Here is a 127,078-nt window from a genome sequence, read left to right on the forward strand (position 1 = left end):
CGTAGCTGGCTGTTTTGGAATCCCAGGATGTCTCTAACATAACATACACAGCATCCAAAGTCACTGTGTCTGTGAACAAATTGTGTTGTAGTAAGTGTGTGTGGACATGTACTTCAAGAAAAGCCGTGCTCCATTACACGATTTATTTTTTAGAATGTTTTCAGAAAGTGGTGGCTGGAGATGGTCCAGTGGTTAAGGACAGAGTTTAGTTCCTGCACCCACAGGAGCAGGCAGCTCACTTAGGCCTGTAATGCCAGCTCCATGGAGTATAACACCCTCTTCTGGCCCCCAAGAGCAACTGCACTCTTGCAGGCTCTCTCGTGTGCACACACAATTAAAAAGTAAAATCTAAAACAGACATTTTCATAAGAAGGATAGTGGGCTATATGTGATCATCTGTAACAGACACAGCACTGACTGTCAAAGTTTCAAGTCCTGCTCAATTTGCACCAAGAATATGCTAGTTTTACTAAGACGTTAGTATAACCTGCAAAGTTGTTTTTTTTTTCCAAAACAACTTTTAAGTCACATTTTCAAATTTTTCTTCAGTATATTTACTATTTAAAAACTTAATTTTTATGAAAATGTAAGTGAACTCCAGAGAAATAGGTTTTACCAGTTTGGGAGAACCAAATATATATTAATTGCACTGCTTATTTTAACGAAAAGCAATCCTAAAGAGAAAGCTCACAGCTGGAGGTGTCACAATACCTGACTTCAAACTATATTACAGTGCTAGAGGGACCATGGTAGCCTGGTACTGGCACTAAAAATCACGTTGGCCAATGGAATGGAAGAAGGGATGTTGGAAAGCTGTGGCCATCTGACTTGACAACAGTAACAAAAACACGTAGTGGGAAGACACACAAAATGTCACGCTGGCAAAACTGGATCTCCCCATGCAGAAAAATTAAATAAGTTCTTTATGTTTTATCTTCTACAAAAACCAACTCAGGATCCAGGTGTGGTAGCACATGCCATTAGAAACAACTTGGGAGAGAGAGAGAGGCAGGATGATCTCTGGATTCAGGGCAGCCTGGTCTACATTGCAAGGTCTAGATCAGTCAGAGATACACAGTACAGTGAGACCTGATCTCAAAAAAGAGAAAAAAAAAAAAAAAAAAAAAAGCAACAACAACAACCAAAAGAAAAAGAAAAGAAAAAACAGGACAGGACAGGGGATGAATCTGAAGTGAACCAATGACCTCAATTTAAAGTCTGAAGCCACTAGAAGAAAAAGGGATAAACTTCACCGTGCTGGGTCAGCAGGAACCTGACAGACCCCCAGAGCATGGGACCACCACCAAGAAGCAGTAGGTGCGGCTGCCTTACCTTAAAAGATTCTGCACAGCAGGAGAAACAGTCAGCAGAGCCCAGAGCCCAGAGGCAGGAGAGTCTTGAACCGCTCTGCTTCAGACGGAAGCAGAGCTTACAGAACTTAATGTGCAGAACTTACAACCATACCCAGACACCAAGGAAACAAAACTGCCAACCAACAAATGGGCTAATGCGATAAAGGAAGAAGTGCAAACAGTCAGTATTTTCAAAACCGTTTAACATGCTTAGTTGCCAGGGCAATGTAAATTAAAGCTACTTTGAGATACCAGCCAACCTAACCCCAGCCAAAATGGCTATCATCAAGAAACCTAACTGCAAATAACAAAAAGGATATGGAGAGGGAAAGAACCTTTATTCTCTGCTGGTGGGCATGTACATTAGTATAGCCACTATAGAAATCAGTTTGGAGATTGCTCAAAAAGTTAAAAATAGAACTACCATATGACCCAGCCATTCCAGTCCTGGGCATGTACCCAGAGAACTGCATACCCTTCTGTAGAGATATTTGCACATTCACGTTTATTGCTGCCTCTAGCTATGATAGCAAAGACATGGAACCAGCCAATATGTCCATCAACAGATGAATAGATAATAAAAATGTGGTGTATGTACACATTGGAATATTATTCAGCTACACATATTCAGCTACAAAGAACAATGAAATCATGGAAGTCCGAGGAAAAAAAATAAATGGACCTAGAAAGTATAAGTAAGCAAAGTGACAGGGGCTAGAGAGATGGCTCATTGGTTAAGAGCACTGACTGCTCTTCCAGAAAACCTGGATTCAATTTCTGGCACCCATTTAAAAAAACAAAAACAAACAAACAAAAGTAAGCAAGGTAACCTATACTCAGAAAGACAAGAATCCCATGTTCTCCCTTGTATACATAGCCTAGCCTATAATGTATGCCATAACTGTGAAAACAGGTATGAGTACTGATGGAGTCTAAATACTTAGAAAGGAGACTAAGAGTGGCATTAGTAGATGATGAGTAGGGTTGTGTTATAGGATATATCTCCTGGATGAAGACAAAAAAATTAATATCCATCACACTTTGTGTCTCCTCCATAGTTAACAAGGGAGGGACCACATCTTGAACTGCTAGTAAAAGCAGAGAACAAACTCTGGGAAAGTCACAATCTTTGAAACTGCCAAGCCCTCCTCCAGTGACATGTTTCCTCCAGCAAGGCCACACCTCCCTCAAACAGTGCTATCAACTGGGGATGCTGTATTCAAATGTCCTAGGCTATAGGGGATATCTCCTTCACACCACCACACTCTCTGACAGGTTGGCTGGGCTTTAATAGTTCCCTCTGTGACTGTCATCTGAATGGGCAGCCCTAGGCTTCCAAGACAGGGTACTGAGAAGAAGCCATTCAACCATTCGAGGACAGTTCTGATGAACCCCACCCTGATGCAAACAACTTTTAAATGCTATATTTATTTATTCACTGTGTGTATGTATGCTCCATACCACAGCATGTGTGTGGAGGTCAGACAACAGCTTGTAGGAGTTGGTGTTCTCCCTGGAACGTGGGTTCTAGGGGTCAAGTTCAGATTGTCAGGCTTGGTAGCAAGTGCCTTGACCTGCCAAACCATCTCACTGCCCTCACTGAGCTCCACAGACATAGCGACAGAGAAAAGACTATGTCTCTGGGCACATGTTGTTCCTTCTGCCTCTTCTGCCTGTCCTTTACCCTATGAGGACACTTTATTTTCCTTGAGGATCCCCTAGTCGCCACTGAATAAAAAAAAAAAAAAAAAAGGAATCAGGGTATTTCAAGGGAACTTGCCATACTGCAAAGCCCGCTGAAGATGGGAGCCAAGTCCACCAGCCCAGTACTATGACTCTGGCATGCAGGTGTAGACAGTAGGAAGAAGTAGGTCTTTGGAGGCATACTCTGCAGAATATGTTGGGACTGTGGATCCTTATGTGCCCCGTCCTCCACCCCTCACTCCCATTTCTCCTCTGCTCTCTGCAGCTCTTTCCTGTCTGCTGTGACTTCCTGCCATGGCAGCTTGAATGATGCCTATAGCCATAAGGCCAAATAAATATTGGTTCTAGTGTGTTAGCTACTTTGTTTCAGCAACTGAGTCGCAGGAGACTGTCTTCTGGATACAGTGTAAGTCCTACATTTGTAATGAGCTGGAGCCAGGGGCAGTGGTTTGAAATCAAGACAAACCCCCATCCTACCCCAGAAAATTCCACAGACAAATCCAATTTAGAGAATCCTTCCTCAAAACTGTCTTTCCAGGTGAGTCTGGATTGCACCAAGCTAATCAAAAGCTAACCATCACAGGCTGTGCTCCCAGCGGAGTCTATGGATTTTTCTAGAACAGAAAGTTTGCCCTGGATAGTTCTATTGGAAGCTTGCTCCAGCCTCCATGCTGGTGCTGCATCAATTGCTTCATTCACAGTTGGGGGGTTTAGAAGTTGATTTTTTTTATTAATAAAATAGTCTATCTATCAAGATACATGTTTGTGTTCATTGTAGCTCTTGGGGACAATCAAAGGAAAAGAAAGCTCACCAGAAGTGGCTACATTTGTTTATGGCCAATTACAGCCAACTTATTCATTTATTTGCTCTTGGAGGGATTTGGGAAGCTCTGTTTTTAGCACCTCCTCTGCTCTGTGGAGGATGTCTTTCTCTAGTTGACAATTCCTAGCCTCCTGCAAGTCAAGTCCTACATCCACCAAGAGGAATTAGTGAGGCAGGAGCCTCCTCTCTCCAAGTACCAGGGATTCTTCTAAGGCAGAAGAGGCAGACACGGTGGCCATGGAGTGAGTAGGGCTGCCCCAGCTCTCCACCTTTGCCACCTCTCTTCTACTCTCCATGAGGTGTCCAGAGAGGCAGCTGTGCCTCCCTGAATATTCTTCCACTTGCAAAGAGAAGCCTGTGGGTGTCGGCGCCACAGTTCCTTCCTCCCACCTCCGTTTACAGCTCTGCCAAACCATCTTGTCCAAACAGCAGTTGATAAGGCTCACTGAAAACCATGGGACAATCCAAAAGAAGCACAAACCCCATCTTAATCCTGGAGACGGATTTAGGATAGTCACGACAATATGACCAGGGCCCGGCACAAGGTTTTGCTGACTCTAAGAAAATGAACTTGGCTTGAAGTGTCTGCAAGGGAGTGTCTTCATTTCTACAGACCATCCCCACCTTGACTTGTGTTCCCAGAAGCTGCAAGAGCTATTATTACATACTCCAGAATGACTGGTTTATGGCTTAGTCACTCTGAAGCCCATCTATTTATTCCACTGGTCATTTAGGGTTTTTTGTTTTGAATATGTTGTTTGGGAATTTCTTAATATTTATGTTAAGAATTTTTTATTATTTTTTTGCAATGAAAAATTAGTGTTTAGCTGGACAAAACAGCCCTACAGACTACAGCTAGGATATCTGAATCTTCTTCGAATCCCCCAAGACAGCGCCCCTTACCAGCAGGAAGTAGTTTGGAAAGAATGACGCCCAAATTCCCAAATATTGTGTATAAATGTTTGTTTTCATTTAATTGGACTTTGTTATATAAAATTAAATAAAAATAAAAATAAAAAAAAGAAAAAGAAAGAAAAATTAGTGTTTAACAATAATTAAGACAACTGACCAAGATGTGAAGATACCAAGTTTGAGAAACTGGGGGGGGGGGGGGGCGGGTAAGGAACGGGAGGGGGGAGACATTCTATAGACTATGTAAGCTGTGGTAAGAATGCATGATTTGTTAAGTCTGTTGACACACAGTCATTAGCTGCACTTTGTAGTGGCATCTTGCCTTGCCAGTGAACTTGTGGTGATAGCCACACCCTTTGGGTGTGGTTTCAGGTACTAATGTGACCCATTATAAGGTAGAGGAAGGGCTGGCTTGCTCTCTTGGGTTTCAGAGAGAGCACTGGAAGGGCTCTTCTGGAACAGGAAGACAGTGGCAGTTCTTTACTCTTATCTGTGAAGTGCTTCCCTAATGAACACCTATTTATCATTTATCTTGGGTCTGGTGGACTCATTAATTTCTGCCTTCACCACTTGGCCTGCAACTCTTCTGTGCAGCAGAATCTTGGTTTCACCCTCCAGTTCTTCCACTCTGGCCTGAGTCACGAGGCCATCAATATTTTTTCTCCAGGTCATCAATGTGACTGCTCATATCATCAATCTGCTCTGACATGATCTGAAACTTGTCTTGCCCCTGCTGCAAGAATGTCTCCACCACCAAGGTGCTCTCCTCCATGGTCTTAGGGTCTGTCTCAGCCATCTTCCTCATGCCCAGCTTGGCATCGATGTATCCAAACCGTCACCTACACTTTGGTTTCTCAGCACAGATCACATTTTTGTTATTATTGTTATTTTTGAGACAGCGTTTCTCTGCATTGCTTTGGAGCCTGTCCTGGAACTTGCTCTGTAGACCACACTGGCCTTGAACTCTCAGAGATCCACCTGCCTCTGCCTCCTGATAGACTGCAATTTTTAAGAAATTAAAATGTAACTTCCTTTCCCCTCCCCTCATGCTTCCAATTAGCTTGGGAGATCTTGTTCCTTTCCCCTTCTCCAGGGGATCATGTATGTCTCTCTTAGGGTCCTCCTTGTTTCCAACTTTTCTGGCAGTATGGATTGTAGGCTGGTGATCCTTTGCTCTATATCTAAAATCCATATATGAGTGAGTACAAACCATGTTTGTCTTTTTGTGATGGGGTTACCTCACTCAGGATGGTTTCTTCTAGTTCTATCCATTTGCCCCCGAATTTTAAGATTTCATTGTGTTTTTCCACTGAGTAGTAGTCCATTGTGTAAATGTGCCACATCTTCTTTATCCATTCTTCAGTTGAGGGGCATTTAGGTTGCTTCCAGGTTCTTGCTGTTACAAATAACAGTTGCTATGAACATAGTTGAACAGATTCCTTCTTGTATGAATGTACATCTTTTGGGTATATGTCTAAGAGTGGAATTGTTGGATCTTGTGATAGACTGATTCCTGTTTTCCTGAGGAACTACCATACTGATTCCCCAAGTGGATGTATGAGAAAGAGAAGGGGAGAAGAGGAGGGGAAAGGAGGGCATGAGGGAGCAGGAAGATTGAGTCAGGGAAAGAATAGAGGAGAACAAGAAAAGAGATACCATAATAGAGGGAGCCATTATAGGTTTAAAGAGAAATCTGGCACTAGGGAAATGTCCAGAGATCTACAAAGATGACCCTAATTAACAATCTAAGCAATAGTGGAGAGGCTACCTTAAATGCCCTTCCCAGATAATGAGATTGATGGCTACCTTATATACCATCCTAGAGCCTTCATCTAGTAGCTGATGGAAACAGAAGCAGACACCCACAACTAAACACAGCTGAACTCCTGGAATCCAGTTGCAGAGAGAGAGGAGTGATGAGCAAAGGGGTCAAGACCAGGCTGGAGAAACCTACAGAAACAGCTGACCTGAACAAGGGGGAGCTCATGGACTCCAGTCTGATAGCTGGGAAACCAGCATAGGACCAACCCAGCCCCCCTGAACATGGGTGTTAGTTAGGAGGACTGGGCAGTCTATGGAGCCTCTGGTAGTGGATTAATATTTATCCCTAGTATACAAATGGACTTTGGGAGCCCATTCCACATAGAGGGATACTCTCTTAGCCTAGACACATAGGGGAGAGCTTAGGCCCTGCTCCAAATGATATGACAGACTTCGGAGATTCCCCCATGGAAGGCCTTACCCTCCCTGGGAAGCAGAAAGGGGATGGGATGGGAATTAGGAGGGGACAGGGGGGGGAGGAGAAGGTGAGGGAACTGGGATTGACATGCAAAACAAGCTTGTTGCAAATTTAAATAAAAATATTGTAAAAAAGAAATTAAAATATAATTACATTATTTTCCTATTCCTCTTCTTCCTACAAATTCTTCCAAACTTTCCCATACCCCCTTGCTCCCTCTCAAATTCATGACCTCTTTTTATTGTAAGTACAAATATTTTGTGTTATATGTTTGTATGCATAATACATACATACATACATATATACATACATACATACATACATACATGCTTAACATTATTTCAGGGCTAACCACTTGGTGCTGAGAGTACTCTCCCTCTTTCAGCAGTCATACTTACTAATAATCCTTTGTCTAAGGATGAGACCTATGAGATGTCCAGTTCATTGCTTCGTTTTTGAGACAGACTGTGAAGCGTAGAGTTAAGCTAGAACTTGCTATGTAGCTGAGGCACCTTAAACCACCTGCCTTTATTTTCTGATCCTGGCATTATAGACATGCACTTCACCTGGCTTATGCATTGTGGGGACTGAATCCAGAACCTCATGCATGCTAGACCAACACCCTACCAAGTAAGCTACACTGTTGATACAGTTACTCGCCACATAATGACATTTCTGTCAACACACCATCTATAAGGTGGCTGGCCCATCATTTTACAGTGAAGCTGAGAACTCCTGTCACCTACTGTTTTTATTGGGCTTTTTCTACATTTGGACGCTTGAATACTACTACACAATGACTACACTCAGTAGTCAAGACAGTACAGTATTGAGCAGCTGTGTACCTAGGGGAAGCAATTACACTGTGGGACAGGTACATCGTCCAGGTTTGTATACTTACACTCTAACATCTGCACAATGACCAGTTCGCCTGTGCTAGGGTTCACAACCATAGTTCGGGGGCATGTAGGTGTGCAGTCACAGCTGTGGCCGTTGTTATCCTAACCACCTCAGAGACTCGAAGAATGGGACACACAACATGATCTCAGGCTGAAACCACAGACTATCCGTGCTATGCTGTCCTCGGTGCTACGGACACCTCCCAGCTGGTCTCTGCACCCATGCATGCTGTGTGCTCTTCCCAGAATGGACAGGCTGCCTTATGCTCACTTTTCTCTCTCCTGAGATGAATACAAAGCTGCTTTCATTGTCTCTAATTTATATTACCTGAGGCCTGATGAATCTAAGAACGTGGGCTGGGGAGGTGGTTCAGCTGGGTACAGGGCTTGCTGACAAGCCTGACAACCTGAATTCAATTCCCAGGACCCACATGGTGGCAGAGACAACCATCTCCCAAAATCTGGCCTCTCAACTACATCCACGCATAAATAAATAAATAAATAAATAAATAAATAAATAAATTTGATAATTAAAAAATAATTTAAGGAAATCCAACCACCTAATAGGGCATGGTGCATGCTTTTAATCCCAGCCCTGAAGAGGCAGAGCATGTGGAGTTCTTGGAGTTCAAAGCTATCCTGGTCTAAATGTCCCCAGGCCAGCCAGGACTATATAGTGAGACTATGTCAAAGGGGCAGGGGACAACATGTGTGCAGAGGTGAGCACTTTTACCCTGTGTCCCTTCTCTTCTGCACATTTGCACCCAGCCAGAACCCCTGCATAGGGCCCCACTTGCAAACAGAGTCTTTGCTGGCATAGGTGAGGTGAGCATCCTAATGAGAGCTGCCAGACAAAGATGAAGGCTCTGTGAAGAGGGAGGCGGGGATTTAAGAAATGCATCTGTAAGTCAAGCATTACTAAGGCTCCTCAAAGCCCAGCAGAGCCTAGAAGAGGCCGGGAAGGAATCTTCCCTGGGGCCTCAGGAGGAAAAGGACCCAGCCAACACCCAATCTGGATTTCTAGCCTCAGTGCTGCCTCAAAGCTGAGCTGTACAGCTAGACTGAGGTACTCTGGTATCGCAGCCCTGGGAGGAGGCTAATGTTGGGCAGGAACTGAGGTCAGAGGGCTCAGAGGGAGCCCAGGGGCTGGGACTGAGCAGTCACACTAAGAGCCTTACTGTTTATCTTCCCAGTGCTGACAGCTGCTTTCCCTCCGCAGCAGTCCATCCCAGGAACTATGAGTTCCCAGGGCACAGCAATGCACAGTACAACAAATCATGAGGCATCTGTGTCCATCACCAGCCTGGACAGCCAGGCAGCCACACACAGCTGACCACGTTCTCTCTGGAAGGAGGGCCACCTGAGCAGGCAGACAGACGGCCCCAGTGAGGAGACATCACGTGCAGCTCCTGTGGGACTACAGCTCCCTCAGCAGTGGGATCCCTCTCAGGGTTGGTACGGAGAGAACCAGGGTAAACATCCTCTTCCCTGGGCACAGTGGGGACCCCCGCCCTCTGTCCGTCACTTCTAGGAGACCTGTCAGTTGAACACCATCCTACCTCCTCAGGCCCTGTGAGTGCCCAGCCAAGCCCAAACCTACCTCCTCTTCTGATGTCCCCATGACCTTGTTCCACTTTATGCTATGTGCAGTTGTGTCATTTAGTGTGGATGACAGTAGCAGAACCCACCTCCCAGTAGAAGGGGCAGAGCCCCCAGCTTGGCATCTGAGACCAGTGGTGCTCAGATGTTATCATGTTAGGAGACATCTCTAAAAGCCTAAAGAGCACCGGGACCAGATGGGAGGGAAGTGTGAACAGTGAGCTAAGGCTGATTTATACATATTTCAATAACTGAAAGGGTGAAGCACAATGCTCAGTGATGCAAATTTACGTGAACTTGTCACTTTGCTGTTGAACAGTAAAGGGTTTTTTAGATTTATTTTTATGACCTGTGTATAAGTGCTTTGCCTGCATGTGTGTAAGTGCACCACCACACGGGTACCGGATGATGCTGGAGGCCAGAAGACAACCTGGGGTCATCTGGAACTGAAGTTACAGATGGCTGTGAGTCACCACATAGGTAGTGGGAACTGAACCCTGGTCCTCTGCAAGAGTAGTTTATGCTCTTAACCACCGAGCCCCCTTCTCCAGCCTCAACGATGGACACAGATGTATCCCCATTTCCACATTGTTGACGGCTGAATGGTCACGCTAGGAGACACACGCCCTGCAAAGCCTAAACTATTTCCTAATTGGTGTTTAACAGAGAACATTAGCTGGACTCTAGCAACCAAACTGTCTGACTGGGAATATTAAATTCACTCTGACCAGCATAGTAGCATTAGATCTGTTATCCCTCTCATTCTGCCCTGAGTTCCCTATCTCCAAATGGCCATGATAGTCTCATGTCATGACATTTTTATGAAGTTTGGGAAGATTAGTATTTTCCAACTCTTACCATGATGCCTGAAACACTGGCTTGCCATAGATGGTGTGTCAGTTGGCTTCCTGTAACTATGACAAAATGCCTGAAACAACAAATGAAGTGAGAAGGTTTGCTTGGGTCCATGGTTTGGGATCTCTACTCCATGACTGAGTAGACTGCTCATTTTTAAGCTTCTGCTGAGGGCAGAAGACATTATCCAAGAGCATGAGGCAGAGCAAGACTGCTTAATTCATAGCAAGGATGTAAAAGATACCAAGGATGAGGCTTCAGCCCCAATGACCTAAGGAGCCCCCCATCCTCTTCCAGGTTTCATCATTTCCTAGCAGCACCTGTGGACAGATATTAGCATGGGTGCAGAGGACAGCTGGTGGGCTATATGACTCTCCAGGCATTATTTGGGTCCTCATTCTCCTGAAATCCTTAACACCCCATGTCGGTCTTCCAGATAAGCACCGAAAACCTCCAGCCGCCTCTCCATTTCATGCACAGAAGTCCTTCAAAACTGACTCATCGTGTTCTGAACTTTCCACCATTGCTCCATATGCAAACAGACTCAGGAAACCTGAGCTCGGCTTTCTCAAGTCTCAGATGGTTTCTAATTTGTTACGTGGGAGGAAAACTCTGTATTCCCTAGCAGATGTACAGGGACTGTTTTATTCATCTCATCACCACTTCTGACTTTTCGGCATGGAAAGTTTTTTTTTTTTTCAAGCTCTATTGGTCTTAATTCTAAAATGCTAAAACAAGATGATGGGGCATGAGTTTCCCACCAAGCTGGAGCTCTTACCTGGACCATTGCTCTGTGATACAAGGAGGAAGAGATGGAATGGGGTGGAGGATATTGGCAGCTGCCAGGCTGTCATGATAGAACAGGGCTGGCACAGGGCTGCTCTGTGGGAGATCCCATTGCCCAGCATGCTGGGCATAGCAGCATGGTCACATGAAAGAGTGCACCCCACCTCAGCTCCCACTGGAAGGCAAATGGAGGTAACAGGCAGCATTTCTGAGTCTGGGTCTCAAGACATGAGCATGTGGTCTTTCTCTCCCAGTTGTTCCTTCTTCCTGTGGACTGCAAAGGCATAGAGAAGAGATGGTCTCCAATGGCAAAGCAAGAGAATTTTGGAATATTAGTTTAAGATGTGTTACATTCATTTATGCTGTGGAATATTTGTTTAATGATGCAAGACGTGTTGCATTATTTTATGTTGCATTTGTTTAACTCTGTGAAGCTGTGTTACTTTGCCTGCCTAAAACACCTGATTCATCTAATAAAGAGCTCAATGGCCAATAGCCAGGCAGGAGAGAGAACTAGGCAGGGCTTCCAGGCAGAGAGGATACACAGGAGTAGAAATCTAGGCTTGAGAGAAGAAAAGAGAGGAGTAAGGAAAGGAGAAGGAAAGGATACCAGGGGCCAGACACACAGACACACAGTCGCCCAGTCACACAGTGTAAGAAGGAAAAAATCTTTAGAATACAGAAAGGTTAAAAAGCCCAGAGGCAAATAGTAGTTAAAGAGAAACAGGATAATTTAAGTTAGAAAAGCTGAGTAGAAACAAGCCAAGCTAAGGCTGAGCATTCATAAGTAAGAATAAGTCTCCATGTATTTATTTGGGAGCTGGGTGTTGGGCCACCAAAGAGTAAACGGAAAACCAACTACATAAGAGAATGGGGTACCTGCTTCCCTGAAGGACCTGGGAAGCATTGAAGCTGTTCCATTATCTTCTACAGACTACAGATGAGGGCAAGGATTGAGAGGTTCCCACTTCCTAAACCCCATACTTGGTTGTAAAGTCAGTATCCCACCCTGATCTGCCCACATACTTTGTGCTGGCAGGCAGCACGTCAGTCTGAACCCAGTGAGGAGGAAGAGGCTACACAGTGATTTGAACAAGGTATATTTAATACAGACTCACTAGCTATAATAGGGTTGGAGTATGAACTTTTGGCTGGCAGAAAACAAGGGAATCCTACAGCCTCTATATAAGGAATAGCCATTGCCTCAAGGACTGGAAGACACTGGAGGCTGGGAGGGAGGAGCCTACAGCCCAGGTTGTGTGGAAAGTCTTAGGATGTGGCTTCTAGAAACCTGCCCTCTAGGATGCCAGAGAAAGCTGCCCATGTGTAGACCTCTCTGTAAAGTCTTTGGCTACAAACCCCTGCGAAGCTCATGGAGCAGCCTCTGACCACACGGGCTCAAGCATGCTGTTTCTTCAGACATCTCAGACACAGTTTTGCATCACCAGTGATCAACTTTTGTTCCTCTGCCTATATTTTCTTTAGATGTTTTGAACTTTTTTTTAGACTGATGTGTGATTCTATTCCAAGCACAAACCCATACATAACAGGGATCATGAAAACAAGAGAAGGAGAAAGCATCGCTGAGGGCCCATCTCAGCAGCTGCTGTGGAAGTTGGTGGGGACTGTGGGGGCTTTCGAGACCCTTTGCTAGGGGAAGTTTCTGTGCAGCCCTGGAACCCTGGAGAGGCCCCTTAGTAAAGCAGCCCCACCTTGAACCCCAGAACCATGAGAGGGATAAATCTACATGCTTTGTAAGCCATCTGGTCTACAGGATTGTTATAGCAATATAAATGGACCAAGACCTGAACTGTCTCTCATGAAACCTTCCTCTCAAATCCTATTCGTGTGTCCCTCACAGCCAGCCTGTTCTGCACGAGCTTCCAAATGGGAACCAAGAAATTAACTCCTAGTGCACACTGTCATTGTCCCCTTCCAAGGAGCCACATTTCTCTTCACCTGTGATGTTGAAAGCAAGCTCTGCAGGCTTATCGTCATACCATCCTCCTCCCTATTTTAACTAAATGACCTTGGACAAGGAGCCGGGTCTCTATCCACAAAATGTGGGTGCCAGGAGCCTCTTTCTGAGTGTAAGAACTCAGTGGGCTACAAGGTTCTAACTTGACACAGGCTCCAGCTCAACACAGGACAGCACAGGCTGCCTGCTCCCTCTTTGTGGGCTAGGCACAACCATCCTCTACAGATCCTAGGAAGACTGGCATCAGCATGTCACATGGCTCTATGTATTTTATCTGTTGGGTCATCTGGTTTCAAGGAAAGGGAGCAGATACCAGAGATGCTGGCTTGTGAAGAGGCTAGAGAGGGACGGGTTGTGTGTGGGGGTAGGTGGGTGGGCCCAAATCTGGGGCAGGAACCTGGTTGTGCCCATTCTTCCTGGAAAAATGTTAAAGGCTTGCCTCTGGTAGAGCTGTGAGGAGTCCCTTCCGCATCAAGGAGAGCCAGCCGTGCAGAGCAGATGAGAAACTGGGGTTTTGCTTGAAGGGCTCTGGGCCCAGCTCAGTTTCCAGACACTAGGGCAGGGATTTAGACCTAAGTGTCTCAAGGGCCTGTGGAAATGATTAGACTCCAGAAAAAAAGGAAGATTGACTGCAACTTCCTGAAGAAGAAGAGTCATTCTGTTCAAATGATTAATTTATATATTCTTCTCCATTAATTGCTAAACTGAGATAAAAATTTGAGTATGTTTGAAAACCATTTGTAAGTCAGATTTTCTCACTTTACAAGAAATCACAAGTGACAGGAAATAACAGCTGATGGGGAATTAGATGAGTGATTGTACATAGCGAATGCTTGGGCCTGCCCGCTCCTCGGTGCTCCTCACACCAGGCGATCTTGTGTCTTCCGCTCCTCAGTGCTCCTTCTGTCCTAGTTCCGGTTTCTATTGCTGAGCAGAGACACCATGACCATGGCAACTCTTACAAAGGAAAGTATTTAACTGAGGTGGAGGCTTTCAATTGCAGATGTTCAGTTCATTATCATATCAGGGAGCATGGCAGCATCCAGGCAGACATGGCCCTGGCTACATCTTGATCAGAAGGCAACAGAAGTGGATGGAGACCTCAAGGCCCACCTCCACAGTGACACACTTCCTCCAACAAGGCTATACCTACTCCAACAAAGCCACACCTCTTAATAGTGCCACTGACTATGAGCTTGTGGGGGTCAATACATTCAAATTACCACACCCTCACACCAGGTGACCACATATTTCCAGTCACCCCTTCTTTGGCCTGTTTTTTTTTTAATGCCATAAACAGCTATAGGAGAGAAAAAATGATACCCAGTGTTTCATTAGAGACCAGATAGATAGGTGATAGATAATAGATGGATGGATAGATGACACACACATACACACATACATATGAAGAGATACTCACAGAAAGAGAGACATAGAAACCAACTACAGAGTCAGACTGAAATAAAAAAAAAAAAAAAAAGTCTATTTCCCACTACAGGGCAAAGGATGTAGGAAGCAGATTTTGAAAGGACAAATGACTAAAGGCATAAGGCTGGTACCCTAAGAAGATTTGCATTGGATGCGGTGCGCACACCGGCAGTCTAGCACTTAGGAGGCTGAGGCAAAAGGATTCCTGAATTCAGAGTGCTCCAGTGCTCCTTGGATTATAGTAAGACTATGTCTCAAAAACACAAAAAGAGGGCTAGGAAAATGGCTCCATGTGTAAAATGTTTGCTGTGCAAACGTGAGAACCTCAGTTTGGATCCTTAGCCCCCACCTAAGCATGCCCAAGCTCATACATATGTCTGTAGCACCAATGTTAGGAAAAGGCATATGGAGACAGAAATCCCTGGGGCCAGGTTCCCAGCCCAGCCAAAATAGTGAGCTTCTAGTGTTCAAAGGAAACTCTAAAAAATAAGGTGGAGAATAAATTCAGAAGATACCTGTAATAGACCTCTAGCATCTACATGTGCCTGCACACACACACACACACAGTGTCTGCAAGCACACACATAAATGCACATGCATATCACCACCACCACCACCACACACACACACACACACACACACACACACACACACACACACACACATCACTTCTGGCTTTTCCAATTCCCTAGCCCCAACTGCAACTTAGAGATATTAACCAGATAGCTTTCAATGCTACATTTGTCCATTTTTGTTGCTACTGTTGTTGCTACAGTAAACTACCTGAAGTGGGATAACTTTTATAAAGGAAGGGGCTTTCTTTAGCTCACAAACTTGGAAGTTCAAGGGCATGGTGTAGAGATAGGATGTAGAGGTAGGAGATTAGGAGAGAGATGGCATCACCAGTGAGCAGAGAATAGGAGACCCAGAGGTTCTTGTACTCATGCATAAGCACTAGGGGGAACCAGGAAAGTCAAACATGCATGTCTGTCTCTTCGGAGGGAGCACAGACATAGTTAATAGCCCGGTGACCTTTGTACTATCTGTGTGCTGGAGACCACATCAGATTTTCTCCCAGACCCTTATCATGAGCTTGTCAATCTATAGAACCCATCTTTATGGAAGATGTCACGTGTACTTTACAAAGAGTTTCTATGTAGTCCGTTCTAAGCTTTGTTGTACACAAGGGATTGAGTTAATTATCACCAGGAAAGTTTTTTTGTTGTTGTTGTTTTGATTTTTATTTTTGCAAATTGTACTGTGTATTGTGTTTAAATATGCCTAAAATAAACTACTAGGTATCAGACTCTCAGAGTTTGAACCAATATCAGCTATTGAGCCATGTTGAACCAGACTTCCTTCTTGCTTCTCATAGATCAACACTCTGCTAGCCATAGTGTTTGCAGAAACTCCCCCCCCCCCAAAAAAAAATCAGGTGGACTTTTCTGTCCCACTGTCCAATTCCCAAATAACCACAGAGACTTATCATTAACTATATATGCTCAGTCGATAGCTTAAGCTTGTTACTAACTAGCTCCTATGTAGACCTGTGCACGGACCCCCGAGGCAAGCCTGAGCTATCAAATGGAACATTCTACAGTTTTAGCTAGAACATCTTGCCACAGAGTTTTTACTGGTACTCTGCCTGATTTGCAAACACACATCTGCTGGGGAGGAACTAAGCCTGAGAACTTGCACGCTTGACCCTGGATTGTTTTCCACTGTGCTGTGAGCCAGTATATAAGCCTGCCCCTTCCACTCAATAAATGGCATTCCGTCATTCCTGTTGCATGGGTGACTGTAACGAGTACGGTTTTTCCGCCCACCGCCTGGTCTTGTCCCGCTGCCACGCCAGCCCCAAATAATGCACAGAGACTCTGTATTTGATATAATGCTGTTGGCCCGGTTACTTGTTTCTTCTTGGCTAGCTCTGTCTTAATTATTAACCCATTTCTGCTGATCTATGTATTTCTCTTACCGGGGAGCCAGACGGCATACTGCTTTCTCCAGACTCTCCATCTTGGCTCCTCCTTCCTACTTCCTCTTTCCTCCTCATCTCCTAGTCCCGCCTATCTTACTTTCCTATTGGCCAACAGTGCTTTATTCATTAACCAGAATGAGAAACATATACAGAATGACATCTCCCATCAGGTGACTCTCTGTCTTGTCTCTTATTTAAATCTCTAGGCCTTCGCCCGATTAGCTTTACTCCTACATTTTAAATTAACCCATTTCTCTTTTGTTTCTATTCCTTTACTTGCTGCCATGTGGATCCTGGCTTGTTACCTCATTTTGTATACATCCTGCTTCCTCTACGTCGGGCTTGAGACTCCTGAGAGTCCACCCTTCTTCCTGTTCCTGCTCTGGCTCTCCCACCCATCTCTTCCTGCCCAGCTATAGACCAGCCAGCTCTTTATTAACCAACGAGAGTAATACATATTTACAGTGTACAGAAATTGTTCTACAGTGTATGCATGCGCAATGGGCGTGAGTATGCGCGTGCACACACACACACACACACACACACATACACACAGGATTCTGGGAGTCAGGCCTGCTCTTACTACTCACTCTTGTGAATAATTACCATACTCCCTTCTGAGAGGGGAGTCCCCAGGGACACAATATCCCTCAGTTAGGCTCTTACTCTGTGTATATGTGTGGTAGAGGAATACATGCATGTGTCAGTGCCCTCAGAGTCCAGAAGAGGGTGTCTCAACCCCCTAGAACTGCAGTTACATGAAGTTGGAAGCTGCTCAACATGGGTGCTGGGACCAGAACTTGGGTTTCTGCAAAAGCAGTGTCCCTTCATCCCTGAGCCATCTCCCTGCCACCCCATAGGCACCACCTCTTAAATTTTTAACACTGGGACTCGGAGGACCCAGCTTTAAACACATGACAGGGGGAACAAACACAAGGTGTATGTAAGCCTTGGTTCCATGCCTTTCAAACGCCAGGGCTGGATTATTCTGGTGTAGAAATTCATCATTATCAGACTTTAACTGGAAAAATCTTCTTTGCCTCCCAAGGTGCTAAATCCTGAGGGGCGTCTGCCTCCTTTCCCACGTGTGAGAAGTTCCTGGCTCCTCTCCTCAGAACAGAACATCAGTGGACCCTGTCAGGGCGCTCACAGATCCCAGCCTCCTGCAGCAAAGGTGGGACCCAGGCTCCTAGAGAAGCTTTATCCAAACGTCCCCGTCGCTCAGCCCGTTCTGTCCATCTGTTGAGTGAGCTATGACAGCTGCAGTATAGCTGCTGCTTATCAAACTTTTTTTTTTTCTGCGAACACACTTCCCAGGGGTGGTTACTAATCTGACTGAAAGCCCAGATTGCTATGACTGTTTAACAAGAAGGCCTGACTGGGGATACAGATGCCTCAACTTGTCGCAGAGGAGATGAAGCCAGCATTTGAAGGGAAAGCGTTCTCTGTAATGAGGGGAAGCCGAGCATTATGGGACTGGGAGCCAGGTACACTTAGAGGAAGCCATCTGGTTTTGGCTTAAAGAGGCATGGGTGATAGAAGAAGCTCCTGGACAACACTGGGGTAGAAAGTGTCTTCCTTTATGTGTTATTAATAATACTGCCACTCACCTAGCACCCTAGGGAGAGCTTAGCCTCTCTGGCAGGGCACTTGGGAGCTCGAGCTGAGCTGAGCAGGCCAGAACCAGAGGGAATGACAGACTACTGAAGGAGAGATGCAGGCAGAGCATGGAGGTGACCCTGGTGTGTGTGATGACCCAAGCAGAGGTTACCACTGTATCCCTTTATGGGGTAGCTAATAGACCCCCAAAAGGACTGGAGTGCAGTAGACAGGCACCCTCAAATCTTTTTCAGACCCAGAGTCCATCAGAAAGAACATTCTTGAAACCTAACTTGGAACTCGCTGATGAGCATTTACTCTCAGAAATAGAGCTTGAGTGTTGGTCACTGTTCTGAGTTGATATATGTGTTCAGACAGCGTGAAATAGATAAAGTCCAGTTGTGGTGGTTTGGACATAATTGGCCCCCATAAGCTCACAGGCTTTGTTGGAGTTGGTAGAGCCTCCGGGTTATGTAAGTAATAATTGCTGGAGATAGGAGACTTCAATTGGCCACAATGCCTAGAAGTCAGACACTGAGCTTCAGGGATGTAGCTCCCGGAAGTAACCCAGCAAACTCACTGGTACTCCAAGCTGAGCTTGTGAGGAATTGAGCTTTGGTCTGTTTTCAGTTCACGGCTTATCTGAGGGGTGGGGGCAGACATTTGTTCACATCTCCCCAGGAAAAGGGACAGCACCGTGAAAACGAGTCCGCCCATCTTTAGGGACCTCCTGGCCTGTAGAAAGTTTCTGTTGTCTGTGCCACCCAGGCTGTGGTGCTTTTCCATGGCTGCCCAAGCAAATGGTCACAGAATTTGATTTCCAGCTCTAAGCACACCATTGCTAAGATCCACCTTCACAGGCAAAAGCCGTTAGGAGACAGAACCACCGGGTGCTGGCTTAACCATAGTCCTAGCATGGGTGTGTGTGTCTTATTACTCAATACCACTGTTGTAATTTAAGAAAAGCAGCATGAAAGAGAAAGATGCCATAAGACAGGGTTCAAACGGAGGTTTTGGTTTTTTAATTTTGTTTTTATTATTATTATTAGGGAAAGGGATCATAAAAAGAGGAAAGGGGAGTGGGGAGACTGGAGGAAGGAAAGGGGCAGAAGAGGGGGAGGGGCAAGAGAAAGAAGGATGGGAGGTGGGCGGGGCCCTTTTCAAAGGGAACAGCGTGAATGTGCACAGGTGGTGCTCTTAGTGGCTGCAGCTGAGGGCTATCCTGTCAGAACTCCGAGGACAGGCCAGGACAGGTGCCTGAATACCAACAACCACTCTTTTTTTTTTTCTATTTTCATTTCTTTATTTTTGAGGCAGGGCCTTACTATATTGATGGGAGAAACCATTCTGTAAATATGATTCTCTTATTGGTTAATGAATAAAGCACTGTTGGCAAATAGGAAAGCAAGATAGACAGGACTAGGAGACAAGGAGGATTCTGGGAGATATGGTGGAGAGTTGAATTCAAAATGTAGGACCAAGAGGAGGAAGAGGTCTGGACCCTCTCTCCAGTAATATAAGACCATGTGGAAATACTTAGATTAATAGAAATGGGTTAATATTTAAGACAGAGATAGCCAATAAGAAACACCAGTAACTGGCCAATAGCTTTATATCTAATACAATGTCTCTGTGTGTTATTTGGGGCTGATGTGGCTGAGGGACCAGGCTGGTGGGAAAAACTGCTCGTAACACTATGTAGACCAGGCTAGCCTCAATTGTACAGAGATCTGCTGAGATTAAACACATGCACCACCATGCCCTGCCATAGTTTGAGGGGTTTTGTTTGTTGCTTGTTTTGGTTTTCTTTAAATAGAGCCAATGCCTCCTTGTCCAGAATTTCATCTTGGAGGCTATTGGTAGTTGGGTCTACAAAGCTCCTTCCCAAGTCTGTCTCCCTAGCACAGAGATACTGTGCTACAAGTGGACCTGAGCCAGCCTGGCAAGCCAACAAACAGTTCTGGGTAGCCTCAACGAGGAGAGGAAGTGAGTTTCTGTTACCCACACCGTCATTTACAGATAAGACAGACTGAATCAAGTATCACTCCAAATTCTGCCTAGCAGACTATCTTCACAAGCAGGTCCTGTGGCCACTGTATAACCTATGCCCCTAGCTCAGGAGGTGCCCATTTGGTCTTCCAGCCCCTCAGAACCACTAAATGAGGTCACTTCTGCCGATTTCTCATGCCTAGAATAGCAGCCCTCTAATGTGCCAGGTTACAAGGTCTCACAGGGCCGATCAGAGCCCAACAAGGAGGAGGAGCTCCAGGCTCTAGGAAACCATTACACAGGAGGACTATCTCTTCCCTGCACAATCTGTACTGTCTCATTTTCTGATACCTCCTTCTCCCCACCCAGGTCTCAATATATAGCCCAGAAGGCCTGGAATTCACAGTCCTCCAGCTTCTGCCTCCAAGTGCTGTGATCACAGGCATGTGGCACACACCATTTATCTTCTGTACTTTGCTCATCAGGCATTTGGAGCCGACTAGCCCATGTTCTCTGCCTTCTACCACCCCAGCACCAGGGACCATGCTTGAATCCCAGAGTCCACTGAAACCATCCAAACACCCTATCCCTAAGCTTCCTTTGTGTCCCAATCTTTCCCCTCTCCTTCCTTCAAGGATGGACCTGCTCAGCCTGTTGAGAACTGGGGCAGTCTGGGGCTTTTCCTGAGGTCCTGATGTATGGAGAAGGAACTTGGCTCCTTGCTTAAGACCAGGAATATGCTTGGTAAGGTCAGTAATGGGCTGGGAATCTGGGCCCCGAGGGAGCTGTGGTTTTGGGTCCTGAGCACCCAACTCTTCTTACCCTAAAGTGCTATGGTCTCAGTGCCAAGGCTGCTGTGTGTTTGGTCTCTGTGCCCTTGAGGTATATTGTGTTCTTTGTGCAACACTGTTTGATTAGCTTATTGCTGACTTTATCCCATTGTATAATAGCTTTTGCTGACACTGTCTCATTTCTTTCAGGAAAACTGTACATAAGATGTCACATTTCTTAATAAACTTGCATGAGCCATCCACTTATGCAAGACCTCCTGACCCAAAACTTTCCAGGCTTCTCCATCTTCTCATCCCCTGACCATCTCTCTCAGGAACTGGTCACTAAGGAATGGCCTACTGGACCAGATCACAGCTCTTTTCTCCCTTCTCCTGCAGATCCCTGTGGACCTGTGTGGGTGATGTGCCTCCTGTATCTACAGACTTGTCTCTGCTATCTTACTCTACCTGACTAAAGTCAACCGTGGCTATATTTTTAGCATATTCCCTGAAGCAAAGTCCTTCAGAGAGGGGCCCGTTTTAGAAGGGAAAGGAGAAGATGGATTGGCCTGGCCTCGTGCACCAGACACCATGTCTTTTGGCTTGCTTTCAAAGGGATCTCCAATAGGCAGTGGTTATGAGAGGTGTGATGCTTCCTGGCTAGAGGAAAAGAGTAGGTTAGCTATTATAAAGGTTTAAGTGCAGTCAAGGAAGAACATAGTGTATTGAAGATAATCCCCACAGAGATACACATCCTGACCTGTGGATCCCATGATTGTGGTCTTTAGAAAAGGGATAATTAAGAGATGGACAGATAGATGACTCAATGGGTAATAGCTCTTGGTACCAAAACTGATAACCTGAGTTCCATCCACAGGACCCACACGGAAGGAAGAGAATTGACTCGTGCTTTTTATCAACACATGCACACACGAATGCATGCACACACACACACATGCGTACACAAGAGCACATGCACACACATATGCAGGCATATACACACAATTGCACACACACAAACACTCAAGAGCACACATGCACACACATGCACGAACACACACAAAAACACAGGAGCACATACACACACCACAGGGAACACAGCCACCAACAGCTTGATTTTGAACATAGGCCTCAAATAGTGTGAAAATAAATTCTTATTTCCAACTGAAAAGTTGAAGTGTTAAATTTATTGCAGCAACCAAAGGAAACCAGTGGCCAGGAGGGGAACCCTGAAGGAAGAGATAGCCAGACATGCAGTCTTTCCAGTTGGCTGATAGTACCTCCTCCATCAGTAGCTTTCCAGTAACTTCTGAAATTCAGCTTCTACTCCATGGCTAACTCTGGGTTTGCCATCTCCTGTTGATTGGCTTCTGGCTCTGAACCATGGGTCCGCTGGCTGTGTCACAGCATGGTGAGGCACAAGAGAAGCCTATGTTGTGACTTTGTTTCATGGCTATGCTCTCAGCACACTTGCAATCCTAGCACCAGGGTAGCTGATACAAAAGGATGGTGGGTTTGTGGCCAGCCTGTGCTATGATGTACCTAGACTCTCTGACCAAGACAATACAAGAAATGACAGTTAAAGAAGCCGCAGCATTCTGAAGACTGACTCTGTGCAGCCACCTGTGATGGTTGGTTAGTTCTCAAAAATTGAGAATCAGGCATCACCTGAAAATCCACGAGGGTTGATCCAGTTCCAGCTGGTGTGGGAGAATGTCTGGATTACATTAACTGATGTGAGAAAACCCAGCCCAAGTGTAGGCGTTGGGTCTCTGGGTTTGGGTCATGGCGTGTATGAATAGGGAGAAAGGAAGCTGTGTCCATTTATCCCCTCTCTGCTGGGACAGTGATGTGACCGCTGCTTCGGACTCCTGTCACCCTGATGTTCCCCCTCTTACAGGCGCCACCTCACCACCACCACCACCACATGGAACCCTGCTCCGGCTGCAGCACCTGAGCCCTCCACAAAGCACGCCGCAGAGCCGTCTAGACAGCAGAACCAACACCAGTTCTTAAAAATCAAACTTCAGATGAACTTGCCAGGCATGATGAGATGTGCACAGGAGGCAGAGGCAGGAAGATGGAAGTGAGTTAGTTAAAGGCTAGCCTGGTCTACATATAAATTAGTCCAAGGCCATCCAGAGAAACAGATCCCAGGTTTGTTTTTTTTTTTTTTTTTTTTTTTTTTTTGTTTTGTTTTTTGTTTTTTGTTTTTTGTTTTTTCTTTAAAGACATAGCTCTCAGGGCCCTACTTTCTTGGCTTCAAAACAAAAGCACTCTGCCTTACACTGGTTTCCATCAGGGTCATCCTCCCGTATCCCCTGGAAATCAGTTCACTTCTGACACCCAGGCCTTAGCTTTCCTGTGCTGATGTCCCACTGAGCAGTATGGAGGAACAGGCCTTGGAAGTTGTGTTCTGAGGGACCTGGTCCAGGCTCAGGCCCTGTGGCTTTCTCTCTGGAACATGAGTTGTCCAGTCGCGGACCTTACAGCTGTTTTCCAAACTTATTTTTATGAAGCACCTAGTGACTGACCAGGTCAGGGGTTGGTGGCCCCTAGGACCATGTCAACCCTGACAGTGGCATAGGATTAGATGCTTCCTCCCTGCATCATGGTCGAGGGACAAATCAACTTTCGGAGACCCACACTAGATCCCAGGAGCTCCAGGGCCAGCACTCATGGCCCTGTGCTAGGAAAACAGTTGAGGGGGCAGGGGCAGTGAGCTAGGACTGGAGTCCAGCTCAGTCTATCTGGAGATGCAAGCAGAAAAATGACTTGACCTGAGCAGCCTGGCCTGGAAGGCCTGGGACACAGAACGGAGCTCATGACACCGAGGTTGTGAAGCTGGCCTGAGACACACAGCATGGGGTCAGGGAATGGCATCTGGACAAAAGAGGCAGAAGGGACAATGCTAGTACAGATTCTGAAAATAATGGGGCTGCTCACATCCTGTCCCATGCCTGAAGAGGGGTGTCAGCAGAGTGGGGGAGCATGACAGGAGGGTGGTCATGAGGGAGAGACCCAACCACCAAACAATGGCTGCCACAGAGCCCACAAAACCCGGGAAGAGGTTCACCTTCTGCCCCTATCAAATATTTTGTTATTTGCTATTTGTAAGGTGAGGATAAGAGGGTCAAAAGTTCAAAGCCATCCTTGGCTCCACAGTGAGTTTGAGGCCTGCCTGGGATACATTTGACCCTGACTCAGACACAGACAAAGAAACCCAGTCTTTGAGGGTAAGAGAAGCCTGCTTTTGCAGAGGACTGGAACCTGGCTCCCGGCTACCACAGTGGGTGGCTCACAGTCTGACTCCAGCTCCAGGGGATCTGATGGCCTCTCTTCTGGCTACAGAGAACACTTTCTCATACACATGCACAGATACACACATGCGCATGTGTAAGACAACCCTCTGTCAACCAAGAAGACTTGCTTTTAGACTGTGGGCTAGTGTTCTCTGTGTGATCAACAGCGGAGGCAGACTCACAGGCAAGTCCAGTGTTGCCTCCTCAGGGGCGAGGTAGGGCCCTGAGACCCAGGTCTGTGTTTTAGCATTCTGCCACCAAGTTACATCCCCAAACAAAACTATCATTTCTTTTTTTTTTCCCACCCCAGCCCCACTCCAACAGAGGAGTTAGCACCGAAGAACCAAGTGTCTCTGTATTCCTGTTCCGGACACTTCAAAGTTCCTACCCACTTCCTTTCCTGCACTCTCGAGATACCTTTACCAAGACTAATTCTTGTACCACTCTGAGGTTGCCAGCTTTATGGTCCTTCCAAGACACAGTGAGACTAAGTGGGCCCCTGGCACACTACAGTGCCAATGAGAAAAACTCACACGTCACACAGAGGTCATTAATGACAAGCTGTATTTGGCGCCAAGGTTTTCAAACGCACTGCGTTAAATGTGTTCCTCTCTGTATTAATGGTCTACTCTTCGGAGTTTTCTCTTCAAGGGTTCCTATATTGACTTTTTTCCAGTGTAGAAGTCCGAAAGTCCTATCATGCCATTCTTTCTAGATTCTCTGAATGGAAAACAGATAGAGATGCTATCAGGAATGTAATTTAATCTTTACAGGGTTCGATTTATCCCACCAGGTTATCCCAAACACTGGGTATTTCTGATGCCTCACCATACTACTGCCAACCAGCAACAGTTCTGAGCAGAACAACTCTATTTTCTTGTGCAACAATGAATGTTTATTTCCAGGTAAAACACCGGTTCTTATGTTAAGAAGTGGGCTGGCAAAAGTTGCACAGGGTACACCACACCGTGCTTCTCGTGACAGCCAGTGACCATTCTAACCTTCCCATGCCTCCCACAGTAATCTCTGTTGCCCACCCCAGCCCATAGGCCAGAGGGAACCAGGTCTGCAGAGCCCACATGGCTTGCTGTGCCTCAACAGCTAAGACAGATCACATATAGCATCACTATCCACAGAGGTGCGGCTATCAGATGCTCTCAGAACCAAGCAGATGGCAAATGAGTGAATGGATGGATTGTGGGGTAGAGCAATGAACTCCTACTTGCCAGACATGAGCAATGGCTCCTTCTGTAAAAGAGAAGCCTAATGAACCAGGGGATGAGGGAGGAGCAGGAGAGGCAGGAGCAAGCAGCCCAGGCAGCCTGGCCTGGCCTAGCACCATGGGCCATGCTGTCCAGGATTGGTGCATTCTAAACACTCGAAGACAGCTGGCTGGGAGATCACAGTACACCCAGCACATGCCTTGCTTAGGCCTGGCATATGGTTACCTAGGCAGCCGGGTCTGGCCCATTAGGCTTCCCTGAACCAGAACAGTTGGAATTTTCCAGGGTGGGTGCAAATGGGGATCCAGTGAGACAAGCTGGGTCCCCCTTTCTCTTCAGCCCCTCCCTCTAGGGTCATGCACCCTGACCACCTCCCCACCCTTGCCCAGCAAGCACACGTGGCAAGCCACAGAGAATCCTTTTGTCCCCTAGTCACCGCTGCACACTGGCTTCTGCCAACTCCCCTTGGCTTCTATACTTGGCTTCGCTGTCAGGCCCCTTCCCCTCCACAACCCCACACACTGTCAGGGAGCCACTCCCAGGGGTAACTGACATATCAGGAAAGAACCTAACCTCCCCACACAGAAGCCACAGCCCTCCACACCAAGACGACAGAGCTCCCACATCCACAGGGCACAGGAATGGAACCATCCAGAGGGGGATACCTCGGGTCACCTACTGTAGAGAGAAGACACCAGCCCTAGGCAGCCATGAGTATAAAATCACCTCTGCTCGGACTTTGCATTCTATCAATGCCAACAGCATGGAAATACAGTATACAGTGTGCAGATGCCATGTGCCAGCTCCTCAACCCGCAACTGTTGTGAGTGACATCAGTAACACTGTGGGTAACTTGGCATCCGTGGGCTACCGTCAGGCTGCCCACTGGTGGCAGCCTAAGCTTCATGTGTGAGGCTAATGCCACCAATGTCACTTTTTCACAAGCTATTGTTAAAAATTATCTGACAGTGCATGCTAGGATTGAGCCCCTCCAGCGACAGGACAGTCCCTCCCTCTAAATCTAGGAGATGGAATCTAGGTCCTGCCCTGTCTGACACTGAGAGGGCAGAGCTACGGCTCTTCAGCTGGTGGCCCCTGGCAGGCAGCTGCCCTTGGACTCACTGTTTGCCTTCCACCAGGGGTGAGTTCTCAGTAAAGAGAGGTGGAGGGCAGAGATTCTCTAACTCAATATGCCTAAAACCCCGAGAGCTGTACTTACGACTTCTCTTTTAGAGTGGCAAGATAGGTCTCGGTATCCGAGGCTGAGAGCTCTGGGTCCAGTGAAGACAAGTACTGGTAGATGTGGGAGAAAGTATCAAAGGGAATCTGAGCAGGCCCGCCCTCTGGGTCAGCAGTGAGGATCTCACACACATTCTTCATGGCAGTGTTCAGTGTCTAGGCAGGGAACGCGACAAGCATGGGGCACAGTCACTCCTGGAGTCAGAGATTTCAATGCAACACCATTGACAGAAAGGCAAACGTGCTCTGCAGACATTTTTCAGAGAGTATTCTCTATCTCAGAGAAGAGATCCAGGTGGATGTGTAGCTTCCACAATGCAAAGCAAGAAGTAAGGATGCAATTGACCAGTGAATTCATGCACTTTATACCAAAATGGGGATGACTGCCATAGACAAGCGTACTAGCTGTTTTTGTGTGTTAACTTGACACAAACTAGAGTCAACAGTGAGGAAGGAGAATCAGTTGAGGAAATGCCTCCAGGAGGTCCAGGTGTGAGGCATTTTCTCAACTAGTGATCAATGAGGAAGGGCCCAGCCCATGGTAGGTGGTGCCATCTCTGGGCTGCTGGTCCTGGGTTCTAAAAGCAAGCAGGCTGAGCAAGCCATAGAGAGCAGCTCCTCCATGGTGTCTGCATCAGCTCCTGCCTCCATGCTCCTGCCCGGTGTGAGCTCCTGTCCTGACTTCCATCAATAACGAATAGCCATGGGGAAGTACAAGCCAAATGAACCCTCTCCTCCCAACTTGCTTTTTGGTCATGGTGATTCCTGGAAGCAATAGAAACCCTAAGACAATAAGATATCAATTTTAACCATGAACTTTGTCCGTGTGGTTCTGGGTTTGGAATCCAGCACCATTTAACCATAAACTTTAGTCACTGCAGTTCTACCAGATCCAGAAACATACTGTTCACCAAGCCAGGGGACACAGAGAACAAGTGCCCACCAGAGCTGTCCTGTGTGACTGGCAGGACAGATGGCCCTGTGCCTTCGTCAATGCCCTGATGCTGTTTTCCACCTCACTCACACAGAAGGCTTCGGGTCTCTGTCCCTTCAGAGAACCTCAGTTAGCTGGACTATAAGGGCTCCTAGGAGATGCTTATGACCACAGAGTGTACGCATGCATGCTAAGGCAGAAAGCAGCAAACAAGAACTTAGAAGGGACTTGGTGACAGCTCCACAGCGTCCGAAGGGACACGTGCCAGCAGGCAATGGGCCACCACTCATTTCTTCTGTGGCACTGGATCCCCAGCTGATAGTGACATTTCTGGAACTTGTGGGATCTTTAGGTGGTGGGATAGAGCTAGAGGAAGTGGGTTTCTGAGAGGGCACAGTTGAACCTGAAGTCATAGTTTTCTGATCTGTGTCTGGCACCTAAGAGAATTAAAGGTGAGCAGCAAGGTCAGTGCCCAAAAAATGACCTAGGTTAGGCAACAACAAGGAACCCTCTGTGTCCAGTTTGCTTTTTTGTTTTTGTTTTTTCCGAGACAGGGTTTCTCTGTGTAGCTTTGAAGCCTGTCCTGGAACTTGCTCTGTAGACCAGGCTGGCCTTGAACTCACAGAGATCCGCCTGCCTCTGCCTCCCGAGTGCTGGAACTAAAGGTGTGCACCACCACCGCCCAGCTCCAGTTTGCTTTCTTGATATAAATTTATTTCCTAAGGACAATGCAATACAAAAGAAAATAGAACTTGGTTGTTTTGACTTAGTCATGTTTGAAGATAAAACACTCCATTCTTTACAAAATACCGCCACCTAGTGTCACTCAATGTATGCATCTCAGACTGGAGAGGTGGCACAGAATAATTCATAAATCATGAATTGCTCCATTCTTTCTCATTGCTGTCATCAAACTTTCAAGCTTATTTTAGGGGCATAGCAATCAGCATTAATCCCAAATGTCAGGTATTAATTCCATGCTACGAAAATGTTAATTTCAGAGTTCCCAGTGATCTTGGTGACACAGTTCCTCTAATAACTAATCACATTTGACTTTGTGTTTCCAGGGAATACCCCACTGGGCAGCACAGCCTCTGTGAGGACATTTGTTTTGTCCAAGCCTCAGCACAAAGAGCCCAAGGACTGACCAAATACCATGTACCCACACACTGCTGGCTGGGCATGTGGCCACCAGCCTGACGCATACATGCCTTCTCTCAAGGGCCATAACTGCCTGCTGGAGCCCAGGCTGCAGCATATCCTCTCACCTGGCCTTCACTTAGGCTCAGGCTCATCACACTCTGGCCTCACAAGGAGGCTCCAACCACACCTAACCACCTCATGCCTAAGTCCCAGGCTCACAAACTCTATTGGTCCTGAACTGAGGACTATCCAGCCAATCAAGCATCCTGCGGTTTTATTCCTAAATCCTTGGCGTTACAATGTAATGGCAGCAAAGTTACACTGTTCTAGTTATTAATACTGGATAGTAAGTCAAATGCAATGGGATTTTATATCTCTTCCCACGGATGAAAACTGTTAGCAGCTGTGAAAATTACACTGTTCATTAAAATAACTCATTGGTGTGTCCCCTTTAAACACCTGAATATATTCTAAGAGTAGCCATGTGTTTGTTCTGCTCTTACCGTCTTTTGAGTCGAGGTCCCCATCCCATAACTGAAGTCTGGAAAAACATTTTTTCTGAAGTATAGTTTTTTAAGCCCAAATTATTTTTAAGTCAGGCATATAATTATACAGATCATGAGAGAATGACTATAATATTAAGATGCTATTTGTAGGTACATACCCCACCCAGAGAGCTACATCCAAGTGCTAAAAATTTTATCCACTCAATTTTGTCATCAGATGGATCCAGTTCCAGGAGAGCTCTGAACTTTTCTACTGGCAGGCACAAATTTTTCCACTTCTTCTCAAGATCTGATAAATCCACGTACTGTTTGTGGCTACACTGTTTAGAAAACACAATATGACATGCTCAGTGTAAGTAGAAAAAGCGTGTGAAACCAAAATGATGCTTCTGAGGACTTGAGACTTACACCGTGTGCATGGGGTATGCGGGTTGTATGAGGGGGGACTGTGTCTATCCTGATGATGAAAGCTTGGAGGGAGACAAGGACAGGGAGGGGCAGCTACATGGGTATTAGCGACATTGAAAGAGAGAAAAGACTAGAGGGAAGGCTCAGTGGGCAACATGCTTATCGCTCAAATGCCCACCTAAAAAGCTGTGTGCAGTGGCATATTCTTTAAAGTCTGGGGTCACATTCTCTCTCTCATACACACACACACACACAGAACATATACATATACTAGACACACATTGAGAACATGTTCATACACTAGACACACACACACAAATTAACTTCAAAGCCAGAGCACTATGTTCATCTGTGATCCTAGAATACAGGAAGTTGAGACAGGAGGGTCATCTCAAGTTTGAGGAAATCCTGGACTATATCAAAGTTCCTGTTCCAAAAAAAATCTAGAGTATGAGAGCTGGAGGGATGGCTCATTGGCTAATAGCACTCACTAGTCACTCTGCCACTCTTCCAAAGGACCCGGGTTCAATTCCCAGCACTCACATGATAGTTCATAACTGTCAGTAACTCCAGTTCCAGGGGATGTGGCATCTTCACACACACATGCAGGCAAAAACCCCAATGTACATTAAAAACAAAAACAAAAAAACAAACAAAACTGGGCTGGTGTAATGTAATGGCTCAGCTGTTAAGAGCACTGATTGCTCTTCCAGAGGTCCTAATTCAATTCCCAGCGCCCACATGGAGGCTCACAATCATCTATAATGAGATCTGGTGCCCTCTTCTAGAATAATGGTGAACATGCAGATAGAGCAGTCATACATATAAAATGAATAAAGACTTCCTAAAAGTAAAAACAAACAAACAAACAAAAAAACAAACAAACTATAAAGTATGAAGCGTATTTGTCAGTCTTGTTGGTCTCTGGTACACACACACACACACAGAGAGAGAGAGAGAGAGAGAGCACACGTACCTGTATACACACAAACATATCCATACTCATATTCACAAAACAAAAGTAAAACCTATACAGGAAAATCTAGTTATTGGGGTTCTTTCCAAGAAAGTCATCTTTAAATGTGACAGGGCAGGCCTGGGGACAGTGCAGCTGTCCCAGTGTTGCAAGGGCACAGCACGGTAACAGAAGCATGGGCAGTTAAAAGGTTCACCCACCTGCTTGTGCAGGACTTTCAGAAGTCCCTGGGTCAGGCCTGTGTCAGTCTTCTGCGTGGCCACGGGCATTTCGATTCTGTCCTTTACAGGAAGTGGGTCTCCTCTGGACAGGGCTGAAAAGTACCTGCAGTGAGAGACATCACTGAAGAGTGTCAACACACAGGCAGCTCCCAAAGCATGCAGTGGGACACCCCAGAAAACGTGGCGGGAGCGCCCAGGGCCAGCTGCAAACAGCGATCCCCTGGACCTTTACTGGTTTCTCACAGCAGACCTGGTGATTGATATCAGAGTCTCCCAGAAGCTCCAGGTGACAGAGAACTCAGGTGGGAGCCAGGAGGACCTCACTGAACTGTGCTCATCTAATTGTTGGCCTCTGTCCCCCTCCCCCAAGAACTTTGACAATGTGGACAAAGGGACCAGAATCCAATGTTATGCTACATCACTTTTTAAAAAATATCTTTATTTTTAATGTTTATATTAAATATGTATATATACATAGTGTCTGCATGTGGGTAGGGCGAGTGAGTGCAGATGTCCTTGGAGTCCATAGGTGCCAGATGCCCTGGAGTTGGAGCCACAGACCACTGTGAGCTGTGTGACATGGGCACTAGAAGTTTAACTCGGGTCCTTTGGAAAAGCAAGCAAATACTCTTAACAATGGTGATTCATCTTTCCAGGGCCCCATGCCTAAGGCTACTCATTTTTTGACAGCTGCTTCTGAGATACTACATTAAACATTTAGGCATACAAAGGTCACCTACTTCCCATTTTCCATCCACCTCAAATCTGGCCAGGTTCTTCCCCTTCATTGTTCCTTTCAAGGACTGAAAATCCTTAGGTGAGAGGCAAGTACAGAAATGGCTCCTCCTGGCAACAATTCGAGAGTGAACTCATATCAGGGTTGGCCAGAAGTGGGTGGGGTGGGGAGGCGTGCCAGGCAGGATCTCGGGCCACAGTTGTGAACCAAACCAAAGAACTTGTGTTTGTGGGGTGGGATGACACATGAAACTGAGCATCAGGGCAACAGGTATGTATGAGTCACCAGAAATAATGTAATCCTGTAGCACAGGTGGACGCGGACAGTGGAGACAGTAGACCAAAAGAAATGCTGTCCTCTCTTCCCTCACCCCTTAGGGTCAACTCCGCCTATATGGATAACACTTGTGTCCCTCTGAGGACAGACATGAGAAATGCAGAACTCTGGCTAAAGGCTAAAGTTGTTCGCCCCCACCAGTCAAAGAAACCATGAAGTCCTTGAGTAAGCCCTTCAAGTTACAAAGTGTCATCAAATGGGCTGGAGTGAGGGCAGGGTCTTCGAATACTGTACATAAACTTGTATTGAAAAACAAAAACAAAACAGCCCTTGTCTTTCCTAAGGACTCCACAATGCTTAAAGCCAGGGACCACAATATTGTATAGGGGACGTTCCAGAACAAAGGGCAGGTGCTGGGTTCACTGGTCACCCTGATGGAGTTAAGTCCAGGCCCTGTCCCCTGAAAACTGCACGTGGTACTCTACATGGCAAGTGTCTTTGCACAATGAAGGCCTTTAGATGGGGGAAATTATCGCCAACAAACTGGATGGATCCTCAGGAGAGGGGGAGGGAGAACCCGTGGGTGCACAAGGGCCATTAGAATGCAGCTCTGATAAGCAGCTGGTCTCCCCAAAGCTGTTCCAATCGCCCCTCCAGCTTTAGCCGATTTGGGGCACTTTACCTCCAGAACTGTTAAAGATAAATGTCAGTTGTTTTAAAGCAAGTGAAGTTGTTAAAACAGCCGAAAAGAAATGAATCCGCTCTAGCTATATAGTTCAGAGAAAGTTACAAAATTTGGCTAAAAGTACTTAATTCTGGTGATTTAAAGAGTGACTAAGAGCTCTCTAGTAAAACCAAAAGAACGAGAGGTAAGATGATAATGGTATGGTCCCGGAGAGCGTTTTCGTGTTTTTCACGTTCATGTGTTAAGGTTTGTTAGCTGTGAGCAGAGCTGTGCAATTTTCCTGGATGACAGACAGCCTTTGCATACTTCAACCTGGGGAGGAGGTGGCGCAAGCACATTGTTCTAGACGGGTTCATTTATAAACGTCCCCGTGACTGATTTCTCCTTTAACTCAGAGGGGCCACTTTTCTGCCCACGGTTGTTCTGTAAGCTTTAGTCTACACGCACAGCCGAGGTGCCTGAACCGGCCGGCGCTTACCCCGCCGACCACTGCAGCACGTCCAGTGGCTGCGTACGGATGGCAGCCTTGGTGAACTGCTTCAGGATGTCGGGCAGCTCCGGGGGGATGTGGATCTGCTGCGCGCAGAACATGGTGTCGGGCAGCGGCATCGCTCTCGGCAGAGCGCGGCGGCCAGCGACGATCCGATCCGGTGTGCTGCGGGGAGGAGGCAGGGGTCAGCGCGGCAGCCGGTCTCCGCTTCTTACCGGCTCCTCTGCGCGCCTCGGGGGTACTGAGCCCAACCGCCCTCCGCCCAAGAGCGCGCGATTGTGGCGTGCGGTATCCAGGCAACCGGAGCTGCGCAGGCGCACAGCCTCGGCAAGCGAAGGGTGGACTGGAGCCCTGGTCGCGTGACCAGAGGCTTAGCCCGCCCAGGGGAGAGAAAGGGCTTGTTTTCCTAAAATACGGAGTTCGAGCCGGTCTGGACCCGCAGGAGGTCGCCAGGGTGCCTCTGGGTGTGGACTCGGCTCCATTTGGTTCACACCCCCGGCCGCCCTCAAGTGAACCGCATGTTTCCAAACCAAAGCAGCTTTGGCAAAAAACTACTGAAGTTCATAGAATGGTTAAGAACTCTGACACTGTTGACAGAAGTGCTCACCAATATGGGGGCCACAGAATTTTCTGATGCCTTAGCTATATTGCTAATATAAATGATATATCCTACAGGGGAAAATTTTTAAGCCTGGGTATAAGAAGTAAATAATGTCCATTATTTATTTAAGTAGGTTAACTTTCACTAACCTAAACCATGGTTTCTCTATTTAAAGGAATGCAACACAATGTAGGTAAAATCGACATAGTTAAAGCTGAATGTCGAAACTGGCTCACAGCGTCGTTTCAGTGACTCGGGCTGGAGCAAGGCCAGCCTGGGCAACATTTAATCTCAAAGAGTAACCAACTCTGTCCCTGTCCCACACCACCCCCACAAAAAATTAGGAGCATGACCCTAATCGGAAATACCGTAGAACAACCCGAGTACCGAGGCAATTGTTTTTTATTTTTGTTTTAGTTTTTCGAGACTGTTTCTGTGTGTATCCCTGGCTTTCCTGGAACTCAACTCTGTAGACCAGGCTGGCCTTGAACTCACAAAGATCCTCCTGCCTCTGAGTCCCAAGTGTGGGAATTAAAGGTGTGCACCACCCCCTAGCTTATTCTTTTTATTCTTAGAGAAATCTCTCGGAGATTTAAATTTTGACAATCTAACATTTTTCCCTCCTTAAGTAAATTGAATCTTTAAAAAAAGTGTGCCCTAGCCCACTATTGACCTTCAAAAAAAAAGTTTTCCATCATAAGGCTTTATTTAGTTAGGGCTGATCGTTTTTCCTTTTATTAGTCCTCATCTTTGGTATTAATTGGTTAGCTTTTCAGTCGGCAACAGCCATCCGATTCTTAGTTTTTCAGCACCTATAGTCTTTGTGAGGAATCCACTGTCTTCATATGAGAGTGTCTGCTTTACCAGACCCACAGACAGCTGCAAGGAACTGGCTTCCTAAGTAAAGAACAAGCTTGTGGTTCCTGAGCAAGCTGCTCCTCCTCCAAAGGTGTCCTAAACAACCAATAAATGGCAAGCAGACTTAGGCAAAGGAAAAAAAGTTCATAAATGGCTAAACAATGTGAACTGATGAAAAGGGACCTGACGGAGTCTTGGTGCCGGTTTACCTATGGTTTTAAATGAGGCAAGTGCCAAGTAGCCACAGGCAGCAGGAGGGTGATGGGGGAACCAGGCGTGTATGTGTGAGGAGCTATTGATCCCCTGCCAGGCAGATAAGCAGCTGGATCCCAGCAGTCTCCCTGGAAGCCCTATGTGCCAGCCCAGGTGCCTGACTTATCCCTCCCTTCCCATCTTCTGGTCACTGCTGACTGTGGTCCTTGAAGGCAGACATCTTTCATAGAGACTAATTCGTCTGTCCCTTGACAAACTAAGTGTCCTAATCACTGTCTTTGCAATGGGTGGACAGGGAGGACTAATGGCAAATTGTTTGAATATTGATTTACTTTGATGAAGACTTCACAGATTAAAAGATGCCTGTGATTCAAAGGGCATTTTCTCACCACTCCCACATTAAGTGGCAATGTATTTAAATAGTGGAGATAAGAAAAATGTTGAATGCTTTTGAGAATATTGAACTTAGAAAAATTAGTGGGGTGGTGGCGGTGCATACCTTTAGTCTCAGCACTCAGGAGGCAGAGGCAGAGTTCATGACCTGCCTGGTCTACAGAGCAAGTTCTAGGACAGTCAGAGCTCATGTAACCCTTCTCTTGTCGGATATACAAGCAATGACAATAAAATGGTTTATGACATGCCCTTATCAGTCTCCATCTCCAAGAGAAGGCTCATGACGTGAAGATGAAGGAAGTGGGCAGCTTCAGTCTGTGGTACAAACTGAGAGGCTTCCCTAATTCCAGTAGAAAGTTTTCCCTCAAGTGCAGGAGCAGGGACAAAAGTGTCATTTGCAGCGACACCTGCCACCCAGTCAAAGTAAGAAGGTGGGGGACTATGCTGTCTTAACATCTTCTTACAATTATGAACATCTAGGTATTTCTGAATTGTTATTAGTTCCTTTTGAGGTGTGATCTTTCTGTTGCCAAGGCAAACCATAGCTAGGTTATACATATACCCACAGTACCTAACTACATCATACCTTTGCAAATTAAAAGCAATCTTATGTCAAAGTAAAAACACATAACCAAAAATAAAAAGAGGCTACAACTAACATTCATTTTATTCAATTCTGTTCTCTTAACTCAGAAGGCAACAAATGACCACATAAAAAAGGGAGCATTTTTGAATATATATATATATATACATAGAATTGACCTGGGTATAGGTGTTTATGGTAATAGAAAACTAGCATCCCACATCACTAAGTGTTCTATTTCACTCCTATAGCAGACACTCCGAGGCCTTAGTCATTCATGTCCACCTAAGGTACAACAGGACTGCCATGATTATAAAATGAGGCACTCATACAGACAGACAGGAATGGAAACACACATATCCATGTACACTGTCTATCTCTAATGCCAGAGCTACTGTTGAAGAGTATCTGAAAGAAGCCCTTACTCATGACAGCTGTTTAAAGATTTGACACAGCATAGACAACGCTGAAAACAAACATCTGACTGACAGGGCAGCTTGAGCAAAGAGCTTAGAAACCATAAATGAGGTCTTCAGTAACACTTCAGTGGTAACTCTGCTTTCATCTTTTCCTCTATACGACTCAACTTCTAGGATTGATTTGAACAAGAACTTTGAACTTCACATGTAAAAGTGAGGCATCACAGTAACTAGCTGGAGAGTACCCATCATGGAAAGGAAAGGAAGGAGCTACTTTGTAGCACCGTGACAAATGCCAGAGTTCTTGTATAAGGTCACCAGCTCCTGTGTCTGCAACACAGCAGTGTAGAAATGTCCAAATGCATCTTTTATGTTCGTCTTAAAAATTCATCAGTACAACCTAAATTTAAGAATGTACTTTAATGGAGCATCTGTAACACAGATGACACACCCAGTAGGCAAATTATCATCAGAGGAGTTACTCTGCTATTTGTGTGAGGGGACAATCTAAGATTTCACAGGAATAATAATTAAACCAAATATTGAAATAAAAATCACTTGTTCACATCTGTAATAGAAATGTTCTATCTCCTTCTTTCCCCCAGAGCATGGGAGTGGAGGGTGAGGGGACCACAACTATAAACACATAAATTTAAGGCTAGCTACACACAAATTTTACATTGGCGTTTTCTTCAGTTTTCATCTAAACTATTAGCACTTTGTAGTTTAAAAATCAATCCATAATTCATTAATAATGAACAACTACACATTTCAAACTGACCATCTGATAACTTGTCATGTAAAACTAATCCTAAATGGTGATTTGTCTTCAAATTACAAGTAATAAAGCACAGAGGTCTTTCCTAGTAAACTATCTTGAAAACTGACTGGATTAGCCCAATTCAAAATGATGCAGAACTCTTTAAGATCCCTGTAAAAACAGGCAGCAGACAGGAACACGGTTAGGATATTGATGAATAAAACTTGTATGCCACCCTAGCAATTGTTAGGCACAATAAAATCTTATGAGGATGTATCTCACTGAAAGACACAACTAAAAACCCTGGAGGGATTCCTCAGTAAGAGCACAGAGTCTCTTAAAAATAAAAGGGGAGTGGGCAATTTTTGGTAACCTGAACTGTTTGTGTTTGTTTTTCAACAAAACAAGGTTCATTTAAAATTTCAGAGGATTAATACTTTTTAACTTTTTGTGGTAGGTCCATAAATTCTTTAAAAATGAAATGTAAATAATGTTATACCCAATTCACTGACATCTTTCTCCCCCAAAGATTAGGTTTTTACAGACATATCCATGACAGGTGGCACCGCATCTTAAAATGCTAATTCTCTATAACAGGACTATGTCTGTGAGTGAAGGTGGGTTTGTGACAAGGACAGAACTTTGCACAGAGAGAAAGAACTGCTACAAAGTGACAGACAGTGTTAACACTGGATCCCATGGCAAGCACTGCTTTTGTTTTAAATATACTGTTGTTTTAAAACAAAGTATTTGCTTATCACTTAGTGAATAAAAAAATAAACAAAAGCAGAACACATTGCTCTTAATTTTGGTAGCTTATGTTTGGCTTTTGTACTGGGGGGGGCACAAAAATTCACACCTTTTCACCTATGGGTTTTAATACTCTGCGGAATTCTTTTATAGTCTAGGAACGCTTCTAACACTACCCTTACAATACACCTTTACCATTAAACACTTGGATGATGGACAAACCATCCTATTCTTTGAAACTTCAAATGTGAAGCTTTGGCTAAGAAACTAGGCTTGAGTGTTCAGTTCTCTAAGACCTCACAGCACCTCTGCAATGCAACTCCTTCCTATGGTAGAAGACCAGCTCAGTCTGCTTCCTTTCAACAAAAGAAACTGAGTTTTATCTGTGTGGTTTCCTGCTGTAGTCTCTGAGCCTCAGCTGCAGTGCACTGACCCCACACCACAGCCTGACACTAGCCTCCGACCTGTCACAATTTGTATTATTTGATGTTATCCCCTAAGATTTCTCAGCTGGCATGACACTTTTGGCCACTGCTGACAGAACAAAGAGCTGTATGAAAAGGAAGGAGGCTAGTGAAAACCTTCACTGCTAGTGTATCTTTCTAAGTATAGACATGCTCCTAACAAGCACAAAACCCCAACTTCCAATGCTGACCATTAGGAATATTAAATTATCAAAATTAAAAATAATTTCCTCATCTAGCACAACATACTATACAATATTACAAACATGGACACATGAAGACAATCGGGCAGTAGAAAATGTACAACAGCTTTGGTGTTACACGGAATAACTTGCAAACACGACTGTTTGTGAGGCACTCTGTCCACTGCTTGTTTGGCTCCTGGTAAGGACTGACCAGCCAAGAGCAGGACGCAGTTAGTTATCTGGTGAGAATTGCTGGCAACACCATGAACTGTGCTCCACAAGCTGTCACTCAAAGTCTTGCCTATGCACTACTGCTCTGTGGCACATGTCCTGTCGAGATCACAGCAGGTCCAAAATAAAGTGACAACTAGATTTAATAAATTAATATACATTTGTTAAAGATGTACAATGCACATTCTGTTTAATCCAAGGTTTTAGGGCATCAAGGAACTCCTATTTACACATGTACAGATCTCAGACAGCAGTGATGTCGGCAGATGCAGGGAGCAGCAGAGTGCCGGACGCGCTGCCCTCTGAACGCTGAGGACACAAGTCAAGTACGTTTAACTTAAAAACAGCGCTGGGAGATCACGGGAGAATCTCCAAAGTGAGAGTCCACAAAGAAGGACACGGAAAGGCAAGGAGAAGGTCAAGGAGCTGAGACAAGCACTTTATTCTTGGGACGACTGTGGAGGTGGCGTGGACGGGCCTTGCTTGCCAGATTTGCGCTCATAGTTCACCAGGCGCTGCCCCACAAGGTACCTAGAGTACAGAAACAGGGAGGTTACTTTCCTGTATGACTCACACATACACTGTTCTTCCAGGGAGCAGTCAGGGAAGCCTTGGTAAATGTGTTCAGATCCACTTACTAGCATCCCTTCAAAAGGTAGGACCGAGAGGAGCATGGTGGAGCAAGGTCTTATATGCAAGGTAGGGTTTGTGGGAAAGACAGTGCCAGAGCCGTGGAGACTGCATGTGATGTGTGGTGGTTGTCAGAGGGTCTCAGAACTGCAGACAATGGCTCCAGAGTGGGCACAGCAAACAGATGAGTGTAAGGTGTATGGTTTTTTCGCCTGTCGCCGCCTGGTCTTGTCCTGCTGCCGCGCCAGCCCCAAATAATACACAGAGACTCTGTATTTGATATTATACTGTTGACCAGGTACTAGTTTTTTATTGGCTAGCTCTGTCTTAATTATTAACCCATTTTTGTTGATCTATGTATTTTCACATGGCCTTCTCTTACCGGGGAGGCGGCTGGCGTCCAGCTCTCTCCAGACTCTCCATCTTGACTCCTCCTTACTACTTCCTATTTCCTCCTTATCTCCTAGTCCCTCCTATCTTCCTTTCCTATTGGCCAACAGTGCTTTATTTATTAACCAGTATGAGAAACATATACAGAATGACATCTCCCATCAGATGAGGGGCATTTTCTTTTTTCAATTTGTTAGGGTTCACACTATACAAACCACCTTGGTGTTCAGATATTAGGAAGCAGACTACAAATGTGATGGGAAAGGGCTGAGAAATGAAAGCACCAGGACTTGAAAAACTCTAGAGCAAAAGAGTATTGAAGGGCAGGTTTCAGCAAGGTCAAAGGCAGCTGGTGAGACTGATTCATTTGAATGCACAAAGAATGCTGCTCACCTGCATGCTGAGAAGAGGGAAAAGGCAGTGACAAACAGGGTGGACTATAGCAGTGAGGCTGCAGAACCCCATAAGGAGACCTACACTCCCCCATGCCACCCCCAGCAGGGAAGAGGAGGACCTGCAAAGAGGGTTGAGTAAGCAGATGTCCTGGAAGATGGCAGGTGATGGCAGCAAGCTGTCAGAGCTGGGCACAGGTATGTGGAGGCACCCCTGAGATGGGCCACAAAAGCCATACATGTGCGGGCTGAGACTGAAAAGTGGGGCCTGCATGCAATGATCTTTCAGGAACAGAGGGCTGGGACCCCAGCTTGCTTCTTGGTGACACAAGAATGGTAATTTTGAGGATAGAAAAGTGCATGGTGAGAGGCTCAATGCAGTTAGGTCTGGATTCTCATGTTCACCTTCTACTCATTCCACCCATCACTTCTCTGTCAATGCACACGGTCCTTAAGACATGGCCCAGCTTCTGCCTACATCACTGCTTATAGGGCCCGCAAGTCTTAATGACTCTGTATCCATGACCTCAATATCTTAGTTCCTCTTTTCATGCATAGCTCTTTTCTTGAAGGTAACCATTTCTTCCTCCACTGCTCCCCAACAAAGCAGTGATGTTTGAAATGGAAGATTCGAGAAATATCGTAAATGATGGTGCTATCTGAGAGAATACAAGTAGCCTAACCCAACACACATCATCACATGCATCAGGATATGTTACAAATGTGGGCAGTGCCGTGGCAGTGAAAAAGCAAAGAAATACAAATATATACAGACTAAGTGATGGTAATTCGCCCCAGACCCAATTCAATGACAGAAGCCATCCTGATGAACTCATATTTCACTCTTTCCATCTCCCTCCTGTACCCTAAGTCCACGCCCCTCTTGCTGTACCTCCTACACACAGACAAAGCTATGACAAACGGTACACGCACATACAAACAACACGTGCTACAGAGTGCACTAGGCCATGGACTAGAAATAAAGAGTGGGAACTAGGAACCCAAGCCTCTTTTCCTCTCTGTAGCGTGAAAGCAGAAAGGTGGTTACAGAAGGGAGAGAAGGGTGACTCAGGGGGCAGGGGAGAGAAACAACAATGACACTAACTAAAAAATAAAAACCTAAGAGACAGGTGGGTCCAGAGACAGCTGGAGAACACTGAAGAGTGTAGGGGGGGGGGGTCCTCCAGAATGAAAAAGGGAGAGGGAGTGGTGGTGGAGGGGTGCTCCTCTACACGCCGCGAGTGAGTGAGAACTGGCCACACTGAGAACCCTCCTCTTGGACCCTGCAGGGGTCCTTTAAACTCTGACTGCTTGTACTTACATTCTTTAGAGAAGCCATGAACAATTTAAATTTCCTTTTTGGAAACATTCCTCCTAAGTATGCTCAGAACAAGGAAGGTGGCTATGGGATATGTCTCAGACAGGGCACGCAGGAATCAAGGGCGGTGCTGTTAATACTGCAGTGATGGCTCCTGGGCAAACAGGCACAGGAGGGATAAACTTGCTTTCTTTGTGACACATGAGAGCATAGGACTCAGACTTCTCTGAAGCCCTGCAAGTTCCCCAGTTCTGTCCTTCCCAGGGTGCCCTCATCTCCAGTCATAAACAGTCCATGTACTCAATCTGTTAGGAAGCCCCTGCTAATGTGACAAAGTACGTCCATTTCATTTTTCTCATGTGATTTGTCATATTGAGCACAAAACCCACAAAATGACACCACCTTAAGAGTGGCTAGATGAAAAGAATTCTAGACTTACTTGTCATTTTTAATGTGCTCATAAAGGCGCTTAAACTGGCGAACCTGGAAAGACAGGATCCCCATCAACACAACGACCATCAGTAAAAACGGGTAAATCCGCCGGTGAACTAAGTTCTGCATTTCCGCAGTAACACCTGGCAAACCAAACAAAGACAATTTTATTTTATATTTTTTTTTTCAAAGACAATTTTATTAAAGCAAAAGAAAATGGGCTATGGGCCTGTGGACTAGGATGAGGTCCAGCCTTTCCTAGGAAGGGGGTCTGAATGTAGGAGAGAGGCTTCACAAATGTGCTGATAGACTTAAGGACTACACACAGGCGGTGAGCCACACACTAACATCTGCTTCTCTTCTGTGAAATAACTTGAGTGCAGGTAGGTGCTGCACAAGTTTTACCAAATGCAAACATCCTGGTCTCCATAAGCAGTTAAAGGTGTCATTTATGTGTTTCAGCTGTAGTACCATTTAAAAACTGAAAAACTGTGCTTACATAGAGCAGGGAATAGAGCTCATTGGTAGAGTACTTGAGTGAGTCCTTAAGTTCAATTCCTAGCACTGAAACAAACAAGAACCATGCCTGTAAGATGGAAGATCTGACTAGAGATGTCAATTGGCACAGTAGTTGTCCCGCTGGGTTAGATACCCAGCAGTACTACATAAATCCAGGCATAGGGAACACACATATAATCCCAGCAGCAGGGAGACAGAAGCAGAAGATCAGAAATCTCAGGTCCTCACCTACACAGCAACTTCAAAGGCAGCCTGGACTACCTGAGACCCCGCCTTCCCACAATCACAAACAGTATATAATCAAACATGTATTCATTTTTATAAAACCAGAGGAATATTCTAAAGAAGTCTCACAACTGCTTTACCCTAGACATCACTTGTTACTGTTGCGAAAAAAACATGCACGATGGAGCCCGATGGAGCCCAGCACAGCTCGAATCTCTCTCTCCTGCTCTCCTTGAAATCTGTAATTGGGGAAGATGCTCAATTTCTACGGACTTTAGTGTCCTCACCTCTAAACAGAGTTGATAAAGCCCTCACGAGGTCTTCTAAGAACAAGAGATGGGATGGGGAGACGGGCTAGACAATGCAGGACCTGGGTCTAACCCCTGAACCCCCATGGGAAATTTTGGCATGATGCTCAGACATGTAATAACATTGCTGCAGAGGCAGAAACTGACAGATCCTTGGGGGTTCAATGGTTAGCCAACCTTGCCAAATAAGTGAGCTTCACACCAATGAAAGACCCTGTTTCAAAATAAGGTGGATGGTTCCTTGTTACCTAAGTAACAATATCCAAAGTTGCTCTCTGGTTCACACATGCATGCACATACACCCTTAAAAATAGTAACAGAAACTATATAAAGTACCAAGACAGGGCCAATAAGTGCTTTATTATTCATTTACTACTGTTAACCCTTTTATTAAGAGCTTCCCAAGAGATATAATAAAATTTACTTTGCCCTTTTTTATTGAGACGGGATCTTGATGTACAGTGCAAACTGGTCTCACACTTAAGATCTTCAAGCTTTTTGGTCTCCCAAGGGCTTGGATTATTAATTACCCATCCTGTGTCTTCAAAATGAAATTTGTTACCCATATATGAAAAATTTTAGGTGTGGAAATCAAATAGTAATATTATGTGTGTGTGTGTGTGTGTGTGTGTGTGTGTGTGTTTCAAGACAGGGTCTCACTATGTAGCTCTTGCTGTCCTGGAGCTGACTCTGTAGACCAGACTAGACTCAACATTACAGAGATCCTCCTGCCTCTGCCTCCCAAGTGCTGGGATTAAAGGCGTGTGCCACAACAGCCCAGCTTCAAATAATTCTTAAGTCTACATATTAATGGGCAAACTGTAATATATCTCAAAAAATATAATATAAAAAAGCTAGTAGGCTATTCCAAACAGCCAAAATGGCAACAAACTAGCTTGTTTAACATCTGTATTTTTAGTGTTCTAATAAGAGCATCACCCACCTAGTAAAGGGACCACACCGGAGGCTATGACGTACGGTACACACAGGGAAAGTAAGAGCACGGAGATCACCGGAGCTGCCAGCTTACGAATGATGTAATGCAGGTCGATATTCCGAATGCCATTTGCGTAAACCTGAAACAGAGACAAGTAATGGTTAGGGTGCGGGACACTGAAAAGTCCAGAGGATGAAGGTGATTGCCATCAAGTCAAAAGCCTGAGTTTGATCTCCAGAAGCACATGACAGCAGGAGAGAACTGACTTGCCCAACTTGTCCTGGGACCTTCACATGAATGCTGTGGTACCCAGGAAACCCAAATTATCTTAGAAAAATGCTACTATAGTGCTGCAGGGGGGAAAAAAAATGGATGAAAGTGGGAAACCTTGAAAATGGGAAACACTGTTGTAGACAGAGGACTAAGACAGAACTGTCTTTTATTTTCTTCTCTTGGCTTCACAGCTTCTTAGAAGCCAAGATGTGAACTAACTCAAACCCTTACTCTGAGATCTGAAGAACAAGCAGGATTAATAAAGACACCATAGGTCTACCTCCCATCAAAGCTACCCACATGTACCATCACCAAGGAGCAGGCACCCCAGGGTTTCTCAGTCAGCCTTCATTACTGTTTCCCATCTTGTGCCCCCTTGCCCACAACCCCCCCTCTAAAAAGCAACACACAAAGGGACCCACAAACAACAACAGGTACAAATGAAACCATCTTTGCAGAGGTCAGAGTTTCAACTGGGAAACACGACAATGACAGGCTCTTACTTCTATGTGAAGGGATATGCTGCCACAGGCACATACATCCTGGCCTTCTGATGTGCTACTTCCTGGCCCTAACCCTACTAAGAAGGGCAGATGTCAGCTAGAGACAAAGGACTACAGGAGACAACATTCATAAACCTCATTATGCATGCTTTTTGAAACAGGGTTTCGTGTGGCTATGGCTGTCCCTGAACTTGCTACGTAACTGAGGATGATCTTGAACACATGATCCTCCTGTCTTTCACATCTCAAGTGCTGTAAATGCAGGAAGGCAGCCATCACCATGGGCTATTAACTGCTCCTTTATGTATCAGTTTTTCCTCTTCTCCCAATATGCTGCCTGCAGTTCCAAAATCCCTTTTCTTTGGCTTATCAGTGATCTAAAATTTTGTTAGTCTTTATTTAAAAGCATTGTATCAGCTAGAATGCAAAGTCACCTTTTTAATAATTACTCATTCTCAAGGCATAAATTATTTTAACAGTCATAACGAGAAAAACTACTTCCTCTTTAAAACAAAAAAAGACCAGCAAGTTGGTAAAGTGGGTAAAAGCATGCACACATGTGTGAGTGTGCACACTCATATACATACACACTTTAAAAAAAGAAAAAAATTGCATGTGCACATTGATGGAAATAGAGTTCAGAAAAGCAGAAACATTAAAATTCTATTAGCTAAACACAACCACAACACATCTTTCTCTGAAACTGGCTACTTACCTGTTCGATGACAGTTTTTAACCACCACTGAGGACCCATCAGAGTTATGGCTGCAATAATTTTGGCATGCAGCACTCCCAGTGCCCAGTCCTATGGTTGGAGGAAACCAAGAACACTTAGCAAGCATGTCTTCCCTGCCTTTGATGAAGCCTACACAATGCTGTTCAGTTTCAGAACACAAGCAGCACAGGATTGGCACCACTTAGTTAAACAACTGACAGCTTATAGCTTCCAGGAGAGAGAGTTCTATGCTGACTGGGAGGGAGGCCGAGACAGGTAGATATCTGCAAGTTCAAGGCTAGTCTGGTCTACAGTGTGAGTTCCAGGACAGGCTTCAGAGGTACAGAGAAACCCTGTCTCGAAAAAACATAAACAAATTAAAAGGTTGGGGGGGAAGGGGCAAGGTAATTCTATGCTGGTGGGTAAAGGCCACACACCTACGAATATATGGGCAATACATATTTGATGGATTAAAAATCCATCTCCCCGAAGGAACAAATTTGGGAGCCAGTTAGGGAAGGGAGAGTGAATCTGGGAAGAGTGGAGGGAAGGAATGAGCATGATCAAAATATACTGTACAAAACTCTCAAAAAACAAGGGTCAGGAGATTAAGATGTAAAAACTCATCTTTTAGAAACCTACATTATTTTCTCGAGAAAATATAGGAAAGTCTGGACATTAATGAGACTCCAGTAAGCAAATAAAACAAATGCTATTATTTTATCAACTATGTTTTGTTTGTCCTGTATTATTGGTTATGAACTGAGCTAACTTATGTTGTAATAAGACATTTTGGCCCTAATAAATTATTTCAAAGGCTCACAAGCTCAGATGTTTGTGGTTTTCCTGAACTGTACTAGACAGACATGGACTGTTTTCCATTCCCAGCACCACTGAAATCAGGTCCCCATGGTGCCTGCCTCCACCCTCTCTCCTTCAGCTAGCCAGTAACTACCCTGCCCCTCCCATCCCACTGAGGCATTTTAAACAATGTATATCAGACCCTACAAGCACTAGTCCCTGCTCAGAGCCGTAATCCTCACCACAGCATGAAATACCCCCTCATATTTTTTTCTTAATTTCATTATTTTAGGGAGACAGGGAACAAGTGCATCCCATGGCATATATGTGGATCAGGTCTTCCATGTGAGTCCTGGACAGCAAGCTCGGTGAAGAGCAACATTTCAATCCATAAAGTACTCTGAGGAAGGGATCTATGTGGTCTTTACATTTTAAAAGCAAGAGCAAAGGGCATTCTTTCAGCAATTTTACAAGGGTTCCTAGAATAGAAAAACAATCTTCCTAAACCAACTGCATAAAGTGAACTAAAATAATCAAACTTTTTTTTTTCTGATTCCAAAACATTAGCAGCATTCATGAAGATAAGACACACGTACCTGCCAAGGGTAGAAGAGGGGAGTCTGATCAAGAGGGACCCTCAGAGGAGCAACAATCACCAGCTCAAACAGGAGGCCCAGGAGCAGCGGGACCACCCCAGCCAGCAGCACAGCAACAATCAGAGTCTTCATTATCTGGTAGGAAATGGGATACCTAGTCACTACAGAAATTCTGTCCCGACAAACTCTAGTCCACTGTCAGGCTGTTTCTCTTTGGCCTGATGCCCAACTGGGAAACCATATTATTTTAAACAACATATACATATGTTTTTATGTTAGATATTTCAGTGGAGTTTCTTTTTTAATGCATACATGGACATATGCAAATGGAAGCCAGAGGACAATCTCAAATGTCATCGGCCTCCTTTGAGAAAGTGTCTCTCTGGCACAGAACTCATCAATGAGACTAGGGTACTCTCCTGCTTGGGCCTCCTCATCACTGATTATAAGAACACATCACCACAACCCGCATGGTATGTGTGTCCTGAGGACTGAACCTCCAGCTGGTTAGGTAAGAGTTTTATCAGTCTAGTCATCCCCAAACCCATCATGCATGTTGAAATGCATGAATGTAGAGGTCTAGCTATTTCTACTATGGACTGTTGCTATAAAACAGATTTTCCCCCCAAAATTATTGATTTACTATTATATACAATTAACAAGTTAACTGCGATGTTTTCCTCAAAATATCCTTTTCAGTACTTGACTTGTTTGCCTGAAAAACCTTCTGATTTGCCAAAACACTGATCCAACAGCTACCTAACTCATAAGTAGATCTGAGAGCCGTCGGGTGAAGTGGTAGTTCACCCTAACATTAGTTCAAGTAATGTGTCGAGATAATCAGACTGACGAAGAAATGATGCCTATCTGGTTAATACATTAGCGATTACAGCTGGTGTATTCACAATGCAGTTTTAGAATTTGGATTAAGTAACAAAATAAGAAAAAACTGATAAAAGTAAAAGGAACTATAAAATACTTGCAATGAGATCTGTCTTAAAGTGGCCTTGGGTTCTGGTGACCTCTTTATAAGGTGGCTTCAGTGGATACAACTATTCTAATATATTACCAAACAGGATATTGGTAGAATACATACTACCTTTTTACATGGCATTTGTGAAGATATGATAGACTACCACATAAAACTAAAATTAGCTAGTCTCTGTATTAAATATTGTTAAGTTGCTCATTACCTTAAGGACTAAGTAGAAAATCAACTCCCTCCACTCGTCATCTACAATACATCTCTTACTACATACATTAATTTTATCAACACAGTGATTGTACAATGATGGAAAAGTGAGATACGCTAGTCTGATTACAACAGACCTCATATACACAGGTATTACTGAGTTAACATGTGGTGCCAAACAGTATGTGCAAATAGTAACGAAAATTATAAGACATTAAAAAGGGTTTCAGCATAAATATGAATGTATAGACTCTAAGAGAAAGCAAACTATAAACTCAGATACAGAAATCAGAACTGATGATCCAAATTACTAGGCAAAGAGGCACCCTCCATATTTACAGGCCAGGCAACAGTGTGTACAGGTGTTGATCCCACACTCAGATGGGGATCTAAGTGTCTTCGACTCTGTGTGAAATCAGGGTTTTGTGAATGACTTCCATTACTTGTGCATTCGCATCTCCAAAAGCATTTTCTGTAACTGTTAATGATTTTATGAGATCACTTAGCAGCACATTGTTCTGTTAACTCAAGTGCATCTAGGTACAAAACTGTGGTTTTCAAGTGAAATAGAATGTTACTATCTTAAAGGAATATCCATTCTGATTAAAAAAGATAAACTCTTCTGAAAACAAGTGACCTGAGAAGATAAATGGGAAACAGCTATATTTACTACTATCAGATAGCATCAGTATATCTTATTACAGAAACCTACCATGAGGGACCACTCTTTAACCTTCTGGAAAATCACTCTGCGTCCCTGAGGCATCCAGGCTACCAGCACCGTCACCGCCCTTATGGTTAGCCAACATACATAAAGACCACAAGCAGCAGTATACAGCTCATGGATTTTGGCAGTCCCCGTCCAAAATGACATTAACCAACGGCCAGCAAATACTGAAAATAGAAAAGCTGACAAATGAGACATGTGGCTAGATAAAGAGAACTACAATCTTGACATTTTATAAATATTTTCACATCAGAATAAACAAAAACAATTCTCTAGAAAACAGAATTACTTGATTTTGAAATACCCCAAACACAATCAATGAGCTGATTCTCCCAGAATGTGTGCCCTGATGTGCCATGCCAGTTACTAATTTCTCCAACCCTGGGAAGTTATGAGCACTGATGCTTTCATTATTTTTACTGCCAACTAAAGTTATGCTAATAGGAAAAAGGTAGAATTTATCTATTATTTGTGTTGTCAACACTTTATCTGGGAATCTTGCAAACAATTTAGGCTAATTTTCTTCCAAATAATCCATGTATTTGCACAGAGAACTTAGCTTTTTAAAACAAAGGAGTAGGTACAATAACATTTCAAAACACAGTATCGAGGAAAACTGCATAAACTTCCTTTTAAAAAGTCAACACCGATACAGAACAAGACATAGATATGAGAGCTTCCTGAAGGTTGTTAGTTTTGTTCTTTGTCTTTGTTTGAGACAGATAGTCACTATAGTCGGAGGTGGCTTCAAACTCAAAAGCAAGCTTCCCGAGTGCTAGGGATCTCAAAAGTGTAAGTCACAAGCACAGCGGAGAATGGTGGGAATAAACTCTGTGGTCCAGCCACACAGTTAACTGCTCAAGCATGTCAGTTATAGAATTGTTTAACTTTCCGTACATAACTGATTCTCAACAAGGCTTGAGAGATGACTAAACTCTCTAGTGTTCTATTATGGGCTGCCTTCCTGGTGCTGTCTGAATACCAAAGCTGGTCAGTGTGCTGAGTGTTTCCCACCCATCATCTCATTTATTCTCCAATGGTTAACCCTTCATCCAACACACACATGTGAAGGCTCAGCCACAGGCCTAAACCATCAGTTACACAGTAGAAGATATATCTGAATGCATGTCTACATGATAAAGCTCATGTTTTTGGCTGATGAACTTTTTAATACCTCCTAGTCAAACTAAGCTAGCTCAACAGTCAAACATTATAAGCTATAACCATAATAAGCACTGATTTTTTTTTATCAACTCTCAAAATGGTCTGAATATGGAAATAGCTCTTTTAAAGACAAACACTGCACTGAGAGCACAATCATGCATTCATAAGCCCTGAGGGTCAACCCACAACAAACAAACAAACAAACAAACAGTATGAATATATTTGTTCTGTGAAATAAGTAAACATCTGTGAAATAAGTAAACATTCATATTAACCCGAAGACACCAAAATTACCATTGACAACCTGCAAAAGTGTTTAGTGATCTATGTAAGTGTCCACTCTAAGGTTTGTCCCTGAAATGTTTTTATTAGTTTTACATTTAATAGCCAATTTCTATTTCCTCTCTCTTCCTTCTGTTCTCCCCCTCCATTCCCTGCTTCTGAGAAGACAGGGGTAGCTTTCAAACCATCAGTTAAGTTGTGCCTAAAAGAGGTAACCTATGGGAAGAAACAAGGTTCCATTAGCCTCAAATGTGCACTGTGGCAAAGCTCTTCTGTAATGAACTAAAACTTCTGTATCATGTAGGATTAGATTAAGGGAAATGTTTAAGTAACAGTATAGGGCTTTAGTTGTTCTTTCCCAGCCTTATAACAACTTGTGAGACATATTTTAATACAAATTTGATGTATAAATTGAGTTAGTATTATAATCAAGAATTACTCAATACACCATTTAGTGGTTAACAACTATCAGCATGATTTGGAACATCCTGATTGGACACAAACAACAGGACAAGCTACTCTGATTTGTGGTTGGCATTGTATACTCCATTTCACTGAAAGCTGATCTCTGGAGAGGACAGCAAGCTACTGTATCCAACCAGAGCAGCTTACTTGTTAGATGAAGAAATATTATTTGGTTGAAATTTCTATCAAAGTCAGCGCCAGAGAAGATCAACATTTGTGAATCCCAGATTTGAAATTCCTTTACGTACTGACTGGGAAAATGTCTTAAATCTTACATATGACTTGAAAATTCATAGTGAGATCTACCATGAAAACTGAGAGCCTGTAGTGCCATGCTCTGGAGTAAACCCATAAGTATATCTGAACCTACGATCTACAGAGTACAACAGGATGAAATACCCTTAAGGGATCAATAGCCTGTGAACCAAACATTAGGACTATTTCCAGTTTCTATTTCATGACAAATCTCCTCTCCGTAAGATATAACCTGTTTTAAGAAAAGAATCTTAACACTGAACAGCTGAATGCTGGGATAAATCCATACCTGGTAAAGTAAGGCAGATGAGGCTGGCAATTAATAATGTTATGCACATGAAGACAATCAGCAGAAATATCTGCAAGAAAAACAGTTTGTAAATGGTTCACATGTCCTCAGTGTATTCTGATATTCCTCCAAGAATCCAAATAGCACTCCCATTGTAAAAGCCTGCCCGTGGATACAGAGACATGTGCCTGGAATCCCTGCACTGAGGGGAGAAAGAGGGGAAGGGAGGCAGCCTGTGTAAAGTGTTTTCACACAATCAAATATACCCACAAGAAAGAAGTAAACATATTTATTATACTCAGCAAAACAACCCACCCAAAATTTGGTATAACAATTTTAAAATATCCATCCTTTTAAACTCAGTAACAATGCTATTCAATTAGATGTTCTCCGTGCTGATAGAAACATCTAGTTCTGTACTGTCCAATAGTCACTGGCCACACGTGGCTACTGAACTCCTGATATGTGAACAGTGTTGTATAATGTTAGAATTTTAAATTTTACTTTTATTAATCTTATCTATAAATAAATATACATAGTCAATGGCTAAAGTACTGGGAAGTAATGATAAAACAATAGCACACAGAGAAGAGGGACCCTTTCCTGGGCTGCAAGGCAGGATTGTAGCTCATTTTCTACCTTAACAGGTACATTTTCCCCAAGATCAGAGGGCAGAGTTCTAGATGAGAAAAAAAATCAATTAACACTACAGCTTTGCAGCCTCAAAAGCCTTAGTGATTCTGTCTCTGGTGGCCTTATACCCCTCCTACTCAGCAAGAGGACTGAGTGGAAACCAGTGAAACATGTGTTAACTATGAGTCTGCTTTTAGGATTCACAGACAAAGGGAACTAAGTTAGAAATACCTCCCGGTTTCCTTCACCATTATAAGCAATATTTTCTAGAGTAAGTTGTTGCATCAGAATAGATGTGTACACAAGATGTTCAAGACTCTGCACTTGGCTGCTGCTCATCCAAGAGTCCTGTCAGCCACAGCTTCTGTTGCCCCTCATCTCTCCTCTGCATACAGCCCATCCTCTAAATTACATTTAGTTACCTGCAGTTCCAAGCTTACCAAGTCCCATGTGCCCTTTCCTGGCATATGCCTGGAATGGGCTTCCCTCTTTCCATTTCTTAATCTGCTTGCCCTCTCTCAGTATTACAGACAGTTTAGCTATCACCTTCTCCATTAAGATCTCTAGGCACTTGTACTACAAAACAGTGTGCCCCTGCCCAAAAGTATACATCTACTCTGAGAACTCAAATCTGCTAATGTTTGGTTTTGTTTTTTAATCTCCCAAAGTAGTCTGAAAGTGATTTCAGGGAAAAGACTGCATTTGTGATCTCTATAACCTTAACACAAATCAAAAATATCACAGACATATGAGGTGTGCTTACACAATGGCTACACATAACACACAGGCAATCGAAAAATAAAATGATGACTATTTTTACAGAAGAAAAAATGAGAATGAGAGGCTAAAAAAAAAAAAAAAAAAAAAAAAAAAAAAAAAAGCCAGGCAGTGGTGGTGCACACCTTTAATCCCAGCACTTGGGAGTCGGGCAGGTGGATCTCTGAGTTCAAGGCCAGTTTGATCTACAGAGCTAGTTCCAGGACAGGCTCCAAAGCAATACAGAGAAATCTTGTCTTGGAGGGAAAAAAAAAAAAAATCTACAGATTTCAAAACAATCAGACTCACAACCTCAAACCATAAACATGGATCTGAAATATAACAAACTGCATATAATGGCACTAGTCATCAGGATAAATTTCTGCTAAGACTGAATCACAAAATGACTGCTAGCTCTAAGACCATGAAACAAGAATGTTTTTAGCCAAGCTGGTCTTCAGTTTCATTAGCTATCAACATCTGGCACATGGTAAACTTGGAACTGGAGATAACGGAGTATATTTAGGAGATGGTACATGCAGAGGAGAAGTGGCCATATGTGCACTACTCCACACTCACTATATCTTACTTCATGGTTCTTTGTCCTACTGAGAGACACAGTTCTGATCTGATCTAATAGCTGTTAAGTGGGGGATGAAATCAGAGGCAAACACTAACATGCCATTACATTTTCTGCCACACAGCCTAAAGGTTTCCATCATGCTAGCTTCTAATTTACAATCTTTTTTTTTCTCAAACAAGAGATAAAGTCCATGGAATCCTAATTCTACATAGTATCCATCTCCAAAATTTGATAAACTTATTTTGAACATTTACGCTACATAATGAGTAATAAAACAGGTTTGTTTCCAGGAACCGTAAGACATAGCTACACAGCACCAATTTTAACAGCATTAATTCTCAACAGAAAATTGAAAGTAAAGGTTGATTTACACAGGTCAGGCTGTACAGACTCACCCTGAGAGGGAAATTGAAAGGCCGGCGGTAAGGCTGAAAGCCGACAGGACCTCCCTGCTGGAGTATGGCTTGGTGGGCTGCATGCAGACCCTCCCCAGCAGGAACAGCATTGTTGTTTCGAGCAGGCTGGTTATTGTTGGCCTGCTGATTTGCACTGTTCTCACTTTCCTCCTGGTCTCCCAGTAAGTAGGAATGAAGGTCCCTACACAAAAGTTATACCAGTTAGTCACACCAGTCTCATTTTCAGGTCAGAGTGACAAAGACAAGCATGACATATTTTCTTAAAGGGTAGAAAACGTGTATGTGGAGTCAATGTAGAGTATTACTCCTGATATCTAGACTAACTGCTGGTGTCTGCTTTAAATCAAACCCTTCCAACTGTGTTATGGGACACCCCAACATCTGGGAAGAAGTCAATGATTTAGACGAAAGCACAGACAGGAGGCATCAGGCTCCACAAAGTGAAAACCTTTTTTCTTCTTCTGTAATGCCTGCTGTGTCTCCTGTACAAGTTACAAATCAATTCAGACAAGAGTAGCACTGGGGAGAAGAGCAGTGTTCGATCAAATATAACCAAGTCTACATCACACGGTAATTTAACACAGTATGCCAAGTATTTCACAGAAACTCCCCTATCTCATGGACTCAATAAACACAAATGGATGTGGGAATTAACCCTCATCACCAACCTGACAAGATCTAGAGTCACAGTGCTGGCCAGTTTTATGTCAACTTGACACAGGCTACAGCCATCTGGGAAGAGGGAACACAGTAAGTTAAGACTATGCCCCCACCAGACTGGCCTGTGCATAAGCCTATATAATCAAGTCATTTTCTTGATTAGTGATTGATGTGGGAGGGCCATCCCACAGTGGGTGGGTGGATGATTTGGGGTGGGGTGGGATATAAGAAACAGGATAATAAAGCCATAAGAATCAAGCCAATACACAGCATTCCTTTATGGCTTCTGCATCCTTCCTGCCTACAGGTTCCTGCCCTGAGTTCGTGCCCTGACTTCTCTTGGTGGTGGATTGCTACCTGGAAGTGTAAGAGGAAATAAACCCTCTCCTTCCATAGTTGCTTTTGGTCATGTTGTTTTATTACAGCAATGGAAATCCTAAAACAGAACCGAAGAGACAGGCCTCTGGAACGCCAGTGAGAGAATGTCTGACTAAGGTGGAAAGACCCATCCAAAAGTGGGTGATACCGTTCACTGGGCAGGCCAAGGACCCTGAACAGAATAAACTAGGAAAGCTAGATGTGGATTAACATCTCTTTCTCTCTGCTTCCTGAATGTAAATGTAATGTGAGCAGATGCCTCAAGCTCCTGCTGCCAAGACTTCCCCACCACAACTGACTCTGCCCTCACATTGTAAGCCAAAGCAAACACACTCCCCTTCAGCTGCTTCTGTTGGCTATTTTATCACAGCAACGTGAAAAGTAACTAAGTAACAAAGAATCTAACCTTAGAAAACTTTCTTTACTTGGTTAGAACCCCTAAAATAAAGGTAAGTTAGTTTGATTTTAAATGCACTGCATTTTTTAACTTTTGGGTTACTGTGTATTGATGGAACTGTCACATACATTCCTACATAAGCACACAGTGTAGTGCTGATATGGCTCCAATACCCTTGTTTGCCACATCTGAGAGCACAAAAGGAGGTGCAGCAGGAAGCCTGCATAAGAGGAGACAGTGTGCACACACCATCTTTGAAAGGGCAACCTGCAGACAGGACTCAACTATTTCTTATTAAACCTAGGGTTTTCTAAGAGTTTTCATTTATATCTGTGCATGTGTGTATCTATGCCACATGTGTACAGGGGCCCACAGAGCCAGAGAAGGTGTCAGATCCCCAGAGTTGGACTCACAGACAGTTGTGAGTGGCTGACATTAGTTCTGGGAAAGGAAATGGGTCTTCTGGAAGAATAGCAAGAACTCTTACTGCTGAGCCAGCCATCTCTCTGGCCTCCAAAACTACTTTTTGTAGCCTGAACACAGAACACACTTCTTTCAGAAAGGTTATAAAACAAGACGGGCCATGGTAGTACATGCCTGTACTCTGGGGCATGAGAACTCTAGAGTCATAACTTGGCTACGACTGGTTCAAAATTAAAATGAAATATGGGGTTGGAGATGTCACTCAGTGGCATAGCATTTGTAATGTACGTATGAGGTCCTTCAATCTCAATATCAAAAGGGGGGGATTATAGACACAAACAACACAGACACCCGGGGAGTCGGCTACCATACTCACAGTAAGTATCCAGCAGTAACAGTCCATGCACGCACAAGACCCTTCAGCCACTGCCTCGTGTGTCCCTGTTCCAGCAATGCAGGCAAGACGACCTGCAGCAGGAGCAGCTCAAGGGACAGCTCACTCACTGGAGCATCACTACAAGTCACAGGTTTACAACATGAGTCCTATTTCCATTATACCTTATAAAATATCTAATCAGATTAAACAAATCTCCAAGCCAAATGAACCCCTTGTCTTTATTGCCTTCCTCCCACTCTCGTCAAGTCAGTGAGGCTGCCCTCCCAAATTCCACTGAAGGTGTTTCCGGTCCCTTGGTGTCCACCAATGGCCATGCCTCGGTGTTCTCTGGCACTGTGAGAGCAGCATGTTACAGAGCTGCTCGGCCTTCTTCCTACTGTCCCCCTCAACAGCTTCCCAACCAGCTGCTTCCCCTTTGCTTTCCCAGTCTAAAGGTATGAGGACCCCATGCCGTCCATCCACTTTTTCAACTACACGTACTCCTTGTGTGACTGTGACTCGCCTGGCTTGACACCACCTTCATCGACTCCTGACTGTGTGTCCACAGTGGAACTCAGTGCTCCACGCTGATGTGCACTGTCTCACTTAGAACAAGCGCCCAACCAAACCATCCATCTCCTCCCACTGTCACCTACACCTCAATACAGTAAGTCCATACTTTCCCATGCTAAGAACACAACTGGTTTCTGACTTCCTTCTTTCCACCTCACATCCACACTGCGAGCCTCCTTTGACTCTTGGTGACATTATAAACTAACTGCTACCTCCTTCATCTATACCCTCTCCATTTCCACCAGGGTCGTCACATCTCCTGGCTCTCCTCCTGCTCCTAACCTATCACTCTCACTTTCTATCACTGAGGAGCCAGTCTTGTCAAAGTGCTTATTACAGCCTCCAACACTCAAAGAGCTGGCTTTCAAGGACTTCTCTGTCTTCACGGCCAACTATTTTGCTTTCTCCTTCTTAGCCAAACTAGCCTGTCAAACAGACCTGGGTGCTACTGTGCCCACCTGACTCGGTCTCAAGGGAATCACATGTTTCAGCACCTTTCCTCACCTCCTTTCAAGGCCTTCCTTAACTGTCACCTCAGTTACAACAAAACAAAATCTAGACAGCAGGGACGAGGGCGGGATATAAATGGAGAAAAGAGGGAGACAGAAACTAAGCTACTGAGTGGTAAATGATCTGGTTTAGTGCAGGCTTAAGGACTTGGAACTCACAAGACTTAAAAGGACATATGTGAATTTGAGGAAGCAATTTCATTCCCCATAGCACGAAAAGAACTATGGGGTAATGAAGGGTGAAAGCCTTGAGTCTTTTTCACAGTTAAAGGTGTATACAAAGAAAAATCAACACTATTAATTCTTACTAAGTGTGGTAAAACTACCTAAACTACAAAAATAAGTCTTCCTTTGAAAAATGTAACTACTGATGTATATGACAAAATGAAACTATCACATAAAATGCTTCCCAACAGTGATGTATATAGCTTTTCTAAGTTTGCTTGTTGGTTTTTTGAGACATGGTTTTTATGTGTAGCCTTGACTATGGGTGTGTTTCTCTGCATAGGCTTGACAGTGGGTATGCGCCTCCAAATGATTCTATAGGGTCGGGATGCCACTCAGTTGTATGGTACTCGCTTAACATACTAGCACTGAGTTCAATGCCCAAAACCACCAAAATAACAGCAAAACCCTTACCTGTAGAGCATGACATTGTAGGGAAGAAAATTAGGCAGCAGACTCTTAATTATACGTATAGGAAGCCAGAGCATCAGAAGTACAATGGAGCCAAAGACAATCTGCAGTAAGAAACAAGCACAAACCACTGTGAGTCCAGCAAACGACTGATAAGTCCATTCCACAGGCTTAGGTAAAACTGTCAGTATGCTTCCCTGCCCTCCCAATCTAAAAGAATACAAACAAAACACTGTATGAAACTAAAAGGTAACATACTTTGAGGAGGAGGGAGGGAGGGAGGGAGGGAGGGAGGGAGGGAGGGAGGGAGGGAGGGAGGGAGGGAGGGAGGGAGGGAGGGAGGGAAGACATGCTCACCACTGACAAAATAAATCTTCGGAGATGCCTATAAATGGGCAAGTGGATCATTTCCTGTACTGGATTAAAATCTGGATCATTCAAATTCCTTAGAAACCATAAGACACCAGGTCGAAGTACCTGCAAATATATGTAAAGTATGATCCTTATGAACATTAACAGAAAAATAAGGTCCTAAAGATTTTATAATTGTCACGAAACAAGAAGTTCCTTAGCCAGAAATTCTATCAAACATCTGTGCTAATAATGGCCTCTGATTGCCATAAACTGGAAAACACACACTGAGAAAAACTTATCAAGAATCTGATTACTGGGGTAAAAACATAAACTTTACTACACACTGTATGATTTAGGGAAGGATTCAGACCCAGCCCTATACTCCTCAAATTTCTCACAGAGTATAGCAGAAATGACATTCAGACTCTGAGTTCACATTCCATTCCCACTGGCTTTGTAGGCTTTCTCTTCCATCACCATCTCAGTAGAGTAAGCTAATGTGTTCAAAGGATTTATTCATTCCCAAGGACAAAGGAGAATAGGAATCATGCCTTTGTTTCTACTCCAGCACACAACAGAGAATCTGGAGTTTTGAATGTGTATCTGTATATTGAGGAAATACTACTGTTCCCTCACTTTTAAACCAGTTAGAACTGGACCTGTGAAGGAAGGCACCCATCTGGCAAATGAACTAGGATCATAAAGATCCTCACTGTAATTCTGTATTTCAAATGTCAGTTCTTCAACATTTTCAATTCTACAAAACCTCTCCAGGGGATGAAGTTTAAGACCAATTTATTTAAGACCAATTTATTATCACAACCACTTTTATGAGTTTACAACAGAGGGTATATATCAAGTAAGAACTTTGATTTTTAATTAGCCTTGATCGTTTTAAAAACACTGCCATTTTTTTGGCATAAATAAACATCAATTTAAAGTAAACAAACCAAATTCTATTATTAGTTACTCTCTCTTAGAATAGTAGAGAACATGGTTTAGATGTCAGTCTTTAAATATGTTTCTCATACTGGTTAATTAATAAAGCACTGTTGGCCAATGGGAAAGCAAGATAGGTGGGACTAGGAGACAAGGAGGATTTGAGGAAGTAGTAGGGAGGAGTCAGCATGGAGAAACTGGGGAGAACAGAGGTCTGGGCTCACTCTCCGGTAAGGTGAGACCACATGGAAATACTTAGATTAATAGAAATGGGTTAATCATTAAGACAGAGCTAGCCGATAAGAAACAAGTAACTGGCCAACAGCATTATAGTTAATACGGAGTCTCTGTGTGTTAATTGGGGCTGGCATGGCAGTAGGACAGGCGGCGGGGAAAACATATTCCTAACGGTTTTAAAAACACTGTCAATTTTTGACATAAATAAACATCAATTTAAAGTAAACAAACCAAACTCTACTATTAGTTACTCCCTCAGAATAGTAGAGAACATGGTTAAGTGAGGAAAACATCCTCGCCTTTGAGAGAAGACTGCTGGTCAAAGTAAAACCCTTCTAAACCATGCTGAGCACCAACACTTCCCTATAGGGCCTACCTCTCTCAGCAACAGGATGAAGGAGGCAAAGTAGAATACATATACCATTCCTACAAGCCAGTGCAGAAACATCGTAGTTCCTGGAGCCGACTGAAAGCTCAGTTCTCGATCTTTCAGAGTAGCATCAAACATTTCCTAAGCCAAAAAAGAAAGAGTTAGAAATCTATGCCACCTACACTTGCAACACTTAGTACTTCCACCATTAAGAAGTCACCATGAGTACGTAATGACAATGTTTTTGGTTTTCAGTTCTCTTTGCCATTTCACGGTGCCACAGAACTATTGTAAGAGTATATAATACTTTAAAATCCTGAATCATGGGCAGGCAAGGTGGCTCAGTGGGAAAAGGTTCTTGCTACCAAGCTGCTATGAGTTTGATCCCTTGGACTCACACAGCAGAGAATGCACACCTGCCAGGTTGTGCTCTTACCATTATATGAGCACTCAAAATATTCAAATAATGCAATTAAGAATCAAGGAGCATCAGTTACTTTTACTAGTTCCTTTCTTTTCTGGGATAGACTCTCATGAATCTTAGGCCAGCTTACAACTTGCTATGCAACTGAAAGAAGCCTGGAAGTTCTGAGCCTCCTAGCTCTTCCTTGTCAATGCTAAATTACAGACACACAGACACAGACACAGACACACACACACACACACACACACAGTTTACGCGATGCTTGGAACTGAATCCAGGATTATATGCATCCTAGACAAGCATTCTACTAACTGACCTATGCTTTCAGCCCTTTACTCATAAAAACTATTCTTTTTAACTATATGAGATCTTGATTTCTTAGTTATAGGTCTGCATTCACAAAAGGTTTTAAATAATAAAGAATAGGAATAAATATCAACCTCAGAACAAAGAGCAGCTTTTCTACATGTATTTGAAAACTCAAAACTAAAAACCATTAAAATTTACTGTCATAGTTTTAAAAACTGGTCGACGTTAATATAAAATTTAGTAGGGGAAATGAGTAACAAAACATTATATAATTACTATTCAAGACAATTAATGACATTTACTCAATAATATTTAATTCCAAGAATAAATTCTTTAAAAGGAATGCTTTCTTTTTTGAACCTTTAAAATGAAATTGTATGACAATGGATACTCAACTTACCAGAGAACAAATATCCAGCCACCAGCCACAAATGAGAGGGAACACTCCAATTTCAACAACAACTAACAAAGAAACCTTAATTAAATAGAAATAAAGGTTGTCAGTACCAACCAAAAGGAGGACAAACCAGTTTGAGCTTAAATTCACAACTGGATTACCTTAACCACAATGTAGCAGACTCCCAGCAAGCGTCGAGACCTATGGAACTTTACAAGAGTTGCCAAAGCCTGCAGCATCTAGTCAAGGAGACACTGAACACTTGAGAGTGGGAGACAGCAAACTCTTTAGGTTATACTGAATGTAGTAATAAATTTCATTTATTTCAAATCCTTCCTACACACACCCCTTCACACACACTAACTTTTCTGGAGACATAGGAGAAAGCAGCTCTGTTATTAATGAGAACTCTAGTATGAATGGCTTTGCCCCTCCACGCTGATTCATTATTAATGAATGCTATCAATAAGAACTCTTTGATAGGAATGGTTTTATACCTCCATGCTGAATCATTAAAGGATACATGACAAATTATCAGTGTGATTGCTAAAAGTATATACCCAACAATCGTCGTGATTAGACCTTCAAAATGAGATGCTTGGACCTGAAAACAAAACAAATAAATAAAATAAAACTTTCCCTCATGGTTGATAACCTGATTTATAAGCATAATAATAGAAGGTAAACTTGATTCAAGATATTTATAATTTAAAACTGAACTCTCCTTTATAAGGTATCTTCAAATCAGACTCTCTCATTTTAGACTGCTAAATATTACCAGAGACTGGAGAAACAGCAAAGAATAACATTTTATCAAGAGTCAAGATGAGAGCGTGAATGACATTTCCCCATAAGACAATCTTAACAGCCAGCCCTTATTCCCACTACAGGTGCATTTTAACTAAGGACTGACCGCTAGCACACTGCCCAAGTCACCCACCCAACTGGAAACATCCTGACCACATCATCTCATACCCTTAGAAGTAGCTGTTTACATTTCTCTAACTTTCCATAAGTGTTCTGGAGACTTGCAGAAAGCAGGAGTTTGGAAAAATTACAACATTTCTTATTCCTATCTTTTCATTTCCTGAGTTATGGATAATAAGTAGCAACAGTTTAAAATGTTAGTACCTGCCAAAACCACTTATCTTGGCCTTCTAGGTTCTTACAAGCAAACAAGAGGTATCAGAGCACTAGCAGATAGTGGGACATTCTCAAAAGTGACCTCAGAACACAAAGAACTAAAGACCCCAGTCAGCTCTTCCCTACAAGAGAAATCCTCACAGAGACCATAAATTAGCCCTACTCCAGGGATCTTTTGGACTTCCAACTTAGCACAAAAGGCAGTCTTGTTCATGGACAACACTATCACTATCTAATTGCTATCAGGGTCAGACATGCACACACCTTACTAGTAAGGAGCTGGGGGACAACAGAGTTACAGAGGTTCGTCTTGTCCCTCCATCCTGGTCCTGCAACCGCCTCAACCCTAAATAAACATACTGAGACACTATATTAACTATAAACTGTTGACCTATGGCTAGAGCTTCCTTTGACTCACTCTGTCTTAATTATTAACCCATTCCTATTAGTATTTCCATATGGTCTTATCTTACTGGAGAAGGGTCTGGACCTACTACTCCTTTGTGGTCTACATGGTGACTGCTATGGCAAGCCCTCTCTGCCTACCTTTCCCAGAATTCTCCTTGTCTCCTAGTCCTACCAATCTTCCTGCCTCACTGGCCGAACAGTGTTTTATTTATCAACCAATAAGAGAAACATATATACAGAAGGACAACCACCATCACATCAGGCTACTAGCATGTTTGTCTAAGCTATTAGACATTAAAATGTTAGAAAAAAAGGTAGCAAGAATCTATCCAAATACTTATCCATCATTAGGAAATGACAAAATATAAAATATAAGCAAATTCTTGACAAAACACTATAGTCCATTACCCCAAGCCAGTCTTCTATTCCTTTTTTTTTTTTTTTTTTTTTTTTTTTTTTTAATTGATAAATATACTGATCCTTTCCAAAATTCACTTTGGACGGGGAAAGGGACCGAGAGGGACACACAAGTTCATAAAGTGAGAGAAAAACCTATGGGAAACTTCTTGCCATGTGCCTCAGGCCCTGACATATGATATGCTACTTCCCAAGCAACTGTTCAGCTTTAAACAGAAACAAGACTGTGCTGGCTAACTATTCCTTTGCACAAGATACACTGAGAAATGAATTCTTGAAAAATATTCCTTGGTGGACAGGAGACATGGCTGAGCAGTTCAGGGCACTTGTTGCTCTTGCAGAAGACTTGGGTCCACCTCTCAGCACCAGTGCAGTGGCCCTCAAGCATCCATAATCTCAGTTCCACAGGATCCAATAAGATGCATGTGATGCACATACATGCCAGCACAGCATTTATACACATAAAATATTCCTAGCCAGGCGATGATGGAGAATGCCTTTAGTTCCAGCACTTGGGTGGCAGAAGCAGAAGGATCTCTGTGAGTTCAAGGCCAGCCTGGTATACAGAGTGAGTTCCAGGACAGCCAGGGCTACTCAGAGAAATCCTGTCTCAACATGTATATATTCCTCAGAAAATAACAAACTTGTGGATAAGTAAGGTTCTGAAAATATTGTACTCACATGTTCCTCAAATCCCAAACCAACGAGGGAGAAATGACCAATGTGGTAAGGACAGAATGCTAAAAGGGAGGAGAAAATGTATAATTAGAACAATGAGCACTCTTTACATAATGCCCACTGAAAGAACCAGGACTTTTTGAGAAATGGGAAATTCGGAGGATAAACCAAAACTATACCTAGTTAATAGGACCCTGTCAAAAGGACAGGGGAACCATTCTGAAGAGGGTATCTATCACTGGCATTTTTAAAGAGATGACATGAACATTACAACCACCCAGTGACCCAAACTGATGCCTTTCTTAATATACAAACCTTCAAATAACAACCACAAAGCAAAAAGGCAGTAACATGAAAAGAAACTAGCCAAAAAAAAATCTTTAAAATTCCAGAATTTCAAACAATATTTGGCATTTTTGCAACACCTGAAGAGGACTGATACAGGCACTGGATGAAAGGATAATGGCCACTACACTAAAATATCATTCCAGAGTTCTTGATGTAAGAGAAAATGAAAAATTACAGAGGGTAAAAATGGATAAAATCATGTACCTCTCTTCCTATGTCACATTCGAAATCAAAGTACGTGCCCAATCACCTTGTCAAAGAGGGCTGACCCTGACCTGATTAGGCCCTTTAACCTGACTTCCAGGTCAAAAAGCGTGGTGGACCAGGGATGAGGTAGAGGATGTGAGGAAAGTAGTCCTATGGGCATCAACACATGATACTGTATTAGCACAGTAAGAAGCAAAGAGAAGAGTATTCAACTGTGCAGTAATGTGTGCAGATTATTTGGATCTTTATTCAAACAAACCAACTATAAAATGGTATTTAAGGTTACAATTTACAGATTGTTATGATGGATTATTGACAAACAATGAATTCTAGCATTAGATGACACTATAGTTAAATCAGAAAGTATAAATTTTCTCATTAAAAATGTTTATGCTTCTCTTTTCCTGTTCTTAATAAATTCTTATTTCTCCGTGGTAACAATAAACATCCTAATAGATAAGTAGGGCAAAGGATGATTCAAACACCGAGTAAAAGTCAGGGAATCTACTAAGGTCTGGCTTCTAAATCCACACTGCATGTTCCTTGATACTCCTAGGGCACAAATGAAACAAAAGCCTGCAACAAGACTCCTAGAAAGGCAAACTTCTATCATGATACCACAAAAACTAAAAGCTCAGGTACAACTTACCAAAAACAAGAATGAACAACGTATTTAAAGACACCACCCAGAACACGTGTTCCTACAGGAGAAAGCATTAATAAGAGTCAATAGTATCTCATGCTTAATTGAACAATTTCACTTAGCCATAGCTAAGTCCTGAAAATAACTAGAACTGATTTTTTTTTTCCCCTCGACACAGGATTTCTTGAGGTAGCCCTAGCTGTCTTGGAACTCACCAGGCTGGCTTTGAACTCAGAGATTTGTCTGCCTCTGCCTCCCCAGTGCTAGGATTAAAGGCACTGACCACTATGCCCAGCACATTTTCATATCTTTACCCATTAACTTTAAAATGTTGAAAGCAGAATCCTATTTTACTCACCTCAACCTCTGACTACACCCCCCTCCCCGCCCTGGAACTGTGTAAATGATGTTCCTATCTGACATGAACAACTTCTGCCATACTCATGAAACAACAATGAAGTAAAGGATGTATTTGTGTAAACAGCAAGAGACAGATATTATCTGGATTTTTATAACATTGCTGGGGCACTGGATCATGCAATGCTCAAGCCTATGCTTCCTCTGGGCTTCCTGTTATTGCCATGTTCCTATCTGTGGCAGTTCTGCTTCTGTATGTAGACAAGACCTAATCTACTGAAAAATCCAAAAACAAAAACAAAAACAAACCAAAAAAAAAAAAAAAAAAAACAAGCAAGTTTACATTACATGACCTGAAAGTGCCATTTTTCCTTTAAAGAATAAACTTCTTGAAAGAATTACCACTCATTTAAAGACAGACCTTTACTATGTGTGTATGTGTGCCTATCTGTATGCCTATGTCTGTGTCTGTGAATATATGCACACAAGTACAGGTACCATGGAGCCCCAAACTGTTAGTGTTGGATCCCTTAGAGCTAGAGTTACAGGAAGTTGAGCCACCTGACATTGGAACTAAGAACCAAACTTGGGTCCTCGGACAGAGTAGTGTGTATTCTTAGCATGTCTCCAGCTCTACCCACCTACTTTTAAGTTGTAGCTCTTGGGGTACTGAGATGGCTCATCAAGTAAAAATGCTTGCTGTGAAACCTAACAACCTGAGTTTGACCCCAGCTCCCACAGTGGTAGGAGGTAACAGATAACAGACTTTGGCCTCCACATACACTAGTATATAAACTTAAAAATTAAAGACCATGAAATAAAAAAAATGAAGACGGAAGCTTTACTCCTACAGAAGACTTCCAGATAAGACTATGGCTCTCTCCTGTTTCTTGCTCTGTTCTCGACGGTACAGGCAATAAACAGGTAAGACCCAACTTCAAACACCAAGTTCTTTTAACTACTACTAACTTCAGACTTTTTAATTTTCAAATATTTAGTAACTTTATTTTTAAGTAACATTCCTTTAAATATTTCTAGTACTGTCAACATACAAAATATACTTTCAGATATCAAGTAATCAAAGCCAAAGGGTTTTACTACAAAAGAAGAACACTTCAAAAATTTGGAGTTAGGGATAACAAAGACAACTCAATTCTATCAAAAGGATTACTTCCAACTTACCAGAAAAACTAGTGATCCATCAAGTCCAAGCATCTAAAATAAAAAATAATAAGCATTAATTTAATATGCAGTAGAACCTTCTTTCCTATCAGTATCATTAAACATGATTTCCAATCATTACTTTCTGAACCTACCATTCCCAGACTGTAAATAAATAAATAAATAAATAAATAAATCTGTGTATGTAAGCATTAAGGCACTTCGGTCTGAGCAGGCAGAGGCTTATGTCTGTGCTCCCAACACTAGGGAAGTTATGGCAGCTACTGAGACAGAGAGTAGACTGTGGCAAAGAGCTGGCAGGTGGAGCTCAGTGAAAGAACACTTGCCTAGCGTGCCCAAGGCCATGGTCTTTATGCCCAACACTGTGAAAACAAAAACATATGCATTCTGAGTTCCTTACATTAGAGAGAACCAGTCATGACTTCATTATAGAATTACATTTATTTTTTTTAATTACAGTGTAGAAATACTATTTAAATTCTACTTAATTTTCCACAATATCAGGTCAAACTGCCTCCATGGAGCAAGATTTGTATTAAAGGCAGAAAAACAGACCTCACTGTTATCATCTTTACCACATCTGTACAGCACTTGGTTTTTTGTTTGTTTGTTTTGTTTTTGTAGAAATTAAGTCCTGGCTAATCATTTTCATCAAATTTAACTATGAAATTTGTCTTTATAGCTAAATTTGCCAAAACTTCAAAATACACGTTAGGGTTAAAACACAAGGGCATGTGACAGTGAAAACGTGAAATGTTCTTACTCTTTCCCAGGTAAGCTCTTCAGCAGCCCGGTCCCACTCTAAAGCATTCCAGTTCATGTCATCTGCAAACACAATTGCAAATTCAAGATGACGGACAGACGTAACTATGACTCATGAAAGCCACTTTTAATTATAATCTGTTGACAAGTAAAACCACACTTCAAATTTTATCACACATAGTTTACTTACTAGGTTGTAAGTAACACATAAGATAACCCTAGACTGTGGTAAGCACTAGAAAGTTAATAAATGGGATTATGTGGAAGATGATCTAATCGATGTGGGTCAGAAATTAATCTGGTAGTTTTGAGGAAAAAGAAGGAAATTGAGGGATTAACTTTCAAATGAATTAGTAAATTAGCAGAGGACCAAAGTATAAAACTCAGAGGCCAGTTAGTGGTTAAGAACTCAGGTTGTTCTTCTAATGGACCCAATTAAGTCCCTAGTGTCACTCATATCAGGTGGCTCACAACTGTCTGGAGTCCACTTCTAGGGGATCACCCTCTTCTGGTCTCCATGTCACAGGACACACAAATATAAACCCACACGGACATACACATACATGCACAATTAGAAATAAGTATATAAATTTAAAATGTAAGAGCTGGATCAGGTGGTACAGAGCCTGTAATTCTATCACTCAGGAGGCTGGGGCAGATGGTCAGCAAATTCTGGGCCAACCAGGAATACACACCAGATCCTGTGTCAAACAAAAAGTGCAGGGGGGTGGGATGCAAGGCAGACAGGGATTAAATAACAAATGAGGAGGAGTGTGCAGTCTGGGCTGTGTTTTACTCAGGACTTAAAAGCAGAAGAGTACTATGAACACCAGATAGGGCAAGAACAGGAATGAACAGAGACGACTTGGGAGCTCCGGCACTAACCAAGTTGCAGCAGTGACCACCAAGCACTAGAGCACCAGCACCAAGAATGGTTTTCTCAGAACCTCTGATCTTTCCCTGAGAAAGCACACTGCTCCCATCATGACTTCTGTTTCTTCTCAGCTGTCAGGTCTCAGCCAGAATGTTACTCTGAGCCTCCATACACACCTGACACAAGGGTATCTCTTCTTCCTCCTTCCCTAGACTAGAACCTCCCAGAAAGGTAAGCCCACATTTTGTTCACAACTGAATACTTCGTCTCAAGTGTCTGACACTATGAACACATACACTAGAAAGTGGACAGGCAACTAGCTCTGACATCGGAACCCAGAGTTCCCACTGACAGAAAATGAAAAGGTAGTTTCCAGAGGGGCACCTGGACTGTAGTGTACACTTCAGGAGGTCTTTTTCATTGGAAAAGTACAGCAACTCCATGGAAGCAGAAAGAGGGGAAAAAAAAAAAAAAAAACACAAAAACAAAACCACAAACAGGAAATTCTATACCAAGTTCCTTCCTCAAAACATGGACCTGGTCACATGTTACCATTATGGTTTTTCCAACCATCTAGGGAAGGGAGGGAAAGAGGGAGGGGGAGAGAGGGAGAAAGAGAGGAAGAAGGGAGGGAGAAGAAAGATCCTATGTAAAGGGTAGAATATACAAAATATTCCATTTCATAAAAGGCATATTTATGCACATATATATTCGTAATTGCTAGCTTGTCAAAATAGAAACAGGTCACAAACAGAACTCTGACACATACTAAAACGTGAAAACACTACTTTCTTTGTCATTACTCTGGGTACGAATGACTGAGTCCTGAAGAGTGAGCAGGGCGTGCAGCAACCACTACCTTGGGCTCCATTGTTGGCATCAGCAGCATCTTCCACACCCGCATCGTCTTCCTCCTCATTGTCCTCCTCTTCCTCCTCTGCCTGACCATCCTGGGCATCAGGGTTCTCACCCAGCACTGCATTCTCAGCCGCTGGGTGAGCTGGCTGGTCAGCAGGGGCGTTTTCTATACCATTTCCTCCTACAGGAGCCTAAAATGAAAGAAAAGCCCAGGATTCACCTACGTGGCTAGCTTTACTCTAATTCCAAATCATATTTTACCCTGCAAGAAAAACAAAACCAGCAAACAAAGACAATGCCACTAAAGTTAAAATAGAAGTATCTTTCAGAGTCATCTCTTTTAAATGTATCTCATTTAGGACCAACTGAGTACATAACAGTATGAACTCACTTTTCAATGTACACATTTCAGGAAGCACTATAGTGATATGAGATAACGCTCTTGTTCACTGTAAAGATTTGCCACTCATATTGGTTTAGTAAAACATGATTGGCCAGCAGCCAGGCAGGAAGTATAAATGGGGCTACCAGATGAGGAGAATTCTGGGAAGAGGAAACACAGAGATACAGTCGCCAGCCAGACATAGAGGAAGCAAGATGAGAATGCCTTACTGAGAAAAGGTACCAAGCCACATGGCTAAACATAGATAGGAATTATGGGTTAATGTAAGTTGCAAGAGTTTATTAGTAATAAGACTGAGCAATACACCACACAGTTTATAATTATTATAAGCCTATAAATTTATTTGGGACTGAACGACTGTGGGAGTGGGTGGGACAGAAACTTCTGACTACACTATAGGGCTGGGGAGGTGGTTTCTGGGAACAAAACAGTTGCAACACAGGTGTGAGTGAGGACCTGATTTTGAATTCCCAGAACCCATATAAAGCATTTTTACTTCACTTAGCATTTGATGTGTGACATTCTTGGCTCTACAATTTCCCAGAAGTCAAGATACTAAAAACCTCTTGCTATGCCTTCCTGTTAACAGACTGCCAAGTACCCTTGTACGTGAGCAGGTCATCGTCACTCATATTATTTTGTGTGTGCACGTGCCCACATACACATATCTGTCTGCACATGCCATCTTGCATGTGTGGAGGTGACAGGACAACTTTTCTCTGCGCACTGTGACTTCTGGGAACTCCAAAGTAAGGTTATCAGGCTTGAGGGGAAGCAACCCTTCCTACTGCGCCATCTGACTCATCATGTTTCCAACCTTTGATAAAGTTCTTCCTCCACAGCAGAAAAGACAAGGAATCTCACATGTGAAGACAAGGGCTGGGATAGGTGTAGAACACTCCTAAATGTTGTGCCACATGTCAGAAACCTAAGGAAGTCGTCTCTCGGTATGCATGCGTGTGAAAACATGTGCTATGTAGCCCTGGCTATCTTGGTACCCACTGAGCTCCACCTGCCTCTCCTACTGTTCTGGATTATAGGTGTGGCCACCACTCCGCTATATGTAGGAAGTTGTTTCTTACCTTGCAGGCCCAAGTTAAACTGCTGGCCCAAGCACAGAGAATAGAAGAGTGTTTCAGTATTCCCACTAACTCTTGTTCCCAATCTAGCAAGAACATTACAAGGCAGAGAAACACTCTTTTTGACTTCCACAGTCCTAATCCCCCAAACCTTCCCGAAGTCCTCTTCCATGACATGAGTCATAGAAAGGCTTTTCATGAGGCACATGCAAGCCAAGGGTTTGGATTGTAGACAGTGAAAATTACTTTAGACATTGTCCAAGAAAGATATACTTAGAGTGCGGGTTTACCTCATTTTGGTGGTGTCCAGCAGCATTGAAGGGTGGAGCAGCATGCTCGAGCCATATTGGTGCCCCACCATGGACTATCTGCTCTCGTAACCAGACCAGGCTGATGAATGCACAAAGTGTGCATGTCACCACAAAACAGCCCTGCAAGCAATCCGCCAACAAGTTTTCCCTATTTAAAAAAAAGAAAATTAGACACAACTAAATCCAAAGAACACTTGCGAAAACAATCAGAAAAATCTTAATTTTTCAGTAAAATTCAGTTGCTTCTAAAGGTTTATTTATAATGATATGGACATTCTATCTTGTAAGCTAGCTAATGTGTTCATTAATTTATATACTTATGTTACTGTATGCTTACCTTATATTAAATAGATATAAAATAACATCAGAATATATAGCTATCAACTATCTAGCCTATCCTTTTAGCAGGAGTGCAAGAAGAAAAAGAAAAAGAAAAATCCAGCGAAACATTCACAAAACCAAACATTGCATTTATACAACTTATTAATTAGGTGAGCAATTCTGCTTGATCTTTTTAACACAAATTTAAAGCTTACTCGACACAAAGTACATAAGTGAAAACACTCAGTCTGAAAGGTGGGAAGCTCCCCCAGTGACTGGTAAAACATCAACATAAAGAGGATGAGGCTGAAAGACTGTCAGAACACGGTGGACAGACAGAGACTCACAATACACAGCACAGAAACTCTTTACATAGCAAACCTAGTTTTAATGCTGGCTGCAAAAATACCAAAATAAATCCAAAGAGGGAGAGTGTGGTTCCTTTAGTAACCATACATGGAAATGTGAGATTTGTTAACACTTGGGAGCCTTTGTTCCTTCTTTTCTAAAGAAACTTATCGTTCACTATCAATGCCTGTGATTTCAGAATAACTCAAAAATACTGACAGACGTTAGAAAGTCAACTACATTTTTGTTCATGGTAAAATGGTTAGTTTGAAAGACTTCAGTCTAGCAGCCGCAGCCCATAGGAGTTCTTGTCTGGAGTATCTCCAAACCATCCCTTACTAAAGTGGACCCCTTATACCATCAAAATCAGGGTGAATTGGGGCTGAAATATTCCCTTTCCATTTCTTCCTCGACAAACAACAAACTGCTTCTTGTAGATTTTATATGGAGCCCTTTTCTCTAACGCCTTCCATCTGAACCAGCTTCATGTTTGCCTAGACCTGAGGTGAGGATGCCCATGTTTCTGAGCCTAGAAAAGGGCTGTGGGCTCCCACTATCCCAGTTTCAGGATGCTGCCCCAAGTCCCTCTAATGGAGAAGCCTCCATTTGCCTCTGAAGATGAAAGGCTGTGTGTATAAATATAACACCTCAGACAGACTCAGACAATTCAGCTCCAGGAAAGACACACGTAACTCAGGCAAGCTCAGAGATGAACTGCTCGACTAAGCCGAAATAAGCCCATGCCAAATCTGACCTCCAGAGTTATGAACAAATAAAATGGCAGCTGTCTAATACTGTAATGTCTCAGAACTATGTTTTGTGTAAATGAGATGGTTTGCCTGGAGATGACCCAGTTCATCTATACACAACACTGCAGTCACATGAGGTACAACTGCAGAATTTTCAGGAAAAGGTTATTTCTTGATAGAGAATATGTAATACTCTCCCTCTCCCAGCACTCTTCTGTGAGTAGTCTAATGAAGGAGGCAGTTCACAAGCCAGTCAACTGACATGCCAACACGGGCCCAGCAAAGTGCTAATGTCACGGGAAAAGAAAAGCTATAGTGAACAAGGTTTTAATCTTTTATGCTCAGCACACAAATCCAGTAGCAAATCAAATGGCATAAAATGTCTCATTTTTACATGTCCTCCCAACATTACAAAAAGGTTCCTTAAATCCTTCGGGTTTAAAGAAACAGAACTTAGACATACCAATTTCTACTGTAGCTATAACTGTCAGAAGGGGGAAAAAATGAACTGCTGTTCTTAGATGAATTTTCAAGCAATAGAATAAATACACAGGGTAGGTGTGGTGGCGCACGCCTTTAGTCCCAGTGCTTGGGAGCAGAGAAGCAAATGGATCTCACTGAGTTCAAGGCCAGCCTGGTCTACAGAGCAAGTTCCAGGACAGCCAGAACTATACAGAGAAATCATGTCTCAAAAACAAACAAACAAACAAACAAACAAACAAACAAAAAGAGTAAGTACAAGAGGAAAAGCACCTCCCACTGCCCAAGTTTCACTCCCATAGTCAGTACTCACGTTGACAACATGTCTAGCGGCAGTGTCAGCAGTGAGCTCACGGAGCCAGTAAACAAGCACTTGTAGATGCGGCCTACAACAAGGGGACAAGGGCACAGTCACAACTAGCAATGTACACTTGAAGCTGACTCAAGGAAGCAGAGGTAAAGTGGAACAGTACGGACGCCAAAAACACAAGTGTTTTTATTCTGTGTAGGCCTGAGTCTCACACTGGGTTTTAGCTTTTGTTGTTTTGTGTGCGTGTGCATGGTTGTCTGAGTATGAGCACCCACATACCATGGTTGCATGGAGGTCAGAAGACAATTTTCTGGAGTGGGTTTTCATACTTTACTACTGTGGGTTCCAGGGATGAAACTCAGAAGCTTATATGACAAATGTTTACCTGCTGAGGCATCTCACTAGCCTCAGCACATTACTTCTTAGCCAGGCAGTGATGGCACCACACACCTTTAATCCCCGCCCTCAGGAAGCAGGGGCAGGTAATCTCAGAGTAACCAAAAATAAAAACAAAAAAAAAAAAAAAAAAAAAAAAAAACAACAACAAAAAAAAAAAAAACCCAAATCTACTTTTTAAGAGCACAAAAATATTAAGTGAATAGTAAGTTCTCCATGACAATGCTGGCTGATCTCTGGAGGACCAGACTGAAACTAGGGCCTCACACATGCTAAACAAGAGCTCTACACTGAGCTACATCCTTAGCTCTCCGTATCTTAGACTGACATTAATTTAGATATTGGAATGGCTAGATTAATGATAAATCATAACATGAAGATTGTTCTTAAATCTAGAACTACAAAATCCAGCAACTATTCATAATAACAAAAGATTTCAGTTTGGGAAATGAGTGTCTTCAACTTGAGAAGCTTCTTTAGCACGGAGCATAACCCTATGACCTTCAGGGACCAGTGAAATGGCTGACCCTGGCAACGTCTGCTCACCTTCTTTAAAAGTTTCAAAAGATCTCAAAGAATATCTTAAACTATGGCCTTGGAGGGAAAACACAAGCATAAGAGAATTCACAGTCATCCTTTACTCTCCTATTCAGAAAGTAGAATGGTTTTTAGTGAGAAAGGTAGAACTTAGAGAGAATGTGGTAACAAGACCACATAGAAATGAACTAAGGAAATTCCAAGTTTTCCTTCTCAACACTTCTTGCACATTAGTTTAAGCATTGTCCTTAGTCACATCAAACATTTTCAATGAGTTCAGTGGCTTCTTTTAAAGGTAAAATCAAAAATGGCACAATGGAAATCACTACATAGCTATATAAAAGGAAGCAAACATGCTTACAGTAAATAAAACTAACAAAGCAACCATCAGTCAATAGATAAATTGGTTGGGCAGCATTAAGGCTCTTTAAAACTCTGGTGTATACTAGGAAAGAAGGATGAGGAACAGAATTAAAAGGAAGAGTCTGAGGGCTGGAGAGATGGCTCAGTGGTTAAGAGCAATTCCCAGCAACCACATGGTGATGCACAGCCATCTATAGTGGGATCTGATACCTGTTTCTGGCATAAAGTTGTACATGTAAATAGAGCACTCATATATATATAAAATTTAAAGTCTGTAAGAGTATGAATTATATGATGCACATGTGTGTATGGAAAGTTAGGACAGAAATCAAGCTTGTTAGGTTGAACTCCAATGTTCACATCTGCTAGACTGCACTGGTCTGCTGATTTTAGAAAGGCATGTCGTCTTCCACCTTAACTGAATGATTTTTTTTTTTCTTTTTCATTTATGCATCATGTACACCAAGGTGGACTCCAACTGGGGATCCTCCTGCTTTAGTCTCCAGAGTTTAATAGGACTGAGGTGTGCATCATTTAAAAGTTTAAGGTGGCAAACATTCTGAACAATTCAGTCTAAGAAAGTGTATTTTGTTCTTCTGAGTATATTTAGGGGGTGAGGAATTGACATTTAAAAAACTATCATATGGAACTTTGCCACGGTCTTCTAGCATTCAACAAGCTGACTTTGTGTCTGGTTTTCTCCACGTTGCTGGGCACTCTGGGAGTATAATATCACCACACACTGACCACCATCACCACCCCACCTGGCCCTGGAAAATACGAGCCTGTTTTGGTTTGTGTCTCCTTTCTAACAGAAGTATCAATTCCTCATCTCCAATAACCTTACCTTGTAGAACAACCTGCTGGCAGTTACTGAAAGTGCCATCTCTAGCTCCCATACTTCCTTGTTTGTCTCATATTTGATCTCCTTTGTCCCCCTGAATTATATTGTAGAACTCACTGGCTCCACCTGGCCCACTGAGTCACTCTCCATCAGCATTTATGATTTTTATCTCCACAGGTTCTCAAGCTAGTTTTACTTAAAGAGATGTGAGGATGTGAATCACATGTATTTAAAACCCTTGAGTGTTTTAAAATCCATAGAATCATACCTATATACTCTGCCATTCATGAATTATCAATACTGCTCCATGTCTTTAAGAAAAACACCCTTCCCTCCTCCAGAAACTCACTGAAGATGTTTTCTAAACAAGGCTTTCCTAATATATAATATAAATCAAATAATTAAACATCATCCACAGTATCAAGCAATACAATTAAAATATTAGGCAATTATAAACTGTTTAAATAACTCCAGAAGAGGGATAAATACTCACATGCTGTAAGAGGAACAACTCCCAACCATGCAAAGGCCACAAGTGTATAATGAAACCAGTATCGTATTGCAGTGCCAATACTTGTAACCAGTCCAGCAAATATGTCTTGGATTGGTAGCCGTGAAGGCATATCTGGAGAATAAACTGCAAGAGGATTTCATGAGGACTCTTAAATTACTTAATTCACAAACACAAAGAAGAGATACTGTGCATAAGTATTTTTCGTATATACCACTGGATGGCAAATCGTTACAATAATACTACATTTATACAAGTTATTTATACAAACCACAACTAAAAATGGAAATGAACAAAAGGACACTGAGCAGAGAAAAAGCATCAAGAGGATGGGCTGTGACAGTCACTTCATGAGGAACCAATAGCACACTGTTGTCACTTAGCCAACCCTCCCCCAATTCTAAGGTCTTAATTTTCAGGTGATAAATTCAGACATACTAGGAAATTGTAAATCGGATGTGGTTCAAGAATAGACCCACATTCTAGAAAATATCTTCATAAGAATTGTTCCAATAAAAACTGCTATTTATTAAAAAGTTCTACTCCAGCCAGGAGGTGGTGGCGCATGTCTTTAATCCCAGTACTCTGGAAGCAGAAGAAGGTGGATCTCTGAGTTTGAGGCCAGCCTGGTCTACACAGAGTTTTCTAGGACAACCAGGACACACAGAGAAACCTTGTCTGGAAAAACAAATTAAACAAAAAGCTCTCTACTCCAGATAATATACATTGTCTTTCAAGCACCTATTACTCCAAAGATGTCAAGACAAAAAAAAAATTGTTATACAAAATCAATGATCTAAAATTTATAAAACAGAGCCGGGGGGAGGAGAAAAAATAGTAACTAAAACTAGACTGAAAGACAATGCTATATCTCAGATGCAGAGTGCTTGCTTAGCACGGACAACATGACAGAATTAACCCTAAGCAGCCAAAAAATAACAAAAACAAAACATTCAAGAGCAGCATCGCAAAACCATTCATTCACAAACTCAAGCAATCAGCCATAACAAATGGCAAGTCTGCACACACCACAGCTCACCCAGCCAGCTGGACACTGGGTGCAAAGGACAGTAGAGCTTCCAGAGAACGGTCTACAGAAGTACTACCCAGATGCCAGGAGAAAAGTAAGCACACAAAGCAAAGTGAGCTTTTGTTGGCCCCAAAATAAAAGTTCATAAGATATTTTCTACCAGTCAACTTCATAAAGACATCAAAGATCTAGTCCTAGTTTGCTATAAATCTTCACAAGTAGTAATGGGATTATACACAAGAGAAAATAAGGGTTATGAAGGAATACAAGTGGCATTTTTGCCGACAATGAATAAACAAAACACAGAAACTTTAACTATGCATGTTTGTCAGGTATCAAGTAAAACTAATCAGTTACAGTCGCTGTACCGAGAAGCACAAAAATCTTTTAAAAACCAGGTGCAATGTACAAGGATCCCAGCATGAAAACCTATGCTTCAAACTTTTAATAATTTGCCAGTATAGTCCTGTTTATTTTATATAAGAGTATTAATCAATAGGGCACAAGAACAATTAAAACTATAGACATCTGAAAAATAGTTACTGAAGCCTTACAACACAAGTTTGCTTCCCGAGGCTGGGGAGATAGCGTGCAAACATAAAGACCAGGGTTAAGGTCGCCAACATCCACACCATGCTGGGTAAGCATGGGAACCATGACCTGCCTGCAATTCCAGTACTAGAAAGGTGGGGGACAGAAGACACAGGAGCAATCTGGCTGGCTAGACTTGTTGAGATAAGGAGTTTAGTATTCAAATAAGATTGAATAATATATAAGGCAAGGATACCCTGTTTAGGTGTGATGGCCCACACCTTTACTCCTGGCACTCAGGAGGCAGAAGCAGGCCTATCTCTGTGAGTGTGAGCCCGGCATGTTCTACATAGTGAGTTCCAGGACAGCCAGGGCCAGTGTTACACAGAGGAGCTCTGTCTCGAATGAATGAATGAATGAATGAATGAATGAATGAATGAATGGGTGGGGGAGCTCCATATCCATCTCTGGCACACTCGATCACACTCACATACGCTTACGCTTACACATACACACACACACCCCCCACAGGCACACATACCCTTCTCCCCTACACTCACGTGTACCCACAGTCAAACACACAGACATTTCAAAAAGAGAAAGTGCTCTAGAACTTGCTCTTTACTGCTCAAGATAAACAGCACCAGATTCTGATGAAATCAAACTGGTTTTACAGAGATCATGTTTCTTAAAAGGAAGGAAGGAATGGTGACACATACATACGTTAAAACTGACAGGATTTCTTCTAAAAAGGACAGCCTAAAAGAAAATTAAAGACTAATAGTAGGAAATGAGAGCACATATAACGAGACAGGCCATGTGAGTAGAAAAACAAGTACCATAAACTGGTGGGTTTTCACAAGCACTATATACTTCTGTATATGTTTACGCTTGTCTTAACTCAGCAAAAACACAAAGAAAAAAGAACAGAGACTATAAAAACATGCCTGGGTGTATTAAATTAAAAGATGACCATTTTAAAAACATCCTTCTACATGGAACAGGTTTTTTCCTACTACTATTAGAGACAATGGTTGAAAATTAATGCTTTCAACTCTTTAAGTACCTTTCGTTGCCAGAAATAAAAGAAAACTGTAGTGAAAAATGTCAAAGAAACTTACTTGGTGTAAAAGCGAATCTGTGCTTGCATAATTCACAGTATTCTTTTCGACTGTGTTTCAACCACTGAACTAAGCTGTAATTACAAAGACATTCATGAACACAATATTTAAAATAAAGCCACATTAAGGTTTCATTAAAAACTTGTTTTTTTAATATTCCACATGTGTAATATTTTAACTTTTTATACATGTATATAACTTAACAGATAAATACAAACCAGTATACATTATATCAATAAAACTTGAATTAACCAAAATTCTAATCTCTTCAAAGCTAAATGAATACTAAGTAACAGTAAATAATCCAAGGCCAGCATCAGTTTTGATAATGCCCTCACAGGGATCACAGCTGGTAACCAGGTCTGAATTCCTGTTCTGCCCATGGCTTATGTGCTTAGGACAAGTCATTCAACCTGTCCATGCTCCATTTCCTCATCCATATAATAATGTTCTAGACTTTTCTTGCAAAAATGAGTTAAGATGTATAAAGTTCAGAAGTCCTTGGCACAGAATATTTAGTAAATATAAGCTATAATTACATGAGAAAACCGTAATTCTTCCCATAAACAAGTTCTCAATACTAGAAATAAACAATGGGCTATCATCAGCATATCTACAATATACCAAAATAACATGTTTGGTATTTAACTATGGGTATTTGCTTAGTCAAACTATGTATTTTGTTATAAATCTTTATATCAAAAGTTTTAAAAATAATGAATTATGGGTCCAAGTTCACTGTGATGATCATTTTTATTACAGAGATAATAAAATTGAATTTAAGAATTATACAGTTTTTCAAGTGACTTACCATTCTTGATGAATAAACTTAATACTGCCAGTACATACACAAGGATGATAAAGAGGTTTCTCGGGTGTTCCTTCTGACCGACAAACTCTACATATGTCTGATAACAAAGGAGAAAAAAATGGAAGTACCTTTGGTTACGATTTTTATACAGAAAGACTAACAAAACAAGATTTTGTGCTAAAAGTAAAATCTATCACATCAATCACTAGAATGGAGACCTGAAAACTGTGATGAAACTTTTATTAAAGGTACGTCAAAATCTAAGTACATTCCTTCAGAATGCATAAAGATGAGCTGTTCCTTAGAAAGTTCTGTAAATAAAGCTGAAAATAACAAAAACAGTTTAATTTATCTACACTTGCATTGCCCTATAACAAACAACCAAGTAAGCAGAAACAGGTCACCTAGCCACAAATATTAGTGTAATAACATTTTAACTTTTTTAAAGTCTAAATCCAGTCCTAAGGGTTATTAAACACGACAAAGATATCTGAGAAAGAAGGAACAATGAGGTCAAAATATAATGTCGTACATAAGAATGCAAAAATGAAGTCCATCGCTTTGTATGCCAATCTCAAAATTATTTTTGAAATAAAATTATTTCTAAAATTAGTTTCAGGGAGCAGGAGAGATGGCTCAGTGATTAAGGTCACACTGGCTGCTCTTCCAGAGGACTCGGGTTTGATTTCTAGCATTCATCTGGTGGCTCACAACTGCCTGTTTCAGGGGACCTAATGCCCTCTTCTGCCCACTGCAGGCTCTGCATGTACATGATACATGCAAGCAAAATACCCATACACATTAAATAATTTTAAAAGTAATTATGTTTTTTAAAAAGCCATGTCTGAGGACTTAAGACCACAACAGCAGAGGAATGCACAGTAGATTCCATTTCCTTGTCTCAGGTACAAGGAAGGAAACTGGAAGCAGGAGAGCACAGGAACACGTATGCACAAACACAATTAGGACCCAAGGAAGGCACCTCAGACAGGACCTGGCAGACTCTATCAGAGAAAGGGGAACCTGAAGCTGCTTTAAGCTGAAGCTCTAGAATCCTGCCCAAGGCTGAAGAGTCATTAACTATGGACAGCAATCCCTACCCTGGCACTAAAGGGCTCTAGGCACACACCTCCTGCCCTCCCACACCTGTGGCAAGCAAGCATCTAGGAGGAAAACCTCAGGAGATCTTCTGTATTCTCCTGCTCATTTCTCCTAAAAGCTACTCTGCAGTACCTCATACTGAAAATTTACTATTGCTACTAGTCTTTTCAGCCATCCCTCACAGCCAAGTGCCAATTAATTCCAAAGGCACCGTCAATGTTCAAAGGGGGCAAAGACAGCATTTGCTTCTGACTTCTCTTACAGGGAATTCCTCTCACCCAATGGAAAACAGCTGTAACTCTGATCCTTGCTTCACTAAGGAACTTAGAGGGCCTGTGATAGCCTTTGGATTAGAAGACACACAAGCTGAGTATGGTGGTGCACCAGTCCTAGCCATTTGGAATTATTATAGACTTTCTGGCTGCTCATTCTTGAATGACAAAATGTTGTTTATCCAAGCCAAAGAACACCAAACACTCAGGAAAATCTAACTGGTTATTCCACTACTTTCCCTGTTTACCAAGCAACCAGACAAGTCTCTTGGTCAATATGGAAAAGTCACACTCCCCTGCCCACAGAAGAGCTATCTCACAGCTCAGTTTCTGTGGCAGAGTTTAATGAAGTTGCACTCACTGCCCTTTCCTGCTTGGAGTTAGAAGTGATATGCATTCCCCTTCCTGCCTTTGAGAGAGCTAGAAGTTTAGCAAGGCCCCCTCTGTGAAAATGAACCAGGATTACCCATCACCTGTGATCCAGGTTAGTCACTCCCATAGTAGAAAGTGCAGCCAACACACAAAGGTGACACAGCCACAGGAGCTTATAGCTGAACTATGCTATCTACAAGTACCAGAGCCACTAGCTTTAAAATTATCAGTTATCCAGGAAGGAGATGAATGCTGCCCAATGTCCTACATATCACCACCACAATGAGTACTGACACAGGCATTCATTACTGTAGATCAACCAAGGGGACAGAATGATGTGAGTTAATACAGGTGGCTCAGTACCAGATATGGTTCATCAACAGCCCTCCTTTGACAATGCTCCATGGGTACATGATCCCCCTCCCCCCTCCCCAAAAAGCAGTAACAAAGACAGGCTCACATGAATGGGTAACTGCCACATCACTCACCCTCCAGGGAGGAACAAGATGACTGGTCAGCTACCAAGTATGGTTTGGGAAAGAGCAAGGATGGAACTGTGGTCAGCAAGAGACAAGGGTAAGAATGAGTGAGGTAGTGAGGTCAGAACTACCTTCTAGCAATCCTCTTTAACTCCCTGCTGAGCCAGTTTACAGAGGGTTCTTTTTTTTTTTTTTTTTTTTTTTTTCTTTTTCTTTTAAGACAGGTTGACTTTAAATTCAGCACTCTCCTGTGACAGTATCCAAATGCTTGGCTTATAGACAGAGAACACCACATCCAGCTTACAGTGGTGTTTGCAGAGGGCACATGATACAACATACTGGATGTTACCACAGATTTAAAAACATCCAGCTGTTGTTCTATTAAAGACAACTGTAAATATAAACCAGGGATGGTACCACACTCCTTTAACCCCAGCATTCAGGAAGCGGAGGCAGGTGGATTTCTGCATTTGAGAACAACCTAGTGTACACAGCAAATTCCAGGATAGCCAGGACTACATACATAAATGGACCATCTTTGAAGGAAGGAAGGAAGGAAGGAAGGAAGGAAGGAAGGAAGGAAGGAAGGAAGGAAGGAAGGAAGGGAAAAAGAAAAATAATATAAAATTTAAAAAAACCTCTTCTCATCAATTTAGGGGATTTGGAATATTCAGTTTTATGAAAATAATATCACATTACCATAATGAATATGCTATTTAAGTAAAATTGAAAATGGTTCCCCTTCATTTTCTAATATAACAAAGCTCTTCCAGGTGTTTAAGAGTCAAAACCTCAGAAGTTTGAGAGTCAGACAGGGCTAAGGGGATAGGTCAGCAGGTAACAGCATGACTCACAAGTCTGACAACTGGAGTATGACCTCTGGAACTCACATAAAAAGCTGCACACAATCACCTGCATCTTCAGCTCCAGCACCATCACCTGTGGGAAGCTGTGTTTGCAGGGCTGCAGCCCAAGAAAGACAGCTTCCCACAAGCACCTGTGTAACAGGATGGGTGGTAGAGACAGGACAACTGCCTGGAAGCTCACAGACTACCTAGCCTGGAGTACATAGCATAATAGCAGAAACAACATGAGAGCCTGTCTCAATAAGGCTGAATGAAGGCAACAATCAGCTCCTCAAAGTTATCCTCAGATCTCAGAACATTCACTGCTCACTTTGTGTGTGTGAGAACAACACATTTTTTTTTTTTTTTTTTTTTTAAAGTTTGAGAGCCACTGTTCTTTAGTAATTGTTCTGATACTTTTTTTTTTTCTCTTTGAAAAAGGGTGGGGGTGTCAGGTAATGGCAATGATTCTTTCCAAGCAAACATACATAAAATTATTATTAAGGGCCTCCTACACTTAAACTAATTCTATGGGAGAAAAAGTAAGGTAACTGCAAACTGCTCATGAATTTTGTTTCAGAACCATGGAAATTGTTTTTATAATTACAAAACAAAGTTACATCAAAATGGGAAATAAGCAACTCTTAAATGAAAACACAAATTAATAAACCCAAATAAAGCATGTCATGACTAACCACAAAAAAGAAATGAAGACATTAAGACAGCACTATGGAGTTGGTGAGATAGCTCAGCAAGTAAAGTACTTGCTTTGTACACTGGATGTACTCATGTAAAAGAGAGAGAGAGACAGACAGACAGACAGTCAGACAGAGACAGAGAGCAGACTCCACAAAGCTGTCCCCTGATCTCCACACACAGTGTGCCACGCCCATGCCCACAGATACACACAATAAACAAATATAGTTAAACAAAACAAAACAAACAAACAAACAAACAAAAAACCCAAAGAGACAGACAAACCAGCAAGGGCTGGAAAGATGGTTCAAGAGGCTAATAGCATTTGCTACTCTTGTAAAGGACCTGGGTTTGGTCATCAGTGCTCACATTAAACAGCTCAAAACTCCAACTCCAGTTCCAGGGCATCTGACAATTATGTGGGTACTGGCACACACAGGTGCACATTTATACAAGCAGGCACACACACATACACCAAAATAAAAATCAATAAATCTTAATAAAAAATTAAAGCCAGCAATATACTCAAACATCCCTAAGAGACTATACTCTAAGACGGGAAATGCAAAGAAATTCTGTGTATAATTAACTGTTACTACAAACAATAAAAAGGCAGAATTTATATAAATAATATTTGTGGTCATTTAGAAATTTATAGGTCAGAGGCTACAAGAGGGCTCTAGTATGTGGCTAATCTTAATGCATACAAGATAATAGGAAAACTCACATTAATAATTTTCTTATCTCACTAACTCCCCCCCCCCAGCCCTTTTCTTTAGCACGATAAACACTGTACTGGCAATAGTTCCATCAGGGGAAGAAAGAGAAAACATTTTAAACAGTATTCACCTCAACGTTACTAAAAGTCAACAATCTAATTCAACTTCTGCCACCGAACCCAAATGCCACATGAAAAGAATGTGATCCTAGCCCTCCCTCAGCCAATGAAAGCCCACAAGCCATCAACCACCTAAATTACCAAGTACACAACCCACCAAAATGACTTAAAGGGGGGAAAAAAAAGAAAAAGGTTTATTGTGACTACAACTACCACAAATAAAGAGCCACTTTTCTCACACTCTGTGGCTATCAGGAAACCCTAAAGGACAAAGCACCCACTACTAACATCAAAGGGAGTCAAAGGAGGAGGAAGACTTTCACTTTTCCGCTGGTAGCATGGAGCTGGTACCTCTTCTACCTGCACATCATAAAAACAACCTGTTTAAAACAAAACCCCAAACATTTTAATAAGAACCAGAGGCCACACACAAACAAAAAGTATCCACAGTACAACTAAAAAATCACTCACACCAAGCCTAAAATAAACCACAGGTTAAATGAAAACCACAACCAATAGATGGTAATATCACAGCCATCATAAAAATGACTCTTAGCAACAAGCATATTTAAAAGACAGAAAGACCAAGTTTTCAGAGACAGAGAAGATAAAGAAACCTGGGTAAATTTTTTAATAAAAATAAAAAAATTACTGGAAAAAATAGTGAATTTAAGATTCAACAATAGAAAATTCTCAATCTCAATAGCAAGAAGACCTTAGTCACTATAATAGAGTATATAACATTTTTTGTCAACAGAGCATTGGGAGAGAAAGGAGGTGGAGTAAACAATGTTCACAAACAAAACTCCTTATCCACAGGAAACAAATACCAATTATAGTGATTGTTTGAAACTAAGAACAAGGTCAAATCCTTCACACACTATACCTTTCTCTACATGCTCAAATAAATGTAGGTACACTCAATCAAACACACACACACACACACACACACACACACACACACACCAGTATTGAATTTATCCCCCCTCCACACACACACACACCAGAATCGAATTTACCATTTGTTCCCTTATGCCACTTTTATTGTATAAAAACAACGACAGACAAGATCTCAAGTAGGAAAAAACACTAATGGGATTCTAAAACATCACTGTTTCTCACCAGCAATTAAGAACTCTTTTAACAGTTATATAATGAAGTATAAAACTTCTAATGCAAGAGGTAGCCTTCTTTGTTGCTAAAAATAAAACTTTTACCCAAGTCAGTACCTTTCCACTAGCTCCATTTATCCTCAGGCGTATATTCAACTTATAATTGGCTACTATGTGAACAAGAGCAGAAACAAGAACACACCAGGAAATTTCCTACATACCAATTATAATACCCAAAATTCTTTAAACAGGTTTTAAATTTTTAAGAAGCACACCAAGTTAAAAAAACAATTATATTCTACAAAACAATTAAAACAACCACATTTCCACTAACATTATGGAGACATAATAAAAGAAAAAAATTGTTTTTAATACATCCCATACACAGTTTCCCCTCCCTCCAGAGAACAAAAAAATTAACTGTGGGGCTTGACACACATCTTAACTGGATCACAGGAAAAAGTAAATTAATTTTCTATTCTGTCATGGTGTTTTTTTCCTAAGATTTAGTCTATATTTATGTGTGTTCGCCTACGTGTATGTTTGTGCCTGCCACTGGAATTAAGGGTGATTTTAAGCCTCCTGTAGGTGCTGAGAACCAAATGTGTGTTCTCTGGAAGAGCAGGGAGTGCTCTCAACCACTGAGCCAACTCTCCAATCCCATACTCAAGGATCAAGAGACCTTTCACGAATCTGTTTATTGTGTATGTGAGCATGTGTGCATGTACCATGGACCTCCTATGTGGAGGGCAGAGAACAACTTACAACAGTCAGTCTCTCCCCCCCTCCCCCCATCATGTGGATCCCGGAATCGAGTACAGGTTATCAGCTTTGGTGGCAAGTGTCTTTTCCTGCAGTATCACCTTCTTACCTGTCTTGTCATGGTACTTCTGAAAATAAATCCAAACAGATGTTTTATTATCCTCAAAGCCTATCTTAAGACATTAACTGCCTTCTGATCTCAGGTATCTTTTGTGGGAGAACAAGAGTGCTGCTATTGTTTTGAGATAAAGTTTCATGCAACTCAGGCTGGCTTCAAATTCACTATATATATAGTTCAGAATATCCTTGAATTGTTGATCCTCCTGACTCCACCCTGAGTACCCCTTTTTATATATTATCTATTTGTGTGAGTGCATTCAGGCATGTTCATGCAGTGGTACTCAGAGACCAGAGGAAGACATTGTACCCCCTGGAGATGGAGTAACAGTGATCGTGAATTGCTCAAAGTGGGTTCTAGGAACCAAACTCTAGTCCTCTGAAGGAGCAGCAGCATTCTTAACTACTGCACCGTCTCTCCAGCCCCATCACATGTGTTTTAACTCATATTTGACAGAACACACTAAGATGGTATCTTTACCATCTATTCCTTCAACTTTATTATGCTCTCCCGTCCCTACAGCATTTTTCCCTGAAGTAAAATGCATCACTGAATATAGACTTAATAATAACTATATAATACAGAGGCTAATCAAAAAGATTACTAGACAAGCTGAGCATTTCTAAAAAATGTGCCAAGTTCCTATTCTCTGCAAATTATGTTTGAATTCTTTTTATTGAAGACTTAGTAAGAGTATAAAAAGTGTATGTGTGTGTAAGCATCGTGGCCAGAGGAATACCTCAGGTATTAGAGTATTGCTAGGTATTCTTCTGTCTCACATCTGTCTTGCCAGAAAAGCAATGGGATTAGACATGCCACCATGGCCAGCTTTACTTGGTTCTGGGGGTTCAGACTCAGGTCCTCATGCTTACATAGCAGCAAGCATGTTACTTACTGAACCATCTCTACAGTCCTGTTTTCTTTGAAAATTATTTATGTAAGATGATCTGAAGATCTCTCAGTTCTCCTTTTGATAAATGTGATGACTTCAGAATTTACCATTACTACTAATAGGCTTTATTTTATAGGACAGTCAGACTTACAGAAATTATGGAAAGAGACTGCAGAAAATTCAGCACACAGTATCTCTTATTATTAATGTCTTATTAGGATTTGTTATACCTTCTTAAATGTAATACTGATACATTATCATTGAAGTCCATTGTTGATTCAGAATCCCTCAGTTCCTATCCTGTACACGCCACACATACTTAGTAGGCATGTCTCCTTGGGTTTCCTTAGATTCTGGGAATGTCTTGCTTTCCTGATTTTGATGACCTTGACTTATGAAGCACTGATGGAGGCTTCTGTTCAATGCCCTATACTGGAAACTGTCTCATTCCTCATTGGTTTGAGGCAGGAGACCACAAAGGCATACTGCCACTCTTACCACACCCTATCCCGAGTACACAGCAGCAACACAATCCAAAAAGTTTCATCTAGAGGAAATAAATTTTTCTCATCTGTCAGTAAAATGTTTACAACTAGTTGCTTCAATCAAATAAGCAAATATTAAAAATATATGACTGAAAATATTACTCTAGATGTCTTTAGTTAACCTATATATGCAAAAAGAGGCCTGGCATGCCTGTTTGTTTTTCTAAGGAGAGACAGAAAGGGTATGGATCTGGAAGGGAAGGGAGATGGGGAAGAACTGGGAGAAGTTGGGGAAAGGGAAACTGTAATCAGAATATTGTATTTTTAAAAACCTATTTTCAGGCTGGAGAGATGGCTCAGAGGTTAAGAGCACTGGCTTCTCTACCAAAGGTCCTAAGTTCAATTCAGCAACTATATGATGGCTCACAACCATCTGTAATGAGATCTGGCACCCTCTTCTGGCATGCAGGGATATATGCAGACAGAACACTATACATAATAAATACATCTTTAAAATAAATAAAAAGGATAGCGATTTTGTTTCTCAAAGTAGCTAGTGTTTTGCTGCTACTTTACAATTATAACAGAATACAATATCTTAGCTGCTAAAATTCTATTTTTAAAACTTTATTTTTGCACCAAATGGTGGTGGCCCACACCTTTAATCCCAGCACTCAAGAGGCAGAGGCAGTTGGATCTCTGTGAGTTTGAGGCCAGCCTGCTCTACAGAGTAAGTTCCAGGACAACCAGGACTACACAAAGAAACCCTGTCTCAAAAAAAAAAAAAAAAAAAAAAAAAAAAAAAAAGAGAGAGAGAGAGAGAGAGAGAGAGAGAGAGAGAAATTATTTTTGCTAGGTATGGTAACACAAAAATCCTAGCCCCTGAGAAGTGGAGACAACAAGAATGAGTCCACAGTCATCCTCATCCCCATAGACACTTCAAGGCCAACCTACACCTGTGACACCCTGTCATAAAAGCCCTGCTCTGATCCCAAATTATTTGTCTATGAAAATGCAATTTTTTGTATATGGATTTGGGACAGGCACTACAAAGGCTAAAAATTCCAATCCTCAGGACCGCAAGCAGCTCAGTGGGTAATGGCATTTGTATTTGAAGCGTAAGCCCAACCAATGGAGCCCAACCCCCAAAACCATAAAGCTGGAAAATAAGAAATAACTACAAACCTGTAGTCCAGTCACAAACATACAGCTCACATACAACAATAAACATTGAAATTCTGATTCCCTATGTATGCATACCTTTCCAGATTACTCTCATGACAAACCAATAACCTTTATTGCTGTAAGGAGGCCTGAAAACTACAACTTCTGCCTCCTTACAGACTAGAATCCTGTCAAGATTCTGTCTATAAGGAGCACTTCAGAAAGCAGGGTGAAGGAAAGAATATGTTTGTATAGGTCTGGTGCTAACAGCTGGCAGAGACAACTAATTTGCAAGTACAGTGCTCCAGCCTGTTAACAGGTTAGGTGGGGATTCAGCCAGCAGCTTGGGGAAAGACTGAGTGGCAGAAGCAAAGCTACTCTCAGCCTCAAGTTACTGCTCCCTTCAACACTGAAGCCTCTCCACCACCCTTTCTGCTTTCAGTCCCATTCAGTGCAGTTCAGAGTGCTCCCGGCGGGCATGTAAGAGAAAGGTGCTTTCTTACTCCTGCTACGCTGTCAGTGGGTTTAACCATCACTTTCCCACTTCAGACCTCACACAGATACACACACAGGGGAACACTTGGTTTGGTCATTTCATGAGCTTACTTTAGCCATCCTATTAATGTCACAAATACAATTTAACTTTTTAAAGTGTAATGTACTTTATATACCATGAAGTTAAATGGAAAAGTGTGCAAGTCAACCTTTATTTATAGCTGTACACTACTTTTACAACATAATCCCCATCCCAAGAAGAAACCTTGTAACTAACGGCAGTTCTATAAAGCCTCCCCATTTCCAGCAATCACCAGCCTATTTCTCTAGGGAACTGTCTACTATGGACATTCCATACAAACTGGATCCCGTATAAGATGTGGTCTTCTGCAACTCCATTCCAGGTGTCACTTGTTTTCAGGTGCTAGTGAACACTGCCAATTCATACACAGGACACCTTTATCTATGAAATGATAACACTCCTGTTCCCACTGGGTATATACCTAGAAAAAGAACCACCTGAAGTATATGGTTACTCAGTGCCTTTATGATAATCTACCAAAGCCATCCAACATCATTCTTTGAGGGATGAACCTTCCAGAAGTTTCAACCTAGCCCAAGACCACCCACACCCACCCACACACACACACACACACACACACACACACACACACACACTAAAAACAACAAAAAATCCTCCTATAGTTAGTTTTGGCTTTTCAACTAACTCTTAACATTCTTTTGAATTAATCTTGGTTTAATGAAAAGGCCATGGCTTCCAGTTCATTATTCTGTGGATATTCAGTTTTTCCAGCACTATTTATTTAAAACAAAAATCGACTGCCCATATACATTTTACAACACATGGAAACATCCCAAACCATTAGACCAACAGATTCTTTAAAAAAAAAAAAAAAAAAATACAGATTTACTAATTTTATGTTTATGGGTGTTTTGCTGCCTGTTTCCAGGAACTGGGAGTTATGAGCTGTTGTGCAACCGTGTTGGTGCTGGGAAATGAACTGGGTCCTCTGCAAGAACAATAAGTACTCTTAATGGCTGAGCCTTCTCTCCAGCACTAGGCCAAACATTTTAACAGTTGCCTTAAATCTTTTAATTTAAAAACATTGTCAGATACATTATTACTTGTTAAGTTTTGATATAGTAACAGACAGACAAAACTATCTGAAAATACTCCTCCCTTTGCAACCCCAAGTTTTCATTTAACCAAAACACGTAAACAGTGAATGCAAATGGCAAGTGACTATTTGTCATCTAATAATCCACACATAAAACATCTTTAAAGATTTAAAATACTAGATTACAGTCAAGATTTTCACCCTGGCAAAATATATTTACCATAAAGTTATTTTTGTTAGTATGTGCTGAGTTTATTTATTGCTTTTAAATTATATTTATTTTAGGTAAGAAAAGGGCACTGATTCTCTGCAACTGGAGTTACAGGCAGTTGTGAGCCATTGTGTAGGTGCTGGGAATTAAACCCCGATCCTCTGCCAGAACAGTAAATGCTCCCAACAGCTGAGCCTTCTCTCTGGCTCCATCATTACTTTTAAAGGTTGTTTATTAATCAAAGCTAGTGAGACAGCTGAGCAGGTAAGGGCACCTGCCACCAAGCCTGACTCCTGAGTTACACAAGAAACTCACATGGCAGAAGAACCAACTACTCTAAACTGTACTTCATACTCAAGCCTGGAACACACACAGAACAAGATAAAACACAGTTTTACAAGCCTGGGCTTCCTTTTTAATTGGACAAATATCTCTATATGTGCAACCCACAGAAATTCAAGTACTTGGGTTCTAGACCTGACTCTAGCACTTCAGACGCTAACATAGAACTATAGGTATGAAGCCAGCCTGGGTGACACAGAAAGTTCAAGAACAAACAAGGAGCCAGTCTCCAAACAGACAAAGGAACCACGAAGAGTACAAAGTATTCTGAGTAAACTCTGAGGACCATTCCTCTGTATCAGCATCCTTTGTATCACTTGAGTAAACTGAGGGCCATTCCTCTATATCAGCATCCTTTGTATCACTTCTGGTCCAAGTGGCAGAACAGCTGAGAGAAGAAATGTGGGGAGTCCAGAGAGCAGTGAGCCCAAAGAGCCAGGGAAGTGTAGCCAGCAGGGCTCTTGTGTGACAGCTGCAGTCACACATCTCAGAATACTGGGGAAGCAGGCAGCTCAGACCCAAAGGCTCATCCTACAGGCCCACTTTCCCTCCAGTGAGGTCCCGCCCCTAAAGGTTCCACACTCTCCCTCCCATCATGTACATTAGCCTATAATTGACATTTCAGAAGCAGACTAAGTATGACAACCTTCAAAATGTTCCAATCAATACAATACCTCCAGGCACGTGCAATGTCTGAGGAAGGAAGAAATGAAATTTATTTACCAAGTTAGCAAAGGTCCAAAATACACCATAGGTGTTCAATATTCAAGACAAAGTTTTTTAAGGCATTGTGTCTCCAAATCTCCCATCTCAAACCTATTCCAGCAAAATAGCACACCAAAAAGGTACATTTCACTCAGTGCAAATTGAACTTTACTAACCTATTCCCATCTTTACAGAATATACCATCAGGTAGAAGTAAAATAAAGTCAGAAAAATAAAAAACTACAATACTGAGGTCAAAAAATAATAAAAGTAAATTTGGCCACACAATGGTGGCCCATGCTTTTAATCCTCAGGAGGCAGAGGCAGAGGCAGACAGATCTCTGTGAGTTCTAGGCCATCCAGGTCTACTGAAAGTTCTAGGACATCCAGGGCTACTCAGAGAAACCGTCTCAAAAAAAAAAAAAAAAATCAAGTAGAGGAACTGTGTCATTGATTTCTGAGCCTTCAAGAACTGAGCATGCTTGCCCCATACCTCTCGGATGACTATAGTTGAATAGTTGAAGAGATGGTTAGATCACAGTGTAGTTGTTAGGGTAGGACTACGCAATATGACTGTTTTTGTAAGAGACTGAGATTTGTGCAGATGAAAGACCACATTAACACACATAGAAGAAAACATCCTTAATCCCTCAGAGGACACCTGTCAACACTTCAATTCAAAGCTTTTGTCAGGCAGGACTGTGCTCTGTCCTTGAAATCTAAAACCATTATCAAATTCCAACTTTTCCCATTGTTGGCAGATAAAATTATACCAGAAATCATTTCCTCTTAACTCCTCCTCCCTAGGCCATCTCAGATATTAAGTTCTTATAGGTTTATATGGATCTGTTGTATGTACATTCCATTCCCACTATCTTAATTAAACTCCCAGGGCCCACTAAAATACAATGGACATTCCTAAGACACTTCCCTTAGTGACTGACTAACTTCTTATTCCCTTTTAAGACCTCATTCTTCATTACACTAAAGATGAGTGTCCTCCATGTCCTTACAGAAACAAAGGGAAGAAAAACTCAGTCTAGTCTGAAAGAAACAGGATAAAGATACTCAACAACAGTCTCTGGGTAGCACTGCATTCAACACAGCATTTCAATCCTATGTACTGAACTTCAGCCATGCAGCAGGCATCTTTTGGGTTGTCTGGCCAACAGAAGAAAAGACAATTCAGTCAGTTTCATTTCTGTTTTTTGTTTTTGTTGTTTTATTTTCCATTATCTTTCCCACTATCACCCTGCTTCTTGGATCAAAATGAGCTAGTCATATTCTAGATCTAAGAAATTTAGGGTTACCACCTACTAGTTAATAAGTCTATGAAAAAAAGTCACCAGTGACAAAGTAGAAAGAAAGTTTGTATGTCAACCTCTACTCTTGCTAGAGATAACTGTTCTAGAGGTTCTACCTCCTAGTAGGGTTACAGAAGATCCCACATTGGTGCCCCCTTTGAACTTCCACTAGAGGACCACCCCCAAATGTCTTCATGAAGTACCTGTTCTCCTCAAGTTCATTCACTCCCTAGAGACACACCTTCCTAGTGGTTTCTTAACATTCCGAGCATGTTTGTACCTTAGAGGCTATTTTGACTCTACCCACAAAGCATCTGCAGGGACAACTCCTCCTATGTCCTCTCTGTTATGTCCTCTGCTGTCAAAACTGTGGGCTCTGCTCTCATACTTGCTTTTATGCACAACACATAATACCTTCTATTATTTATGCATGTCATATAGTTTATTTGATGTTTAATTTGTTTTCCCTTCCTCACCTCCCAAATTAACTAGATTTTAAGCTCTATGGAGAAAAACAGAATTTTCTCTATTTATTTCCTTCCTAATTCAAGCACACCAACTGTCTGGATATTCAATAAACATGCCAGATGAATGCAGGCATGTTTTATTTACAAAATTCTGTGGTCAGGATAAAGTGGGCATATCTGGAAACAAGTAAAAGACTAATTTCTAAAAGAGAAGGAAGATAGCCGTCTGACTCTGACATCTACCCATCTTTTTAATACCTTCCTCCTAAATTTAAACTACTCCAACTTTTTGCCATAATGTTAAACAACGTGATTAGTCACAATACAGTTCAGCTTCATACTTTTAAAAATGAGTGTTTTCTAGGCCCAGCAATGGTGGTGAACACCAATGATCCCAGCCATCACTTGGGATACAGAAGCAGGTGGATCTCTTGAGTTTTAGGCCAGCCTGGTCTATATAGTGTAGGCCAGTTAGGACAATAGAGAAGAAACCCTAAATGCATACAAACAAACGAAAAAAGAATATTCTCCATCAGAAAACACAAAATAAAGTTTTTTGTTTGTTTTTTGCTTTTTGAGACAGGGTTTCTCTGTATTGATTTGGAGCCTGTCCTGGAACTTGCTCTGTAGACCAGGCTGACCTCTAACTCACAGAGATCCACCTCCCTCTGCCTCCCAAGTGCTGGTAATAAAGGTGTGCGCCACCAATGCCTGGCTACAAAATTGAACTTTTAATATCCCACAAAAATACTGATAAAAATTTGTTTTACATCCCCTAATGGCTAAATGGAAAACAAGACACCGCTTTATGTATCTCTGGGTTGAAATATTAGCATTCTACTGGAGCAAAATACTTTGTGAGAGCTTCAAACAAAAGTTCTTGATTGTCACATCTATTCCAACAGTGTAGTACTTTTCCTTTAAGGAAAAAAAATGTATCTTTGAGCACAGTATAGAATTTTTTAATTGAAAAAAATCTCAGTACATTGCCAGACTGGACTGCTGACCCATAAAATGAAGAGGCTAGATGACAAAGGTCTCCTCTAGCTCTTAAGTTTAAAGAAGTGAAGTGATGCCAGTAGTTTACATATCACACCTGTACTCATTAAAAGATGAGTCATCTACCAAATAAAAAACAAATCATAAACTTGCTGATTTGACAAAAATATAATTCAATACACTACTTAGCACTTTAGCAATTTTTAAAATTTGGTGATTATTTACTATGAAAGGAAGAAATTAAAAAATGAATGCTTTACTGTAAATAAAAACATTCCAACAACAGAATTATAGATGGTCTATCAGAAGAATGCAACATTGCAACATGCTTTTTTTTCCCCTTCCCTTTTTTTTTTTTTTTTTTTTTTTTTTGGTTGTTATTTCTGAGACAGAATTTCTCTGTGTACCTGTCCTGGTACTTGCTCTGTAGACCAGGCTGGCCTCAACTTACAGAGATCCACCTGCTTCTGCCTCCCGAGTTCTGGAATTAAAGACATGTGCCTCCACCACCCAACCACAGGATGACATTTTAAAGAGTAACATCCAGCTTCTGTGGTGGGTAATCTACTAAAAATCATTTTTCATAAAATACTTTTTAAAGAGTTAATTTATTGTATATACAGTGTTCCACCTCCATGTTTGCCTGCACACCAGAAGAGGGCACCAGATCTCATTATGGATGGTTGTGAGCCACATGTGGTTGCTGGGAATTGAACTCAGGACCTCTAGAAGAGCAGCCAGTGTTCTTAACTGCTGAGCCATCTCTCCAGCCCCAGGATGTTTTTGTTTTTTAAGACTGATTTTTGTCTATATGAGTGTTTTGAGAACATTGACTCCTATTGGTTGTTCTTTGACCTCCACATATATACAAATAAACAAACTATCAAAATTCACTTTCACAAATAGTAGTTACATAGAATAGCTGAAAATTTAAGGTCTTGTTAATGTATATTAATGACAAACACAAGTTATCTCACTGTGGAACACTTGATATTCACTTATAAATTAAGTATGGGGTCTGACATGAGTGTGAATCTTTCTCCTGCCATTTACTACCTGAGAGAACCTGAGAAAGTTATCAAACTAAACTTTAGTGCCTCTATAATGGCAGGTTACTACCTTCCCAAACATGGTGACAGAATTGAGATGTAATATAAAATGTTTACTAAGGAAAGCACACAGACTCCTCAGTAAATATTAGTTACTTTGAGTACAATATCTAAATCGATTTTAAATATTACTTCAATCAGCAGGATACTGGTGGGGGCAGGGGTGCATGCCTTTAATCCCAGGACCTGGGAGGCCTAGACAGGTGGATCTCTTGAGTTCGAGGCTGGCCTGGTCTATAGAGTGAGTGCCAGGATAGGCTCCAAAGCTACACAAACAAACTGTCTTGAAAAACCAGAATCACTTCTATCTTATCCCAATATTTAAAGGAAAAAAAAAAAAAGTATCCTTAAGCACTAGAAGTACCACTTCCCCCAAGACACCACAGACGCTCTTAGTTTCTCAATCCCTGAGTTACTAATAACTAGGGCACACCATAGTCTATACAAGCAGTAAGTGCCCAGGTGGGAAGCATCAGGATTTCATATACCATGCCTGTATAAAGAAAGTAATGTGCACATGGCTTACTAGATTTATTAATTAAAACTTAAAAGTGCAAGAGAGATGATGGCTCAGCAGTTAAGAGCATTTGTTCTTGCAAAGGACAGAGTTTGAGTCTCAGCCACCACATAGCAGCTTACAAGCATACGTGTGAACGAAACACTCGTACACATAAAAAAAATCTTACTAAAAAGAACTTCGAAGTCTGTCATGGTAATGCAAGAGGCTGAAACAGATGAACAGGGAGAACTTTCTTACTGACTGTTCACTAAAAGGATGTTAAACCTACAGAAAGGTACACTTACAAGTTCAACCTGTGTGAACGTTAATCTTCAACAGTTTCATTTTTACTGTCGTTTCAAAAGTGGTCTCCAATGGCAACTAGCTCCACTCATATAATAACCATAGCCTAATGAACAGGCATCGACAAGCAAAGAGAACAGGGTCAACTGTCTCCAACTACCTGTGTGAACCTTAAATAGCTATTAAAATAAGCCTAAATTTCCACAGCCGTGAAAGGAAACATACGCATCACCTTGAACTTCAAAGTGAATGCATCTGAGCATAAACTACATGGGTTTTTTGTTGTTTTGGTTTTTTTATAAGACTTTTTTTAAAAAATCAAGTTTTGTCAACATAAAACTTGTTATTACTCTAATGACTTCAATATAGTGCTTGGTTCAACTGCATTTAACGTCACCAAAATACATTAGGCAGGAAAAGGTACCCTTTCTAACAAAAATATATCCGAAGTGTTAAGTATCCATACTGGTTAAATATAAAATCAATAATTTCCTCTACAAACTTGCTAACTCTGAAAATATTAAACTGCTTTTAAAACATTTTAAAATAGCAAGTGTCTGCTTTCTATATGCTTTCTATATTCACTTTCGTGTTATGTGCTTGTTTCCAAAAATACACAAAAGTTCACAAACACCAAACAAACCAACCCCTACTTGTAGTGTCAAGAATTTAAAAAGAAAGGTAAATATCAGCCTCTGTCCCTCCAATAGGCTCTCTGGGGCCCCTCCTTCCCGGGTCTGGTCGATGCCCTCAGGGTAAGGTAAGGAGAGGGCAAGGTTTCAACAGGGGGTCGGGTCAGTTCAGTCCACCGGGCCGTCATCACTTGACCCTGATATTTTCCGCGAACTTTCAAAGTCAACAAAGAAGTTCTGTGGCCGAGAGGTAGGGCCCACAGGACAATCGGCAAACAGTCCCGAACACAGAAAAACGAGTGGGGGAGGGGAGTGGACAAGGCCCCGGTCTCCGCTCCGCGGACCCCTTCCCTGCGGACCGAGGGATGGTGGAGGCTGGGGCCCGACCCTCCGCACCGCCAAGCCCTGCCACCCCACGTCCCGGCACCCCTCGTCTCGGGGTGCTCCCATCCCGGCACCCCATGTCCCGACACCCGTCGTCTCGGCACCCCACGTCCCGGCACCTCTCGCCTCGGGACACCCCCATCCCGGGACCCCCGTCCCCGACACCAGCCGTCCCGGTCACCCCACGTCCCGACACTCCTCGTCTTGGGCACCCCACGTCCCCGACACCAAGTCCCAGGCACCCCACGTCCCGACACTCCTCGTCTCGGGCACCCCACGTCCCCGACACCAAGTCCCAGGCACCCCACGTCCCGGGCACCCCCGGTCGCGGCACCCTCGTCCCGGACACCGAAGTCCGGGCTCCCCCGGGTCAGTGGAGGCTGGGTCGTCCGTCGCCCGCGGGCACCGGCGCCCCGGGGGCGCGCAGAGGGTCACCTTCCGAGCCGAGCCCGCGGGAGGACCCGCCGGCCCCGCGCGCCCGCTTGGAGCGCGGGCGCCGCTGCAAGGGCGCCGCCGCCGCCGCCGCCTCACCTTCCTCGGCGGTGTCCATCTTGTCTGGGGGGCGGCGGTGACGCAGCCGCGAGGCGCCCGCGACCCGGCAGAGCCTTCAGGCCCGGAGGGGAAAGGCGGGGGGAGGGCGGGAGGAAGACGAGGACGCGGGCCGGGCAGGTGCGTGCGCTCAGGTGCGACAGGAAGAGCCGGACGCGGGCGAAGGGGGACAGGGACAGCGGCTGACAGAGAAGAGAGCGCCGGGGAGGGGGGAGGGGCGCGCGGCCGAGAGACGGGCCTGGGCGGGGCGCGCGCCGGAAGAGGCGGGGCGCCGGCGCCCTGCGCGTCACTTCCGGCGCGCGCCCTGCGGCTCGCCGAGGGGCAGACTGGCGGGCGGGCGTAGAGCGGGCCTGCAGGCGGAGGGCTCGGCGGGACGGGGCTGAGAGAGCCGAGGCGGCGTCTCGCGGAGGAGGAGGCGTGTTCCGGGACAAAGGAGCAGGGAGCAGCGGGAGAAAGCCAGCTGGCCGGCCGGGCTGGTGCGCGCCCGTACGTGCGTGCGTGCAGGACAAAGGCCCCGGAGTGGGGTACTGGACCGACACTCCCTGGGCACACAGACTGGCCCCCGGGACGAGCATTTCGGCTCCTCACTGGCGTAGCTCCGACGCTCGGTTTAAAGTCGTACAAAAGCATCCCTGAACGTAAAAAGAAGAGCTCCCGGGTTGTCGAAATCTCTCCTGGGGAGGCTTATGCAATTGGTTGCAAAGTACACTAGGCAATTGAAAGCCGAGATTGAATCCACCTCTAAGGGAAACTGGCCCGGATGGCGACACAATTACGGACGCTTACCTGGCCAGAAAACTAAGCTGGTGAATGATGAAAGACTGTGTGCCCTGCTCGCATCAGTTGGCCGCTCTTATTCACACAAGACTTAGAGTTTTCTCTGAATAGATAAGATAGTACAGATTAGAAGCGAAGAAGTCTCTCCGACCTGGACACTTATGAATTCCGGTGACAGGAATTAGATTCAAGACACAAAACTTTCTGTGTGAGTAGGAATTGGGAAGATTCTTCTTTCTATCCTCATCTGAGTAAGGCTTAAAGAAAAGGAGCCCGCCAAAAAGACAACCCTGAATAAAGGCATTGATTTACGCTTCTGTATTACCCGTGGCAAATGTACTGCCACAGTAATGAAGACATAATGTTTGCAAAGGCTGGCCTTGAGAACTGAGCTGCCATTAGGTAAAGATTCAAAAAAAGCAAAATCACATTCGAAGGCAGCTCCTTCCCCAGACCTACCCTCCCCACAATGATTGCAATAGAAATTCAATTAGTGTAAGGCCTATAGCTGCGTACTTTGAACCAGCTGAGGCCAGGAACACAGAACCAGAACTCAAGCTTGTCAGCATAGGAGGAAGAATTCTGGGAGAGAAAGTTTTGTTGAAGGAAGCACTATTAGTGGTATTCAGGGTAGGTATGTAAACCTCTTGGCCATGGATGACGATGACGTTGGGTGGTGGAGTAGAGGACTCTCTCCCTTTGATTTTCTGTTTTCTCACGGGAACTCTTGGGAAAGAATTTTTCACCAGGTCTCCCTTCCACATAGGAATGCATTGTGCAATTAATTAAAATAGAAATAATTAGGCAATGTTTGTTTAGCCCCTACTATGTGCCAGGCAGTCTTCACCACAGCCAGCTGAACTGTGTAAATCAGTCAGCCCTCCCCAGGTGCCTCTGATAGAAACTTAACTACCTTTTGGCTAAAAGGAGAAAGGCACTCTTGGCAAGGATAGGACTTTGCTGGGCCACAGGGCTGCTAGAACCAGTCTCCCGGCCTGCCTCACCCTCATCTTGACCCTTCGATGCACATTGGATTCATCTTGTCCAGGCAGCTTCTTCCACGTGGCTGGACACAAGGCCATTGCTTTAAAGCTTCAGCCTTACCATTAAACATGGTGAACATGAGGTTTTCCATTCCTAAATTTAAAACTCCAAGGGAGTTAATTCGTCCAGCTAACTGCCCATTCCTAAACCCAATGCTTATCCCGGAGAAGTAGGACCTACCCATAGCAATGTGGACACAAACATGGCCAAAGTACTGTCGTTTGTGTGTGTGTGTGTGTGTGTGTGTGTGTGTGTGTGTGTGTAAATATGCTGTTCACGGTGCTCTGAGGATATTTTACTACTCTTACTGTTGTAAAAGGATGTTGTGATTGGACCTGGGTGTCACTGTTGGAAAGCACTGGAAACTTTGGGAGGCCCGGCCAAATATCAGGTGCCTAAGTAACCCCGGGTATGCCACCTGACGATAGTCCACATAGGTTTGTTCTTTCGGTGTTCTCACCAAAAAAGCCTACCACACTTTGAGCTCCTGATTGCAGATGCACTCACTTAGCCCTGCATGCACTGCACCTTCTTTCTCTGCCATACCCTGCACAGCTTGGGGCAAGAGGAATGAAGAAAGGACAGATGGCTTACAGAAAAGCTGGGACCCTGTGGGCCATGCTCACTCTCAGTAACTGGCATCACTAGGCCACAACCCAGAATCTGGGCGTGTTTACTATGAACAACACAGGAAGGAAGAGTAAGCTTAATAGGAGCCTCAACAGCTGAGCTGTCTCACATTGCACTCATCGGGAGGAAGAAGCTGCAGTTACTAGTGTTTGCACACACTGATTAATTTTTCTTAAAAATACTTGGACCAGAGGAAGTCTTTGCTATGTCTCTGAGCCTCGCTGATGGGAAGGTTTTGTCAGTCCCATGGGACTGAGACATTGGGATCTTTAACCTGACTGTGCTCATGTCAACAATACACATTCACTCAGGACTTCATCCACTCCTTACGTATTCACTCAGGGCGTCCTTGCTCCCCACAGACCATTCATCATCATCATCTCCAGACATGAAGTTATGAAGGACATGGTGGTCTTGAACCTACAAAACTGAGCGAGGCAAGCCTCTATTTCCTCTTCTCGTCCCTCTTTCTAGGACATGGTCTCACTATGTAGCCTTGGCTAGCCTAGAGCCTTTTTCTTTGTAAGTAGAGTCGGTTATTTTGTTATGTGATGAGCAGATGACTCAGAGAAGACATTTGGGAGGGTACACTATAATTTTTTCAGCAAGAACTATGACAACAGCAAACGAATAATAACAGTAATTAACCAAAGTCCCTATTATGTCCAATGACCATCAATAGCAATTCTGCAAAGTAAATACACCCATTTCACAGATGAGCAAGCCATCAGGTTCACAGCAGGTAACAAAGGAAAAAAAAAAAAGGAAGCACCATTATGGCACAGCTCTAGGGCTCCATATTTTAAACTTTGTTGGTTTAGCACTAGCAACTTCTTACTGTCATTAAGTCTTCAACTCTTTATTTTTTGCTACGAGCCTAAATATGTCTACAATCCATGACCTTGCAACAATCACACAGAACTCTACTGAAGAAGCAGAGGTATAGTAACTAAGCCAAGAGCCATACTGTGACCTTGACATCACTGCCAGTAACAAATTACTGAGGGCAATTATGGTGCGATCGCAAACTCTTTCCTTCCCACTTGACTTCCTCTTCTCACCTTCATTCCTATCTTCCCTCCCTTTCTATCTTCCTTACCATTCCTCTTCCTTGAGGTGAGACCCAGAAGCAATGTGGGCAAGAAGAGTATGCAGGTGGGAGAGAGAAACCTGGTGTGGTTAGACAGTATTATACGGAACAACTAAAGACATTAAGAGCAAAATGGCCAAATTTCCCTGTAATCGAGCAAATGAAGATGTAGAAAAAGGGAAGGCTAGAAATATTCCTGAAAAATTCATGAGTCACTCCTGGCATGTACCACAGCTCAGACTCAGCCATTGGTGCTCAAATAACCTCATGCAATGACTTTGGTAGAATCAAGCTCGGGCGCAAGCATGGTGGCACACTCCTTGGGAGGGACAAGCAGATCTCTGAGTTTGAGGCCAGCCTGGTCTATACAGTGAGTTCCAGACTATCCAGAACTAATAATGAAACTCTGTCTAAAAAAAGAAAAAAAAAATGAGCTTATGGGAGAATATTATTTTAAGGTGAGTGACTTGTTTATACTGTATTTGTTTAACTCTGTGAAGCTGTGATTCTTTGCCTGACTAAAACACCTGGTGGTCCTAATAAAGAGCTGAACAGCCAATAGCAAGGCAGGAGAAAGAATAGGTGAGGCTGGCAGGCACAGAGAATAAACAGAAGGAGAACTGAGGAAGAGCAGCAAGAGAACAAGGAGAGGAGGACACCAGGGGCAGCGAGCCAGCCACCCAGCCACCCAGCCAGCCACGGAATAAGAAGAAAATAAGACACACAGAAATAAGAAAGATAAAAGCCCAGAGGCAAAGGGTAGGTTGGATAATTTAAGTAAAGCTGACAAGAAACAAGCTAAACTAAGGTCAGGCATTCATAAGTAATAATAAGCCTCTGTGTGAGTGATAATTATTTAGGAGCTGGGTGGCAAACCCCCAAAAGAGAAAAAACATCTTATTACATGAGGTTGGGTTGTGAGATCCCTATACTCCTGACAAGAGTAAACACAAATTCTTTCTGAATGAATGAAAGAGAAAAAACATCTTATTACATGAGCTTGGGTTGTGAGGTCCCTACACTCCTGACAAGAGTAAACACAAATTCTTTCTGAATTAATGTACCTATGTTGTAGTTGTACTCACTGACTTTGCTTTGTGAGTTCCTTTGTGTGTGTGTGTGTGTGTGTGTGTGTGTGTGTGTGTGTTTTAATTTAAGGAAAACTATCTTTTTCCACAGCTTGGCTAACATCAAACTCTTTGCTCATACGCAAATGTATATATAAACTGCACAAGTAAGAAATAACACACACAACAGATAGTAGAAATCACCCCACAGACCTCCCTTCCCATCCCTGGAGAGACAGTCTCACCCAGACTTAATTGACATGCCTCCCTGCACACGTTGTTAGGTATCTGCTGTGATCTGTTCAGCTACCTGGTTCATCACCTGGTACAGTTCCCATGCCAAGTCCAAACCTCTGATGGCTTCCTTAGTTCATAATTTTAACAATATATAATCTTTTAAATTCTTTAACTCAAAAGATCTCTTAAGAATTATCTGTCTTAGGGCTGCTGTGGTAAAAACACTGGCCAAGGCAACAGAACGAAGTGTTTAATTGGGTTTCCTAGGAGCCCCTCACCATTGGGTGGAGAGTTTGGCAGCAGGCTGGCAGCCATCACACTGGAGCAGCAGTTGAGAGATCATATCCCAATCCTCAAATGAGAAGCAGAAAGAGCTGATGCAAAATGGCACCTTTTCTTCTTCTTCTTCTTCTTCTTCTTCTTCTTCTTCTTCTTCTTCTTCTTCTTCTTTTCTTCTTCTTCTTCTCCTTCTTCTTCTTCTTTTCTTCTTCTTCTGAAAACTCAAAACCTGCCCTCAGTGACATATTTTTTCCAACAAGGCCACCAGCTGGGGTGACCGAGTACTCAGATGCCTGAGACATCTGGGGACATCTCATTCAAACCAGTATCCAACGCTATTCTCACTCTTGCAGAGTCATACCACTGTCAGTATCATGGGGGCAGAAAAGGAAGGAGCTTGAGGCAGAACCATGATCACCCAGCCCCTGTATGTCCTGCCCAACTGGCCCCATTTAGTTCATGTCGATCCAGTCTTGTCAGAGGATTAGGGGCCTCGCCTTTAACATCAGAAGAGCCTTCCTTCCCCCAATTCTTCTCTCCCATCGCCGTGCCATGAGTCTCCGAGTAAGATGGCCTCAGACTTTCCCTGTGCCTCCCACGTGGCCCACTTCTTTGTTAACTGGATTGTGAGCACCCCTCTCTGAAGCTGTCCCTGAGAAACTGCTTATGTAATAAGCAGATGGTGGCCAGACCATCTGTAAGGATAGAACTCTGTCTGACAGTCTGCAGTGCAGTAGCCAGTTCAGAAAGCCATGTTCTGTTCTCTGCATCAGGGAGTCTGATACAGCCAGGTCATCATTTAGTTCACAGCACTGACTCCAGACCTGTTGTTGTTGTTGTTGTTGCTGCTGCTGCTGCTGCTGCTGCTTCAGGACCAGCCAGAGAAAGGCAAATACATTCCCATCCCAGGCACAGAGAATGTCCTGACTCTAGTTAGCCCGGCTATACCTCATTCACACCACTGGCTTTTAGCTAGCCAAGTCTCCTCCCTACACACCCCAGCCTTCTTTTTCTTCATTACAAAGGTTTTTCACTTTTCTCCTGAACATTAGTGTCTGCCAAACACAAATGGCTCCTTTCCTACAAAATAGTCTTTGCTTGTTCTCGTTTGGGTAGCCTTTGTTTATTTTTACCTGTTTAGTGGCTCATTCTGAGGTATTATGGCTAGAATCTTGCCCACCCCAACCTTCTGATAAACTCCTGTCTCCCTGAGGGCTCTTCATCAGTCTCCAGTCTGTCTCATTTCAGTAGGAATGATGGTGCCTGAGAATTAGCCCTTCCCTTCAGTGACTCATCAGTTTGTTCATTGTGTCAGAAGAGAATCCAATCACTGTTGGACACCCACAGAGCCTCATTTTAGCCCTAGTGCTAGGGAGGCAGTTGCCATGGTGATAGATGCAGCAGGCAGGCTCACTGCTGAGTGGCTGGTTACAGGCAGCCCATGCCAGGAGGGGCCAAGCCTTCTGCATGGTCTTTGTTGCTCAATGTACCCAACCCATCCCCCACATCTGAGAGTACAAGGCGGGCAGAGAGTGGAATCCTCTATGTCCATCATTCTTAGAGCCTGGCTTTAACATGCCCCCATGTTGGTTCTCAAAGGTTGTCCTCACTGGGTTGTGCAGCTTAAACTGTGTTGCTTGGCAACGGAATAACAACATAAATACAACCTCCACTGAATGTGTATGAATACTTCAAGTGATCCATGCTAAAATGGGGGTAGGGCAGTCTAAGCCTTCTCAACAAGGACAGAGAGAGTGCACATCCTGACAATTTACAACCAACATTCAGTTCCAGATAGAGAAATGGAGCATCCATCTTTCCAGGGTCCCAAGGAGTTGCCTCCTACCTCCCTCAGTTCCCACCTCTTCAACATGGATGATTCCCATTATGGCCCTACTGCTCCATCTGGTTTGAAACTTACATGGCTAGCAAGAGACTGTAGACCTTTTGTGTCTGACTTAACTCATGGACAGTGAGATTCCCCGTATGTTTGCAGTAGAGTGTGGCTGTGTGTCTTCACACAGGCACACTGCTGAGCCCAGTTCCTTTCACCTCATCAAGGAGACTATCCCATTCACTAATTGATCTTCTTCTGCATTTGAAATAATTCCCAGCTTAACAAGGACATTGAAGTCTGTAGTTCAGATTCTACAGACCTTTCACCCACAGTTCCAAACCTTACTATTCTGCCACATTTTCTTTACCAATGTTTCTCTCGGTGTCTGTGTAATGTATCAATTTATTTAAAAAACATTTTAGAGATTATAAATAAATATACATTCTTACCCCTAAGTACTTCAATGTATATATAAATATTTTTAAGGATTACTTGATTTTTAATTATGTTGTGATAGGGGTTTGTACATGTGAGTACTGAGTGCAGGTGTGCACAGAGGCCAGAGGTGTTTGATCCTCTGGAGCCAGAGTTACCAGTGGTTGTGAGATGCCCCCATGTGGGTACTGGAAACCGAACTTGGGTCCTCTACAACAGTACTACTTAATTGCTGAGTCAGCCCCCAGTGTGTGTGTATGATTTTTATTATATTTGTATTTATTTTGTTTGAATGTGGAGGTGGGGAGGATCATGCCATAGCTCACAGGTGGAGGTCAGAGGACAAACTGTAAGAGCTGTCACTCTCCTTCTACCATATAAGTCCCAGAGGTCAAACTCTAGTTGCCAGCCTTGACAATAAATGTGTTCACCTGCCTTGTTTTTCGTTTTATTGTTTTTGTTTTGTTTGTTTGTTTTAGAGCAGAGTCTCTCTATGTAGCCCTGGCTAGCTTAGAACTCTCACTTTGTAGAGAAGGCTAGCCTTGAACTCCCGCCACCATCATCAATGATGGAATCCAGCTGTCAGAGTCTGATTTGCTGGTACCAAGAATCTGAAAACTGCTCCTTAGATGTTGAAGACCATGGACCTAGGAACATGGCAGAGTGCAGGTACAGGTCTCTACAGGCTTTACTCCCCTACCCAAGGAATTCAATGGCCACAGGAGCCTTTCTTTGATCTCCCTGCTGCCCTGCACTGAGAAGGGACTGGAGGAAGCCTGGAGTGAAGGGAGGTGATCTCCCTGGTGATCTCCTAACTTAGACAATAAGTTACAAACACTCACAGGCCCCTTGGGTCTGACTCACTCTTCCCTTGCAAGCAGACAGTTCTGTGGTTCAGTTTATTCAGTCACATAGCCTGACACAATCCATCTTATCAATAATCACAACAGTCGTAGTTGAATGGTGTGGATATGCTTTTAGTTCTTTTGGCTTTAACCTGTGAAGCAAAGTTGCTGAGGTCAAGTAGTGACTGCTTTTGAGGGACTGTCCAAACCTAATTATAGATATTTGGGGAACAGGGAGACAATTTCAAAAGCAAGCAAAGGTGGTGAGATGACTCAACAGGTAAGTGTGCTGCTGCCAAATCTGATGACCTAAGTTTCATCCCCAGGATCCCTGAGGTAGAAGAGAAGACCAACCTCCACAAGTTCTGCCATGCTTTAGCCACGACATGCTTGTATACACACACACACACACACACACACACACACACACACACACACACACACTGAATAAAATTAAATGTAACCTACAAGGAAACAATAGATCTGCACAGCACTGATAACTTCCCTCCTAGGGATTTAAGGAGAGCCACTCTACAGATACCCCAGAATGCAAGAAAGAGGAGATGTTCTGAAAAGATGAGATGAAGCGGAAGAACACCAAGGGAATAAGCATCCTCTCCTCCTCCAAGGTAGGAGGGAGACAGACACTCCACCTTGTAGCCATAACCAGTACCAGATGTTTTAGCTAGAAGTGGGAAATCCACAGGAATGCAGAAGAGAGGCCAACTCCGAGGAAGTGCTCAGCAGCTGAGATAATATTTGCCTCGACCTCCCAAAGAGGCAGAAACCAAAAAAGCAGCTTCTGGGAAGTGTACATTTAGTACTAAGCCATGTCTGAGCATCTGATACATATAGTAGTAGTGAGAAGAGAGAGGGTAAACTAAGCCACAAAGTCAGCAGCACACTAGGAAGTTTACAAGGGAAACTAAAGGCCCTGGGTACTCTGTGTTTTCCCTGGGCAGGTAGTCTGCTCATATCCAGGTGGTCCTGGAGATAGGTAGAGAATCAGGGAGCCTGAGGTTGGGAGTCTCCTGGGGCTGCTGTCTGGGAGACAAGGAAGGGGAGGAGGTAAATGCATAACTGCAGCGGGTAGTAAATTTGGAGAAGTCACATTGGTTTGCTAAGTTTTGTTTATATTTTCCAGAGAAAGAGCAACCTGGTCTGATGTTCCCAGCTCTTGGAGCATGTACCGCCCTAACTGCTTGTTATGTTTGCAGTGTGAAAAGTCCCCACAGGATCATGTGTTTGAAAACTTGGTCTCTAGCTGATAGCACTATTTGGGAGGTTGTGGGAACACTGGGAGGCAGTTACCCACCTTAGCAGGTATAACCTCGCCCTGCGTCCTGCTCTCCTCTTCCTGATCTACCATCTGTACCTCCTGCCACAGAGTAGGCTGCTGCTATGCCTTCCCCTCCAGGAAGAAGTCTGGTCTCAAACTGTGAGCCAAAACAAACTCTTCCTTCTTCAGGTGGCTTTATCCAGTCATTTGATGTTGGTGAGGAGCTTTAAGAGCATCAATGAGCTAGAGTGCCAAGAAGTTAGCTCCAGGAGGAGACTTGGAGTTTGAAGGAAGGTCTAAATGTTCTCAGTTTGGAGAAGAACCTTTATCATCTATCTGCCTTGCTGAGAGCTGCTCAAGAGAGCTCCTTCTACAGCATACCTCTCACCCTGACCCCATTCACAGCAATGTGCTTGCCAACCCCTGCAGGCTCTGCATCTCAACTTCAGCTGCCATGGGGACAGAAGCCCCATGCTGCTTCTTTTTCTCCCTCCTTTCCTCCTTTCTCTTCATATTCTTTTGCTCTGTTTGTCTGCTTGTCAGTAAAAACCAGCCACTCTCCACCTACCCAAAGTTCCTGACAGGTTAGCTTCTCAGGGTAGTATTGTGTCTCCTGTAACATTCAGTCTGTGGACTCAGGCTAAGGATCAACTGTCCTAACTCAGGAAGTCAGAGGTTAAAAAAAAAAAAAAAAAAAAAAAAAAAAATCATCCCATGGATGGATATGGCTAAAATTTAGGCTTCAATGGCAGACCAGAAAGTACAAATTGCAAAACCTTAATCTTGATTTTCATTAAATGTTTTTGAGGGCCAAGTTCATGGCCAAAGAGAACTGTTACTACAAAAGCTTTGAAAGGAGGAGGTTGGCAAGGGTGAATCATTGCACAGGCTGGCCTTTGGTTTCCGAACTGGTATTTCTGCACGGTACCTTCTTCCAGGGATTTCTTGGAATGAGCCCAGGCTAAAGAGGTGATTAAGCATCAGTGTGGAGCTGGTCTCACCCAAGTATGCCTCCTAGAGTTCTGGTTTGGCAAGGCTTGGCAGGGCATAGGGGTGTGTGAGACAATAAATCTGAACACAATAGGAAAGGTCATGATGCAGATCTTTCTTTGCATTGCCCACCAGGGGCCAACTGAACTCCAGCACACGAGGAAGTTCAAGTTTGACCACATCCTTTTTGGAATTGGATCTTTCCATTGGTTCTACAACATTGGGAAATGTTTAGAAAATCCAAGAGAATTGACCCCTAATTACATAATAATAGTCCATTTTAAAATAGGGAATGGATTCTATAATTTTTTATTACTTCATGATGAAAAATCTCGTTTAAAATAAGGAATCCTAGATGTCCATCAACCAATGAAAATGTGGTGCATAGTCACTGGGGAATTTTATTCAGCTGTAAAGAAACATGAGATTTGCAGGAAAATGAATAGTGAAACTGAAAACTATTATGATAAGTAGAATAAGTTGGGAAGACATCAATGTGCTCTCATACATGGCTCAGGCTATGTGTGTATTTATGTGGAAGGCAGTGTGGGCAGAGGCTGGTAAAGCAGGGAGGGGCCTGAGAGGAGAAAAGCTAAAACCTTTAAAGAGCTTGAAAGGAGGGTAACAGAACAGGTGTCAGACAGCAAGGTTGAAAGGAACGTACCAGGGAAGAAGGCGGATACAGAGATGGGGAGTGGAGGAGAGATGGGGAGTGGAGGAAGGAATTAACGAAACCCAGCTAAATGTGTATGAAATGGTGAGAGGAAATATAGTATTTCCCATGCTAATCTAAAACAACAAAACAGAAATGGAGGTGGGGCTGAGGAGAGGGCTCAGTCCAAGTTCATCTTCAGAAACAATATAAGACACCAGATAGTGTTGCACATGTCACCCCAGCAGGGGGCCAGCCAGCTGGGAGGAGGCGGGAGAGTCTTGGCCTCAGAAAGCTGTCCTCTGATCTGTACATGCATGTTGTGCCATCCCTGGATACACATGTATGCACATGAACACACATGCACAGACACATACACACACAAGCAGACCTATGCCCACACACAAAATAAGTACATAAAATTTTAAAACAAACAAGAAAACACAGGAAATAACATTTCTCATATTCATCTGCAACTGATTTTTTATGTTTTTAAAATTATTAACTGCATTAAAATTTTACTGAATGTGAATTTTCCATTAAAAAAAAAAAAACATTTTAGCTTAATTTCAAGCAGTTCACAGTTTCAGAGTTAAGGGCTTACTTAGTGGCCTACACCTTTAATCTCAGCACTGGACAGGCAGAGGTAGGTGATTGTGAGTTGGAGACCAGTCTGATGGTCTACATAGCAAGTTCCAGGACAGCCAGAACTATTTGATAGAGAAACCCTGTCTTAAAAAACAAACAAACAGACAGACAAACAAAAAGAGCTCACTGAGCTCATTCTTTCCAAATGGAGGTTACAGTTAGGGCCACCAATGAATGCTGTGCCTGTATATTTTACTCCTTTGCAGTGTATCCCATCCGATATTTTACTCCTTTGCAGTGTATCCCATCCGTGCACAGGGCCACTGTGCTGTTGTTGGCCCGTAACTTACATTAAACACAGTGTTGCAGAAGCAGCACGACACGCACAAGCTCTGAGTCCAGGCCTTGAGAGATGATGTGAACCTTTTCATTGCCAGAGGACAGCAATGACCTCATAGCAAGAGAAGCTGTGCGACAGTCACACAGAGGACCCAGACCAGTCCCTGCAACTCCAGCCATCCCATGGCTGACTGAACGGGGAGGAAGAGCAGCAGAAACCGCAGACACCGTACACTGTTGTTTCAGGACTTTCGGCAGTAAATGACTAATACAGCTGGCATCCTGCCAGTGCCAGAGTGGAGTCCTTTCCTCATGGAAGACCTTATGGACTGAGGACAATACACAACAGTGCAGCACTTGTCTGGTGTGTGTGAGGCCCAGGTCCTAAAACAAAACCCTCAACCAAACCATGTCTCCCGATTTCCCAGCACAGTGAGGTAGGGTTCCCACCACTGAAGTGACTGAGAAAGCCTACAAATACATCAATGTGTATCACGTGAAATTTTATCACTGAACGAAAAGGGGGGGGAGAGATGTAGCTAAAGGGACTGCGTGCTTGCTTTTCATTTCTGCTCTTACCTGTACCCCAGGCCCTGTGGCCATGCCCTTTTTAATCTGGGCTTTCTGCATCAGCAGAGTTGAACCCACCCTTCCTCCCTGCTCCTTTTTTCCAACCAGAGCACTCCCACCTCAGCAGCTGCCTGCACACTGGTAGACACAGTCTGTTTCCCTAAGGCATGGACTTCTCCTCTTCTCTGCTCTCCCTGATCGCATGGCCTTTCTTGCTGAAACTAAAATTAAAAGTCCTCTTCCAAGTCAGAGCTGCAGATAAACTTTGCTGCTTTAAGGAAAAAGAAACACATAGCCAGGCATGGTGGTATACACCTTGAATCCCAGCACTGGGGAGGCAGAGGCAAGCCGATCTTTGTGAGTTCCAGGCCATCCTGGTCTACAGAGCAAGTTCCAGGACAGCCAGAACTGTTACACAGAGTTACCCTGTCTTGAGGAACATATGAATAAATAAACAAACAAACAAACAACAGAAACACATAATCAGGCAGTGTTTCTTTCTTGGGGTTCCCTTGGATTTTGTTTTTGTTTTTTGAGACAAAGTCTCATGCAGCTCAGTCTGACCTCAAACTCATGACCTTAAACTTCTGATGCTTCTGCATCCACCACCTGCTGAAGGCTGGGATTACAGGTGTGTGCAATTATGCCCACTTAAGCAGTTCTGGGACTCAAACACAGGGCTTCATTCATACATCACATTGTAGGAACTGTTACACATCATTAGCTTTCCCTACCGTTTCCGCTTTCAGAACACTGTAAATGGGACAAGGCAGATAAAGCCTTCGGAGGCTCACTTACCTCCTCATGTCTTAGGCTGTGTGAGTAATTTGTTTCCTTTTATGTTTGAGGAGTATTTCATTGTGCAGATGTGCAACAACTTGGCAATCCATTCATTTGGTGTTAAGGTTAGTTCTGATTTGGCATGATTATAAATAGAGCTATTATAAACCTCTCTTAGTTTTAACTCATAAAACTAGTTTTTTTTTCAAAACTACTTAATCAGAAATATTAAGCAGCCATTTATAATGTCTGACTTTGTATGTCAAAGCTTTACCTTAGTAGTTTTAGGAGTGTTAAATGAGGATCCCTTTGTATTATGTCTTTTTTTAATGTATATTAATTGTAAAATATTGATGATTTTCATTATTACATTTGTTTTGAGACATATTGTCACATAGCCCAGGCTGGCCTCCAACTCATTATGTAGCTAAGGATGACCTTGTATTCATAATTCTCTTGCCTACACCTCCCACGTGCTGAGATTACAGGTGTGTGCCACGATGCCTGGTTTTCCTTATGACATTTTCATACCGATATGCTTTTATCATATTCACCTACACATGACAGTCTGCCTCCAACCTTCTGGTCCTCTCTCTGCCTATCCCTTAATAGCTCCTTTTCTGTTGCATAATCAGTTTTTCTAGTCTACATATGAAAGAAAAGCAGCAGTCCTTAACTTTCTCACTGGAAAAATAGCTATGTGTGACCACTTGTACTAAGCAGGCTGCCGGGTGGCAACAGACTCTAAAGCTTAGCACTGGGATCAGCTGAACAACTGTGTGTAATAAAGTGTCAAATTCCATTGTCTGTATCAATTAGGGGCTTTCCAGAAAAAAACAAAACAAACAAACAAACAAAAAAAAAAAACCAAAACACAGAACTGTCTTAGTTAGGGCTTCTGTTGCTGCATTGAAACACCATGATCACAAAGTTATTTGAGGAGGAAAAGTTTTGTTTGATTTATACTTCCATATCAGTGTTCATCATTGAAGAAAGTCAGGACAGGAACTCAAACAGGGCAGGATCCTGGAGTCAGGAGCTGATGTAGAGGCCATGGAGGAATTATTGCTTTGATTCCCCTGACTTGCTCAGCCTTCTCTCTTGTAGAACCCAGGTATAACATGAAAAAAATAAATGACCTGGACACTGATATTGGGGTTCAAACTTCAAGCTGAATATCAGAAAAGCAAAGCATCTGGCCACTAGCTTCTTACCTGTACCTCAAGCTGAATAGGCTAGTCCTGTCTCCACAAGCTCTCACCAAGCCTCAGACTGTAACCTGGAGAATGAACGCCTCTATCTTTAGCATGGCTGGAGAATGAATGCCTCTCTGAGACCTTGCTTCTGTATTATATATTTCCCTAATGTTGGGATTAAAGATGTCTTTTAGACTGAATCACTCTTGTGTAGATCTGGGTGGCCTTGGACTCAGCCCAATTTACCTCTTAATCCTAAATCCTAGGATTAAAGGTGTGGACATCAACTTCAAGCTTCTGCTTGCTGGGATTAAAAGTGTGTGCCTGGTTTCTTGTGGCTGACTTTGCTTTCTGAGTCTTTAGGCAAGCTTTAATAAATCATAAATAATTTATAACCATACCCAAGACCACCAGCCCAGGGATGGCACCACCCACAATGGGCTGGACCCTCCCCCAGCAATCACTAATTAAGAAAATGCCTTACAGAGGAATCTTATGGAGGTATTTTCTCAGTTGATTTTCTGTTCCACCTAGTCCCACAGCCTCCTTGTCCCAAATAAACACAGAACACTATATTAATGTATAAACTGTTGGCAGATGGCTAGGGCTTCTTGTTAGTTAGCTGTGTTTTAATTATTAACCTATACCCACTAATCTGTGTATTTGTACATGACCTTATCTTACCAGAGAATGCCTGGTGCACCCTATCTTACCGGTCTCTACCTGGCTTCTCTCTGCCTTCCTCTCCCCAACCTTCTCCTCCTCTCCTAGGCTTGCCTATCTTCCTTTTTGGCTATTGGCCAATCAGTGTTTTATTCATCAACCAATAAGAGAAACATATACAGAAGGACAGCCCATCGGATCTCTTTTCAGATAACTCTGGTTTGTGTATCAGGTTGACACCTGACCCCTCTCCAACTTGACACACAAACACATCACTGTTAAGGCACACCTTTCCTTTCTTATTCATCACCAAGATCTCACATTAAAATATAAATAACTTTAAAAGTGCCATAGCCAGTTCAAGGCCAGCCTGGTCTACAGAGCTAATTCCAGGACAGGCTCCAAAGCAATACAGAGAAACTCTGTCTTGAAAAACAAACAAACAAACAAACAAAAACAAACAAAAAAAAAGTCACATAGCCTTCACAAATTCAAACATTAAATTTTCAGTCTTTTAAAAATATCCAAACTCTCAAAAAAGCCAAAATCTCTTTTAAAAGTTCAAAGTCCTTCCGCTGTGGGCTGCTATAAGAATAATAATTAAATTAAATACCTTCTTCAAGAGGGAAGAACCAGGGCATAAGTCACAATCTGAACCAAGCAAAACCAAACTCCACCAGTGTAAATAAGTCAATGTCCGATTATCTGGGACCCACTCATGACCTCCTGGGCTCCTCCGAGGGGCTTGAGTCACGTCTCCAGCTCTGCCCTCTGCAGCACACACAGCTGTCTCCTAGACCCTGGCAGCTCCACTCCACTGCTGTTACTGTTCCTGGTGGTCATCCTATGATACTGGCGTCTCCAAAATGCCCAGGTCCCTTGCTGCTGCTGAGCTGCACTTTCACCAATGGCCTCTCCTGGATGTTCGAAGTGCCAAGCCCCAGCTGTTCTCCATGAACCCTTCATGTCTTCCAAACCAGAACCACCTGGGTGACTCTTACACTACCAAGTTCTGCTTCCAGTGCGAAGTACAACAGCTTCTTCTAGAACACAGCTTCTGTATGCTTTTTTTTTAGCCAAGATAATTTTTATTACTGCTCTGATCTCATTGCTTGTCATAAAACTGTCTAAGTTGTTTGACTCATATGGTTTAGATAGTTTTTGTGAATTTAGAAATTTGTGCACTTTTAAGGAGTTTTTCCAGGTTAGTAGATGCACCCAAAGCATCAGAAACACACAATGTAACACAAATACTGCCAGTAATGATTGTAGTGAGATACTCACTTTGTTCACACCTGTGGCACTGACCACGCCCATTGGTGGGTGGGGACTGCAACAGACCTTTCCTGGGAGAACTAGGTGTGGGGAAGGGGCCCCCAGAGCCCTGCTGGTGTTCATCTGTCTCTGTTGTAAATTATTTCTCCCTGAATAAACATCTATTCAGCCTATTTGTTTTTCTTGATGCTTATTAAACCACAGTACATGATGGTACATGACTGTGATCAGCCCACAGGAGGGTGAGGCAGGAAGGTCGCACGTTCAAAGTCAGCATGGGCTGCATAGAGACAGACATTGTTTTCAACAAAGGAATGCTACCCACCAACACTTAATAGTTCACATACCTTCTAAGTGTCAGGCACCTAAGCTTTGTGGCTCAGTGGCTCTTGCTTAGAGTTTTCCAGGAATTTAGTTTCAGTGCATATCCAGGGATGCAATCATCTGGTGCTTACCAGGTTCTGTTTTCCAAATGGACAGCCATGTGGTCAGTTGGACAGAATTCTAAGTTCTGTGTTGGCCTTTGCTGGTAGCGTTAGTTATTCATCATGGGGACTCTTGGTACTGACCTCTCCTAGAGCCAGTGGATTGACAGAGGAGGGAAAGCAAGGTGGAGGGAGGGGAAATGGGCACTTATGAATCAAGGTGAAAGTTACATTTCACATTTACAAAAAATAGCCCACTGTTAAGAGTGCCACTCATCCACCTCCCTTAGTTAGGTTCCAATTCTAAAGTTGTGTGCTGAACATGCATCAGCTCTGAGGGCATTGCGGAGGAGTTCCCCACAGAGAGCACTGTCTGGTCTGTGAGATGTGCTCTTAACCCCAGCGAAGGACCATTTGTTTGAACGAGGTTGTGCCTTCTGTATTTCTGAAGTGTGTGCTGTGCACATATGTGTGCAGCTGTGCGTTCATGAATGTGCACATGCATGTGGGGGCCTGACATCAATGTTGGGTGTCTTTCCTTGATTGCGCTCTACCTTTATTTTTTGAGATAGGGTTTTTCACAGAACCAGAAACTCATCAGTTCAGCTCTTGCTGCTGGCTCTGTCCCCCACCCCCTTCCCACAAGACTGGGGTTACAGCTAGCTCTTGTCATACCCAGATCTCTATCTGGATTTTTCAGATCTGAACTCAGGTCTTTGGATTACAAGGCAGCCACTTTACTTACTGAGTTATCTGTCCTGCTCCTGAATTTTTTAAAAAAAGATTTATTTATCTATTTATTGTGTGTACAGTGTTCTGCTTGAATCAGGGATGCCACCAGATCTCATTACAGATGTCTGTGAACCACCATGTGGTTGCTGGGAATTGAACTCAGGACCTCTTGAAGAGCAGCCAGTGCTCTTAACCTCTGAGCCATCTCTCCAGTCCCTGCTCATGAAATCTTAAAAACTTTATGTTTTCTGGTCATGCCTCCAGCTCTCTGGTAGACCCCTGTATCTGATCTTTGCATGGAAGCCATTTCACACTTGTACATAGTTTGCTTCTGAGAAGGCTAACAATTCCCAAAGCCACCCAGACCCTGCCCCTGCTATGTAGCCGTTTCCCCTGTTAAGACCGGATGACTTCTAAAGAAGGCTCTTCAGACTCAAGGAAACAACTCAAAACTCCCAGGAAGTCCCTGAAACTGACCATATCGCAAACTGATTAGACCCTCAAAGGTCAGATAAGCAATAAAGACCACTAAAATGGCTCAGACCAGACCAGCTGCCCGGAAGAGACTCTCCAACCTGTTGAGCTGTCTCCACATGGTATGGTGAGCTCCAGAGCTCAGCTTTTATGAACTGCTACTCATGCCTCCGTGGGCTTTGGATGATGCAGCTACCTTCGAGTTATTTCTGATCCTATAAATACCCTTTCACCCAATAAACTCATTAGCTTGCCAGGTTGGGCTTCGGGTCTCTTTCTGGGGTAAAAAGACACTTGTCCATGGTTTCCCTAGATACAGTGCCAGCTGCTTTTTCTGCTGAAGTGTCCTCCTCTAGCATCTTACGGCAAGCAACTGGAGGAAACTGGCCAACTCCAGCATTCTGATTTGAAACATCCTCACTAAACCACCCAGGACATCTGCTTCTCTTCCCAAGGTTGCGGTGGGCAGGGCTGCTCAGCATTCTGGCATGCTTCCGAAGGCCGCATCCTTGCATTTCCAGCAGCCTTGGCCTGGCTTTCCTGCAAGCACAGGAAGCCCACTGAGGCTGTCCAAGATGCTCAGCCACTCTCAACAAAGTCTCTCGTCCAGTTCCAAACCACTTCCACAGGTGAGGTTTTGTAAAAGCAGCACCCGCTCCAGATACTAACTTAGCTCAATTTAGCCACAGTCTTCTTCGAGGGGTGAAACAGTAAATACCATGACTGTCAGGTTTCTGGGGGTGGCCTGGCTGGGCCATGCTGGCTTAGCATCTCTCAGGAAGATGTGAGCTGGGGTTGCAGTCAGAGCCAAGCTATGTCATATAAGCCCTTCTTCCATGGGGCCACTCAAAGTAAGCATGGCAGCTACTTCCCCAGAACAGAGATGTGACAAGTGAGGTGGGTGGGGAGAAGAGAGGAGAGAGAGAGAAATAAGCAGCCCCATGCCTGTCCTGCACATGGGGAGGGGGTGCTTCCTAGCCGACTCTCTTCCTCTGCAGCCTGTAAGTGGGAACGGATGAGGTGGGGGTACTTTCCCCAGACACCCCAAAGCATGAAGGTGCCACTTCTGATTTGTTTCAGATTTCTTTGGAGATGTGGTTCAGGGGGAGTTCTTCCCCTACCCTTGTGATCAAGGGCAGTGCTCTTCCCAGGGGCTGGCACGGTCAGCAGTTTTGTTTAACTTTGCCCTTGTTCCTTTGTTAACTCAGCTTGGACTCATTGGTCCCTGGAATTTGGTTCCTTATTTCCTAATGAAAAATCAAAACAACATTGCAAGAGTAGCTTGCAGCAGCTGCTGAGTTGGCCCCGGAAGCTTGGTGCTCACTCAGCTGGGAGAGCTCATCAGGGAACCCGCACAACTTTAACAGCCTTTGTTAAATATTCGCTGTGGGATGGGTTTCCAGTAGAATCTGAAATGAAGCAGCAGACCAGAAAGCTGCCGATTTTGGTATCACAACCCCTATCCTCCCACCCCATGCCCTACTCCCCCCAAACCCCACCCCATGGAAAGAATTTATGACTACAGCTGGTCCTCAATTCATTCTAGGTGGTGACACCTTGGTGGCTTTTTTTCATTATTCAGAAGTGTAAAAATAAGACATCAGGTTTGGAGAGGTGGCCCAGTGGTAAAAAGCATCGGCCACTCCTCCAGAAGACCTGTGTTCTATTCCTAGCTCCCACTCCGGGGGCTCCCAACCAACTGCCTGTAAATCCAGCTCCAAGAGAGCCTATGTTCTTTTCTCTGTGGACATCTACACTACAGATCATACACTCACTCAGATATGAAAAATACAAGCAAATCTTAAAAAAAAAAAAATACCCAGTCGAGTGGTGGTGGCACACGCCTTTAATTTAACTTGGGAGGCAGAGGCAGGCGGATCTCTGTAAGTTTAAGTTCAGCATGGCCTACTTTTGTGAGTTCCAGGACAGGTAGAGCTACATAGTGAGACCTTGTCATACACACACACACCACCACCACCACCACCACCACCACCAAAAACAAAGCAAACCCTAAAATATACAAATATACCTATCCTCTATTCAAGGCAGTATGTAATTCAACTGCAGACTAGAATACAAAGGAGAGTATTTGTGTGTGTGCAATCTGTCTCCAGGCACAGAATCAGACGGTTATGACAAAGCCACCCTAAGTTTGGGTGAGTTACACGACAAACATTCCTGAGGCAGCCCGGAACCTGAGGTGAGATAGGATAGAAGAGGTCTAACCTTATTGCTCGGTCTGTAGTTTGGTCCCTTCTTCTAGGGCATCAACACTATCCTCAGCTCCTCCCCGAGACTTCATCTCCTAATCCCATCGCAGTGAGAGTTAGAATCAGCATCTCAGTGAGATGTGTAGAGGTCAGGTGAGCCTTGTCATAGACTGAGCTGTATTTCCTAGAATCCCTGTTGCTTGTGTTTCCAGTTTGGGTGAGCTGGGAAGGATGTGCTCCCTGGAGAAGAGTGACAAAGGCTGTAGTCTTCCTGTAGCGCTCCCTGCTGGCTCCCTGCTGGTACTGCTCTGCTGGCTACCAGTCCCTGGGCCAACAATCTGTTGGCTTTCTCCTAGGGTGCTTCATCTCTGCCCAAACCTATGAGTTTAGTTTCACGCAGAACAAACAGCTCTGCGTTTTTGCAGGACCCCCTCCTCGTCCCGGTGAGAAGCAGGGAGCACTCACACGGCTTTGGATCATCAAGTGTTGCTGACTCATGATCTTTTCTTACCACCTCTCTGCCTTGTGTGTCACCTTGGACCTTTAACATGGGATGTGGTTACCTAGCAACACTTCACAGCCAGCGTGTGTAAACAAGAGGAAACCTTGCAATGACAGTGTGTGGTGTGTGCATGTGTGTCTGGCTCCAGGGGATCAGTTTCTGAGGTCCTTCTGCCCCCCCCCATGAAAAACTGTGTGGTCAGGGCTTAGCCCTGCATTTTAGCCAGCCTCCCCTGGGAAGAGTAGTAGGGCCAAATCCAGTGTAATCCCCTGACTTTGCAGTTAAGGGGACCATGCAAACAGCAGAGGCATTTCTTTGGGTTGCCCAGAGTGGGAGCAGGGATGACTCATGTGACAAGCAGGCTTTCCTCAACCAGAAGATGGTCTGTGATGCAGTGGTCCAGTTACAGGATACAGTCTCTCTCCATTACTGCACTCTCCTCAGCCCCTTGAGATGGGCTCACCATAGGCTAGCAAACTGTGGCAAGGCAGAGTCCTCAGAATATAAAATCTCATCTACATCTATTAATAACAGTGTTATTAAATCAGAGATTATAACTGATGCTTGAGGAGCTAAATTTAGCAAATAGAGACAAATGATAGGTAATTAGTCATATCTATCATTTCCTTGTCTACAGAGTTTCAAAGATGTTGAATGATACTTGAAAACAGTTTGAGCTGTTTGTTTTTAATGCTAAGGTGTCTCATGTAACCCAGGCTGGCCTCAAATCCTCCATGTAGCCAAGGAGGACTTAGAACTTTTTCTTGGCTTCCAACCCGAGTGCTGGGATCAAGGCAGTACAGCAATGTTCCTGGTTTTATTATGCAGTACTGGGAAATCTAACCCAGGCTATGCACATGTCAGTAGAACGCTCTACCAACTGAGCTACAGTCCTAGTTCTGAAAACATTCTTACTGTTTTTGAGTCCATTCTGTTCCCTGAATACTAGCCCACTCCCATTCTTAGGAGTGCTTTCCTCTTATTTTAAATTTATTTATTTAGAGACAGGGACACACTGTGTAGCTCTTGCTGTCCAAGTACTTACTGTGTGGACTAGGCTGTCCTCGAACTTACAAAGCTCTGCTTGCCTCTGCCTCCCCAGGGCTGGGATTAAAAGAGCTGTGCCACTACATCTGACCTGCTTTCATCATCTTAACATACTGTATCTATTTCTATTTCTTAAAAAAAAGAAAAACGAAGAGCTGGAACATGGCTCAGTGGTTAAGAATACTTGCTGCTCTTCCAGAGGACCCAGGTTTGGTTCCCAGTGCCCACATAGTCTCTTACAACTGGAGTCTGCAACTGCAGTTCCAGGGGAGCTGACATCTTCTTTGCACCTGGAGTGGTATCAGGCAACCATATGGTGCACATGCATATATGCATACATGCATGCATGTGTCAGATGAAAGAAACTGAAGACACATGGCTAAGGGGATGCCTATTAGTATATCAAAGCACACACCGGCTCATTCAGTAACCACATCACCTCTCAGGTCTTCCCACCATACTCCTTTCCCTAAACCTCTCCTGCCTGGGACCTCCCTCCCCTCCCCTCCTTCTCCCCCCTCCCTCCCCTCCCCTCCTTCTCCCCCCTCCCTCCCCTCCTTCTCCCCCCTCCCTCCCCTCCTTCTCCCCCTCCCTCCCCTCCCCTTTCTATTCCCCCCTCCCCTCCCCTCCTTCTCCCTCCCTCCTTTCCCCTCCTTCTCCCCCTCCCTCCCCTCCCCTCCTTCTCCCCCCTCCCTCCCCTCCCCTTTCTATTCCCCCCTCCCTCCCCTCCCCTTTCTATTTCCCTCCCCTCCTTCTCCCCCTCCCTCCCCTCCCCTCCTTCTCCCCCCTCCCTCCCCTCCCCTTTCTATTCCCCCCTCCCTCCCCTCCCCTTTCTATTTCCCTCCCCTCCTTCTCCCCCTCCCTCCCCTCCCTTCCTTCTCCCTCCCTCCTCTCCCCTCCTTCTTCCCCCTCCCTCCCCTCCATCTCCCCCTCCCTCCCCTCCATCTCCCCCTCCCTCCCCTCCCCTCCCCCTACCCCTCCCTTCCCTCCTTTTCTCCAGCTTCTCTTTCCTATAACCCTGTCGTTTCAGTCACATGCTCTCTTGGTTTCTCTCCCACTTGGTTCTCTTTCTTCCTCTCCTGCCGCCCTCTCCTTTGCCCCCCCCTCCTCTCTTCCACTCTTCTGCTCCCCATTCTCTCTCCTCTCTCATGGCCTGGTCTATTCCAGACTTTTCCAGGTGCCTCTGGGTATAATCTCCCTCATATCTGCAATTAAAAACCTCTTCAACCATATGGAGTAGTTGTGTCCTCATTTCATTCAACACGAAGGCAAAACACTCACACATACATGCATACACACATGCATACATATTTTAAAGAAAAGAAAATAGAGGGGGAAAGTCATAAAGTTTTTGTGGTGACACACTACACTATAGCCCGGCATTTGGGAGTCAGTGACAGGAACACTAAGAGCTCAAGGCCAGCCTGGAGTACATGGGGAGACTCTGCCCCCTAACAAACAAACAAACAAACAGAGGCTGCAAAGATGGCTCAGAAGTCAAGAGCAGGCGTGTTTCTTCCAGAGGGCACAGGCTTGGTCTGAGCACTCACACGGGCTCACAACTGTCTATTACTTCAATCCCAGGGGTCCACTGCACTCTTTTGGTCTCTAGAGGCACGAGACATACAGACATACATGAAAGCAAAATACCCACACACAAAGTTTTAAAAAAAAATAAAACAAACCAAGTAACCCCCCAACACATACACCCCCAATCTTTGTTTAATTAATTAATTAATTTTTATGTGCATCAGTGTTTTGCCTTCATGTATGTTTGTGTGAAGGTGTTGGATCCTGGAGTTACAGGCAGTGGGAACTGCCAAATGGGTTCTGGGAATTGAACCGGGATGCTTTGGAAGAGCAGTCAGTGCTCTTAACCACTGAGCCATCTCTCCAGCCCCACACCCTCAATCTTAGTTGAAACATTTTTGTTTCGGTGGAAAACTGACAAAGGGCACGCCCCCTTCCATCGTGTGTATCTTTTGACAGTTTCATAACAGAGAAACAATTGTCCGACTGGAGATGGTGAGTGGGCCTCTGTCTTAGACGGTGAATGCCACCCATCTGTCTTAGCAGAGACACACCTGCTCCTGAGGGTCTTTTTGTTTTATTTTCTGGCTTGTCTTTAAGACAAGGGCTGCCCAGATCAAGTCCTTGAGCCTACATCCACAACATCTCTGTGACAGTACAGGAAAATAAACAGGGTCCATAGCCCTTGCCTGGGGGGTGTTGAGTGGAGATTGGGGCAAGAGAAAACCGCTAACCACTCTATCTTCTTGATTCGAGGTTTTCCTTCACTATTTTCCTTCCTCTGTAGACAATGATCCGAGTCACGTGAAAAGAACATGGACATGAGGGATAAGTACACAAATGTGGTAGCTTATTCCTTGAAATCGCCCGATTGTGGTTGACAAAGAAGCACAGGTCCCTGCAGGCAGGCAGGCAGCGGGCAGTGTCGCAGGCTCCCTCCCTCCCTCCTCAGGCCCCTGCTTTCCTCCTACCACCTCTCTTCCCACCCATCCCAGAGCGAGCCCCTTCGCGGTCTCCTGATTTCAGATCTCCTTCTCCTGTCTATCCTCCCCTCTTCCCTTGGCTCCAGTTCTCCCGGGAATACAGGTCACCCGGCCACCGTCACCGCGTCCACTTCCCGGGCGGGACGAGGCTCCTCCCTCCCTCAGGACGTTCCTCCCCTCGCAATAAGCTCCTGGTCGCCAGCTTCCCGCTGCCTGCCCGGTTCTTCACCACCAGACAAGGTAGGTGCAAGCCTCTGGGGACCGACAAGCCTGCTGGACCTAGCGCGTGGGTTTGCACTAAAACGAAGGGCTTTTGCTGGCGTAGAGGTGAGGACTTCCAAGTCCGTTTTCCAAGATGAACTTTCATGACAGTTTATATATTGCCCTCGCAAAAAGGCAAGGACCACACCTCGATCCAGACCTAGGCAGCCACCCTCTGCTTCTGAACATATTTTCTTGTAGGTGTTCAGGTGTTAGCTTTTAAAACAACCCAGAGCTTGTAGACCAACTTGTTTTCCCAAGAAACTTTTCTCCCTTGCCCTTAAATACTATTTTTAGGCTGGGCCTTTTGATTGTATGGTTTTTGTGAACTTGGAACTATAAACAAACTGAGCATATTTGCATCAAAATCAGTACCCATATCTGGCAGAGCTTCTGTGCTGCGAAGAGGGGCTGCCATATAAGAATGTGACATCCTAGATGGCGGGTCCGTCTTGCCAAGACAGTGTGGTTTTACACTCCACGGCCCCGTTGGGTCTGGCCCAAGCTCTGCAGAGACTGGCCGATGCAGTTTATATCCACTTGCTGACAGAGAAGGCCACCTGTTGTTTTCAGAGCCCATTTAAAACAAGAGAGTCGGGGAGGAGTCCTGTGCACACTCCTTAGCTTGCTGGGCCAGCAGGGGCCAAAGAACGGGCCAAAGGCAGAGCTGTGATTGGCGCGGTTAAAGAGGTCACTCTGTGCCTTTTACAGCTTACCTTTCTGTCTAAGGCTATCCAAACAGTAGATCCTATGCAAATTTCAGGCTTGGTTAAAAAAAAGCTAAGTACTTGGAGGGGGCAGCAGAATCACCTAAGGGTAAGAGTCAGCTCTGTCCCTCCCCCCCCCCAATCAAAATAAGGAGCGGTGGTTTCTGCAACATTAGACCTGGTAAACTGCCTGTTGAACACCAGCTTTCTACAGAGTCAAATGTGCCCTTGCACCCTGAGCCCTGACTATGGTTCTTATTTGCAGGCACTCCTGATGCAGTCCTGCTTATGCCTTGAGCTTGCTGAACGTTTTTCTCCATTACTTTTGGACTACTTCATTGTGGGGTTTGACTTCTGAGCTACACAAATCCTTACAGCTTGAAATCCAGAAGCTCACACTCTGCCTTGCTTTCCTGTCTGGCCTGTCTGACTCAGTTGGGGGGCGAGGGAGCGATACTGAGTTCTGCTACTAAAAGACTGTTTCTGCCTTGTGTGGTGGAGCATGCCTTTAATGCCAGCTTTTGGGAGGCAGATACAGGTGGATCTCTGTGGGTTTGAGGGCAGCCTGGTCTACAGAGGGAGTTTCAGGACAGCCAGGGCTACACAGAGAAACAAGATGGATGGATGGATGGATGGTAGATAGATACAGTTATGATAAAGCATGTGGGGAATTTTGTCCGATCCCATGGCAAGCATGACCTATGTGGGGGACAAACATGCCATGCAGACAGGAAAAGTCCTGTCTGCTCCCCCAGAAACAGCAGGAAAGAGAGCAAGTGGGCAGGGGTCTATCTTTTAAAGGGGTCCTTTGCACCTGTATGCTGACCAGGGTACTGCCTGAATGTATTCTGCCAGGTGACAGGGTCACTAGTGTAGGCTGGCCTCAAGTTCCCTATGCAGACAACCCTGACTTGTCACTCCCCTTCCCCCATCTCAGCAGTGCTCAGGGTATAGGTCTGTGCCACCATGCTGTCTTTTGAGAGATCTGGTGACTGGATCCAGCTCTTCATGTATGTAGAGTGACCCAGCCCACCTTGTCTTCTGGCTTATAATTTACTGAGGAATTTGCCTGTGGGAGGCAGGCTTGTAGGGGCAACAATGTCTTACTACAAGAGATTTACACATTTTCAATGTCTCCCAGGAATGTTTACGGGGAATTCAGCCCTTTCTGCTGCTCTGACCAGAGACGAAATCATCTTGATGCCCTCCATAGGGGAATGCTCTAGTATTTCCTGGTGCCACAAAGAGCTCCCTGAGTTCTGGAAGCTCTACCAGGGAAGGCTGTGGGCCTGATCTAATGGTGTATACACAAGCACACAGTTAATGAGCCTATCCCCTGCCACTACTGTGAAGAACTGGGCAATGTGCAGAGAAGAAACCATGCTTTGTGCAAAGTGTCCTTTGGCTTTTGGAGTCCTGCCCTAATCCATGTATCTGAGTCATTTTGCAATTCTTTGTAGGTCATGGGTAACTAGTAGACTGAGATTTCTAAATCACTCCTGCCTGTTATATAATTAATCTCCTTCCTCCCTTCCTTGGGAAGAGAACTTGTATCCATGTGAACTTCATGCCACTTTTTTGAGGGTGTGTACTTCAGCCAGTTACAGTATCTGCCCCTTTCTCTCCTGTCACCCTAGTTGAGAACTTACTGTGAACTACGGATGGGGCAGAGTGCAGAATGTTCTCACAAGGTCGCCTTCTAGAAAGAACTGCATGAACTCTCACAAATGAATACACTGGAAAGCACGGGCATGAAGGAATGCCTTGGCATGTCCACAATACCTCCGTGGGAAAGGCAAAGGCCTGGGGGGAATATTCCTGGCTCTTTTCACATGACCAAAGATGATAAGGCATAGCACCAGGTACTTACCCTCCCTGTTCCTATATTTGCTTAAGCTAACTGTAAATATCACCTCATGTTTTGCTTGCTTTAGTAGTAAAGTGAGAAGTGCTTCTCTTTTTTTATCTTTAAATAAAATTTTCCTTTTTTGTAAAGTTTTTTTTTTAATTTCGTTTTGCATTCCAACCACAGTTCTCCCCCTCCCCAGCCTACCCCTCCCTTGACTGCAGGACCAGGATCTATCCCTGGTGCAAGAGCTAGCTTTGTGCTACTCTTGGGCTCAGAAGTATGGTGTCCCCACCCAGATTCTTTGATTCTTGAGACTTGGCCTCACCAGCCGTGAGGCGGATCTGAAGACAGACCCAGAAAATGTGGGCTACCAAGGGTCAAGCATGCGTTCTCGATTCTTAGCCTGGACCCCAACAGGCCAGTCCGTGGGTAAAGACTGCCTGCTCTGTCCAGACTACACTTGGCTCCTGCTTCACAGGCTGGGCTCAGCAGTTGAGACCATGTGAAAGAGCTTGGCAGGACTCCAGCCTTCACACGTGGCATTCTTGGGGCTATGCTGGCTCTACCCCATTCTGTGGGAGAAAACACTTGGCACTCCTGGATGTAAAAATTCCTTTTGTAATTGGAGCTCAAGTCAAAAGAGCCTGTTACCAGTAGCCTTGGAGAGGCTAGACTCCCCTGGGTGCTCACGGCAGAGGGCATAAGAGAGTAGCTCATGGAACCACTTTCCTCCCTCCCTTCCTTTCTTCTTATTCTGTTTTGAGACAGGGTCTCTCACTGTCTCTCTCCCAGGCTTGCTTCTACCCAACTTGTAGTCCCTCCGGTGGCGGTGGCCTACTTTGCTTTCCATTGCTGTGGTAAAACGCCATGACCGAAAGATAGTTATACCTTCACATCACACTCCATCGTTGAGGGAAGTCAAGGCGTGAACACACCGCAGGAACCAGGAATCAGGGACGGAAGCAGAAGTCATGGAGGAATGCTGCTTACTGGCTTTCACTTTTTTCTCTTTTGAAGATTCACTTTCCTCCTCTGCCCAGAGCAGTGTGGACAGTGGACTTTTCCTGACTCATCAGGAAAGCTGAGAACCACTGATATAGCCCAATATTATCCACCCCCCAACTCTCTTTTGTGTGTGCCTGTGTTTTGAGACAGGATATCACTATGTAACTCTGCTTATCCTAGCACTCACTATGTAGACCAGGCTGGCCAAACTCACAGAAATGCCTGTGAGTTCAAGGCCACCCTGGTCTACAAAGCAAGTTCCAGGACAGCCAGAGCTGTTACACAGAGAAACCCTGTCTTGAACCCCCCCAAATAAACTAAAAAGTAAATAAAATAAAAATGAAAAAATAAATAAAATAAAAATTTTAAAAATGCTGCTTCTTCACTAATGTGTGGCAGGGGCTGGAGAGATGGCTCAGAGGTTAAGAGCACTGGCTGTTCTTCCAGACGTCCTGAGTTCAATTCCCAGCAACCACATGGCAACTCACTAATGTGTGGCAGTATGTGTACCCCTCCCTGTGACTTTCTCCAGGGCTCACATCTAATCTGTGTTGTTTCTTTGATTTGTATGAAATATCAGAGTTTTTATGGAGCCTTTTAATAATATAGTTTTTTTTTTTTTTTTTTTTTTTTTTTTTGAGACAGGATTTCCCTGTGTAGCTTTAGAACCTGACCAGGAACTAGCTCTTGTAGACCAGGCTAGTCTTGAACTCACAGAGATCTGCCTGCCTCTGCCTCTCAGATGCTGGGATTAAAGGCATGTACCACCACCACCCAGCTCTTAAATTAATTGTTTTTATTTATTTAGACAATATCTTAGTAGATAGCCCAGTGGGGCCTGGAACTTGCTATGTGGACTAGGACGGCCTCATACTCAAGTGGTCTGTTTGCTTCTGCCTCCTGAGTGCTGGGATTAAAGGTGTGCACCACCATACCCTTTGCCTTTTGATTTTGTTATTCATCCTAATTATTTCTTAGTAACTTTATTGTCTTCTCTGTAGTGGACATCTGAAAACTTGTAAATAATCTCAAGGACATCTAAGTAGAGAGAGCAGGGCAATCTTGAACTAACAACTCACTGAAGACTCTGATGAAACATGGACCATCTCCCCTCCTCACCCACTACAAAGGGAAACATCTTTATCTGCCCAGATGTTATTTGTCTGGGAAAGAGAAGACTGCCATGTGCAAGTGCCCTCCTTCACCATCACAGCGCCATTCTCCACATCTTCAAACATCCACTCAATATTCAATTTTCTGTAGTTTTCTTTCTTTCTTTCTTTCTTTCTTTCTTTCTTTCTTTCTTTCATCATTCATTTTCTTTTCTTTTCTTGCTTTTTTTTTTTTTTTTTTTTTTTTTTTTTTTTTTTTTGGAGACAGGGTTTCTCTGTAGAACAGCTCTGGCTTTCTGGAATTCACACTGTAGACCAGGCTAGCCTCAGATTCACAGAGATGCCCCTGCTCTGCCTCCTGAGTCCTGGGGTTAAACATGTACACCATCACAATCACTGTCCAGCTTGTTTTTTTTTTTTTTAATTTATCCAGCCAGGCATTGGTGGTGCACACCTTTAATCCCAGCACTCAGGAGGCAGAGGCAGGTGAATCTCTGTGAGTTCTAGGCCAGCCTGGTCTACAGAGCGAGTTCCAGGACAGGCTCCAAAGCAAAAACAAAACAAAACAAAAATTCATTATATCTATGTGTGTGTACCAGAATAAGTTTATGTGTTCTGTATGCATGTTGGTATCCTGAGGGTCAGGGAACTTCAGATCCACCTAAGGTGGATGCTGGGAACTGAACTCAGGTCCTTTGCAGGTTTAGTAACGCTTCTGACCACTGAATCATCTCTCCAGTTCCAACATTTTTTTTTTAATTCCTTAATAGTTAAAGTAAATTAAAATTTACTAATCTTTCCCTTTTCTTTGAAGATGGTATGATTTGGGAGTCTTATTTAAGAAACCAAGCCTTAGTCCAGTGTTAAAGGAAAGTGTCCCCTGCATGTACATGGAACAGGCTAATTCTGCATTCTCGGCTTTGGATTTGTGATTTCTGCTGTGCTGTGTGGGGCCTCTCTGACATGTTTTCTCAGCTGAGTCACTCTATGTGGCTTCTGTTGTTCCTTCCCTGGCCAGTCTGTCCTTCCCTTGTGGATTGCCCTTGTCTGGCTGGCCTATGGGAAGACTGTACAGAACC

At 43.4% G+C, this 127,078-nt stretch overlaps 2 protein-coding genes across 4 annotated transcripts; both read right to left on the reverse strand.

Moving 5' to 3' along the window:
• Positions 1-24,763: 24,763 nt before the first annotated feature.
• Positions 24,764-33,296, reverse strand: Ropn1l (rhophilin associated tail protein 1 like). Of its 2 annotated transcripts, none has more exons than XM_051182610.1 (5): positions 33,042-33,295; positions 30,846-30,969; positions 29,420-29,581; positions 26,659-26,834; positions 24,764-24,936 (listed from the first exon to the last, which is right to left on the reverse strand). In XM_051182610.1, exons 1-5 carry the CDS (start codon positions 33,170-33,172, stop codon positions 24,873-24,875), a joined length of 657 nt encoding a protein of 218 aa, XP_051038567.1. In that variant the 5' UTR covers positions 33,173-33,295; the 3' UTR covers positions 24,764-24,872. The 2 variants fall into 2 exon arrangements, with proteins under 2 accessions (XP_051038567.1, XP_051038566.1); XM_051182609.1 differs by lacking the exon at positions 24,764-24,936 and adding an exon at positions 25,356-25,464 and having other exon boundaries at positions 33,042-33,296.
• Positions 33,297-35,767: 2,471 nt separating this feature from the next.
• Marchf6 (membrane associated ring-CH-type finger 6) lies at positions 35,768-96,804 on the reverse strand. 2 transcript variants are annotated; one of them, XM_051182611.1, is made up of 26 exons: positions 96,572-96,804; positions 78,316-78,412; positions 77,505-77,578; positions 74,805-74,948; positions 72,175-72,247; positions 69,943-70,111; positions 68,172-68,361; positions 66,440-66,501; positions 65,677-65,709; positions 64,144-64,195; positions 62,943-63,001; positions 60,817-60,897; positions 60,455-60,523; positions 60,297-60,371; positions 59,170-59,304; positions 57,621-57,740; positions 57,267-57,367; positions 55,546-55,683; positions 53,291-53,492; positions 50,924-50,993; positions 48,454-48,650; positions 46,550-46,684; positions 45,153-45,242; positions 43,668-43,800; positions 41,680-41,815; positions 35,768-39,041 (listed from the first exon to the last, which is right to left on the reverse strand). In XM_051182611.1, the coding sequence occupies exons 1-26, from the start codon at positions 96,588-96,590 to the stop codon at positions 38,951-38,953; spliced, it is 2,745 nt and encodes a 914-aa protein (XP_051038568.1). In that variant the 5' UTR covers positions 96,591-96,804; the 3' UTR covers positions 35,768-38,950. The 2 variants fall into 2 exon arrangements, with proteins under 2 accessions (XP_051038568.1, XP_051038569.1); XM_051182612.1 differs by having other exon boundaries at positions 48,454-48,635; positions 96,572-96,803.
• Positions 96,805-127,078: the final 30,274 nt, after the last annotated feature.

This window comes from Phodopus roborovskii, unplaced genomic scaffold (assembly GCF_943737965.1).
Source record: "Phodopus roborovskii unplaced genomic scaffold, PHOROB, whole genome shotgun sequence".
NCBI lineage: Eukaryota > Metazoa > Chordata > Mammalia > Rodentia > Cricetidae > Phodopus > Phodopus roborovskii.

Coding starts and splice junctions, on each gene's coding strand:
- Ropn1l (XM_051182609.1), bottom strand. CDS start 33,172: ATGCCGCTGCCCGACACCATGTTCTGCGCGCAGCAGATCCACATCCCC. Junction 29,582..30,845: donor TGAAAGTCCTGCACAAGCAG/GTGGGTGAACCT, acceptor TTTTCTAAACAG/TGTAGCCACAAACAGTACGT. Junction 26,835..29,419: donor GATGTAGCTCTCTGGGTGGG/GTATGTACCTAC, acceptor TTCCCTGCCTAG/ACACTGAACACTGCCATGAA.
- Marchf6 (XM_051182611.1), bottom strand. Junction 63,002..64,143: donor GTTGTTCATTCTTGTTTTTG/GTAAGTTGTACC, acceptor CCTCCCTTTTAG/CATTCTGTCCTTACCACATT. Junction 46,685..48,453: donor TTAAAGAGTGGTCCCTCATG/GTAGGTTTCTGT, acceptor ATTTCCTACCAG/ATAATGAAGACTCTGATTGT.